The sequence below is a fragment of the Melopsittacus undulatus genome, chromosome 3 (assembly GCF_012275295.1).
Source record: "Melopsittacus undulatus isolate bMelUnd1 chromosome 3, bMelUnd1.mat.Z, whole genome shotgun sequence".
In the NCBI taxonomy this organism is placed as follows: Eukaryota; Metazoa; Chordata; class Aves; order Psittaciformes; family Psittaculidae; genus Melopsittacus; species Melopsittacus undulatus.
In genome coordinates this window covers 76,327,195-76,456,558 of record NC_047529.1, presented here as the reverse complement: position 1 = coordinate 76,456,558, position 129,364 = coordinate 76,327,195, and the positions used below count along the sequence as shown (strand labels likewise).

The window sequence follows — 129,364 nt, the reverse complement described above, 5'->3', positions numbered from 1 at the left end:
GAGCAGTGGAAAAGTGCAAGGTTTTACAGATTATTTCCTGTATAAGATTTTCCTTCTGAGTAAGGTGTCCCTAAAAATCCACTCGCAGTTTCTCCTATGGGCAGTGAGTGCCAGACTTTTCCTCTGTTGACGTCCTCCCTCCCTACTCCCCAGCTCTGAGCAGCTATCTGCAGCTTCAGCCATCAACTTTATGTATTTACCATCTCTGAGGTGTCCAGGGCTGATGCTGTTTGCATGAAAGATGCAGGCCCTTTACAATGGATATTTGGAGACTTCATTCTTCTATATGTAACCCCACTCTGTAAATTTCCACATTGAAATATCATGGGAATATTTATCCCAAAGTTAAAAGGGGAACCTACTTGTAACTGAAGCTTTTCAAGCTCAGTTCCTCACACAAGTATTCCCCTCCTTGCCTCTTTCCTTCTGATGTTATGGGTCACCTGGGGCTCTGGCTTGAGAGGCAACTGAATTAGGATGGTCCAGTTGCAGTTCTCTGCAGGAAGGAAGGCAGGGCGAGTGTGCCCCACTACAGTCAAAGTGAAAAAATTTCTCCACTGTCTGCTTACACAAACCTGCGGTACAAATACATGGATTCCACACTGGGAGGAACTCTGGTTACTACTAAATACCTTCATAGCATCACAGAATGGTTTGGGTTGGAAGGCACCTTAATGATAATCTGGTTCCAACCCCACTGCCATGGGCAGGGACACATTCCACTAAACCAGGTTGCTCAAAGCCCTGTCCAGTCTGACCTTGAACACTGCTAGGGATAGGGCAGCCACAGGTCCTCTGGGCAACCTGTGCCAGAGCCTTACCCCCTCATAGAATTTCCTTCTTAATAGCTAATCTAAATCTGCCTTCTTTTAGTTTAACACTATTCCCCCTTGTCCTATCCATACATGCCCTTGTAAAAAGTCCCTCTCAAGATTTCTTGTAGGCCCCCTTTAGGTAGGTTTCCCTTGAAACCCTTTTCATTATCTTTACATCAAGTTTGAGTATAACTTGTTCTCCCAGCCTTTCTTTTGTCCTGTTATTTTCCTGCTAGTATTCTGTACCTATATTCCTTTTAATCAAATAAAACATACCAATCTATAATGCCTCCAAGACTAATCTTTGCATATTATTTATTGCATGAATAATTTTCTTTAGCATTCTGAATGGTCTTCCTGGATTTCCTGGTTACGGTCTTATTGGTTTAAGATATGATTATACTGCAGACTGCCATTTGCTCATCAGAATTAATTTATGTGAGTAGATTAGTATAATTCTACAAAAATTCAGATTTGTAAACTCATTTTCCTATTTTAGTGTAAAAAAGCATATGTTCTAAAGCCTTTACAAGTCATTCCCAAAATCTTGGCCAAAACCGTCTCTTAACCATGTAAGTAATCCTGTACCTTTTCTTACAAGAAGTGCATGGTTTTTTTGAAGAATAATTATTGGTTAAAATAATGAATGGCTAATAATCCTATAGGAAAAAAACAGAAGTATGTCTTATGAGGCCCACTAAGGCATATTTGAAGAAGATAAACTTCTGAGAACGCTTAAAAGGGGGCCATCGCGTTGACTGCAATATGAAATACACATTTATTAAGTGAAAATTCCATTTCCATCTGATGTTGCATCATCTAGTCATAGAGGTAATTGCTAAAACTTTGGTGCCATGAACACATGCCTAGTTGGGCGCGGGTTTCTGAGCAAAATCCATCCATTTAAATGTTCACAGAAATATGGGAATGATAATTATAGTAAATAAATGAACAAAAATAGCAGAAGAATGTTTTTGGTTTATGCCTCTGACCACATTTGTGTATGATCAGTATCACGTTTCTGTTGATTGTCAGACTTCCTTTCTCTACTGCAGTGTTGTCAGCCATATGATTCATGAGTCACATCTAGTCCTTTGTATACAGGGCTCATTGAATATTCAGATCCTATGGAGTCTAAATTATCAAGTAAATGAAATATTTTTTCATCCTGTTGGCTGGGGGAGCAGGGATTTGGTGGGGTTGGGTTCCAAATTTGAAATCAGTTCAGTCCTTGCAGTGCTGCACCCCTGAGTCTGTCAGGGCATATTGTCCTGAAAACAATATCTCTGAGAGATGTGAAATGACCTGTTCTCCCTTATTTGTTTTGCTCATTGTTTTATGGTAGGAAGGTGGGAAAGAGGGTTGGTATGAAACCCATGACCAACATTGCTGTTTACTGAAATGCAGTATATGCAGGGGGTGATGGGCCGGTCTGGAAGAGACACAAAGCCAAGCTGAAGGCAAGGAAATGAGTACGGGAGAGAAAATTAAGGCAAGAGAGAAAAGAAATTATATAATAATAAATGTTCCCCATTAATGATGCTGAATTTTAACAACGAAACATTAAAGAGATTTTCAGAAGCAGTTAGCTCCATTTTGAGATGCCCTAGTTAAGTGTTTAATGATGCAGATAGCCACCCTCTGGGATTTACAGAAGTCTCTAATTGCCCAATTCCTCCAGGAAAGCTATTATATATCTTGTGTCAATCCATATAAGCACACATCATGGATGTGTTCTGCTGACAGCAATGGATGGTTCTGATGTAAATGTTCCCAGTGTATCGTTCAGAACAGTGAAACAGCCCACAACTATAATTATAAAGAAGGTTTTTCTCCAGATGAGCGTCACACTCCTGGATGAGCTGTATGGAACCACTTGTGCTCCACTGCAGAGCACAAGTTCCTACTTTCCCCAGGTATTGTAAGCAGCTGTTTGCTGAGACAGCAGGGAAGAGAAAGAGGTGTTCAGGAAACATACACAGAGATGTGGGGGTGGGGAAGGTTGCAAATTGGAACATATTTATGGTTATTCTTTTCTCAGTCAGGAGTCCAGTCCCTTCTATAGCCCCAAGTGAAAAGCAGGATGAAAAAGAAACACCTGCAAAAGGGGTATTATTTTACAGAGGGGATATTAAAGAACTCTTATCTATCACAAAACATTTTTACTGTTTCAATTGGTTAATCAAATTAATTGCAGTTGACAGCATCCCTTTAATGGCAGGACCATTTGTAGGTGTGTATTATTTTTTGTTTTGTTTCCCATGGGAACAGATTTACACAATTGTTTAAAGTGTCAGTCAGATTTTCCTTCTCTCCCCAGAGGAATACTTCAGAACTTGCTCAGATGAATAGACAAAAGAATAGAAGTTTCAAGTATAATTAAATTCTTGAAAGTTTCCTGAAAATCGATGGAAGACAGACAAATCAATGCCCATGCTGTGGAAAGGACTTGGTCATTATGTACTACCATACTGAACATGTCATAATGAGGTGGCTTGGGCTTATCTAACAGTCCACCACTACCAGAGGCAAAGGTCCTGCTCTCCCTTCCTTTTCTGTCTTTAAGCTGTGTGTTGTCTCCTCTCACTTTTTGCCAGCTCTTGCACCTATGGGATGCCCCCATCAGCACATCTGGTTGAGTCTGAAGTTCAGTGGCAGCCTAGACCCATCCAATTGCTGCCTTCGGTCTTACTTTATTCTATATTTAAATTTAAATATATATATAATGAAGAAAACTCTTTTCTCTTTCACTTCCCTTTGCCTGGGGCAATGTGTTCCTGCCCCTCCTTTGTCCCAGTCCTGGACGCTTTGTCATGTCCTTTGCGGAGTCATTTCAGTGTGATAAAGTGGCAGAAAATTAACTTGGTGGAAAAAGAAAAAAAAAAGTGAATAGTTTTCTATTTGTGCTGATACTTTTGCACTGAGTCAGCCCAGCAAAACATCCGATGAGCAGCAGAGAGACTGCAAGGGAGGGTGGAAGGGACTTGGGAGAGGAGAGGACAGGACAACTGCCACCGTTCACTGCTAGTTTGGGAGAGGGGAGGAGAAGGAGGCCCTTCTCCCTTGGTGCTTATGAGCTGTTCACACTGCTCAGCCACTCACCCATCTCGTGTCATGTCATTTTTGGTCATTTGGTGGCAGGCAGCTGGCCCCTGGTCAGCTTGTGTGCTGCTTCCACTTAGTTACAGTGTGCGATTTGCTTGTCATATGGGGATTGTCACACGGACCGTGGGGGGAAAGCAAGGTTGTTGTGATGGGGAAAGGAAATCCAGCTCCACTTCACCCACTGCTCACACAGACACTTGTTTTAATATTGATTGTGATGAACACAAAATGAGGTCTGGCTCAATAGAAATTTTAGCAATGGAGACACCTAGAAATCAGAAAGCAGATGTGCTATGCATGGATAGGTACGACCCATGGTCATATGTTTATTTCACTCGAGTGCTAACTTCATTTCCTGTATGTAATGGAGGGAGGAAAAAAGTGGATTCAAGAGGAAGTTCACCGAAGAAAAAGTACTTGTTTTGTGAACAGGGATAAGGATAAAACTGTATGAACCATGTTAATCAAGAATTAGTAACGTGGGCATCTGACCTTCAATGAAGTATACAGTAATGACCTACTAAATGATGGTGTTTTGCATCAAGCAGTGATGAATGCAAGGTTCTTCATAGGGAAACAAAACATCAAACAAAATTGGAATTCATTCTACTGTTTGAGCAATGTACTTTGCTAATACATGATGTAAGACTGAGGAAAATCATTTCCTGGCTCCATCAAGGGAACGTCTGATGTGCTCCAAGACTGATGACACTGGAAAAAATTGGGTTTTCCTCATGTAACTGTGCTTTCCTGGCCTTTTCTTCTGGTTGGCTCATGTTCTGTGTCAGCTTCCCAGAATGAAAGACTTTTTTCTTTCCTTCACTCAAATTAGAACAAAGAGAAAAGTTAAATAGGGTTAAAATACCATACTGATGACTGCACACAATGTTCGTGTTAATTTTTTTCAGTTTATATGGTAAGATTTTTGAAGTAGTCTCCCTTTGGCTTTGGTAGCAGTCATTGATCAGGGAAACATGGCCAATTCTCAAAACTTCTGGGTTTTGATTGCATTCTTAAGGAAAATTCTCATTTTATTCTGTATTCTGCTGGAATAAATTAAAATATCCATAGACTATCATTTCTATGCAAAGCAATGAAGCTCTGTGGTAAGAAGCAAAAAGCACAAATTGAAAAATGACCAGAAAAAATACAGACTATACGGTTAAGCTATTTCAGATCATTAAATTCTAAACAACTTCATTTGCAATGCTTCAAAACAGAAGTCACCCCATTCAAGAGAAACAGTTTTAACATGGCCTGGACACATATAAATACGAAATTGATTCTGGCCTCCAGAGCTTGCCATGAAGAAGCTTTCTTTCTTCCTTCCTCTTGTCTTCTTAATTTGTCTACTGCAAAGAAGTAGTATATGTTACACTTTGTTGGAAGGCTGTACAGAGTAGTCACCTTGGTCTTTTAAAAGCAAGAGTTAAGAGACATTTAAAAACTTTCTGGACCTCCTTGAATTGATCACATTGTTGTAATGAAAACCTCTCTGCATTTTCGGATTCCTTTAGAAAGTGTTTCTGAGGTGCATTCTAAGTCTTATTCTTCTTGCCAACTTCTACGAAATGTAATCTCCAGTTTAACCAAAACCTTGTTAAAGGAAATAAAGTATTTTGACAAAATGAGTAACTGGTGCTGTAAGACTCTAAACCATTGGCTCACTGTCCAAGCAGCAGTACAGGGAAAGGCAACTTCTGAAAAATGGAAAAAGGAAGAAAAAAAAATGGTCAGGAAAACAAGTAGAAAACTCTCAGCACTGTGTGCTCTTGACATTGTAAATGGGTATGTATGATGTACTGTAGTATTCAGCATGTCTGGACCTGCAAGGCTACTTTCAGTGTCTCACATGATAATGGCATTATCACTGAAGTTATATTTATTTTTCAAAATTCATTCTGAAACATGTGGAAAACATGCTTAGAAAAATGTGTCCACAGCAGGGTCTAGCTTTCTCTCCTGCTGTAAGAACATCAGAAGATCTTTCTGTTCAATACCTGTCACTTCCCCCTTTTTTCGTATGGAAGTAAAAAGCAATTGGTTTGGCAGTGTAGGATGTGTGGAATACAGATCTCCTATGTCCAAAATGCTACAATTTGCTAGTTCGTGTTTATTTAATCACTTACATATTTTGTCTGATAATGCTTCCAGCACAATCAAGCAGATTCTGCCATGAAGCATGGTAACAGATGTTCTATATATGTAAGGTGACGTGTCATCTCAGCAAATTAGGTCCCCTGTTGTTTTAAGTCTTGCCCTTATGACACCTCCACACTGCAGACAGAGAGCAGCTTTCAATGGCAATAGCTCTTTTGCTAACATTTTCTTAACAAAAAGATAATCTGTCTTCTTTTTTTTTTGTAACTAAGTAATGTTGCTGCAACATACACATCTACTCCATGAAATCAACCTGTCTCACAGATAAAAAATCAAAAGAGTAGATACCGTAACACACGATCCTACAAAATTTTATGAAGGGAGAATATGTTTCCTACTGTGTCTATGGTTTAATCTATTCAGTGCCACAAACCAATTTTCGTTAGTGTTGTGGATAAACAATAACAAATGCTTTCAAGAACAATGTTGAATTGTGTGACATATTAGCTGTATAAAGTCCTTTTTGTAGGGGAGTTTCCAAATCATTTTAAAAACAACTTCAAAGAGGTGTTGATAGTGTTTGTAATGTTTGCAAAAGGACATCACTAACACTCTAAATTCCAGTGCAGTACCAGTACTGATTAGGGACTACAACAGGCTGGGGCATTGGATGATCCTGTTGGAATCAAAGCAGCTTCACTATTGAAAGTAAAAGTGTGTTTGTTCTCTGAGCATGACTTTTAGAATTATTTTTTTCAGGCATGCCTGAAATTCCTTTATGTATTTCTCTCAACTGATATGGCTGAAGTTCACTTCCCAACCATAACATCTTAAAACCCAAGCGGAAGACTGTGAAATGAGACGGCAGCTCAGGCAAGGTGCTGGTATTGTTTACCAATGGTTTGCTTCTGTAGAGTGTTTCTGAAATTAGCCTGAGTGCTACCTTTAAGATAAGCCAACAATGGCATTTCTACATAAACTGTTTGCTCTATTCACAAATGTCTAAAATATTTCATAATCTCAGGAGAGAGTAGTGCCATTTGACATCATAAAGTCATTAATATTGTCAAAGTGCTGAAGGCAGTATGATTCCAGAGACCTCCAGCAGTATGCTAATAAAATCCTAGTGAAGACTAAAAATGCTTGTCAGTGAACCATGAAATTTGTCAGCAGCCTTCTGCTGGCACATATTGATGCTGAGTTAATGAAGATAGAATTAAAAGTTATTAGCTGTTTATAAAGAACATTTCAAAGAACAAAAAATACTGTGATATCTGAGTTATGAGACAGCAGGCAAACTGTTGGCAACAGGTACTATATGAAGGAAGGAATAATGCAGCAGCATCTATTACATGTGGGGGGAAACGTAAGCCAATGCATCTGCATGAGAGATGGTATCAGAAACTGGTTTTACATCCTGCTGTCCACTTGCCAAAGGACTAGTCCTTTATACCTTGCAGAGGGATACACCCCTCTTTTTTTCCCATGAGGCAATAACATTTTCCAAATGATTCTTGTGTATCAATAATATGGATTGTAGGCTCACCAGGAGTGTCTACCAGGCTTCTCTGTATAATTTGGTTACCAAAGTAATTAATTTCCTCCAAGGAAGGGAAGTATCCAGTGCTGGTCAATCTGTTTCATGGTTACTTTTTTATCAGGCACTGTTTAGGGATAAATAATTAGCTTGTCATACTAAATTAAAGGGATAAATATTCTCTTCCAAAATTAGAAATGGAATTATGAAAATGGAAAACATATTGCCTATGTATGAGAGCTCAGTTGCATCCTCACGCTGTTTCTGGTGTCTCTGCTAGGACAACATTCAACTGTGAGAAATGTGAGCTGACTGTAATATATATCTAAGCTTCTTCCAGAAATTTCTTCAGTATGCTTTTGGTTTTTTTGAAATGAGGATTCAGTTCTACCGCATGTCCCAAACTAGTCCATTGTTGGTTTAAGCTGCAAAGCTTCGTAAAAGATGTGTCAAAGTACACCCCTTGTTAGAGCTGTGCATGGCTGCTTATCTCCAGCAGTTCACAGAATCGTTTAGGTTGGAAAAAAATCTTTTAAGATCAAATCCAACTGTAAACCCAGGACTGTTAGGTCCACTACTAAACCATGTTCCTAAGTGACATATCTACACATCTTTTAAATACCTCCAGGGATGGTGACTCAATCACTTCCTCGGGCAGCCTGTTCCAGTGCTTGACACCCCTTTTGGGATGCCCTTTGGATTGGACATCCAATCTAAACCTTCCCTGGCATAACTTGAGGCCATTTCCTCTGATCCCATAACTTGTTATGTGGGAGAAGCGATCGACTTTCCCCTCACTACAACCCCCTTTCAGGTAGTAGTGATAAAGTCTCTCCTGAGCATCCTTTTCTCCAGCCTAAACAATCCCAGTTCCCTCAGCTGCTCCTCACAGGACTTGTGCTCCAGACTCTTCACCAGCTTGATTGCTCTTTGAATGCACAAGGACATCATAGTAGGCAGAAAGAACAGCAAGGAGCTTTGAGAGTAATACTGCCTTAGCTGTAGGAAGCCTCCCTTCCTTGGCTTCCTGCCACCAGTGCCATTCTGCACCAGGGTAATACTGTGCAGTAACAGCTTAGTGAAGGACTGCGTTTCTGAAAAGCTTTTCCTTAGTGGGTTGTATCTTTCTGGCCTGTGCCTTATGAAGTCAGGACAAAACACGGGTCTGTACAAACACACCGGTGCTGGTGGACAAGCCTGTAATCGAGCATGCCACTGCTAAAGCAGTGGAACGGTTGCATGTATGAGCATTAGTAGGGACATCCGCTGTTGGCCAGTCTCACCAGTGCAGCCGAGGGCTTTCGGTGAGTGAGACAGCAACATGTGGTGTTGATGGGTAACCAGGGAGCCGCTTAGGGCAACGCACCGCCCGGCTGGCTGGATCGAGGACTGGAGCCTCAGGCCTAACAGACACAAGCTGGGGCCGCGGCCGTCCCAGCCCGCTGGGGCAGGTGAGAGGGAACAGCACAGCTGTCTCGGTGCTCGGTGGGTCCCGGCGCAGCCATCTCGGGCCCGCTGCTGGCAGCAACTGCAGTCTTCGCGGCAACCCCGCCCGGTTCGGCGCTCACCTCGCCCCGGGCCCTGTCGACGCTCCCACCCCTCGCAAGGCATGCTGGGGCTTGTAGTCCCTCCTACAGCCCTCCCTCCTCCGGAGCGGCTTCTCGGAAGCTGATGAGCGAAACTACAACTCCCAACGAGCGGAGGGGCGCTCCCTGAGCGTCCGTGGCCGAGCCAGCACTGGAAGGGAGGCCGGTCCCGCTAGGTCGGGTTGCACGGGCGAGTACCGGGACGGGCCGGCTCCTCCCGGGGCTGACGGCAGGCATCGCTCGCGCCCGTGTGCATGCGTGCAGGGGGCGGCGAGGGCTCAGGCGGCGGGAGCTGAGCTCCAGCGCAGACACCGCGCCCGATCCGCACCCCTGTGCCCGCACGGCTGGCCGCTACCCCAGTCGCGGAGGCGGCGATGGGGAAGAGTTAGTGCTGTCGCCACGCTCCACCAGCCGGAGGGAGGGCTGGGCCCGGTTGGGTCGGCGGCGCGGCATCCCCAGCGGGGCTGGTGCGGGTGACCTGCCTGCCCCCTCGGCAGGAAGCAGCTGACTGACGGACCGACCGCGGCAGGGGGTGCCCGCCTGTGTGGTCCCGTCCCTGGCCGCCTCCCCCCGCTCCTCCCGCGGGCGGCCGCCGCTGCGGTGGTTACCGCCTCTCCCTCAAGATGAGGAGGCGGCAGCTGCTGCTTCTGGGTCTGGCTGCTGGGGAGAAGCCTGGATAGAGGCTCTGGAGAAAGCGGGGAGAGAAAGCCGCCGCTCTGCGGCCCGCGGAGGGGAGCCGGGCGTTTTCCTCACCTTGCTCCGGCCGAAAGCCCAGCCGAACCAGAGACGCCGGCGGGAAGCCGCTCCTGTGCGCCGGGGCGGGGGCAGGATGCGGGGGGGGACCCGGCACCGCCGCGGGCCGTGGGCGAGAGCCTGCGCTGCCGCAGCGTGCGACCGCCCGCGGCGGCCGTGAGGCGGGAGGCGAGGATGGTGACGGGCCGGAGAGCTCCCGGCAGAGATCTCCCACTGGCGGCCAAGCCTCCCTCTCTCCTTTCCCCAACGTCCTTCCGCACGGGCGCCCGCCCCGCGGGGCTGAGGCGCTGGGGAGTATGAGGCGGCAGCGGGGACCTGTTGTGTAGGGGAGGCGGGGGTTAAGCGCGGCGGCGCGGAGCGTGAGGCGGGGGAGCGGCTCTGCGGGGAGGGGGCAGAGGATGAGGACCTGCTCTCCGGGCGCTGGTGTCTGTCGGGGACCGGCTCTGCCCCGCGCTGCCTCGGGCTCGGGAGACTCCCCTGCGGCGGAGCCGTGACAGGGAGGCGAGCCCGCGGCGGGGAGACTCGCGACCCCGGCTCTGCGCCGAGCGGCGGCCGCTTCCCGCTGAACTAACTGCGGCTGCAGGGAGAAGAGCGCTTGAAGTGTCTCGGAAGCTGGAGTTGCAGCCTGGCTCCCTCCCCCTTTTTTTTCGTTCTTTCCTCCTCCTTACTGATCTGTTCCGCGCGTCTCTTGAGGGAACGTTTTAGGAATGGTCATTTTTAGCAGTGAAATCTGCTGCACGAAGGAGGATTATAACAAATCTCTATGAATGCTAGACTCGATTGCTAAACCTTGCCTTGACCAACCTTCTGACCCTCGGAGAGCTCTCTCAGGGTGCGCGTGGGAAGGAAAGAACAATCTTCCCATTTGAAAATAAACTTGGGGAAAAAAAAGACTATTTTTTTTGGACAGACTAACTGCTTATAATTATTATTTTTTTTTAATTTCTTTTTTCTTGTTTTGTGATAAGCTGTTTTAAAAAGGATTGTCTTACATGGTGGTTTTGTAACTGATGAAGGAAGCTGAAGGAAGGAGCCCTCTCCAGCGTTTCTGATGTGACAGCTTTGGTTTCGGAGGAGTTAAATGGTGTTTGCATGATACACCTATTGCTAGCCTGGTAGAGACTCTTTTTTAATCTTTTTATTTGTTTAGTTTTTTTTTTTTTAATTAACTGGGGCTGGTGGAGAGGGCTGTCTTGGTCGGAAGACTGTTTGCACACCTTTATATATTGTATATATTTTTGGTGGGGTTCTCCCCACATTTTACTCTCCCTTGATGACTCCTGGAGGTAGTAGTGGGCCCATGAAAGACTGTGAATACAGTCAGATCAGCACACACAGCTCTTCGTCTCCCATGGAGTCTCCCCATAAGAAAAAGAAATCGGTTCCCAAGAGAAAATGGGAGGTTTTTCCTGGAAGAAACAAATTCTTCTGCAATGGGAGGATCATGATGGCTCGACAGACTGGAGTCTTCTATCTGACTCTTGTTCTCATCTTGGTCACCAGTGGACTCTTCTTTGCATTTGAGTAAGTGACATTAAAGTCTTCATATCTTCCTTTCTCTAGTTACCTGTTTTCTGGCTGAAAGGAAACTAATCATGTTTATCCAGATATCATGGAGAATGCTGACTGAATTCAGCTAATGTTGGTTTATATAATTGAAAATATTATCTGATAAGATGCTGGGGGCATAGGATCCAGTTTTGGTTATCACACTGTGGAAAACTGGTGTTTGTGGATCAAGGTTCTAGGGTTTTCATGCCATAGGTTTCCAGCTCTTGCTGATGTTGCAAGAAGGGTGTAAAACACCAGGTTTGGGATGGTCAGGAAGTTATGTAGCTTCTTGTCTGTGAGTTACTCTGCTGAGAATCAAAATTGGCATGTGCAAAAATACCGACCTTTTGTAACAGAAAATGCAACAAAAGCAGTATCTTTCATTAGCTCATGGGTTAGGCATGGTTTTAACTTAGAATGAAAAACAAAACACAATAAAAAACTAAAACAAAAAAGAAGAGCATATACCTAGCATGTGCAATTTTGCGTATACCTAGCTTTCCACTGCTAGGTAAGCATTACTTTCTGTTTGTGATAACTTGTATGTGAGTTTGGTCTTAGTTTAAGCTGTATCTGTTTTTGAAGTTTGGGGTTTTCTTTAAGCAAGCTTTTGATGTCCTCCTAGGGCTTTTTTTCTCTGTTGCTCTGAATCTTCAGGAGTCCTTTTCTGTTATATAAAGTGGACACAGGGTGACAGCAGATCAGATATACTGATTTTTGCACTTATGTTGGAATGGTTAAATGAAGTATGTATGTCAAGAAAGAATTAGGCACATGATATGAACAATATGGTTCGCCTTACTTTTTTTAAAGCACAGAGTTTCCAGATGCTCATACTGCTAAAACACTGGCTATAGTAATAATTGAATTATTTTTAAAGTGTTAATGCTATTTTACCTGTTCTAAACTATAGTAGCTTGGCTTGTGGCAGGAAAAAAAAATCTTCAAATTACATGTTACAGATCTTACTATTTTCTGACTAGAAACTATTGCATATAAATAAGTTTCAGTGCTGCTTTCAGAAATTCTGTTCATTTTGATGAGTGATACAGTTGAATGACAAAGGTAATTAATTACTTGGTGTCTTCCAGGAAGATGCCAGTGATGTTAGCAAACCCTAAATTGTACCAGTTAAATGCAGACCATGTTAACATACTGATAGTAGTAAAGAAGGTAAAATGCTCAGCAGGTGACCAGTTGTTAATATATCTGTGAGCTCAGCAAATGAATTGTCTTCAGTGGGCTTCAGGTTACTTTAGAGTGATGTTTTAATTGTAAATCTTATGGAGACATTACAAAGCTGCTTGAATATGCTTTGAGTAGTAGTCAATATGATACCCATAATAGTCAATATGATACCCATATACTGCAAATGTGTTTACTTTCCTGGCTTTAAAGGGGTATTAAAGGTGTAACCTGATAGTATTGCATCAGGACTGCGTGCTGCTCTATTCTGTGTGTCATGATTAGGCTTAATTTTGGAAAGCTTTTGTGTGGGAGCTGATATCTGCATCTCTGTGCAGGCTCATCACCTTCAGCAGAGCCTCTGAAGGGAAGTGCTGGACTGCCTGCAAATACCAGAGTGTAAATGTGGGATCAAACCTGTAATGTTTTATAATCATGATTGTGAAACTGATTTATTAAGCTACAATTTATAGCTTATTTATGTGTCTTAACACTTGGTTGCTTCAGAGAGAAATATTTTCTGCAGCTGCATGATTCAGAACTGCTAAAGCAGGATGAGCTTCTAGCAGTTCATCACCTTCCAGTTTTATTACTACTGTGAGTTATGCATTCCTACCAAAGTTGAACGTTACAGCTTCTGTCATGTCTTTGAGCTTATTTGGCATGATGGACAACATCTTTAGTCAAGCTTCGGCATTTTTTATATATAATTGGTGCTTATTCTAACTGGCAGTCTTGAAGCAGGGAAAAATCTTCAGCTTTATATAACTATATAATTCTCTCTGTGTATGTGTGTGTACTGGTCTTGAGTCATTCTTGTATCACTTGCACTCTCCTTTTAAGGAAAATCAAAGTAGAGGACGGCAATGATAATTCATTTTTATAATAATAAGGTAGACTTTGTTTTTTAAAAAGCACTTGCACTTTCAAATTATTACTCATTCTCTTGAGGCTAATTAGAAAAACAAACCCTAAGACTATGAGAATGGTGTTGAGTATGTTTGTGATGTTTGAACTGCAGAAAGTTGTTGATTTTACAATGAAAAGGGTTTTACAATGAAAACAGATAATCTCAGACTAAAAAGCGTTATTTTGAAGCAGTTTCTAAGTAATAATCTAAAGTTACTATTTATTGATCAGTTGATGGCATCTCGAGGAGTTAGTGTCACTTCCATTATTTGGCTGACTTGGTTATGGTGCTCCTCATTAACCACCAGAATGACAGAAATGTGTTTCAGTCCTTTGTGTACAGGTGGGTCAAAATGATTTTTAAATGGATGGGTGCTCCAGTGTCTGAACTGTAAGGTCAAACTGTCATTGAAGAGGAAAGACACTCTGTATGTTCTTGCAATTGTTTAGTCTTTTTGCTACAGTTGAAATAAATGATTTTATTCCTTTGGTTTTGGAAACTGGAAAATAGGTACTCATCACGTTCCAAGTCATTCACCGGTTGCAGCCTGCGAAGTGGGGTGTAGGAAAGATAGGACTTTGACAGGTAATTCCTGGGGGAGCATCGTGCTAACATAAACAGTTGTCTTTTACCCTTTTGGCTTCATTCTTTCTTCCAGCGTAATTCCCCACCCCACCCCATCCCCCCTTCTTTTAGACACCTGTTCATCCAGAGCTGTATCTCACGTGCTGTGGAATCCTGTCCAGGGGAGAAATACATCTCTCTGAATCAACAAAGCCTAGCTCTCCAAAAGCAAACATATGTCATACATCTTGACCTGTATAGCTTTTGACATTGAACCATTCCTTTGCAATCTTTTGTATTTATGCTTCTGTGCTTTTCCCTGCCTACTTTTTCCAGTACCTGCTGTTGGTTGGTTTTATTCCTTTCTCTCTGTTGACTTTTATCTCTCATATACTCCAAATACATCACCATTTCTCCCTTTTGTCATTTCACTGTTCTTTTTCATTTTCAAAGAGGTAAGCCAGAATTTGCTTAACAGAAAAACAACAATGCACTAGGAGCTTTCAAGCAGCTAAAATATTTATAATTCCTGCCTCCCTGTCCTTCCAAAGGTAGAGAATGGAAGTAACAAACAGTTTTATTTCTGTAACTTATCTATTAAATGTAACATGAATTATTGCAAGAATTTCTGGGCCCCAAGAGGGATGCTGTGCTTGAGGTATTCTTAAAAATGCCTATTTCAAAATGCTCAAGATGAGGCACTGCAAATTACTTACTTTGTCTTTAAAATTTGGGTATGTTTTTCTATTTTGGAAATATATTTCCTATCTCTAACCCTATGATATTTAGCCTTTTTTCTTTTTTTCTTGCAAATTTGGCTTTGTGTTGCACTTCCCTTTTTTTCTTTGCCTTGCCCCATTACACAGACATATATATTTTTTAAACTGTTCAGTGCTCATGTAAAAGTAGATGCATGAAAGCTTGGAAAACAAATTCCTTTCCCCAGAGCAAAGACAACATCCATAACTGAAGGGCAGATCTCACTGCTGTACTTAGCCAGTTCAACCACTGTATTTACATAATTTAAGTCCTTTATTGGTGCAATAAAGAAAGGCAAAACTAAGGCACTTCATACCGCTTTTATGCAGCTAGGTATGCATAGTCAAAAGAGAAAAGAACCCTTTATGCCTGTGGTCATTTGGAGTACTATTTTTGTAGGTTACAGTAAAGCAAAATGGAGGCTGAATGACATATTTATCACAGCAGGATATGTAAAACAAACATCTTGTTGGTAAATGGCAAATCTTAGATGAATGCACAAGCTTCACAGGTTCCAGAGTGGTGGTAGATGAGTTTGGCTGCATTACTACTGTGAGTTAACGCTGCTTCTATGTGCCAGCTCCCTTTTTCTTGGACCTCATGGTGCAGGTAGCAGGAGAGAACATGTCTGCACCTGAGCTGCTTCAGGTCAGGCAGGCAAATTAAACTTCCCATAAAAGGTGGGTTTAAGTGAAGATTCCAACTGAACTGAATTGACTCAGGCACAGTCATGTTTTCTTCTATCAACTCGGTTGCAGGGTGAGTGGTTCTGGAATAAGGTTAGAGCAGATGGTGGGATGCCGGAAGGGCTGATGCAGTGCAGCTTTTTTCTCTGTAAATGTGAGTCAGAGCCCTATCACTTCTGATACCATTTGACACTTGCACTGATTCAACAAACTGGAGGGTTTGGGTTTTGGGGTTTTTTTTGAGCTGTTTAACACTTAATTTCTGTGTAATTGCACTGTCTTTCAAAAAAGGGATGCTGGAGAATTATTTAAACTGAGTCTGTTCTTGTGCACGTGCATACAAATCACTGCTTTTTATCTGCTCTTGCAGTCACTGGCAACCTGCTTCATGCCTCCCACCCTGAAAACCAGTGTGACTGGAGGACATTTATGAGTCACACTATCGGATGCAGAGTAGATTGTTCAATATTGAACTTCTATAACACGCACCGTGGCAAAGTGGTGTAACTCGCTGCTCACGGTGACAAACCTCTGTGTATAAACACGTCAATAAGCTGAGCATCTTCACTGTGGTATCAACAATCATCATCATCTTATGGCAGGTGTTCTGTGCTCTTGAAAGAGGTGGATTCTTAATGTGAGGTCCTATGGCAATTGGACCTCAGGTGGAATAGGTGGAATGTTCTTAATCTGGTAAGCCTCCTTTATTTTTCTTCCTCTGCTCTTAGGAGAATAGCTTACGTGCATCTTTTCATGTCCTTAAATGAGTTACTTAGCAAGAAGTGCTACCAATGTGACTTCAGGTATTAAAGGCTGCTATAAACGTTTCCTGCTGAAGATGTCAAAATGGATTTAAAAGCAAAAATTGTGGTGTATAAACTGGAACGATCATTTAACAAGAGAAACGCGTCCTTTTCTACATGAAAGGCAGTAGTTGCCTAATAGTGCGAGTGGTGTAGGCAAGTGCACTGGTGAATAGGTGTTTCCCCCACAACCACCAGTTTTCTTTGTTTAAAAATAATCTGTCATTAACATTAAGCCAAAGCAGTATTTCTGTTTCTCATTTTGCCATATTATACATCTCTGACAGTTTAGTGGAAAAGACATGTAATGCAGCAATTCTGATTTTCAGGGTTTACTTTTTGCATTGAATTTATAGAGATGTACCAAATAATATGGTAAATTCCTAAGGGATGGCATGCATTCCAACCAGATGTTGTTTATTCTTTGCACTTTACCCTGAAAATGTAAGTTGCAGGATCTAATATCTTTCAGGTACAAAGTATATCTAATATTTTTCTTCTTTGATAAGGGACTTTCCTTGGTCACAAAAAAAATTTGCTTAATCCATCTCTTCTAAGTTTCCCAGTGATTTGTGCATGTCTGCTGAAGTTTCTCCTTGGCCAAAAGGGTATAGTTTTGTACTACCCTAACTTAGGTAGCACTTCACTGAGCAGGTACCTCAGTTTAAACTTTTAAGCCTTCTTTGAAGGAATTGCATGATATAAATTGAAATCGTTTCACCCAAAGATGTACCAATAACATTTGATATTAGGTCATGCATCTCTACTTTTCAAGGCTAGGTCTATTTATGTGAAATGGGTAATGACTAAGTGCTTCAGTTTGTCAGGGTGAAATTCTGTGGGGATAGCCGCTTTTGCTTTTGGAAGTTATACCTTTGTTAGTTCTCCTGAAACTACAGAGGCTTTTTATGGTTTCGTAACACTTCACTTCTTTTCCGAAATAAATGTTAAAGAGCTTTTTTCCCCAGTGTTGTTTTGTTTGCATTTTTTTGTTTGGTTGGCTGTTTTTTTTAATTCAGCTTAGTTGACGGCCTTTATCTGCTGTTTCATGGAGAAGACAAGTTTTGAACATGATTTTTTGTCTTTTAATTTCCTTCTTTTTCCCCTGTAGTTCTACTTGTATTCCCACTTTTTTTTTTTTTCTCTGAGGTGGGGGGCAATGAAAACAGGGAGTGTAATAATGATGTTGGCTTCTCAGATACCATGTCCTCAAGACCTGGAGGAAATCCCTGTGTAGCTTTGGACCATTGGTACATGCACATCTTCAGAGTGAAATGTGAATGTTTGTGCTCTTCTTTGCTTAATGTCATTCTGACCCTTTGGAGAAAGAAAGGAAGTATCATCACACGCCTGATGGGTGATGGTTTTCTATGTTCATCATAGCTCAGCATGCTTCTTGTAGATATGTGTAGATTCCCACCTGGGATATTTGATATCCTTTCCAGAGTGGGGAAAAAAGAAGTTTTCAGAGTTTATTACCTATATAAATGTCTTCAGATGTTTACAAATGCTGATGAATGATACTTATTTAAGTCTTCATTCTCGAGAATGTAAGGTTAGACTTGTAATTTTGTGATGCTTGTTTGATGAAATCTTAATTTATCACTTAAAGGTTTGTGGTTTCTATTGTTGATATAATGTGTATAGTATGCCTATTTTCTTTTGTCTTTCCCTGAGTAGGTACTCTTGCCCCTTTAACTAAATGGATGTGTGCCCAAGTTATAAGATGTATCTCCTGGAGACTAGTTTGAGGGAGTTACATTAGTTAGATTTACACTATTGAAAAACTAATTTCTATTAGTTCTGGTCATTGTCATGTAACTTGTTTCTGGGGCTCTTCTCACATCACCCCGCAGAAGTTTCCATAACTTGTTTGAAAGGGAGATGTTAGGGGTTTTTTTTCACATACATTCTCAGGAATCATGTTAAATGTTTAAGTTTGTGTAAAGTATTCTTTTTACTCGTGTTCAAGTTTGGACTAATAGTGCAATAAATACTTTTGTTAATACAGGATTTATGTCATAGGTGCATTGTATTATTAGCTTGTAAATGGCAGTTCATACAAAACACAAAACAGTGTCATCAGTGGATCTGGATGACTGAGAAACTGTCTTGCTTTGGAATGAAAAGGGGAAATGGTCTGTACAGAACTTGAACCAAACTGTTCTGTTCAGTCACCTTTTTTTTTTTTTGAGGGGGGAGGGGAGAAGCATAGGGCTGAAAAAAAGTATTTTGTTAAAAATATCTGGGCTTATTTGTAGCTTCAGTAGAAACTGGAATGCTGCAATTTTAACTGGGCAGTAAATACAGAAATTCTTTTTTTAACAGTTAGGTTACACCTTTCAGGTAGCTAAGAACAAGAAGATGAAATTTCTAATGGAGATGGCCTCTCAATTTATTGCAGCATTAAACTGATAGTTGTAACATTCAAATGTGAACTAATTAAGGAGAAGGTGAAGAAAGAGCAGGAGAAAGCTGAGAAAATTTTTAACTTTATAAGCTGTGTGATTGTCTCAAAATAGCCCAGCCAAAAACTTCACTGGCTTAAAATACTGGAACATCTTGAAAAATTGCATAAAATGTTCAAGCAACTTATCTAGGAAACTCTTGCTCACCTGGTTTGACAGTTCTTCTAAGTGAGGCTGTAGTAGCTAATGATCACTTAAGTTCCAGGCTGCCAATAGAGGTTTGTTCATGTTAGTGCTTCTTGGCTTTCATTTGGCAAAGCTGACGGAAAAGGGGGAAAATCCCCTGAAGTCAGCTGGAACTACCAAGGTTTATTACACTTCATATAATAACAGACCCCTTTTTATTTCTGTGAAGTGGTTAAATATTTTACAAACCAAAGAGACACACTAAAATCACGAAATCAAGATGAAGCCTGTGTTCAATAGCCAGAAATAAAATTCTGTTTGGATTTTTCACATTGCAGAAGTACTGAATGTTAGTTAACATAAAATGTATTTTAGGGAAAGAGGCTGAACTGTTTTGGAATTTCAGTTTTGTGTAACAGTCACCACATCCCTTACCCTGTTATATGTGTTCACAGTCAAACTCCTGTTCATACTTCAGTTACTAGACGTGGCAGGCTTTGTTTTTGTGAAGCCCGACCATGGGCTTTCTGCAGTGTGCATTTGTGGAGACCTTGCCCAATTGCATACCAGAACTTTAACTGCTAAGCTGACAGCATGCTGTGGTGCTATATGATTATTCAGCATCTGTATCACTGATCACTTCCTTTTCATCAGTGTCCGTAGGGTCTATTCACATTACTGTGGGATGGTGGCTAATGAGGTCTTACATAATATGCTTGGCTAATGAGATCACAGCTGGTTTTGTTTTATAGTTTTCCCCTCCTGCCATCCCCTAAAGTTGTTTACTGCAATGAAGCAGTTGCTTACCAGCAGCATGCATTTATTGTGGTGAATATGCAGTGCGCTCAGTTTCTTCTTTAACTTTTACTCTTACTGTTAAAAAAATGTTTTATGAAACAGAGGTTGAATAGAATGCTGAGAATTAAACTGAAAGCTGAGAACCTGAACTTGGAAGTTAAAATGTACATAAAATTTGCAGTTTATGAGTTTCATATTACAGTTTAAATGCAGGGTAACAGTGTCACATTGTCTACACTGAGCGAATGTATGAAATAAATTTGTGAGGTTTAACATACATTTCTTATGTATATCTATTAGTTCTTAAGAGCAAGGAACAGTTATGCTGGAATTTGTTACTATTTTAGCATGAACAGTATATAACTAAAAGTTAGGTTAAACAACATGGACACGGATTGGAAGCAGTAATCCAAAACTTTTGTTTCTGATTGTGATAAATTTTATGTGCTTTTTTTTTTTTTTTTAACTTCCTAGACATCTGGGAATTGGAATCCTGGTCGTACGTGTTCAGTGCACTTATTAGATATCCCATTGGTTATGAATGCCATGTTTCAGGGTAGAGAAGCAAGTTGTCAGACCAGTACTTAAGTTTTGCTGTATGCTTGTTTATGCTCATGGTGTGGGGTTTTGTGGTACAACTGTCTATGCCTGTTCCTTAGTGAATGCTGTTTTATCAGCAAAAGGGCTTTCAAGTGTTGAATTAGAATGTGGAAGTTATAATTTGTCCTAACTTGGAACTATTTGAGGCTGTTAGAAGCGCTAAGAAGAAAAGTAAAAGCTAGAATAGCATTGTCTTTTCTCTCATCAGTATTGCAGCTCCTTAAGAGACTTGCTTCTTGTGAGTGTGGTTTCTTTAGAGCTCATAATGCTTTTATATAGTGACAAAATGTAACTTTTGAGATGCTTTTATTATTCAACGTGAGTTGTTGGATTGAGGGCAGGACAGGCATCGGGTGTAGAAATATTCGAATAAACTTTGTCATTAGTCTGAATGGACAGGTACATGAAATGTGTTGCATGGTATGATAACGAAAATTGGAGTGTACAGGCCAGTTCACTGATTTGCCTCAGTGAACTGGCCTGGAGAAGAGAAGGCTCAGGGGGCATCTTATTAAAGAGGTACCTGACTGGGAAGGATGAGTCAAAAAAGGGAAAGAAAAAAAAAAAAAAAGGAGCCCTGGAGGCAATGAGCACAAAATGAAGCACTATTTAAACATCAGAAAGGACTTGGGGTGGTTTTTTGTTCGATAGTTTGTTTTGGTTTTGTCTTTACCTATTTGGTTTGGGTTTTTTGTTGTGAGTATGATTGAACAACTGACACAGGTTGCCCAGAGAGGCTACAGGCATTCTGAAAACCAACCAGATGTAGACCTGAGGAGTATCCTTTAACTGACTGCTTTGAACTAGCTTGGGACTCCATCTCCAGAGGTCCCATTCTACCTCAGCCATTCTGTTACATGTGAAAACCTGAGAACTTCTTCCCATAAGACAGCAAAAGGTATATCTAGTGAGATTGTTTTAATAACCCATTAATTACGTTACTTATTTCACAAGAACTTCAGTTATACGTAGTCTTAGAATATGAACCTAAAGTCTCAGTCCAACAGAACTTAAGATTTTGCAAGTGAAATTGACATAGCTGTTGTTTCTGTCCCCTCTTCTTTTCTCACCTTTGAATATGGCTTTCTCAGTACAAAGTGCGTTTTTCCAACATTTCTTGGAGGTTCCTTTTCTGATTTCTTTCACTTATCTGCTGTTCCTAAACAAGCTTTGCCCTCTACTATTCATCTGTTTTTTGCTGAACTATAGTTAGTATCTTCTTATCGCGTAAGCAACAGAATTTTATTAAACATTGATTTGCTAAACAAACAAATAAGAGGAGAAAGCTTAGATGAAGTGGAGCATATTTTATTTCAGTAAAATATATCTGAATCTTTACATCCTGTAGTAGCTTTCACTGCTAAGTTTCAGGCTGGTGGAAGCCAAAGGGGTATTTCCCTATACCATCTATTCAAAGCACATTTTTCAGAGTAAACTTCATGCCTGTAGACTTGCCTGTTTTTTTCTGAGAAGACAGGAGCTGGATCATTACTGCTTATGAATTCAAACAAAACTTTAGAGTATTTCATAGGAACATCCCTGTTTGCTTTCTGTTTATCAGGCCTAGTGGCAGTGAGACCAATCTGATCGTTGTAGGCTGCTGAAAAGAATGGACCCACCTCTTCTCCCAGGCCTCAAACGTTGCTTCTTTTGTCTGGCTCTCTGTTTTTTCCACCTAATGGTGAGCCACTTCAGGGAGTTCCCTTCCTGCTGAAAGCTAATCCTGCCGTTCTGCCTACACAGAGAAAAACTTTCTGCTGCTTTAGATCCCTGAAGTGAATTCCTGAAAATTCAGAAAAATGTTATTAATAGTGCAAGGGAGGATGTGAAAGGGAGGAGTTTGTCAGATCAGCATAGCTGTGATTTGAAATTGTATCCCAACTTGAGGAAACTTGGTGTTACATAGTCTTGGTTCATCGTTTGGCATCTGTGAGGACACAGAAATAACATCTTCAGGCTTACCCGAATTACTACTTAGTTGCTTAATGAGACTCTTCAGAGTTCTGGCTTCTTAACCATATTTTATTTTGAAAGTAGCTGGATTGTAGTTTACAGAACTTGAACTGCAGCATTTTCCAGATAACACATTATTAAGTACTCCTTAGTTTTTAGTGCCTTACAGTTTTTCTGTATTTTTTTAATGAAGATATTATACCCAATTCTGTAGCACAACATGAGGGTGGTAACTGAAGCAATTCTTCCTGCGTCCTTGCCTATATAGTCTCTGTTCCCCATATCCAGATTGCAGACCCAATGTATTCTAATGCAGGGCCTATGAATACTTGTTCACCTTAGTTTGTATAAAAACAGAAGAGTTAGCTCAAAATACACTGAACTGAACCAGGAAATGAGTATTCTCAGTCCTTGCCATTTCTCCCACACTTCAGCTGAGATAGCAAACAGTCCATGGAAATTACCTGTTTCTTCACAGTCCTGTTCAGCAGCCCACTTGGGTGGTTTTTTGTTTTGCTGGTTAGTATGGTAAAAGTTGAAAGTTTCAGCATTGAGAAGAATCACAAAGCAGTAAATGGAAAATTGAACAGCCTGCATGCAAGAGGAAGTTGGAGTGGATGTCTCTATTCACAGTGTGATAAAATAATTTGCCTTTAAAATGACTTTGTTAAATAAGACACCTAAAGCTAATCAGAGCAGAAGGAATTGTCTATAGAGCAGAAGACTGGGAAGAAACTGTGAACTGAAATCTGACAGAGATTAATCTAATTTACTGTAAGACCTTAAAAGGTTAATAATTCTTCTTTTACAAGATACTAAGCTCAGAAAGCTCTCTTCTCTTTACTCTCAGAGCTGTGGAGGCTCTGAGACCTCTCATCACTGATGTGAATGTTCCTCTTCAGAGTAAAATATGTTGGGTTTTTTTTTTAACCCGTGTAATGTAATGAACCCTAGATCCTTTTAGTATCAGGCTGTGCTGTGCATTGTGGGTTTTTTTTAAATGCTGTTCCCTGGAAGCTGGTATCTCATTTCCAGTACTTGATTATACCAAAAGAAGTTTGCTGAGGGCAGAAGGACACTTCAGAGGAAAGCGTAGAGAGATTGGGTTGGATAAAATATTTTTGCTTTTTTACTCAGCTCATACTCAAAAGTAGGGGGAAACAGACAACTGGCTGTGAATGTGAAATCCAAAACAGTCTGATATGCTAGGTTCCCAGTAAGTGAAATTATTGTGGGCTGACATCCAGGTAGATTGAAAGGTAAACATGCCCTTCCCAATGCACATACCTTTCTGTTATTGAATCCTATAAAACTTTAACCAACAGTTGAAGTCTGGAGGTGCAGCATTAGCCAATGGTTGACTGTTCTTGGCAAAAGTAAGTTTATTTTCTGTTCCAAAACTTCTTTTTTTTTTTTTAAGTGGTTTTTGGCACCAACCCTTTCTGTTGCAACAAAGAAATGGCATTTGTGAGAACACAGGTTTGTTGCTTCTTAGTTCAATACAAAAAAAGTGACACTTGTTACAAAGGCAATTCACTATTACTGAAATAACAATGTCACTGAAATAAGCTTTTAATTTGAGCTTTATTACAAGTATTCTTTCTGACTGCAAAATAGAAGTCAAAGATTTAGGGAGCATACCACTTGTCACTGAAGTTGATCCCTGCAGATCAACTGTAGTTGCATAGTTTTGTTATTCATCCAGAGTGAGTACATCCAGCTGTGCTTGCCTTCCTAGTCTGAATGATAAAAAAACTGACAATTTCGGAAGATTGTTCAATGCGAGCAGAAGAGTTGGGGCAGGGTGATAGGAGTGGGGAGGAACTCACTTATCTGCTGTAGCATTTCCTTCTGGAAAATAATTTCAGTTACCTGAGGAACAGTTGCACTCTGTCCGTATTTGGTTAGTACCTATAAGCAAGCTAGTAATAACTTCTGGTGTACAAGCTGTATTTTTCCATTATTAGTGTATCCAGTACTGTAGACAGAGTTGGACTGCAGTCGAAGTTCGTAGAACCATGGAATAGTTAAAGTAGAATCATGGAATAAAGTTGGAAGGGACCTTGAGATCATTTAATTCCAACCCCCAAGTTGCTTATGCATGTTGTGTCCTACCAACATCTTTCTCACTTCAGAGGCTGAAAGTGAAAAATAAATATATGAAAAATAGTTGTGTAGAGATATGAGATGTTGAAGTGGCTCATGGAGATACACTGGCAGTTCTAGTTCATCAGCACAGAATTCTGAACTCTGGGAATGACAGCATGGTGCATAAGCCTTGTTATTAGACTCCTTTTGGAGTCTGGTAATTTTTGTATTTGTTATAAGAGCAGGCCAGAAAAGAGAATTGTTAAGGACAGTAACACCAGTAGCGCTGTAGGGTTTCAAAATACTGTTCCTAATTTTTCTTCTGCTGATCTTTGATGATGGGAAGGCTCTGTGGCTCTGGATAAAGTTGTTCTTTTTTTACTTTCAGTGCCATGATGGTGAGGGAAAGACCCAGGAGGCAGACTTGCAGATTACATATGGGAGACATAGTGGGTTATTCTGCATGTTATATGTAGGCAGGAGTCTGCATGCATGGCAGTCTCTCAAAGATGTATGTTGTCTTCATGAAAGTATTGATATCTGCCCAAATTTGAGTCTTTTGTGTGTGCTAGGAACTTGATGTTTCTGATGTGAAATCTCCGAAACCTGTCCCTGTGCTGGGCATGCCTCTCTGAGGGCTTGGCAGGATCCTCACTGAAATTAAAGTTTTGAGCAACGCCAGCCTGCTCCTGAGTTTGGTCGCACAACTGTTTTGAGGAGCTAAGCTCTGCTCTGTGAGGATGCTTTCATCTATAGCTACAGGTAGTATAAATGAAGAACAATGAAATGGCTTCATTCACCCCACATCTTCCAGTTCCTACAGCCTCCACTTCCGTGTATTAAAAAAGTCATCTTCACTTAAACCCCAGTTCATCTCCAGTACAGTCCCACCTACAGCTTTAAGTAAAACAGGGCTCCTTGGTCGGTTGGGAGGGTCTTGAAACTAAAAGCTCTGCCATAAGGTATATGACAGGGGAAGGAGAGCTTGGCAGAAGGGTATCAGATTGAATTTATGCAGTCATACTGGCATTTTATTTTGTTTTGGTAGTCTTCAATGTAGCAATCTTACAGTTTTAGCTGAATTGTTCTGTGTATAATTATTAAGCCATTAAGTTCACAACCAGATTCTGTTTCTGTTCTTTTTCACATGCTCATCTCAAATCAGTGTTTCCCCTTCTCTTTCCAAATAGCTTGTATGTGCTTTCTCTTCACCATTGTGTTCCATGGACTGATGCTTCTTTTTCCAGCCCTTTTCAGGAGCAGCACTGCCTGTTTCTTCTGTTCAAAACAGCTTTTGAACTTTTTGCAGGGATGGGAGAGGTAAAGGAAGGGGCCTTAATTTTGTAGTGGTATTGTAGTCTTGCCCTATTTTCTTCTCATTTCTGCAAGTCTTGCATATAAGTCTTTTAAAGTTGTTTTTGTTTTTCCATATGTCTCTATTTGAGGAGGGAAGCACTTATCTTTCACAGTGCTCATAGTGTGGGTGGCTGAGAAACTGGTGAAGGTTCAGAGATGGTCTTTGCAGGCAACAAAGTACAGCCAGGAATGAGCAGAATTGAACAGCCTAGGCTGTGATGGAAATACCTGTGCACAGGGGGGCCCCTGCTCTGCTGTATAAACCAAGGTGACTTGATACATAATCTGTCTTTAACATGGTACAGAATACTTGGTTAAGTAGGTCTAAATGTTGCTTGTATAGGAATTACTATAAGAAAAATCCTACTTTGTAACCCAAAATACTCATTTTGTTTTTCAGTTGAAGTTCTAAACAAGTTATAAAAGGGAAGCTATTGGATTTAAGTACATGTGAATAGTCAAACTTGTGGAATAAAAAAGTGACCAGTGAAACTGCCGGGGTTTCAGTGAATTGGAAATTCACAGCAAATTTGGGTTGGCAGAGTCCATGGTGTAATAGTATTTAATGTAGACAGTTTTCATTTTGTGACCATCTTACATGGGCTTTCTTTACATTTCAAAAGAACAGTCTTCTAACACTTAAGGCACTACTTCTCACAAGCTAAGGTCCTGCAGATAATTTAGTAATTAGGCATATCAGCCCTATATTGACCAATTTTAATTTTTCTATTGTAGTGCCTCAGAACCTACTATTTACTTTTGCAATTGCTTGTATTTTTGTATTCTAATTCTGACGGTCAGCTTTCGTTTTTGCTTTCTCTATGTTAGCTTAAATATTTTTTTTTGTTTGTTTTGAAGGTGCGAGAAACTTATTGCTGCTTTAGCTTTGGTCATATGTTATAATTCTAAATCTATTTCCAGTTTGTAAGATGACCCCACCTTCTGATAGCTGTGTTGACTAAAGTGGACTAAAGTTCATTTACCAGTGGAAGAAACTGAGGGAGATCAGCTTGGTTCTTCAGTGACAGCACTGGCCTAGTACACATGAAAAAAGTATAAATAACTCAAAGTACTGTTCAGCTGTGTGTGGTCATAATAAAAGGGCCAGAGGTCGGTGCCTGTGCGTGACAGACATGGAGGGTGATAATTTCTGCTCTATACAGACCTTACTCAGCTGTGTTGAAAAGCAGGCACAGAAACTAGTTAATACTAAATGGTTGGCAGATCAGAGAAGTGAAACTACTTTTGCTTTGCTGTTTGTTGTGATTTATTACTACATTATTACACTATGGCTTGGAGTAGTGTTTTTGCACTAGGATTGGCACTGGCTGCTTCCTCAGCCAGTTATCAAGGCTCCCTGCCATCTCAAGTTTATTTTTCTTGCACAATGCCTGGGAAAAAAGCTGAACCCTGTTCTGAAGGTCACTATGTCCAGCCATCCTTCTGAGCAGTGGGAGCAAATGCATTTCAGAAGTACTGACCCTTCAGCCATTGACTGGCCTCATTTAAAGTTGGGACCCTCAGGACACTGGGGGGATTTCAGCAGCTCTGAAAATGAATGAGGAGGATGTTCGCTTAAGGTAGCCAAATGCAATCTACTCTCTTGCTGGCAGGTTCCACTGTAATTTTCTTTAAACAAAATATCGTCCACAAACAAACCTTTTTTTCCATTCGATGAAAGCAGAGTTTTAAAGGGACTGTCTTATGGTGAGACATCAGTTAAAATCAAGGGCTATTTGTGACTTTGATATCGGAGAGCTTTGAACCCAGTCTTCGGTGTTTGTTTCTTTTGATCTTATATTTGGTTTGTGAACCCAACTATGTCACCAGTTTAATAAAGGTATACCTGTAAGAGAAGTTTGATATGTCGTGGAGTCTATCCAAAGGAAAAAATGACCACTGACAAGTGTGTCAGTCCCAGTGATACGCTTGCTCTCTTTTTCTTTTTTTACCTTTTCTGCTGGGGACACACATACTACATCCTTTCCCAAGAAGCATCTGAAATCTATGTATGTTCTAGAGATGGGGTTTGTAGCACAATTCATACTACAAATAGAAGACCACCTCTAAGATCTTGTTTATTAAGCCAAAAATATCTTTTGGATAACACTGTGTTTTTAAGATGGTATCTTCCCAATCTTCAGACATTTTTTTCCCCCCTTCACATGCTTATGCTTTAAAGTGTTCTTCAGCAACTCTTGTTTTCAGTTTGTACTACAGTAGTCAGAGTAGCATAGTCAAACTCCTCAGGATAGTGCATTTCTACTTGAAGCGTTGCTTGGTTAGATGCAGGATAGCAATTCAACAAATTTTGTGTGCTCTGTGTTGTGCAAAAGAACAATAAAAGTTTCTGTAAAGAGCAGTCTGTTGGGTGTGAGTGGTTATTTTTCTCAGTGGCACTGAACTATGACAAACATGGTGTTAAGAATCCATGCAGAGACCAGATTATTCCTTTCAGATTTGAATGACAATCTCTACAAAGTGAAATCTTAATACGTTTGGAAGAGATCACAGGCAATGCTTAATGATGTGTACAAAAAATTAAGTGCTCTTATTTATTGTCAGTGTAAACTGTTACTGTAGATTGAAACTGGCATATGTTTAATTACTTGAACATGTGGGGTTTTCTGTTGCTTTTACTGAAGAACTTGTCTCCATTCGTAAATTCCTGATTGGGCTTGGGGTGATGTGTAAGTGCAATGTAATGAAAGGTGCTGTCTTCTCTTGGGCATTGCTTTCCTAACAATAGGTAAATTATGCTGTTAAGTTGAAAAATGTCTTGGCTTTAATTTTTGTTTCAATTTTTTTAACTTCTTGCCTTTTATATCTCTCAAAATTAGGGAACCTATTGGTAAAAGTGGCATTTTCTTCCATTTCTTCCTTCTCCTTCCCTCTCACCACTCCAGGTACTTTAAAAAAGGTTGGGATTTCTTTTACCCAGAGAGGATGATGCTGAGTGAATTATGGTGATTGCCTTTGGGTATGTAGGATGATAATAAATACTTCTCCACATTGTTTGGGATGTGACAAGAATTTCTGACTTAAGCTGCAGCAGGAAGTATTCAGGTTAGAGGTTAGTAGACATTAGGGAAAAAGAACCCTTTCCAAGCACAAGGATTGATAAGGACTGAAATAAATTTCCTAGGCAGATTGTGGAATTGACATCGTTAGAAGCTTTTTTGCAAAGCAGTCGAGACAGTTTTATCTGAAATGGTTCATGTAGAGCTGATCTTCTCTTGGTTCCACTACCTTTATTCAAGAATATGAGATACTAGAAGGATTGTAGCTGAAAGTGTTCTTTTTCTTGTCTTTATTAATGATGAAACTGTCTTGAGGGTGGGGAGAGGAAAATACAGGCTACATAAACATGGAAAGGGCTATTGCCTGTAGACATCTAATGCCACTGGAGAAAATTATACAGTCACCTTGTTAGAAATAGCATGGCCTGGCATTTTAAGTATATTGAACTAAAATCAAGGGTAGGATGCAAAACTTGCAGAACTTTCAAAGCACTTTCATGTGCTACACTGAGTGAATAAGTGAATTTACAGTATGTATTATGACCATCCAGTGAGTTTCAGCAGCACTGGTGAGGGAGATACTGAAAATTAATAGTGTGTGAAAACATGAATGTTTGTTGTGGCCTACATAAAATAAGTGCTCCTGGAATCCATTCTTACTGTTTGCATTACTAAGCTTCTGAAGTCTAATGAATTAATACTTATGATTTTTTTTTTTAACATGTCTAAGGAGGTTTACTAGTCCAGTGTTACCTTGGAATTAGAATGAACAACGAAAGCTTCAGTTTAACAAGGGAACTTTGAGATAGTCAAAGACAAGTGATGAAAGCATTAGCAAACAAATTGCCAGAAGGGTCCTGAATTGACTGGAAGGATAACAGACTGGTCCACAATGGCAAATGGGTTCTTTCAGTTGAAGTATATCTGGGACAAGTTGTCAAGGGAAATAACGTCTTAAGCTGGTGTGGGAGCAATGTGATGGTGAGAGAACACTTCTGGATCTTGTGGCATGGCTGTAATTACTATGTTTGATTTGAGTGTTCTAATAAGTAATTTGGATAGATAACAACCACCTCTGGACCTGTTGTTTTGCACATCTTTGAGATCTCATTTGTCTGCTGTAGCTACGTGTTCTCTCTGTTGCTACTGTTGACAGTCTCTTCAGCAGCTAATAAGCAAACAGCTGACCTGCTCCATTTTATTGGAGTTAATTTGTAAGTTGTTTACCAACACATGGAATCTTGCCTGCTTGCCACTCAACCATACTTTTAATCTATTTCTTTGTTAGCAAAGGAGAAAGCTGTGCTTAGCTTCAGAATAGATTGTGAACAGGCTAGTTTGTACAGGTTGGACTTGACTGTGAGTTTTTATCCTTTATGAAGAGCATTGTGTTAGTTACTCTCTCAGCTGGAGTCAGCTCCCATGTCTCTCTGTGACCCCAGCTGTAGTGAAGCATTACAAAGCAGGGAGGTCTCTTTGAATAAGTGGATACCAAGCTATTTTAGTCTTTATTTGCTTCTATTTGTGGCTGTAATGTTTTACATTATGTAAAAAAGCTAACATTTAATGTTAAAGGGACTGTATGGGAATTGTAGGGAACAGAAGTCTCAAATTGTAAAGCTTTCATAGTTGAATGTTAAAAATCTGTGGGATAGGAGTGGACCATAACTGCCTGGTATCATGTTCCCACTCTGTGCTTTCACACTAATTGTGCTTTTGCTTGAGTAGGAGCAAAGACTCTAATTGTTTGTAGATTGTATGTTCAAATATATATATTCTTCTTCTCCACAACTTCACCACGTGTCTACTCAAAATACTGCTTTTGAGGCACTCTCTTAAATGCATGAGCGCTCAAAATGAGTTAACTTTAGGCCTAACATGGCTTCTGACACTGGGACTTGGCAACTAATTTAGTCTTTGTCCTGTTTTGCTTTGTTTTCCCTTTGATTAGTAGTTTTCTTGTTTGGTTTTGTTTGGGTTTTTTCCCCTCTAAAGTGTGGCATACTGTAGTAAAGACAAAAACTAATGTTACCTGTTTTCTGTTTTCAGATTTGGTAATGCAATTGATTGCAAGCTTTACTGAAGCAGTGTGTGTACTAGATGCTGTGCTGGACAAACCAATTAGTGCTTGGTGTTACCATGACCAACTTCAGCTGGGTCCTTCCAGAAGTTTATCATTTTTCCTGACAAATATAAATCCAGTCGATACTGTAGTTACCACTTGGACTTATTTGAGAATTAGCAAATGGAAGGGATAGTGCCATAATTCTCCAGCCTGTGTTAGAGACCTCTGGGTTAGGTATCTCAGTGCCTTTGAACCAGTAGGCAGTTGTTTGTAAAAACCTATTCTTTTTTTGTACTGTGAGATTTAAATAACCATCATAGCTCTGACAGGCATGTGATTTACAGCACATTCTTATGGTACACTTCAAGTCAGCTTTGTTTATTCTCTTTTGTTAACTGTGTTTTCACATTGATTTATGTTACGTTTAGTCCCTATTTAGGTGTGTGTAGTGTGATTGGTAAAATTCATTGGAAAATAGGCTCCTTCTGTATCATTTCATAGTGAAAGAATTATGTCTGTCATTTTAGATCAAAAATATTGTCACCAGAGAACCTGTTTTATCTTCCTGCTGTGACAGCCCTTAACATACTTAGATTTTGTGTGTGAGATTTACCAACAGCACATAGTTTGATGCTGAAGAGTAGCGCTAGACTGTTTTGTGTTTTTGAAGCTCTGACTAAAAAAATAATCCAACAACACAACTAACTTAGTTCCTTTATTCTTGTGAAAGGGACAGTATAGCATCACTTGAGTAACAGGCAGTTTCATTCCCACTGAAGGATATGGTAATACACATGGATATATTGCAGTTATAGAATTTTGTGAGAAGAGAATGAGTCCTTTGATGTAAAACAGAAGGTTCTGAAACTAACAATATGTGGTGGTTGGCTTTTTATAATTTATCATTACAACTTTTAAGTTTTTGATTAGGTTTACACTGAGTAATCGCTGGCATATTCAAGACAGAAACATTTGATGAGGAAGTTCATTAATTCATTCCATCTGCCTTTTCTTGCCTTCTTTTGAAATCCTGTGTGGATCTTTTCTAACTTTAAATGTTTTGCATTATCCTACACTTCTGTATGTTACCAAAGATTATTACTTATTTTTAAATGCACATTTTTTCTGATATTCATCTGTAACATAGTCCTGAAAATAACTGAAAAGTGCAAATTAAATACTTCTGAGAATTTTTCTGGCATAATAAAAACACTGCTGCAGAGACCATGGATTTTCTTTCCCTGCTTTTCCAAAGTTAATACATGCAAGTACAAAGTACAACTTTCTTCCATGTTTTTTTGGGGGGATCTGTTGTCTACTAATTTGTTGCTAATATTGTGCAGCAAAATGTAAGGTGGTTCGATCAATAATTTCCCTTGTATAACTCTGTTTTCTTGTGTGCATTTAAGAGTGGAAGATGGGAAGACATTGAAATTAAACAGAATGGATCTCTGCAGAGTGTTCTGGAAATCTGAATCAAACTCTGCTTTGGATGTCTTTTGCAATGTGAAATGTTATCATGTCTCATATGTGTTGTAGATGGGGTTTGAGGAGATCTAGTACTTTGGATCTTGGCTAGCTGAGTGAGATTATGTTGTATGGATGTTGTTTAAATAGATCTGGGCCTTCCTTTCTATCAGATAATGAGGATTATATTAAATCAACTGTAAAATCTCCTTTGCAAATGTCCAATATCTAACTTTGTTGTCAGTGTAAAACTAGGTTGGCTTCTGATTGTTTTCATGCAAACTATTTACAATATAAACAGCATGAATTAATCTTCCATTTCTGCCATGGCTCTTTTAAAAAGTTTCTAAGAAGAGTCCACTAAAAAAATAAAATAAAAATCTCAAAACTGTTTTGTCTACCTTGTCAGCTGCTTCTGAATGCACTGTCCATGCTGTTTCCAATGTTTTAGATAATGCAAAGAAAAGGGAGGGAGGGACTACAAAAACGGCTCCTTTCTAAACCTGGACAGAACACCCAAGATATCTTAATGAGTCAGAGACAACTAGAAGTAAATACAGTCATGAAAGACAAAGAATTACATAAAGCCCACTGTCATCTTCGTGTTGGCAATTCAGATACATCTGCTTGTGCAGATCTTGACCTCTGGTGATGTCTCACCCTCTTGCTCTGATACTTTTGTATGAATATCTTAACTGTCAACTCGGGCTTGGTGTGACCAAAAAAAAGCATTATCTCGTTTTCCCACTTCCTCTTTGATCAGTAGTAGCAGTAAATCTATTTCCTACAAATTTTTGGCTTATTGGCCATCACTCAACGCCACTGGGCGTCTGATGTCGTAAATGCACTTCAACTTGCGTTTCTCATCTGTGATGTTAGTAACAGCAGGAGGTTTTGGTCTTGTGTATATATATGCAGGGAGAAATACTTAGTTGCTTGAGCGCTTTGTACATATAGCCCCTAGCTGTCTTGCTATTTAAAAAGCACAGTTATTTACTTTTGGTGACCTGCCAATAACCTGCTGGGTTTTAGACATTTATAGAGGAAGAAGGGTTTGTGAAATGCTTTCAGTAGATTCATTGAAAGGTGTACAGGAAACAAGACCTTTATAGATGACATTCGCTATATTTGTAGAGATGTTTATAGATGATACTGTGGTTTTGAGAGTTTGACTGTAAGGGTTACACCTTGGAACATGAAAGAAAACTTATTTGGGGATATTTTATTTGACTGCTGTCTGTAGAACCTGACATCTGGCTGTGGAGTCCTGTCCAGAGTTAATCAGTAGTGCATAGTCAGGAGAGTGAAGTATGTTAAAGCAAGTCTAGTTAAAGATCAAGGAATGGATAAAGCAATTTTGCAGAGCAGTTGTAATTTTTTTCAGTTTTTGTAAACAGAGCAACTTTTAGTGTTGTTTTTCAGAGAGTAGGAGTCCAAACCCAAGGGTTCTTCTGAATACTGTAATTATTAAAATCTGCTCTTGGGTAGCTGCTTGCATGGGAAAGCAAATGTTTTTGTTGGTCAGCAGAGATGTGAACGACTTGTCAAAGTAAAAATTAATCCAAATTATGGTTTTGGGTTTGTTGTCATAACACGCATACTCTGAAGAAGCATTTCTTCCAAGAAGGTGTCTGTTTTGGTTTGGTTTGTTGGGGATTCTTTTTTGGGTCGGGTGTTGTGGTTTTATGTTTGTTTATTTTAAGCAAAGATGGTAACTTTTGTCTTTGGCCTATTGAAAAGAATAATATTTCTTACTGTGTATTTTAATGAAATGATTTGTAGAAGTGATTAGGCAAAGTCTTACTAGTTAAGTAGTGGTCCAGATGGATGATAATAATTTTTAGAGTTCATTTAGTGCAGTATTTGTATAAGCAGATGTTTGCCTGTACAAAACAGTTTCTTTTTTTACTAAGATCCTGTCTGAGAATGGTAAAATTCAAACAAATGCAGTGATGGCCTTCTAATGATTTGTAACTCTTCAACTTAAATAGGAAGTATGATGTATTTTGTATACAGATTTAAGTATTCATACCATTTTGGGGCAGGCTTATGTGCTTTGCCTTTTTTATTGGCAGCTGCCTGGAGATACAGTTTAACCTCATTTTTGAAAGCTGTGCTGGTTGTTCAGACAGTGAGCTATTTTCTTAAGTTACGCTTACTCTTTCAGTTTTGATAACAAGTAAGACCAGTTGCAGGATGTAACAAGCATAATATTTGAAAGATTTGCAGTAGCTGGAGGAAAAATGCAGTTGTGATGTTGCTAGTGATTTAAAAGCTCAAGGCTTTCTCGTAGGAATTGACAGCATTTCCTATTATGTTTTTCCCTTTTGACGTTAAAAACAAAGCATCTAGACAAATTAGGACCTATTCTTTCCTCTTTCATAAGCTGTACCCTTTGGCTGACTGTTGAACACAACAAACAAATGTTAATGGGTTTTTGTAAATAGTACTTGTGACTTCTAGCCGAAGTATGAAAACTGCCTTTGCTGCTTTTCAACAGGATGGCAGTACCTTAACCATGCACACTGTTCCCCTACTGACTAAAGAATGAATATAGATACCAGAACTGAATTATTCTCAAGGTGGCTTCTTAAGATATTTATGCTTTTTAGTATTAAAACATAAAATGTACAGATAAAACTATATGGTGACTATTGAGAGTTACTTTGTATTGACTGCTGAAGATGTAGGCAGGTGTTTAAAGAGGTTACTTTGTAACCTTTTGGTGTCCCTTTTTTCTCTGGGGAAAAAAGCTTTGAAAAACTGAGGTTTGCATATGAGAAACAGTTGTGCTGTCAAGAAAGCAGTGGAGCAAAATAAGACTTCATTTTGCTACACATCCCAAGATACATTTTTCTCTTGGACCTAGAATCCAAGTATTTTTAGGCGTTTTTGTTCAGCAAGTGAATCTTTATAAGGGGGAAGTAGTGAAGCTTTTTTCCTCTGTATCATCTATAAATCAGTTCTTCATGTTCCTTGTGTGGTAGAGTGGCCACCAAAGCATTTTGAGTGATTTTTGTGAATATGTACATACTGTACCAGATTGTTCCCAAGTAAGGTGAAAACACACAAATAATACTGTAAATGGAAGTAATGTGCTTTTGCATGTTTTCCTTAATTTCTCTCTATTTAATTATTTTCTATGAGGGTCAATAATGCATTGAGACTTTAAAAAAGAGTTTTGAAAAGTAAGAGCCCAAATGTCGTGTTTCGTCAGTTTAGGCCTGTGGCCCAGCATGAGTGGAAAGAGAATGTGCACAAAATGTTAAAAGTGCAGACTGTAAACAAGGAAATGTAATCCAAGTGAAAGAGTGATATTGTTTTTCCTGTATGAAAATGATATGTCAAATGCAGTGGGTTTATTTATTCACTACATCTTTGTTCCCCAAATTTTATTTTTTTATTTAACTAGCAAGATAATTACTGAGATACTTTGAGGCAATTGGTTAAAATCTCAGCACTAGGCCATATGTAATGGTTAATGCCTGCCTCTTTCTCAAAAAGATCTATGGATGCTTTTGGATGTTATTTTGTACATACTCTAAATTATTATAAAATGTGTGAGAGAACTCTGTAATTGCCCATCCTGTTTGGCCAAGGAATTCTGTGGCAGTACAAAGACTGGATCTGCAGCCCAAAAACAGTAACTATTGCAGCTGACCGGCACAGAATGTTTTCTTGGAGTTTGTTAGCTGGTTTTATTTTCCCCGTATAGGAGTTGTACAGACAGGCAATGCTTTGTCTGCAGCTTGTGCTTTCATGTGTGTTTGACTGAGACACATGCCTCTCAACCACCACATTTTTGGTTTGAGGGGACCACAAGAGCTCTTTGAACTTGCGTGCAAAATGTATTTAAAATTTGGCTTAAATGGTAGCTAAGCTGACAAAAATCATACAGATTTTTGTTGCTGTTTTTTGCTGCTGCTTGGATTTAATGGTATTGAGTTCTGTAGAGGACAGAGGAATTGGCAAGTTTGTTTTCATCAAATGCATGTCATCCACTTGGCCTAAACAGGATGCTTGTACATATTTTTAGCATAATTGACTATCCTTCTGGTAACTTCAGATATGTAAGCTCCTGCTTGGGATATATTAATAAGATCTTTATTTGAAAGAAATAATCTCTTAAATTGTGCTACTGTTATTTCCTTTATTTTATATAGCAACAAAATCAAACTGTTATAACCTTCTCATAAAACTGATTTGTATGGCGTTAGTGTACAAGTAGACTCTGGTCCACAGAGGTATTTAGATACCTAGCTTTGTGCTGGAGTTGGTAGAAATTCAGAGAGACATCTTAAATACATTTCTGAACCTGATCACAAGTACTTCAAATGCTTTTTAGGTCTAATGATAACTTCTCTTTAAAGCGATCACTTTATTCTTTAGAAGTGTAAGTTTGTGAGAGATATTGATGTAATACTATGTATCACAAAGAATACCATAAAGAATGTCTTTCATGATGATGGTATAGATTTGAATTCAGTTTTTATGTTCACTGCAAAGGTTCTGTGCTATTTTGTTCTTTAAGGATAACTTGACTTTGCTTTCGGAGTTACGAGACACAGCTACTGCTTTGGTAAATATTGCTGGTTTGATATTAGATTACATTGTCTGCTGACAGAAAATACTGCAGCTGAGCAAGTAATTACAAAACCCCCAAACCTGGTAATCTTTAATTTATTTCTCTCTTAAGCAAGAGCAGTGTGTGTAAGGGGGGCTAACATGAAGTACACAGCAAATTGTGATTGAATATAAGGAATAAGGAAGGAGGATGCATAGCTGATTATTCTTGCTATTCTACTTTGTGGATAACATCTCCAAAGGTGGTCTTTCCCTGTGGCAAAGAGGATTTTGAGGGATTCTTAGGTTAGTGAGTGTGGGCATGATTTAATTGATTATAATGATGTTTATTGCATAGTTTCCTTTGACACAGTTGTTGATATTGCACATGGCTAGAAAGGACCATTAAATGATCTAGTCTCCCATCCTTTACAGACTGCAGGTTGTTCTTTCATCTAGTTCTCATGATAATGAAGCTCTTGACTTACCTGACCGAAATGCAGTTTCTGCTTGGCTGAAGTGCATTTGCTGGAATTCTTCATTTAAAGATATTAATGGATAGAGAAGACACTACTTTTTGTGATACTTTTGTTCTGATGGTTACTTCACTTCTGCCTTTTAAGGAAATAAAAAAGTATTTCTTCATTGTGACATTGACTTAAAATTGATCCTGACTTCCGATGTTGATCACAGGTTTTACAGTTGCATGTCTGTAATAAAAATGTGTATGTACATGTGGTGCATACATGGGTCCCTACTCTTAGTCTTAATTACATTTAATATATTACTGTTTTGGAGAATTCTGCTGTGCCCTTTGGTGTACATCCACATACAATGTGTACATATGGTACAAAAATAACAAATTGAGGATTATCATAAAAGTTTTACTTTTTTGCATTTTCTTTTTATAAAATGCAAATGTTTTATGAAATTCTGAAAATTAATTAATAATGACATTATTATTTTAGGCTTTTATTAATTAACTTTGCCTCTGGAACCATTTGCAGCACAGAGCTCCCATTAAACAATATCAGGACTAGATTGCAAGAACATTTGCCCTTTGATTTTAAATAACTTTTGACTGGTTTTTATCTTTTAGAATGTGCTAATTCCATCTAGAACTCTTATAGCTGAAGTTTTTTTGACAACATTCTGCAAAAGTAATATTTTTATATTTAAGATTTTGTGTCGGGTGTATAGAATCATAGAATAGTTAGGGTTGGAAAGGACCTTAAGATCATCTAGTTCCAACCCCCCTGCCATGGGCAGGGACAACTCACATTAAACCATATCACCCAAGGCTTCATCCAACCTGGTCTTGAACACTGCCAGGGATGGAGCATTCACAACCTCCCTGGGCAACCCATTCCAGTACCTCACCACCCTCACAGGAAAGAATTTCTTCTTTATATCCAGTCTAAACCTCTGCTGTTTAAGTTTCAACCCGTTACCCCTTGTCCTATCACTACAGTCTCTAATGAATAGTCCCTCCCCAGCATCCATATAGGCCCCCTTCAGATACTGGAAGGCTGCTATGAGGTCTCCATGCAGCCTTCTCTTCTCCAGGCTCAACAGCCACAACTTTTTCAGCCTGTCTTCATACAGGAGGTGCTCCAGTCCCCTGATCATCCTCGTGGCCCTCCTCTGGACTTGTTCTAAGAGTACCATGTCCTTTTTATGTTGAGGACACCAGAACTGCACACAATACTCCAAGTGAGGTCTCACGAGAGCAGAGTAGAGGGGCAGGATCACCTCCCTTGACCTGCTGGTCTCACTCCTTTTGATGCAGCCCAGAATACGGTTGGCTTTCTGCGCTGTAAGCGCACACTGAAGCCAACTCATGTTCATTTTCTCATCAACCAACACTCCCAAGTCCTTCTCCGCAGGGCTGCTCTGAATCTCTTCTCTGCCCAACCTGTAGCTGTGCCTGGGATTGCTCCGACCCAGGTGTAGGACCTTGCACTTGGCATGGTTAAACTGCATGAGGTTGGCATCAGCCCAGCTCACAAGTGTGTCAAGGTCCCTCTGGATGGCATTCCTTCCCTCCAGTGTATCAACAGAACCACACAGCTTGGTGTCACTGGCAAACTTGCTGAGGGCACACTCAATCCCACTTGTACATGTCAGCAACAAAGATGTTAAACAAGACCGGTCCCAACACCGATCCCTGAGGAACACCACTCGTTACTGGTCTCCAGCTGGACATTGAACCGTTGCCCACAACTCTTTGAGTGCGACCATCCAGCCAGTTCTTTATCCACCGAATGGTCCTCCGATCAAATTGATATCTCTCCAATTTAGAGACAAGGATGTCATGTGGGACCGTGTCAAATGCTTTGCACAAGTCCAGGTAGATGACGTCAACTGCTCTACCCCTGTCCATCATTTTTGTATGTGCCCATGGTACTCGTCAGTGTGCACTGTCAGGGTGCACTGAAAAAGCATTGCATTGGCCAAAATCCCTAATTACTTTTCAGCTTCCTATTGAGATTATTCTTTTCCATTAGGTTTTGGGTTATTGGAATCTGCCCCACATAGTATTAATAGACCTTCAAATATGGTGTTATTTTCCATTCTCCTTCATCACGTTGCTGTTTGTCATGCTATTGCTTTGAAGTGCAAAATTGCTTTCAGCATTTTCTGTGTTGTGTGGTTTGGTTTTGGTTGTGTTGTGTGTGTCCCCCCTCCTGCCATAAAAAAAATCAGCCCTTCATATGTAATCCTTTTATTTTTAGTATGGTGACCTATTTTTTTCATCCAAGTATATATTTGAGAAGCTTGGGACTACCAGCCGTATCACTGACTTTGTTTTAGAATTTAATTATAGGGTACAGCGCAGTGCTGTGTTGAGGGCTGGACGGTGTTCCTTACCCAGGTTCCTTCTGATGATTCACTTAAAATGAGAATTTCTGTAGGTAGTCACTACTTGTATTTTATTTTGGTTCAGCTTAAGAACCTGGAATTTGACTTGGAAAAGTGCTGTGAGCTCTCAAATGCAATTGAGTTCATGGTAATTTTCTGTTATGTAAAAGTAAAATAAGACTTTTATGTGTAATGAAAATACTATGCAAGGCTGCATAGTCTGAAAAGTATGTTCTTGGGTATTTCAGTTTGGCACCCACAAGTCTTGAACATTTTTTTTGCCTTTCTTTGCCAGGATTCTCCTACCTCAGATCTTGGGGTAACACTAGATTTTAGGGATGTGTTTTGAGGAGAATGCTTAGGCTCACTCAGTTAATATGATAATGAGCCTTAGGGAATATCACAGCAGGAAACTGTGGAGTCTGCCTTTGTAGAAAGACTTGAGCAGTACTCAGTATAGAAGCTCTCAAGGTATATTTCAAATGCTGAGGACAAAATATTGAGTATTTGCTTAGTAAATGTGTGTTGATTCTTCTTTTTAACTGAATCAGGGAACAGCCTTGTGGGGTGAGGTAGGATATGAGCCTGTAACTAAAATCTTGACCATAATGCGTGCACATAGGGCAAGGGCAAATCAAGGCTCCCAGGCATCTTGCCCATTGTTTCTGGCAATGTCTTTGACATTTGCTGACTTTGGAGTGATTGATTTTTGCAGCTTGATTTTTCTCTGGGGCTAGTGTCTGTTCATAACTGTGTAACTCTAGGAACAGGAACCTATGACACGAGTGAGATATGGTACAGAACAGCTTCTAAAAGTTTATTTTTACAAGGTCCATTGTTGAGTTGAAACTGGTCATGCCAGAAAAAGAAGTCAGGCAGTTTTGAATTAAGAACAAATGGCTGGTATGCCAGTGTATTTGTAAACTGTGTTCAATCATTGCTGTGAACAATCCATAATTTATCTGCCACTAAGGAAAAGGAACATGAAATTTCCTTCTTGGAATGAGCAATCTAGTGTGGGAGCTATTCATCAAAGTTTGAATGTCAAAAAGGTCATGGGAAGAGATTTGTAAAATTTTCATAATTCCAGAAATAGCTCCTTTGGCATCCAAAAAGAAACTTGAGTACTTAGGAGAGAACCCGTACTGTATCTGATACCATCCTGTGGTGGGGTGGGTCAGCTCTGTGTGATGGATGTTCTGTTCAGCGGAGCTGTATGTTTTCACATAAACCTCCTGTCCACCCTGTGGGAAGAAAGGGGGAGGTAACAAGCATATATTTTGTGTGTGACAACCAGAGTTCATTCCCTTTGATGCTTATATCTGTTTTGTTTTGATTTTACTACTCTGTATGAAAACCAACAGTATACTTCAGAGACCGTATATTAAACTTGCTGTTAATTAAGTTCTTCAAATCAGTTTTTCCCAGCAGGAGATTTTTGAGTTGGGAAGATTTAAAATGGATCTCTTATACGGAAGCTCTGCTGTAATATGCTGTGCTCTCTGAGAAGGCTCTACATCCCTAACGTGTCAGAATAGCAAGATATTCATCAGCCCATTTGTTAATATTTTTTCCATTCACTATGCCGACATACTCCCTTTTGTAGCTCCAGATATTTTCTACCTCTGTTTAGTTTTCTCATGGCCCATAATTGTCCTTATTTCTAAACACATGTTCTATGTCAAAATGGTTTTCCTAGTATCTTTTTTTCCCCAGTTCTGACTCTTGAAACCGTTAACATTACCTGATTGCAGGTAAGACAGGGAATAGATTTCAGAGTTGGTTGTTGGTTTTTTTTTCTGGGTTAAGTATATCAAGATGCCAAATAGTTGCTCATCATAGGTATGAACTGCCCTTGGAAAATTTTACTTTCTAAGAGATTAGTAGGAGGAATCAATAGTATTCACTTTTTATTCAGTCTTTTCTCCACTCCCCCAAGACTTGAACTACTCTCTGTGATCAGTATCCATGCAAGTAATAGCAGAGACTATAAATCTTATTTCTAAATAATAGTAACAGGAGTAACTTCAATTTATTTTCTTTAAAACTGAGGTATGTGACATTTTCATACAGAGAATGATATGGCATAATTGGAGCAAACTGTCTTCAATTTGAAGTGTTGTGGACAAGATTCACTTTACAGAAAAAAGCAGCTTGCAGAAATTCCCTGTATTTTTCCCACTTCCTTATTTTTCTTTACATCAGTGTTGTATATAGGTCCATAGAGTATTATGTGTTCAGTGTCAGATAAAGGAACACTTGGTAGATAATAGCTAGTCCAACATAAATCCTTTAGGAAAGTATTTGATTGCAATAGGCAACACTGCCATAATTAAACCTTTAACAAATTCCAGATCAGCACTGTGTCCTGCAAGTTTTTTTAATTAGCTTTTTGGATAGGGTCTTGTTGATGGCTGATGTAACAAGGTAGGCAGAAACATCTTAGGGTCTTTCCTTATGGTTTTCACAGTTGGAAAAGAACCAGAATGTGGCAAGGCTTTTAAAATATTCTCTCATCCATGTTTGGAGGTTTTTAAAATAGTTCATGAAAAAATGCAGAGCCTTCAGGAAAGGCATTGGTTTTACAAGTTAAAATTTTAGTTATTTTGAGAATGAAGGTTACAATGAAGAAAAATTTCATTTTTCTATATAGATTAATGCATTGGGTTTTGTTTGGCGTTTGTTTTTTTGTTTTTGTTTATGTATATATATATAGGATTACCTGATGTTGCAGTCAGGTTTTAAATTATGCCTGTTTGGGCAACCATTTCATCTGTCTGAAACCAGTTTCATCTTCTATGGAATACTTTGTGCCATTTTTCCCTTTTTGCTTTCATAATCTGAAGTGCAGCCTGGCAATCTTGTACTTCCTGTATAGTGCTTTGTTTCTGATATCCAATACTTTGTAGTAAAAGACTGACACAAATTTAGCAAAGCCTTATCTGGAGAATTGCTTTATTAGAGGAGTTGTGAATTTGCAGTCATATGTTAATGCTGTGTAAGTATACATAGAAGGTAGCTTTAATTGTTATAGTGTTTTGGAGTGCCTTGACTCTGCTGAAGGTGGCTTCAGAAAGGATGAAAACTGCAGTTCTTTGGCTGAAAGAAATTAAAAGAGCCCAGGAAGTGCTGTGTAATGGTTTTCTTGATGATTCACAGCACATTCATTTTTAGCCAAGGAAAAAAAAATTACTTCACAACCTGGTGGTGTTTCCAAAAACTGTGAAAGAAATCAAAAGGTTTGTTCTAGAATGCATCACTCCTATTGCAAACTAAAAATAGGTTTAAATTTACTAATCAGAATTTATTTTTATACATTTTGTCTTTTTGATAATTCAATTCTAAATTTCATGTTACTTTTTTTTTTAAGGTGGAACTGGTAGAACATTTTATTTTTAATGGATTCTTTTGGGCCAAATAATAATATGGCTTTTATGACTTGTGGAGTTGCACTGTCAGTTTTACTTCCTCTTACTTGTATCAACGCCACTATGCAACAGACTTGTTTGTTTTAAACCATTTGCAGATTTGGAATAGTTGGTTCTGGTGAGAGAAAACAATTACAGAAATGTTTCTAATATTTCTAATTCTCCTTCACTACCTAATGCTTATGTCATCTTTCTTCATTCTTCAGCGATAAAACTTTGAATTAGATTTGGATTGCTCTGTAGTTATAATGACCTTAGAAACACTTTGAAGTTTCTTGGGACAATGAGGGGCAGAATACATGTGTGTGTTGTCTATATAAACATGTATGCATATGAGTAATTGTACCTGTGTATACATATGCATATGTGCTTATGATCTGAAAAAACACAGGCTTGGTACATGACATTTGAAGGCATAAAGTTGTCTAGCAAATTCCTTTAAGCTTATGAGATTTACACATGCAGCTATTTTAGAAGAGTTTAGAGATGGTTTTAATTCATATTTTGCATAAGGGGATGAGCTTTTGTGCAAAACATTTGTTTTCATTCCCTATTTTGTTGAGGTGTCTGGCCTATTACAGTGAGCAATCAAGATGCTTATCACTTCTTACACGTAATTCAGTTATTTAATCACAGTTGGAAGTCCTGTAATCTTGGCCATCACCTCTGGAAGCTTTAATAGAAGACCAGTCTTAAGACTTCTGCCCTGAAGACATTCTTCAGGATTGGATGATATTTAGGTTAACGTGTTATGCTATATTTGGTGTCCACTATTAATGTATCTAGTATGTGATTGCCAGGGTTTCTGGTTGTTTTGGTTGTAGCGTGATGTAATGTATTATTGAAAGTTAAATTAGGGTTATTTATAATTAACATTTTTTCTAAGTTCTTACTAGTTGTATCTAGCAATGCCATGAGTAAGAGCAATGTTTTGAAGTGGTTTTGAGGAAGCAAAATGAAATACTGAGAAATGATTACTTAATGGCTTGCTGTTTTAAAACAGTGACTGCTATTATAGCTGTATTTCTTCACATAAGAGTAAGACAGCAAGTGGAGTACTAGAAAAAAAAAGGCTTCTTAAATGCTCTTTGTGTTTTGTGTTGGTTGCCAACTTTCATGCTTGATGAGATACTATCAAAATAAGTGTCCATAAAACCCCTTGCACAGCCTTCGCAAAGGTTAAATATGAAAATAGGTATCAAAAGAATAGTAAAGTAGTTAGATTTTGGGGGAAATCTAAGATGTTTGAAAGAGTAAGTGAGCAGTTTCTTCAGCTGACACAGCCTGCTGTTAGATTTACCCCGCTACCAGGAGAGATCTTTCTAATCCACTCCCACAGCTGTCTGTATGGTACTTTTTTCTCCTATGCTGCAGTTCTGATGCCTCATGGACTAGTCCCTGATTTCCTCCAGTTTGCTAATGCAGCAGAAAGTGCCCTTCCCCAGCCCTTTGCTGGGTGCTGGAACTGCACAGGGTGACACAGGGTAAGCAGTGAACTGTACAGCTGCGGGGTGTGTGGGCATGGAGTCCTACCTTTGTAATCACCATACTTTTTCATACTACAGAGCAGTAATTTTCCAAATACACCCTACACTCAAGTTCTAATTTTTTTTCATTTCAAACCATATTGCTAGTCTCCCCTACCAAAGCTGCTTTGCAAGAGACTGACCCTGACCTCTGGCCCTATCATAGGCTTTTTATTTCTTTAGGACTTGCGGATTTTAGACTTCACATTTTAAACACGTATCTTCCCACTTGCACATTTCAGTGATTTAAGATTGGTTTTACTGGAGTTGGACTTCATAACCTTCATATTTTGCATACCTTATCAGTATGCTTGTTGTAACTTCTAAATCCTCTGAATGAGTTTCTGACAAGCTGCAGAAATCCTTTCTTGTGAAGCTTTTAGTACAAAATGTGAACAATTTTCTGTCTCTGCTCCTGGTTGATCTTTTTTTAATCATGTGCCCCTGTTAATCTGGGGATTAGTATCAGCTTCCTATAGATTAAATAATTTAGAAGAGGATAGTTCTTTTGGCTAAAAGTATGTAAGTGCGCAGCTTTACTATTATTATTGAGAGTTTCTTACATAGAAAATGTTACTATTTTTATACAAGTTAATTATTACCAAGAATATTACTGTTGAATATACGTGAGTTTTCTTCCAGGTTTTCTGGAATTCACAAGAATATATTCTTATCTTTTAGCAAAAAAAAAATGTAACTCTAAATAACTAATGAAGTCTAGACTTCTTATATCTTTTTATTTACTATATGCCAGTGACACTGACTTTTATAATTGTTGGTTTGGGGATAATTTACAGGAACCATTACATTCTATAGTCTATATCTTGGTTTGTTATTGTGTGTGTGTTGTATATGGCTTGGTTTATATTGTGTATACGTATTATGAATCACTTAGTAATCCAATAAAATATTTTTATCTATCTATTTTTTGCTTCTGCATACAATTAGATTCAAATAGCTGTTTCCAGTGATGCTAATTTATGTGTCTGTTTAAATCAACTTTGCTTCATAACAGTCTTTTTAATAAATTAGGGTTATTTAGTGTAGCAGTAATCTAGGATCAGTAATCTGCTTTTAAGAAGTGTACTAATTTGAGATAGAAATCATTGAGGCAGACCATGAAATAGAAGGACAGCACTTTACATTGGCTTTTGACTTATGCATGAAAAAATAAATTGCAAAACATCTATGGTCAAAATATGATTGTGTTGGCAAAAGTAATGGATTATGCTCTACAGAAAAATCTCACTCTCGTATTATTCTTCTCTGACAAGTAAACTCTCTTATTTAATTTTAATAGCTCGTTCTGCTCTTGTGAGCTAGAGGTAGAGATTTTTGGCAAGCCTGAGCTGAAAAAGGCGACTGTGCAGGTTTCTGCAAAGAATGTGGGATTTTGAACTAAGTCAGGTGAATGTGAACTGTGAATCTGGGTAGGACAAGAAGCAGGAATTTGTATGGTAGCCTTTATGGTGGAAGAATCTGACTTAATATATTTGTCACTTCAGTGTAATTGATTTTGCACATTTACTTAAGGATCATTAGTTCACCTGAGTAAACCTGGAAGGAATAATGGTAGGAGTTTAAACTTTCATTGTCATGTTGCTGTTGTGGGTGCATTACACACTTGCTAGTACCATTGTGAGTAATTGGTAGTCATTGTTCCAGCTCTGAAGTCCTTGTTCTGTATCCACAGCTGGGTTATTGAGCATCTGAATATTTAAAATCTTGTGGATAGAAATAAAAACAAGAGCCTCTTGGCTTATAGCCTTGAATTTTGAATTTCTGCAGTTAACAACTATTATCTCATTGGTATTGTTGCTGTCTGTTTACGCTCAGTGTTCGTGAAGTTCTGAACTGAAAGGTTCTCTCAAAGACAAGCAGTTCATCTTTTGTTAGATGTTAGCTGGGTGGTCTGACTGTCTTTCAGCAATGAAGGAAAACACTGTTTTAACTGACTGGGTTACTTGAAATTTGAGGGATGTATTCCTGCTTCCTCAGATACATCATTTGCATTTTGGTATCTCTGAGGTTGAACTTCCTGAACTCTCAGCAATTTAAAAAATGTGAATATCACTTTTCTGTTAAGTAAAGAATGACAATAGCACCGTTCTCTCCAGGGTGGCATATGGCCATGGTATTATGCTAGCTTGCTTGCTCAAAGATGTAAACAGTTAGAAAGACTGGCAGACACTCATACACCTGAAAACAAACACAGACACAAGGTAATGAAATATACCAAAAGTACCCCAGCATATGCTTCTGTAAGTTCGTACCTACTTTTTAGTTCTAGTTCTGTTACAGTGAATGCTTGTCTGAAGCCATAACTCAGGTAATGGCTTCAGAATCTTCTTTCTCCAGATTCTGGGAAACGGGCTGCATTTTTGAAAAGATCTCATGTCTCCTGAGGCAAAAGATTCAATTTTTAGAAGGTACGTATTAGACATTCCAGCTGTTATAATTTGGTGAGCCTGTGACTGAAATAATACAATAGGATTTCTTAATTAGATAAAACTGTTAGCTTTCTTTTTCTGGTTTCAGTCATATAAATACCATTCTAAGGTTTAATTAATGCTCAGACTGTCTAGTGCAAATCCTTTTCAACTATGTGAAATCTTCATTATAAAACTGTGTTAAAGGAAACATTAAATATGAAAAGTGAATGATTCAGATAAACTAAAGTTCTGTTTTCAAATTTTCTTTACTGAAGTCCAGATAGATGAGGTGGACTGCATTTGCCTCATCTTTTTTTGGTTCATCAAAGGCCAGATATTGAGTAAAACTTTATCGTTTGTCTTTGTTTACTTTCCATTTCTCCAGTTCTTTCTTTCAAAATGCATTCTAAGGCTTTTTTGGTGGCACTTAAGCAAATTCAGCATTCTATATTTGTCTCAATTGTTTTCACAAGTGTGATTATTTGCTGCTTGCTAATCATAGGTTAACATACAACTAATTTCATAATCTTACTAAGAAAATCTTCCTACTTAATTTCTTCTTTAATATGCTGCTTTTTTTTAGTTTTCTGGATTATCATCCCCACAGTGGGGCATGACATGCTTTATGGGTTTCTTTCACATAAGATTTTGGCATTTGCATTCCTCATAGGTCTTGTTACCCTTCTCTTCATACATCTGATTTTGCTCATCTATTGTTTCTTGGAGACAGAGGCAAAACATCCTTTTGGATACTCACATTATCTCTGATTTCCTTATGGCATGAATGTGCACTTCTTTTCCTGGTTCTTGAGGGTTTGTTATTTGGAGGTTGGGGTTTTTTTTTAGTTTGGTTTGGTTTCTGTTTGTTGGGGGAGAGGGGTGTTGTTATTTGTTTGTTTTCCCTGATTAAAAGGCGGGACAAAAAGTACAATTTTGTCACTATTTAATAATTCAAATATTCGAATGGTTCTCTTCTTATGCAAACAATTCTTGACTTTCAGGGTGTAAATGTTTTAGTATGTCTTCCCTCAGCATTTCTGTTGGCCTTCTGTTCAGTCCTAGAGATTTTCTTAAGGTGTTTATTTGTATAGTTCATTTTGAGCACCTGTTTCTGTCTGTGCCCCCAACCACAGAGAGATGATTTTTGTGTTTTTTTTGACTCAAGAAATGACAAAGTCTCCTTCATCAGATCCAGGTTCTTGTGTTCTCCAGTACTCCTGCCTTTGTCCTGCTGAGTTGGGGTGGAGGGAGAGGTGAGGAAATACCCAATTACTGACTGGTTTATCCTTTCATCTAACATCAATATTTAAAATTTAATTCACCTTAATGCCAGTTTATTTCCGATGACCTGTTCCTCTGTAAAGTCCTTCCTACTCTCCAAATCCAGGTTTTAATTAAGATTGCTTCTTTCTTAGAGCAGTGCTTTTTTGACGGAAGAGCCTTTTGTCTATAAGGAATATAGACTGTTGGTGGTTTTTTGGTCTGTTTGTGAAGATACTGTTTCCAACCTCTATTGGTTTTCCAGCCCAATTATTCCAACACCTTACTTTTACTGTAAATACAATCTTTTTAAACGATCATTTTGCTAAATGATCAGAGCTAATTCCGTTTTATCCAAGGAATCTTGTATTTCTAGTTGGTAAGATGTTACTGATACACTTCAATATATAACTGGCTTTACTTTTGTTTTACTCTCCTGAATACCATCTGCCCTTCAGCTTTGACATGGATATTCCACTATTCTTTTTTTTGTAGTCTCTTAAACATGCTGAATATAAGGTCCTGAATCAGTATTTCTAATTTTTCATATTGTGTCTTCCAGGCTTCATATATACAGGTGAAAATGTCCATTGCTCTCTGACCTCTCCTGAAGAACCAGTTCAGGTTCAGTACTTTCACAAACTACTGCAGTAACTAAGCTCAGATCCATATCAGACCTGCATCTCTGCTGTCCTTGTAGCTGGAGAATTCTTTAATCCTCTGCTGTGTCTGTGTATCCAATTTCACTTGGGTGCGAAAACAAAAAGTTCTTATGACTCTCTCAGAGTGCAAGGATCCAAAATTTCTAGGGTACTGACTTCATCCAAAACCAGGTTTAAGTTTAAGCTTGTATACACAGGGAGTTTCCATATTTCCTACCTTATGCCTCTGTTAGACATTTTTGCTTTGGTGTGCAGAATTACTGCACGTAAATTAGATCGGGTGATTTACCTATAGGGTATAAAGCCGCTTTAACTTGCTTAAAATCCTGCCTTTAATTAAGATGATGCAACTCTGAGTGTGGGTGAGACCTGATTAAATTCCAAAGTGCAGTTGACAGTGTCCTTCCATTCTACTTTGTTAGATCAAGCAAAAAATAAATGCTAGAGGGACTGTTACCAAAGTCGAAATAATATACAAAGCTAGTCTGAGTGTCACCTGTATAACATCTGTAAGTCACAGTCTGAGAGAGCAGGGTTTTGAAGCAGATTTTTGTACGCTTTATCAACAAAATGGACCTTGCTGGTCACTTTCATTCTGTTCACCCAATTTACTCGTAACATGTCACTTGCAAAATGGTAGTGGTGGTGTGCAGATAGTTACCCAGGGATACTTAAAAGAAAAAAATAATCTTGGTAACAAAGGATTGCCTGTCTCTTGAATATTCGCATTTCTTTAGGGATCCTTCTTTCCTTGTTCTGAAGCTTGAGGCCATACAAGGACATACATTTTTGTATGGCATTCATCATTCACTGCACTGTCGAGTTTTGGTTGGGTTTTTTTCCCATTTCAGACTTCACTATTGATTGCACAGTCACAGAGTGAGCTGCAGGGCAGAGAGGGAAATGTACTTTTCTGTCACTCAGAATTTGCTTTTGTTGGACAAAGCAGCAGTGCTGAAAGGAAGAAAAATGAAGCATTCAGTGCTGCATCAAAAATACCTTCTCCAAAAAAAAAGATTCTTCTCTCTTGATTATAGGTTTATAACACTGAGATATAGCTTTTTCTTGCCAAATTGAGAGCACTGAAACTTCTGAGTTAAGACATCCTCCTGTATAATGACTCTCTCAGGTGTAGTAGCCTATAGATGTTTCTCTGTTGAGCAGAGGGAATGGTCGCCTGGCCAGAGTCTGCTGTGTTGGAGCACTGAAGTTTCTGCCAAGTGCTGAGGGAGGCTTGTTGCCTAACTAGGAAGTAAAGAGGTTGGTTACGTTTTTATTTGTAAAAACTGATTCTTGGGATGCTTCCCTGAGCAGCTGTATTGTTGCTGTGTTCCAAAAGATGCATTTCACCATGAACGCAAGGCACTGGTATTACAGTTGCTACCTGTGTATTGTGGCTGATATGTACAGGGGGTAGAAGGGCAACACTCTCAGGACTCTTGAACATTGGCAGTAGGAAATGATCAGGTCACAGGAAAGGATTCTGAGCCTAAGGAAAGCTATTATCCAACAGTTAGGTTTGGAGGAAGGCATTTTGGTGCTTCCCTCCTCAAATGGCCGTAAGCTTCACTGCTTACTCCATCTGTAGTTCTCTCCAGTACTGCAGCATTAATCCTTTTCCAATTCAGAGGTGTTTGTGTCATCTTAAAAATGATACTGAATGTTTGGCTTTCAGATTAGGATCATGTGATTCATTCCGTGTTTGCTGGAGTTGATTTAATCAGCACATACAGGCACTGGGAACAAATACAGATTTGTCCAGTCTCTTAAGTAAAGACTTCTGATAGTAAATGCTAGAGTGACTGACTTGGAGATGTGCTTTTCTTGCAGCTTGAAGGTGCAAAATGTCCATAGTCAAGCTTTAAGAAATAAAGTAAAAATTAAAGGAAGTTTGACAATGTAGGGATTTTTTTTTTAATTTTTTTTACCTATAGAATCATAGTATTATTTTATAATTTACTGAGGCTTAGAAATCATCTACTTATTGAAGTATCAATAATAATGTTATACTGTAGTATGGAGAATATGTATCAATTCCAACTGTCAATTCCAATTTAACTGTCATTTTGCTCCAAGATTTCAGTTCTACTAGGTAAATACATCTTGGAGCAAATATTTTTGTTTGACACAAGAGGAAATTCCAGATTAGACAAATTTTATATTAACTATCAACAACTCCTATGATGCCACATTTTTTTCATTATATAGGAATCAGAGGACTGCTGTATAACAAAATCATCAAAAGAAAGCAAGGGGCAAAGTAAAACTTCCTTGGTTGTTATGATGATAATGGTAGAATTTGGGTTGTAGACGTAGTTCACATACCTCTGCACATTACCTGACCCATTTAAACTTAAATAATTATGCTTTGAAGAGACTGAGTGGAATTGTGTTTCTTTTTGAAAACATTCTGTATGTGAAATTTTGTGGAGTTCGACAGTAAAATGTTCAAAGGGCTAGGTATTTTCAGGTGCTTTGGACTGTTTCTTAAATCAGTCATCTCAATTCAAACGGGCAACAAGTACTGCTTAGTAATGCCTCGTCATATCATCTGCAACTGTTTGTGGTTTTCCTTTGAAGTTTTTCATTAAATTATTTGATTTTTTGCGGGTTCAGTGTTTTATGTAGAATACTGCCGAGCTTATAGATTTAATTTACAGTGTAACGGCACAGTGCTACTTATGCTGTCAGGTTGGAGTCAGTCCTATGGTGTGTCTTAAATTAAATAGAGGCGTCTGATTTTCCCTAAAAATATTTCAGTCTTTTTCTCTCTTGCAGTTGTGTTTATAGTTTAAATGAAGATGATTTGGGATCTTTGATGGCCGATGATCGGCTATTTATTAATAATCTAGAATGAGAAACAGACAAATCTAAACAATGAATCATAAAATTGGAAGAGGCCTCAAGGATCATCTGGTGCAACCTTTCTAGGCTAAACCTAGACTCGATGTCCCAGCACCCTGTACAGTGAATCTTAACAGTGTTCAGTGTTGGAGAATCCACCACTTCCCTGGGGAGAGTATTCCAATGATTGATTGTTCTCATAGTGAAAAACTTTGTGTCCAGGAGTAATCTCCCCAGGACTAACTTGTGCCTGTTACCCCTAGTCTTTTCCATGTGACTCCTTGTACAAAGGGAGTCTTCATAGTCTTTGTAGCCACCCTTTAAACACTGAAACAATAAAAATTCAACAGTTTTCAAAACAACCAGACCATCATCTCACTTCTCTTTCCAACATGTTTTCTGCTCTTCATTTTTTCCTGAGAAGGGTGTCAGTCCAGTCTGTTTCCTCATTACCTGGAACATTTATGTCAGCACAAGGCAGGGTGGAAATGTCTGGGCTGTCTGATAGGAAGAGAAGCTTCAGTTGGCACTGTCAACAAAAAGTTACTCACTCTCAGGATGTTGGTGGGGAAATCACTTTGGCCTGCATGAACTACTGTTACTTTTTGCAGTGGCAAATAGTTAATACCTGACTGGTTCAAGGCTCAGATGTTGTAATCCAGGAAGGCTACGGCTTTTCATTTTTTTAAATGAAGATATTTTTTTGAGCACGCATGTTACTCAATATCACTCACTTTACAGAAAAGAAGGGGGATTCAGGTATCTCAAGAAACATTTTTTACCCAGGACTTTAAAGTCATTTCCTCAGAGTTATTGTCGAAAATTTGACAGACATGTGCTTGAGTGTATTTGGAAAGAAACCGTTGCTAACGTATCTGTCAACACCAGGTTCCTACTAACTTAACTGTTTTTAAAAAACCAATTCTTCCCTAAAACTGAAAGTTGTAACTTTAGAAAACAAGATTTAAATGTATAAAGGACAAACATTCTCTTTAGGAGAGGCTGAAATACCTCTGCTTTGGTATATTTTAATTTTTTGTAATCGCAGTAGTTTTTTAATCAGACAAGTAATAATCAGCATAGTACCATATGGAGTTACTATTTTAAGTAGTTCCCCCTTTTTTTTCTTGCTATTGTATTGTGTAAGCCAAGCTGTCTATCCTGTTAGTAATTATTTGTATTTCAGCATTGCCTAGAGATTCCAACTGATTTGCTTGCTGTTCAGACAGTGTTTTTGTACAGTAGAGCATCCAAGTCTATCATTAGTGTTCACTGGCAGCAAAAAAAGCCCCAATAAAAGCGTATAACTGGGGGGAATTTTTGTAGTCGTAGAGAGTTTGGCACATTCTGTCTTCATTGTGTCCTGGATAGGTGTATGCGCCAAAAGCAGAGGAATAATAAAGAGGTGAATTGCCTTTGCTCAAGGTCATGCAACAGATTCCTGGCTGATCCAGGAAGGTGACTTTACTGATTCCCAGTCTCCTGTCCTATCCGTTGAGCTGTTTCTGACTTCTGTCGTAACAGGCTTCTTTTAGGCTGATCCATCCTTTTTTTGAGGGAAAATAAAATATTATTTCATCGATCAAAAATAGTCTGAAGCACACATTCACTGTCCTTCAAGAGGGACAAAAGAAGCAAAAATGGATTTTGTATTTAGCAACAGTTGGAGGACACAATATTGTTTGTGCAAGGCTCTCTAGGTCTCCAGAGATTCTTTCCTAAGCATAGAAAAGCTGAGGAAGTGGAGGCATTGGCATGGTGTCGAAGCAGCTGCAGAGGGCTGGCTAAGCTACAAGCATCTGAGTGCAGAGTAGGTCAAAAAATGAGGAATGCTACTTTGTTCTTGTGAAATAATATATAGTTTTAGCTAATTTTAGCATGAGTGCTGTAGTGTTATATACAAAATAGAGATGATTGCTGTGCAGGGTTGTAGTAACAACTGGGGGGTTTAACTGGGAGGGTTATGCCATGTATTTCCGAAATATTTTCAATTTTATTTTTTTTTTACTCTAGACACTTTCTTGCACCAGTTTAATCGTCATAGGTCACTGCTGGCCAGAAATGCTGCCAGGGCTTTTGTTTGTACTTTACTTACTCTTGCTGACTTCCTCAGCGTAGAGATTTGTTTTGGGTTTTTTTTTCATTTTAGTCTTTAGTAAAGGAGAAACACTCCTTCAAATTATGAATGTTTGTACTGTATTTATAGATTCAAGGTTTAATTTGGCTCTCTGGTATCATATGAGAAACACCTTGAGAGGTTTTTGACACGAGGAGTGTGCTAGCTCTTCAAGAAGAACAGTAAGGAAAAAGGGGAAAGAACTGAAGTCCTTTGTTCTGGATATTGTGTAGTCAGTGAAGAAATAGTATAAATAAAATAATTAAGGATTTGCTACTGTTCACCTTTTCTTCTTAAAAACCTCAACAACTTTTTTGTCACTTTTGACTCTTCTATTTTAATATTGTTTTATTTATTGTTCTACTGTAAGTTTTAATGTAGTTTCATGTTTTTTCTGTGAATATTGTTGTTTATGCAGTGATGCTCTTGACTGTTAACAGTGGGAACTGGGCTTAAAGGGATCTCCTCCTTAAAATGTAACAATAAGAACACAGATAATTATGTTTATAGACCTCCCCTGTGCCTAAAACACAAGCCTGAAACCCATGGTTCACAGATGTAGACTGTTAAGTTTTAATGCCTGTTCACTGCTAAAACAGACTGAAATTTCATAGACCTCTTATCTTAATATTTCTCAGTGTCTGAGAGGAGTTAGACACCAATAACAGGACTTAATATGCATTCATGGCTATGAATTTCAATTCAAAGATAGTTGCATTACAAATCTTTTGGGGGAATGGATACTAGCTTGTATTTGCCATGCTATTTGGAGATTTGTAGCTTTTCTGAACAGAAAAACTGCACTCTACTCTTGCATTTTTACCATTTCCCTCCAGCCCTAGTAATTTCTGCATGTTTTAAACAAGTTAATAGGTGGTTAGTATGCATTTAGGACATAAAAGATATTAATATTTATTTGCAATCTAGGACAAAATTCAATGTTTAGAATTTTAATTAACATGCATGTGAAAGTAGATTCCAGAGTGTCGGTTAGGATCATGTCAGTTCTTTACAAACCATCTAACCTTCAGACTTTTTTCATCCTATCAGCAAAACCTTGTTAGAATCTTCCATCTGCGAGTAAAAAGCTTTGACTCTCTGGACAGAACAGAAATGTATCTGACAAAGTGTCAAACATAAGAAAAGAATGAAAGTGGTCCAGTAGTGAGAATTATTTGGCTTATTAATTTAATAAGGGCTTTAAAAAGTAAACAAGCATGAATTGAATACTTAGTTCATCAATAAGTTCAGTTGCCTGGCAGTGCTTTTCAGCTTCAATTTGTGAACTTATTTACAGTGATATGATGAATTATTTGGTGTGTTCTTCATACCAGTGAACCTCTGAGGGTTTGATGTTCTTCAGGCTAATGAAACACTAGGCAATAAGTTACGGTTTAATGGATGTGAAAAATGAAGTTTTGTTTTGGAATGTAAGAGGGGAAAATAATTGCTCTTGGAGGAGTAAGTGCACATATTATTATTTAAGCTTGTAATGTAAAGTTCAATGGACCTGAAATTAGATTCAAAGCTGTATTTTGATTTAAGATTGCTTGCATACTGTCCATTCTTCATTACTTTCTCCCCAAACCCCTTTCAACAAAACAGTATTGGAATAAAGAATTCTGTACTTCAGTTGTAAAGCAGAGTAATCTCCTCTGCTTTGAGAAGAACAGGGTTTTTCTATACCTGTTTAGAAACAGAATCTTGTGCTCCTGGTCTGTCTTTTATTTGTAGATAGAAATTACTTACTCTACTGCAGTGTTGCATGTGTCTTTCATACACTTTGCCTTTTCACTTATTCATTGTGAGCATTAGCTTCATGTTTGTAAGTAGGAGTAAGATGCATCAAGGTCTCCCCTTTCTGAACACATGTAGGTAGAAAGTGCTAGAAAACCCCATTACATTGCACCTTTATATAGGAAAAATATTGAAAAATGAATCACATACCTGACATCTGAACTTTGTTGTCATGTTCGTAAGGGGACAGAAAAGGAAGAACACATTGGGCATTTATCTTTTCATTTAGTGCAACTATCTGAAGTAACATACCAGCACTCTTCCAGTTACGTGTAACTCCTCCCTTTCAATGTAGTATGTTCTGCAAAACTGAAAGGGAAGTTTCTGCATGGAGAATGGACTTAAGCTAGGGGACAGGCTAGAAGAAAATAATAAAGGCTGTGGAGATTACCGAGCTCTAGATCTTCCTCCTGGTTAGGGTATGTGCCTGTTGCCTTGGGTTTTCAGCACAAGTTTAGTTGCCAATATCCTCAGATAAATCGGGACACTGGCAGGGTGTTCTACAGGCTACAGCTTTCCTCTGGTGCTGTAAAACGGAGTGTGTTTGGAGCAGGCAGGAGGGCCTGGACAGTCTCTGTTCACTGATGATCAGAGTGCAGCCAGGAGAGAGCCTGAGAAACTTGGGAGGGACTGGCCAAAAGCAGCAGCAAACCCGATTAAAGGCAGAACACTGAGGCAAAAAGTGGGGCTTGTGATATCAGTGCTTGAAGGACTCAATGAAATAGGTGACACATCACCAGTTTACATTTAGAGGTGGTGCACTACACAGATATAAATGTTTTGTTCAGCCACTTGCTTTTTGTTGGGTTTTGGTTGGTTGGTTTGTTTGTTTGTAGGATTGTGGTCCTGTAGTGGTGTTGTGTTTGTTGCGGGAATTCTGGGTTTATTTTAGTTTCTATGCAATTGTTTCATGTATTCAAAATATTTCAATTTCTGTTTAACTTCATGGCCTGTTAATTTTCTGTTTGTGCAAAACTGCCCAAGTGCAGACCAACAGTCAGAGCAGTATTTGCATGGTTGAGTGTGTCTGGGAGGATTGTTTACATGTCGGCATCTGAAACTGGGAGGAGGACAGCAGAACGTGTTTGACAATGGAAAGATGGACTGCGAATCTTGTGTTGCAATTCCTTAGAGCGTATTCTGGGAACAATGAAGTAACTGAACTTTGCTCTGATTTTCATGTCTGGCTTGCCTTAGGGAGAGAGATCACGTTATTCCACTTGCAGAAACATTTACTAGATGTCCATATAAATAGTAGCAAAAGAAATGATCTTTCAATGGGGCTTGGAGTCCTATAATATAGGCCATAACAGGTTGTGTAAAAAAATCTTAGAAGAAAAATGTTTGAAATTTACAGTTGCAATGGATGTAACAAAGACCTCATTCTCCCTGCTTTGCTTCGCCTTCTCACGACACTTTTTTAAAAGGCTTTGGCAGTCTGACAAAAATAGACAGATGCTAAATTGAAGAAATAAATTGTACTTTTGAAGAAGAGTAGCAGTAATTCCCAGTGTTCATTGTTCTCTCCTACCTGAAATCCTGGTTCAATTTGTATTAAAATTTGAGGTTTGTGGTAATTACTGAACAAAATTGCAGTAAGAACACAACTGGGGAAAGGCTTGAAAATTCTAATGGAATATGAGACAGTGAAATTTGTGTATGAAAAATTTAAAACTGAGTGGGAATTTTAAATAAAATATTTTTTTAAGAAACAGTGTAAAAGCTGGGCATTTCTTTGTTCACCTTCCATTCAGGTCTGGTTTGTGCATTATAGCAGTCAAAATATTTAGTTACTGTACAGCAGCTAAGTATAAAGTAACTGTGAATTTTAAGTGATTGACATTTGTATAAAGAACTTAATTCTCTTAAATGTGGAAATTTTGTTGCTGTTGGGCTTGCTACAGAACCTTCTGTGATACTCTCAGCTTTTAACTGTTAATATGGATGGTTTTCATTCTTAGTTTTTAATTTTCAAAATAACGTGTTATGATTTCCCTTTAATTGTATTTTTCTGTAATGCATATTTCTTAATGTAGTTGGCTTAGGAGGAAATATGCTGTAATGTTTCCCTTTTTTAAACAAATTATTTAAATATTAGAATTGCTGCATGATAGGAATAATTTTTGGTGAATTATACAAGTGTTCAGGAAGGCAATATGGAATTAGTAATTTCAGCCAGTGGTCTTTCTCAAGAGGAAATCGCTTGTGTGTGATTCATTCATGGGAATACAGAGAAAAGCATAATTTGATAAATCCACTGTTTCCAATTTGCATGTGCTTATCTGGGTCTCATAAGTGTTTAATATAAAAGGGTATACAGAACATTTTAGATGTCTTCCTTTAAAATAAAAAAAAGCGGGGACAGAATTCAGACAAAAGTCTTTCAATGCTCAAACAGCACAATCTTTTCTGTTCACACCCCTAAAGATAATGAAATGCTATGATATTGCTAATTCTGGTGATTCAGAAGCAGTCCTCATTGTAGGGTATTTTTAAAACTGTTAATGCCTGGATTTACATGACTTTCACCCAAATCTCAGTTCTAATGCAAAACAGTGAAAGCCTATTCTTAGTTGTTTAAATTACATTGCCAACCAAAATATTTGTAGTGGTAGTGCTGTCTATGTGGATGAAGCACTGTGTGCTTTACTTTTCCCTATGAAATTAAAGATTTGCCCCCAGCTGGTCTTGCAATGTATTTAGATATGAACTGACTCATTTTTAGATACAGATTGCTGGCACTGCTTTGGCATGATGTGTGCCAATTAGTTGTTGGGGTGTTTTTTTAATCTAAAGTAGCCTGCAGTATGTCAGTCTGTGTTGTCCAATGAATGTTTAGTCTGGGATAAGAGAATTCCCATGATACTGTGAGGAGGCAATAGGAAAAAACATAGTGTGCCATTTCAGGTATAACTGTGAAGTCACTGTAAACAGGCCGCTCAGGTCTTTGAGAGAAGGGTGATCAAGTTGCTGTATTACAAGTGCTCAGCTCTGCTTCTTTTGGGGAAGAGGAGGTTAAACTCTTGGGTTTATGCTTGCTTTATGTTCCCAGTTGTTATATTTATAACAATGTGATGCACACTATTGAGCTGTAGTGTGGGCAGGATCATCAGTTTTCCACTTCTTATAAGTAAAGGAACCCCCGAAACTGCTGCATCCGTAAAGCTTAGCTCTGTTTTTCAGTGAAAAAGCAAAGGCTTGTATTGTAGTGGGTTCCACTAAGAAATGATAGTTTTAATACATTTTCCCCTGTGTTTCAGATTAAAATTAATTTGTGTGTTTTATGCTAAGGACTTGCAATATGGAGAATTAGGGAGGGAAAAAGACACAGTAAAGAAAATATAAATCTGTATAAGACACTGGATCTACTATTCCTAAACTCTTATGACTATGTGTGGGATTTCGTTTTATGGCTAATCCGCATAGCAGCTGAACGCTTCTGGAGGTGACAGTTGAACTTCATCCTGCCCTCTACCTGTTCACTGGCACTCGTTACATCATACAGTGAGTGAAGTTATTCAGGAAACTGAGAATTAATATTCTCTTTCAGAAAAGGGAACAAGTTGAGAACAATTCCTTTGTTTTAACTCAGTGTTAGTCAGCTCACTTGTGCTTTTATGAGGAAAGTGACAGTAGAGTGTGGTCAGGGGAAGAAATTGCTTGCATTGACAGGCCTTTGTCCTTTAGTCAAAGCTAGGCTTTTACATCTAGCCCTTTGCCTTGCGAATTGTGCAGGGCTAACACAAAATATGGCTCATTGAGAGCTCGGAGTCCACTGTCTGCCAGCAGCATACTTGCATACATTTCAATTTCCATAGAATCCTGTGGAAAATCACCTAGAAGTTTGTACTCCTTCAGGGACTTGTTTGTGGCATAAGGCATTTCTGCTTGGTTTGTCCCAGTTTTCCATTTCTAAGTAGTTGGTATTAACCTAGTAGTTTAGTTATAAAATCACATAACAGGAAATAATAAGGAAGTAATATGAAGCAGAACAGGAAAGTGTTCGATATGAGCTGATTAAAAGAAATTGTGAGTTTATCCATTTAAGTGAAATTCATTAATCTGTAGTCTTTTACTGTGGAACCCAGACCTTGCACTGTGTTCAAAACCAGAGAATTAAAGTACAAATCTGTTTTTAGCTTTTCAAGTGATAAACAGTGAACAGAAATTGCAATAAAGCAAACCTTCAATTTGCTGCGTGGTTGGAAGCCATGCCTTTTGTGAGTTTGTCTTTTGAGGATGCAAGTCATACATGCATGGGCTTTTCAGAAAGAGAATTTGGTAAGACAGGCTCTCGATGTATAGGTATTCCCCCTTTTCTTACTACCATGCTTGGAAATTTCTGCCCAACAGGCAATGCAGTCAAAGTTTTATAAATTGTATGTTGTAAGGCAAAAGTTCATTCTCTGTATAACAAGGCAAAATTTAGTTGCCTGGGTAGGATTTTAGTAGCCACATCTGTTATGCAGATGGTTTCTTTTTGCATAATGTATTTTATCTATCCCAACCTTGAAGTTTGACAGTGGATCATTGGAGTTAGTTCATGTTGCAGTAAAAATTGGGAGGTTCACACAAGGCTATTACTTTGATTGGTGCATATCAGTTACATTAAGCCCTTAAGAGCTTTACTTGTGGGAGGGAATTTGTGGTTATTTTATACAGTTTCACAGTTAACACTGTTTGCTTAGCTTTATCTACACTCCTACATCCAAATGCAACGGGTGTAAATCTGATGTCAATGGTAATACACTACAATTTAATGGAGTCAGCCCTGCAAGGAGTTCCATTGAGCAAGTGCTGGTTTGAGCAGGGCAGAGAGAGGTCCCTGCAGTCTTTCATTTATAGTAGTTGCTCGTGTGTTTTGACATTGTCTTTAAAGGCCAAATTGTGTCAGGTTTTCACATGAAACTTTGAAGACCAGTTGTTGAGCTTTTGCTGTTCAAGGTGACATTAAACTGATTTTACTTTGCACTAGCTTTGAGAGAACTTCTGAAGTACTTTATTTGTTAAGCTTAAAGAACATGCTGTTCTGTAATCTGTGTGATTTTGTCATGTTAATCTTCTTTGTTTCAAGGAATAATTTCTAAGTGCTGGTAGAGGCTGGGATACTTATGTACACAATATAATTACTATTATTCTGTATGTGTTCCCACTTAAAAATGATTTTTGATTAGACTTAATTTTAAGTGGAGTTATTCCCAAGAAATATAACAAATACAGAAAAAATATGTATATGGTTTGATAACATATCAGATAAACTTGTAAAGCATTCAAGCAAGGTTAAGTGCTGAAACCATTCAATAAATCTGCATTTATGATGAGGGTATAATATTTTAGACTATTAAACTGAGGAGGAGGTAATGTCCTGCCTATTTTTTCCATTCCTGCTGTCATGCTGCCTTTTGTTTATTAGGTGGTGTGTTTTCCATAGTCTTCATGTGTTTGCAGCATTCCACATCCTCTGGATTTGAAATTCAGCAAGATATTAGAAGAGTGATTTTTGTATTTTATCAAATAAGTTTTTGAAACTGACCATTCTAAAATGTGGGAGTGTATGATGTTAAAAATAGTTCAAAATACAAAAAAGAATAATAATTTTTTTTTCTTTTTTTTAAGCAAATTTCAAATCCCATTGAAATCAGTCTGTGGTTCCCTTAATTTTATTGAAAATTTTAATAGAAGTTTGACTGTACAAAAGAATCAGGCAGATGTAGGAACCTAACACAAACTTTCCTATCTCATCTTGTTAAGCATTTCATATAATGTTACTTGGACTAAACTATATTTACAGCACAATTTTTGTGTACCAGGCATGCTTGTGAAAAATTAGCCATCAACTGGTTGATGAGCTGCAAATTGTTTATTGTTGTAACTTTTTTCTTATGTCAGACCTTTCTTAAAAGTTTCTTCACCCTAACTTTAAAAAAAGGTCTTCTCAGAGCTAGTTGTAGGATGCTGGGATATGGGAGTGGAAGTGGAAAATGCTGTCTGAAGAACTGATACATTCAGACATTCTCTGATACTATTTTTCTTCTAGTCTTTAAATTCCTGTGGCACTGATTTCTGCAGTAGCTATATAATTGGAAAACTTACACCATTCTTTTTGCAATTCTGAGTGTATTAAAACTATGTTTTAATGTCATACGTGCAATACCTTTGAAGTCATCTGTATCAGGTTGAAGCCTGCATCTATGTGAGAATCCATGGTGCAGTCTATAAAAATGCTTCTGTGATTCTTTTTATAACTCTTTATGCTTCGTTAACACTCTTCCGAATAGCAGTGTAAAATGTAGTGCTCTCCAGTTAAGATTCTGTTATAAGACAAGTAAAAAGAGGCAACCCTCCAAACTCTACAACAGTGAAATTTATTTCACTCTGATCCTTCTCTTTGTCCCATTTATCTTCCTGCAGTCTTTATCAGGCAGCAGCCTCCAAGGTTCTTGCTGGCCCTCACATTCTGCCCATCCTTGCATCTTCCACTGTGTGTTACAGTCTATGTGCATGTTTTTTAAATGCTTTCTTTAAACTGGTAAGTTGTCATTGGAAAAGTAAGTTATAAGCCATTTTTGTTCTAGCCCAGAGTCTTGATTTGCCTTTAATCTGTATGGGTATTCTGCTGCCATCTCTGAATTGAAAGAGATCAAGGTTAGAATGTGGTTTCACAGGAGGCAGCAGTCCAAATGAAAGCCCTACTGACAGCTGCTCAAGTGGAGGTCTCCTCCCTCTGTTCCATGTTCCCTCTTCCTCTGGTTTTGTCTGTGGTTCTGTCTCTCTTGCTTCATGCTAATATCGCTGCTCCTTTCCAAGTGCATATTTGATTTGTTGAAAAGGCAGAAAGAGAAGTCAGCAAAATGGTGTCATCTTCATACATTTTAGTAGACTAATTTGGCTCACAGAATAACCTGATGAACATTTTCATTGGTGTAAGGGCAGGTGTTTGGGACCAAATGACTTGAAGCAGTGATGTAGTGGAGTTGTGAGGAAGGGGAATCTGAGAGGAGCTATAGATAAGAGTGGAAGGACAAACAACAAATCCTTTCATTTAGTTTAAGCAAGTTGCACAGTCTCATTTGGGTGTTAACTTGTAACATGTAGAACTGCATCCCGGGTTTGCAGTGCATGTGCTCTCTCTTAGCGTTGGACACCACCTGCGCACCAGTAGCTACTGGTATATCAAATAGGCAATACTTGCAGAAACATGAATTAAATTAATGATGTAGAGAAATGAACAGTATTTTTGTCTTGTTACTTGGTTCAGCTATACTTACATAGAGTACAATACATAAAAAATGTAGAGTACATTCTTAAATATCTGCTGCAAAGAGTTTCATGCTGATGAAAAGCTTGACATATAGTGTGCTATTATCGACCTTGACAGCCAGACTAGTTAGGGGGGAGGTTTTTGTGTTGATTTGGGTTTGTTTTGATTAGCATAATTAAGTGTGATGGCTGCTACATCTTTGCATAAAATCTGTACTTTTATTGCTTTCTGCCTGTCATCTTAGCAAATATTGAAATCTCAAATTTCTCACACGTATAAAACCCTGTCTTTTTATACTCTTAAGTAAGTGGTTGTGTTTGTTACTAATGTGTTTTTGTAACTACAGGGTTAGCCTCTCTCCAGGTTAGACTCTCTCTCCAAATCTGCATTATCCCCACTGGATAGGTTTGTCATTTATTGTATCTCCCATCAATGAATAACATCAACTGTCAGTGAACTGTTTGAGAAAGCCTTCATCTTTCCAGGGAAGGCCTTAAGGAGGCTTCTTTTATTCCACTCCCCTTTTCTAACGAAGGGCTTGAAAGTTGTAAGATTCTGACTGTGTGTGCTCTGTGTGTCCTCTTCAGTACAGTTACTATGTGTATTTTTCTGTTGATCTCACTAGCCACAGGGAGCATGGTTACACAGTTCAGAGGACTGCTGGGTGGTAAGGATTACTTTTGTTGTTCTCCTGCATCCTTCATTCCTAGGGATGATACTTGATAATTATCTCTTAAATGCCAGTGTGTTGTTATTTTTATCTAGCTGTGACAGACTAGAACTCATTTCCCTCCTACGCTCATGCAGACTTTCACATGATGCTTCAAAAACACAGCTGAGAAGCCAAGCAAAAAGCAGGGCTGAATTGTATAAAACCCCTATATTAATTTAAAACTTCAGGTTGTGTTACTTATTGCTGTGTGCAAATCCAAACATTGTTCTCTGAAGAAGCTATTTCCACAATAACAATTTCTAGTGGGATCTACAGTCAATTGATACTTCTAAAATCTGTTTTCTGGGATGAACCTAGTCAGTACTTGCTGTCATTACAGATACTGATTAAGGTAATTTGCTTTACTGTGTGTTAAGATGTAAACTGAAGATGTCAATTCACATTTAGTAGTTACCAAGTGCTGATTTAAAGATATTTGTCACTACTTGCTCTGCAGTAAGACAGATTGTTGTGGAGCTCTCTGTTGTGGATGATCCCTCTGTGTGAAAGTTTTGAAATTTGCTGTTGGGAAATACCTGCTAATATTTACTTTAAAAAGACACTGAAAGTGCCATCCAGAAAGTATATTTCTTGTAACATCTGAGCAAAGCTGATGCCTGAAGGGATGCAAACTGAATTGAAGCAAATTAATTAAGGAATTTGAGCAAATATTGGGAATAATATTTTTCTCTGTACAGTATTTGACAATTCTAAAAGGAGCAACTCTAAGTTGTTTAAAATTATATTAACATTGACTTAATGTAGCAGTATAAACACATTTGTTCTGTAAGTGTGGAAATATAAATTATATAAACATGCAGTGGTATTTCAACAGATGTGTTGACAATTTTGGGCTAACATCCACATTTTTAATTTGAAGCCATTTTAAGTGGACTTTTTAGTAACTCAGGAGATACTAAGATTTTTTTTCCCTCCATATTTTTTTTTTCCCCACAGACATGAATGAAAAATCAAAAGTCCTGTGCAGTGTCTGGGGGGTTTGCAATTATTAATTTAATTGATAGAATTTTAAAAAAAAGATTGCCCCTTTCTAAAGGATGGAGATCTTTGAACTCTGCAGGTCTATGCAGTATTATATGGTCTGTTCATACATAAATCAGACTGGATTGAATAGTCCTGCCTAGGCTTGCGATCTGACTGGTTTCTCAGCTTGAAATGATTTCTTACTTGGTGGAACATTAGTTGGTTATTATTGAAAAAAAAAAGACATCTTCAGTGTTTTCCACATTATTGCAAGACGAAGTTGTTAAATGCTGAACACAGCTTTAGGTGAAGCAGATTGCCTTACTCTTGCCTTTGGTGAATAGTGTACAGGCTTTGAGAATGTTTGGGTAGGTTTTTTTTCTACAGATGGACTTGGTTCAGCAAGGTAGAGGCATTTTCGTGCTTTTTTATTATAGTGAAGTCATCACTTTGCAGCAGTGCAAGGCTTTCTCAGTTTTTTCATCACAGGAATTTGTTCTTTCTACCAGTTCCCTATAAAATTAACAGTTAAAACGTGTCACTGGTATGATGGCCCTTCGATTTCCATTCTCTGAGTATCACTGAGAATTTGTGTAGGCAGATGCCACTGCAGTTTTTGTGTTGGCACCTGTCTAAACTGTGTTGCACCTACTGTGCTGCCCTGAGATTATCTCATGGTACCTTTCGCACACATACAGCTCATTTGGTCAACAGACTTCATCACAGTTGCAATTTTGTCGGTATGTGTAATGAATAATGTAATAGAAGAATAGCAGAACTGTGCTATGTTTAGTATTCATTAACGTACATGTTCCCTCTAATCCTTTTAAAAATATGTTCTTGCAGCCTATTTGTACTCCTCTCTGAACATATTATAGTAGTTTTGATTTCCATAATCCTTTGTGGCAAGAAATAAATTGAGCAGTAGGATGTTTATGTGGTATGAAAGCTTCTTTTTGGTTGCTCATTCTCACTGACTTTTCTGATGTGAAGGGAGCAAGGCTTATGTCTACCAGCTGTCTTGCTGCTGCTTCCTTTAGTTAGCACTGATTTCATAAATCTGGGTCTTTGAAACATATTTTCTGAAAGTGTTCATTTGAAGTACGTTTCCTAGTATTTAAAGAGTTTATTCATTATATGAAACTACAGATTCTCTTGCCCATCACTGTTGAATTTTTTATACCCCGTCGTCTCTTTAATCTTTCATAACTTTTTACACCTGTAATATCAACATTCATGTAGGGTGAAAGAATTCCACTCAGCAATGGTATGATGCTCTGGGTAACATGCTTGGACTCACTGCATCTGTGAAACCCGTGGCGTTCAATGAAACAGCCAAGTACATTTAACAGAATTATGCAGTGAGATAAAAGCCTGGTACATGGTAGCTGGTATGAAAAGTGTTTCCATTCTCTCCCCATCCTGTCAGCAGAAGTGATGGATGATGAAGCTGACATTGTCATCACTAGCTCAGAGTGAACATTCCAGTGAGATTAACTGACATACAGTGCAAAAGCTTGCACATCTGAATCATCATTGAAGGCAGTCAGCAGAAACAGGGAAGACGATGTTAATTAAACTTGATTGATACCTGGAAGCTTCAGATGAAGCCCTAAGGCCTAGGACTTGTTGTTTTTCAGCTTATGTTGGCTTTAGTCCTATTTTAGAACTTTTGACACACATCAGAAAAGGATGAAACCATCCCTGTGTTTTGGCCACCTCTACTTAATATAAGAGCTATAAAGATAGTCTTCAGCCTGTGTATTTTCTAAGATGATCCTGCAGCGCTTATTGTGTGACTCAGATTGACAAGAGTGTTATTGACAAGAGTAATGTCTAAGTGTTCATATCCCTTCTTTTTGCACAGCTATAAAGAGATACAATTTTTTTGTGTTGTTTAGATTCCAGTGCTTCTGTCCATTTTGATTTTATTACATGGAAGATTTGCTAAAACTGTGATCCAATCTTAAACCCTGCACATATATTGTAAATCTGATAACCACAGAGCCTTTTGTGCTGGGAAAGGGCTGTTGATGTTGCCCTAGACCCCCCCTGGATTGTTTATTTCCACATGACATCCTTGTCTCTAAATTGGAGAGACATCAATTTGATAGGTGGACCACTCAGTGGATAAAGAACTGGCTGGATGGTCGCACTCGAAGAGTTGTGGTCAACAGTTCAATGTCCAGCTGGAGACCAGTAACAAGTGGTGTCCCTCAGGGATCGGTGTTGAGACCAATCTTGTTCAATATCTTTGTCGGTAACATGGACAATGGAATTGAGTGTGCCCTCAGCAAGTTTGCTGATGACACCAAGCTGTGTGGTTCTGTTGATACACTGGAGGGAAGGAATGCCATCCAGAGGGACCTTGATACACTTGTGAGCTGGGCTGATGCCAACCTCATGAAGTTTAACCATGCCAAGTGCAAGGTCCTACACCTGGGTGGGAGCAATCCCAGGCACAGCTACAGGTTGGGCAAAAAGGAAATTCAGGGCAGCCCTGCAGAGAAGGACTTGGGAGTGTTGGTCAATGAGAAAATGAACATGAGCCAACTTCAGTGTGCGCTTGCAGCCCAGAAGGCCAACCGTATTCTGGGCTGCATCAGAAGGAGCGTGACCAGCAGGTCAAAGGAGGTGATCCTGCCCCTCTACTCCGCTCTCGTGAGACCTCACTTGGAGTACTGTGTGCAGTTCTGGTGTCCTCAACATAAAAAGGACATGGAACTGTTAGAACAAGTCCAGAGGAGGGCCACGAGGATGATCAGGGGACTGGAGCACCTCCTGTATGAAGACAGACTGAGAAAGTTGTGGCTGTTGAGCCTGGAGAAGAGAAGGCTGCGTGGAGACCTCATAGCAGCCTTCCAGTATCTGAAGGAGGCCTACAGGGATGGTGGTGAGGGACTATTCATTAGGGACTGTAGTGATAGGACATGGGGTAATGGGTTGAAACTTAAACAGCAGAGGTTTAGACTGGATATAAAGAAGAAATTCTTTCCTGTGAGGGTGGTGAGGTACTGGAATGGGTTGCCCAGGGAGGTTGTGAATGCTCCATCCCTGGCAGTGTTCAAGACCAGGTTGGACAGAGCCTTGGGTGATATGGTTTAGTGTGAGGTGTCCCTGCCCATGGCAGGGGGGTTGGAACTAGATGATCTTAAGGTCCTTTCCAACCCTAACTATTCTATGATTCTATGATTCTATGTGCTGCATTGTCTTTTGCAATCATCTTTGTAAATTAGTTAGCAAGCATACCAAGTTACCAAAAATCTGATTAAGAAAGAATTAGCAGTGGTTATAATATTGATGTATACCAAGGCTATTAAAGGAATATTAAAGTTCTTGAGCACCATCTTTGTGATGGATGATAAATTCATTTTATAGACTTAATTACATCGCTTTTTATTGCCGAATATCTTCAGGTTATTTTGCTTTTCCCCTCACCCCAGTTTACTTTATGTAATTGGGCAATAGATTAACAAATACATGAGCAAATACAAATACAAATATGCTGTAATAAATATTTTCTTATTAATATTGTATTTATTGAGATCATTATTATTCTATTTGGACCTTTATTATATTAAACAGATTATAAGAAATTTCAGAAGTGTCATGAATACCTAAATATAAATTTCAGCTTCAGTAAACGTTTTGAGACAAGTCGTGTATCAGCAGAAGAAAGTGAATTCCTCACATGCATTTATAATGCTAATCAGAGAGCAAGTTGTACTGTGTTATTGATCATATTTAATCTTTTTTCTTTTTCCAGTTGCCCATATTTGTCAGAGAAGATTACACCTGCTATACCTGCAATTGGTGGGATTCTTTTCTTTTTCGTGATGGGGACCCTGCTGCGCACTAGTTTCAGTGATCCTGGTGTCCTTCCACGTGCAACACCAGATGAAGCAGCAGATCTAGAGAGACAAATAGGTAACACTGAAGGTCTGTTGTCTCTTCGCTTTCCTCCCGAGGGTGCATGTACTATGTGAAGGCAGTGTGCTGCTCTGCTCATGGGAGGAGTTACTCCCATCTTGCTCATTGTTCTGGAGTTGTAGTGTCTGATGACATTGCAGTGATTCCTGTGGAAAGATGGTTGATCAGTTCTTCACCAACAAAGATAGTAAACAAAATCCTGGCCTTGGAGAATCATAGTTATTACTGTAAATACTTTTCAGGAAGTCTGGTAGAAGCCTCTGTAGTGCACAAGAGAATACTTCCTAAAGTGTTTTTGGCAAGAAAGCTGATATTGCGAAAGTTTTACAGTTGTGCCTTTTTTAATGTAATGAACCCTCAGAGTTTATCTTCATTTAATTATGGTGTTATTCATGTTGTGAAAGAGTCAGATAAGTCTCTGTGTTAATATATAGTTTTGTAAGTTGATGCAGTCTGGGGAAGATTTTTCTTCAGTAAAAGTAATAAAATGTTACTATTTTTGAGTAAAGGCAGCACAATTAAAGGAGAGTGAACTAGATTTTAATCAGCCTCACTTATCAAGAGAATCATTAACTAAATTCTAATTGTGGAATTTCTACAGCTGCTGACATGCTGAATAGCTAAAGTGTGCTACCTGGATAAGAAAACACAGGATGAGTTTTCAGAACTGCTTCATAAACAGTGGAGGTTTTTGCTTATTTTTATGTAAGCTACTAAAGCTTACTAAAGGCTACTACATCTGCTTTAATATGAGAGTCAATAGGAATCCCATTTTTGAAGCGATTTCAGAGGAGCACTCACTCATATAATTGAAAAGACAGATAACAGGTTTGTGCAGTCACGGGAGAAAAACCTGTAGTCTCCTTGATGTTTAATACTACTATAGTACAGTCTTAGGTATTGTTTACTGTGACAATTTAATGCAGTAGGAGCAAAAGCTGTTGTTGTAGATGCTTCTGCATTTACAGAATGTGAATTTGAGCAGTTAACTTCAGAGTAGTTCTTTTCTGGTTCTCTAGATTATATGTCCTCCATAGAGCACTAGTGAAAATGTCTGAGGGGCAAAGTCATTGATTTACACTAACACCATATTATGGTGTACATGTGAAGAAGTTCTTGTTTAGTTTCCTCAGAAAGCAAATCTAGTTTGTACACACCAAAATCACACTGTGAACCATGCCTAAGTAAGTGGGAATGATACAAGAATTTATGTCAAAACAGCAAAATGTTAACAGCAGTATGACCTCTTACTACGTAGCTGTCAAGAGACTGAAAGCACATCATGCAGCTATATCTTCCATTTAAGAGATCTGTTGGACAAAGAAATATTGATAAGGTAGAGCAAAAAAAGTAGTTATTTGTATTAACTCTTTAGGCCTTAATAAGCATTTAGCAGAGGAAAGGTAACAACTTTGGTTTTAAATACATACATACCTTAGCATTTGGTTGAATCTAACGGTTTCATTGTGATTAAAAGTCTTGTCAGAAGGACTCAGTTTCAGAAAACTGGTGTTGGAGGTGGTTTTATTTTCTGGAAGCACATGTTATCTTTGATACAGGATTTCAAAATACAGTGATGAGTTCATTGATCATCACTGCAGTGAGATAATTTTTTCTCACCAGGTTTGGAAGTTGCTGACCACAGCTGTTGTACTATGTTATGTGTTCCTCTAAAAAGGTGTCTGTAATAAGCATCATTTGTGTCTTTTAAAGTGTTTGGGTTTGAGTTCTGAGGTGGAATCAATGCATTTGCAACATGCTACATTTAACAGCTAGTTATATTTGTGCTGTATGTGCTTTGTCTGAAGGTTTTGAGGCTTTTAGAAATGTATGACCGTGGAACAGGGTCCTCAAACTTTGTGGGAAAGAAATTTTATAGACCTGGTATAATATTCCAAAACCAGTGTACTCTGCTGGCTTTCACATTTCAGGAAGAAGACCTACATTGCTTTTTTACGTTGTTTGAATTTATTGTGTGTAGCTGGGAGCCAGCTGTCATTGCCATCACAGGAAGGTTACATTTAGTCAGTCAGGGCTTAGCTTTGGGCAAGGACCATACCAAACATAGTATACAGGGAAGAAAACTATTAGATCCTAGATGACCCAGATAGCTCCATCCCAGATGGATGCATTTCAGTTCATACATATTTCTTCTGTTTGCTTACTTTTGGATATGGCACTCTGGATTATTTAAAAAGGTAATCTTCAGTCGGCCTGCCCTTACATGCCATAAAGAAATTAAATATGAAATGGAGGAATGTTGTGAAGCCATATTCTCACTGCATTCTAAATAAACCCATTAGAAATGGTTGTGGAATGTTTTTTTAGCAAGGAACAGGAATTCTCTTTGAACACAATAATTTCAGTCCTTGCTTGTGTAATAGAAGAATTCCTAATATTTGCAGAATCCAGATCTGTGAAAAACAAATGCCAAAGTTCAAATTTGTGTTGTTAGGAAAGCCAGCAGATTTCTTAAGATGACTGATTTTAGAGCTAGTTTAGCTTTTGCCAGTGCTGTCACTGCAAACCCTTTTCGGAATTTAATACTGAGTATGTAACGTGCTGCATAGAAGTGTGTAAGTTGCTATAGTGGATAATGGTGCATTTTTCTTATAGCTGGGAAGGAAAGAATGGAGAATGGGGGAAAAACACATCTCACAATTATTTGAGGAAGTGTAGTGAAAGTTACAGTTTCGCTTCGTTTCTCTTTTTTGACCCATCTCTTCTCAAAATGCTGCTCTTCCTGTAAGAATAATGTGTGGGAGGAGGATGGAATTCAGACAGGTATATTCCTTAGTGTTGCCAAAAAGGAATCTCCTTTATATCATAAAGTTGTGTTCCAATTTGTAGATAAATAATTGTTCAAAATTTAAGAGTTTTCCAGAGAAAGCAATTTCAAAATAGAGATTCCCATTTAACTGTTTCATTGCTTTTGTAGTTACTGTGGCAGCTAGCCAGTATTCTGGTTTTTTAAATTGAGGGTTTTTTCAATTTTATTAATGCAGTATTTAGGGAGCAGTGGACATTTTTTGCCTGTTTCAGTACTGAAGATCCCAGTAAAATGTCTTATGATTGGAAGGTAAATATATTTGTTAGAGATTTGAAATCTTAAGACTATAATTTTAATTGAGTAACCTTTCATAAGGCTTACTTGAAGAACTTAGGTTGCTGTTAAACTGTTGTATTTCATAAGCCTGATGTCATGACCTCTCCTAGCTATTTCACTCCAGCAGTCCCAGCACACCTATTTTTTTCTCCTCATGTTGTGCAGCACAAGTAGTCTTAATCTGCCAGTCATCAACCTGGTCTCTGCTGCCCTAATGATAAAGAACAGAATGTAATCTGTTTCCAAAGTGTAAAAGTAGGTCTTTATCATATGTGGTATGAGTTACATGAAACACTTAATAAAGGGAGGAGTGCTTTCTAGATAAAATAAAACAGAAGTGATACTTTAGAAAGTTTAAATTAAGAAAATAGTGGTGTATGTTTTAGTTAAATTTAATCTTCCGCAAATTTAGCATTTTAAAATAGTTTAAAAATGAAAGCTTAACAATTGTTTAATGAGTACCAAGCTTGTTTTTAAATAATCATTTACTTCTACAGAACAACACACAAACCATCCCTAACCCTGTATGCACAGAGCCAACCCATTTGTGTTAGCTGGTCTTCTGCCTTCTCTGAAGAACAGTACTGTGTGCGTCACTGCTATATCTAATCAGAAGTTCTCATTAGGAAAAGGCTGGACCACCATAGGAGGGCACTGTGTAGAAATCACACTCATGAAGCATATTTAAACCAGAACTAGGAGAACAGAAGACATTTGTGTGCAATCCTGTTGACCAACCATCTTTCTTTCACTTATTATTAACAGATTTCTTTAAACCCATTTTTGGCTAAAGATAGGATTTTGAAGTTGGTTAGTAGTAGAATTTACAGAAAAATCTTCAGGCTTTTTACTGCTAGTAATCCATTTTGTTTCTTTTTCTCTGTAATGAGATGAGTATTAATGATTGAGTGAATAATTTATTCCTACTCTAATGTGGGATAACTGTAAACAAAATCTGAAGCATAGCTGTGTATGAAGAAAAATGTGTTTGAGGGAAGTTATCTTAGGTCTGGTTAAAGTAAAGGATATACTTGTTGCTTCCCCTACTAAGAAGTTAGCTGAGTGAAAAAAGGGGTCATCAGTTTAGACAGAAGGGTAGGTATGGTGTTTTGAATTGTGCCACCAGTTGCTGATAGATCAGCCACAGGAAAATCATAGTTCTAATTCCTGAAACTGTTTGAAAATTAATTAAATAAAATCTTCCTAAATACTGGGAGGCTTTCGCACCTGTGTTTGAAAAGGGAGGTTAAGATGCTGAAAAGATTACTATTATCCATCTAGGGCCTGTCGCATGTTCCCTATCATCTCTGTAAGTACTTTTCAAATTCTGTGTTCATTTCTTTGAATTTATTGAGTCTCTTAGGCTGAAAATGAAATTAAAATCCATTACTGAAGCTGCTACTGAAATTTACTTGCTGATTATCAACCAGTAATAATGGCAGTGCAGTTGGGGGAAAAAAATTTTCTGAACAAAAAACTAGGATAACTTACTCTTTTTATGTAAAACAGATGGTCTCTCTAATGGGAATTTACCTTTTCAGTAATTATGTATAAAGATGATAGTGATGATGGTCTGCTAAATGATACTGCAAATGAGCTTTTGAATGGTAGTTATTAGGATTTAGTTATCTTGCTATGACAGTTTTTTCAACACTGTATCCAACTACTTGGTGAAATCTTGAATGTTCTGTAAAACATGTTTTAAATACACGTTTAGTAATGGATTTTCCCAATTTAACTACAGCAAATAAATTCCTCAGTTTTTAAATCCAGTATTCATATATGCGGTATTTAATTGTATGTATGTTTTTGAAATGAATGTGGTGTAATAGTCTCTCTAGAGTTTAAGATGTACAGTTTGATTCTCTATTCTTATAACATGGCAGACGTATAAGCAGGCTATAAATTAACTGTGTTCTTGGCTCCATTTGAAAGATGAGGTATTTTGAACACTTGCTAATTGGCATAGACAGTGGCTTAGATACATTATTTTCATAATCCAGAGGTTATAAAGACACACACACAAATAATCAAAAGGAGCAGTGAAGTTGTTCTTTGGGTAATAACCTAGACAGGCAAGGCAGAATGCAGCACTGTAAGAATGTAGTTCTGGTTATTGTGGCCTTGGCACAAAAAGTTACTACAGTTTGTTCTGGAAAGCTGTTTGGGTTTTGGTTCGTATTTCTGGAGGATCCTGTGTTTTCTGGTGTTTAGAGTCCGTTCTGGGCTCTTTTCTTCCTCTTATTTGCATTGCATGCGAGGTACATACATCCTGTGTTCTGCCGTGTCTTTCCTGTACTTCTGTTCAGCCCTGCTTCCATGGCTTTTAGCTGGATCCTGCTTGGTTGTATCTGGTTGTTGGCTGTCACTCCTTCCTCTTTTTCAGATCCTTCCTTCTACTCTGCTATTTACTCACCTTGTGTTTCTGTGGTGGATTTACTCAAAGCTTTTCCTTTCTCTGGGGTGGGCAGGTGTCATCTCTTTCTTGTGGAGGTGGTAGGAGGTAGAGTCAGATTCGTTGACTCTCGATTCCTTGCAGTGCTTGACTGCAGCAGTCTTCAATAACCCAGTTCTGCTGGAACGTGTCATCCTTGCTTTCTCTGCAGTGATGGCATGTTCATAACCTTTTCATAAACAGGGTTATCTGTGCTCTCCAGTAAAGAAATACGGAAGTTAACTCTATAGCTCTTAACAAGATGCTGCTGAGGATAGCTAAGCCGTGACAATACCAACACCCTGCCATCTTTTTTCTACCAAAGTTTGTGCAGAAAAAGTTGCATGCTAAGCTCAAGGCTACAGCATGTTCTAGGTTTCAGCTCCTTCTTCGAGTTTGTCTAATATGATAAAGGTGTTAAAATGTTTATAATTCATCTTGAGTTCAGAAGAGGTTGAATCATCTTGCTTAAGCATCTGAAAACCAGAAATTCGTATCTTAGAAAAATTCTCCCAAAAACCAAGTGCTTGATTGAGTGGAAGAATCCTGGTGATTTAAGTGCCTCATCTAAATAGCACCTCCCATTTATTTTTGATGTAGTAATTTGAGAAATCTAAGTGGAGTTTGTTGCCATATTGGAAGGTTACTAGACTGCTGTATCTCCATTAAGTGCTTGGGGTGACTTCCTTATAGCAGTTCAGGTACCTTGGTCCTGCAAGAATGTGGGTTGTGTGTTTGGGGGTTTTGTAGGAGGGTAAGGAAGATGCTGGAGCCCCATCTAGTGCATGAACATCTAACACTGCTAGAGAAGTTATAAAATGTGTCAGAGCAGAGAGGATGGAAGGCAATCCCATTAGTAGGAAATTTTTAACTTTTTGTAAAGTAACTTGCATTACTACATCAGTAACAGATTAGAATAGAAACGTGTAAAAAATAGTGATTAAATGCAGGTTCATTTGGGGAAGGTGGTTCTGTAAAGGTTAATCTTAATGTGCCTCAAAAGGAGTGCATGCATTAGAAGATTTAACTGCATTAGAACCCAAGTATGAGCAGTCCAAGTGAAGGCAAATTACAGTATGAAAAAATCACTGAAACACCAGGATATGTTTAGCACGTTTAGGTGAGATGAATCTGAGGAAATCCAAGCACATTTGACCTGTTGCTTTGTTTAAAAAAAAAAATGTTAATAAACATAAAGACTGGGATTTTAGGTTTGATCATGCATGTAGGATTGTGGGTGAAAGTTTGACTCCATAGCAAGTCAGCAAGGCTGTTGTTGTTAATTTCACTTTCATTAGCTTTCATCCTCAGATTTTGAGATTAATTTTCCTCAGAGAACTAGGATTTGCTGTCTCCCTGTGAATTTGAACTTCACTGCAAAGGTTCAGAAGGAAATCCTCTTAGAAAACCAATGTTGTAAGGCTGGCCAGTAGTCTCCCTTTTCTGCCAGAGAAGAGGAAAGTTGCCTTTGAGAATTTGCCAGAGCCTATTTTAAAATAAAATAAATACAGTGCCCTTCTTGAACATCTTAAAAGAGGGAAAATACAGGTTTCAGTCATTGTGCATTTTGGATGCATAAATGATTCATTAGGAAAAAGAGCTTTTTTCTTCTAAAAAAATTCATCTTGACTGGTTTAAGTAGTTTTGTTTCAATGATCATGTACATATTCAGGAATAATAAGATTTTGTAAAAGAATATGTGAAATATTAACATTATTTTAGGAAACTCAATGATTCAATGATTGCAGTGGTATAGAAAGCTACAAGTATAGAAAATTCAGGCTTTGTGTGCATTTTTTACAATTATGCGCCTAATTTGAGTATGAATATCAATTGGTCATCATTGGTTTATTAATGAACATTATACATTCACGTACTAAATGTTTTTTTATAAATAGCTAATTAGTGCTAATAACCTACATTTCTGTTTGCAATTTAAGTCTGTTTTGTCAGAAATGGGCACAACAGTGTGTTTTGTAAGGCCCATGAATTTATAGAAGGGCTAAGAATATTACAAGCCTACTGGGGATGTTATCACCCAAGTACAGTGTATTGAAATATATTTATCTTTTTCAGTGGTAGTGACTAATATCAGCTATAGAGGATTTTTAATAACAAAAACTTAATATGGTGATTTTCTTCCCTAAAACATATTGTCTTTTGCAGATTGGTACTAGTACAAGTTATTTATTTCAGCCTTTCATGCAGACTATGATAATTTGTTTTACAGAAAATAAATTCACTGCAAACAGGGAGGCTTTCTAAGTGTAATCTCTGGATGATGAGAGATTATTCCCTGTTTTCTGGATTTAGGAATCATACATGTCTCTGTAAAGTTTTAAATAGTGTAAGCACAGTTGTCCTGTGCTCTTCAAAGAACATCTTTTCAGCTTAGTGCTGAATTAGAATTCAAAAATCAAAAATTACCCAGCTCAAACTGATGGGTCATGAGGACAAATAAACTGTTATGCATGTAAATAAAAAAATACAGTTTTTACTATAACCTGAAGAAATTATTTCTGTTGATCCCATCAAATTACTGTATCTGCTGGAGTGCTTTAAAATCACAATCATTAAATCAGTGAGTTTTTTAAAATAACGCAACTATAAAAACCAACAAAAAAGGAACTCGAGATAATGCCCGCGTTGCACATGAAACAATTTCATTGTCTGGTTGTGTTTCAGCATATTAATACACTAGTAGCTTACTTAATTGAAAGTACTGTCAAGTAGTATTGGCCTTAAGGTCAAAATCAGTTAATATGGGTTGTTATGGGAGCCATACAGTAATCTCTGCTTCCGTGTGCAGACCACAGGACCTTTTTCAGCATTCCAGAAGCATTGCAGGAGGTAGTTTAGATACAATACAAGCAAATGCCTATAGCTCATCAGGGTCTAGTAGGCTATTTCTAAGCTGCTGTTTCTTCAGTAGTCACTATTTTGTTCTTATAAGAGACATTCAGGAACTTCAAACCCTGATTCTACCATTCTCAACTATTGCTCCCCTCCTTCCCACCCTCTTCTCAAGAGTTTTCGGAAGTCCAGTTGTTTCAGTGGTCATGTCTACAGTGGTGTCTCAAAATACTTTTATTGATGCATATTTATGAAGTGGTGAGCATGTTGCAAATGGGAATTTCTTAAGCTTGATTTGCTGCCAAATCTAGCAAATTGTTTAATGACACCTTTGCTAGCACAGCTATGTTGCTGCTGATTTGAATACCTTATGAGGTAGAAGGCTTTCTAGTTGCCCCCTTGGAAAATGTGTGGCTTGTAGGCTGTGTAAACATGTCTGCAGACCTGTCAGAAATTGGGAGTGATACTTCCAACAATTTGAGCTCAAATGCGAGTCATGGATCTCTTAGTAACCTGTCATTACAGCTCCACATTTGTCCAACAGGAAAATGAGGGTGACAGCTTGATACACAGTTGGGCAGGTGACTGTGACTTTGAAGTGTAGTTTCATTCATATATTGGAAAGTAATTTATTTTACTTCCCCGTTGTTCTTGCTGTTCAGCTTGTCCAAGAGTAATGATTTAGGGGTTGTTTTGCATTTTTTTTTCACTTCTGTGGTTTGATTTGATTGTGATTACACAACAAACTGGGATAAAGGTACCACTTTTACATGTTCAGTTTTCGGAGTATAGCTCAGCTTGCACACATTTAAAGGAAAAATTGAACTTCAGTGATTCAGCCTAACCAGTCCTTTAGTTGCTGGGTAAAATGAGTGCTGATATTCTAAAATAAAGCAAAAGTAAGCGAACAAACAAAACTCAAAACCCACCACTTGCACCAAATGAGGTAGTTAGAAACTATTTTTATGCAACAAACTTCAAGATGTGTAAAAGTAACACTGGGAGTTAGATACTCAAACTTAGAAACAGCAGGAGCTGTGAAATACTATTCTGGATGTGCTCCATTTTACCACAGCATTTAAGAGATCTCAGAGTGATAACTGATCTTATTTCTACCAAATGCCAAGGTCTAATGACAGATCTGCTGTTGTTTAAGTAAATGTGCAGATTCTATATTAGGTTGTAGAATTTCTGCATCACTTCTAGAGAGTCTTTTTGTTATTATAGAAATTCTAAAAAAAAAAATAATTAAAATCCTAAAGATAATTTGCCCAAGTTTTACCATCCTGCTACAGTAGTCATAGTTTTTAATGTATCCTTCATGAATTATTGGGGGTGTGAAAGTATGAGTTTTGTGATCAAAGTTGATGTCAGCATTTGAGAATTGGGTTGGGTCTTTAATTCAAATGGATTGGCTATAGATGCTATTTATAATTAACTGTCTTTTTGCTACATGTTATTTTAGGAGAATATGAATGGGGAAAAAAGTTGTTTAAGTGTGTTGATACCAATTTAAAACTTACTATAGGTTGCCATCAAAGACAGTTTTGTGCATACACCAAAGCTCATGTGAAAAATGTAATGCGTTCTATTTCCATGATTAGATATTGCAAATGGCTCCAGTTCAGGAGGATATCGCCCCCCTCCCAGAACAAAAGAAGTGATCATCAATGGACAGACAGTGAAATTAAAATACTGTTTTACTTGCAAGATTTTCCGCCCACCTCGTGCCTCACATTGCAGCCTTTGTGATAACTGCGTAGGTGAGTAAAAAAAAGATATGGCATATGTTCAATTTAGTAGCTTATATATTGTTATGAATAGTTTTGGTACGAGAGAGAAAGACTTAGTGACAAGATTACTCAAGAGGTCACTTGATGTGTTCATCCTTCTTTGCTATAAGCTCTGTTAAATGTTAAGAATTTTTGAGGAGTTGGGAGATTTGACCTAACAGATGGTTGTTGCTAATCTAAGGAAGAATATCTTCTGGTGCATACATCTTTTCTAACCTGCTCTGCTACACAACACACCCAATTCGAATAGAGCAGCATAGTATGTACAGTGAACTTTCCAGTGCAGACAACAAAGCTTTATGGGAGTCTCTAGAGTTGTTTCCTTCATCAGACTACACTGAGGGCAAGGAAAGTTTTTTTCGCTTCATTATAGTCTGTGTGGTGTAGTTCAAATGGTTACAGCTTGCACTGTGACCAGAATACACACAGTAATTGATTCTTACCTGTGAACAGTTTTAAGACTAGAAATCTGAAAGTCAGAATCCATAAGAAATAGCTGGGCAAACATGCTATTTTGAGAGTAAGTAGATGTTGTCAAGACCTAAGGATATTTTGTAATGATAGGTTGGATTTTTTCCTCTGAACATCTTGTCTTTCTTCATTACTCTCTTCTTTGGAGGGCAGACAAGGTGATTAAGATAAGCTTGGATTTAAAATCAAACAAAAAAAAACCCACCAATCAAATCTGTGTAGTTTCTAGTTAATTAGATCTTATTTAGAGTTCAGTGCAGCTGATTAGCACAGTGTTGAGCCTGGATCTTATGCATTCAAGAAAATAATGTAGAAAGATGTCTCCAGCTGAGAAATGTAATTGCAGCATTCAGGAGCGTTATTTTTAGATATAAAGCAGTCATTGGAAGAATTACAGTTTCATGTTTAGATGATATTCATTTAGGGAGTACACTTACATCAGAGTGAGAAGTTTAGCCTTTTGGCCCTATACAGTTGATTGGTATCTGTAGATGTTTCCTTCAGTAAACAAATTTTTCTGATGTGTTAAAATTGAGTAAGTGTTATAAAAGCTGTTGAGCTTGGCAAATAGGGATGTTTATGAATTGCAGTTGACAAATTTTCAGAAAAATATTTTATCAGATATGTAGCCTGGACATAAAAGTGTTGTATTGCTCAGCAAACCTGATAATATGAAAATTAAGTTGTTGACCAGCGCAGTAAATAAAAGTTGAAGGCTGTTGTCTTTACCGAGAGCGCATAAATAAGAGCAACTCCCACACACACATCCTGAAGCTTATTTTAAGATGTTTCAGGCTTTTTAATAAATTGGTATGAAGGATTTTGTTGCAGGTTATTCTGTAATCTGATGGTGTCCTTGTCATACTAAATTTGGAAAACATACTCCATGAAACATAAAATTAGTGATGGAAAGGGAACAACTCAATCCTTGCTTTCTGATTATGTCTGTGCCTGAAGCAACAGATGTGAATTATTATGAATGTAGATCAAAAAAGTCTGAGCAAATGACTCATAAGAGTGATAATTGTATCCAAGATTAGTCTTTTCTGCTCAAAAAATATAGCTATGATCATTGTAATGTCCTCTTGCACATTTTTTAATTTGATGTTATTTGTGTTTAAAAAAAATCCATTCATTTATTGGAATGAATTTGGTGTGTTTTTTCTCCTCATTCTGCAATGGACATTACAGTCTGGGTGCACTGGATAGTATTTCTGTTTCCTGATTCAATACAGGTATTTGTCATGTAACTATTCACATCTTTTGAATGAAAGAAGTGAAAGCTATAAGTACCTGCAGCTAATTTTCTGTAAAAAATGGATGTCAAGAAAATAATTTTGCTCACATACTTGTGGAGAACTAACAGATCATACACTTAATCAGAATGTGTTACATAGTTTACCACCACTCTTAAATTAGGTTTGTCTATATGATGATGCTTTAATTTTAGTTTGAGAATAAATCTTATAATAGCAATGAATGTTCTTCTGCCACTGTCATTTGCTAGTTCCTTACTGCTGTAACTAAACCAACGCAAAAATATTCCTACTTCACACACATACAGATACATAAGTAACTTAATATTGCAATTCACTACCAGTATGACTATGCATTCCTTTCTATCACATAGTTCTGGAAGCTTTTTGCTGCAGTTGTAAACTAACTACAGAGACTGTGTGATACAGGAGTGGAATCTTTTTTCAAACCAGCACTCACTACTTAGAAAAAACAGTATGCTGTTTTTTCCTGAAGGTGTTTTATGGTACTGGGCAAATGAATGCAGTGTTAAAGAGAGGTTCTTTCGTTCCATATTTTTTATTGATGCTTTTCATTTTGTAAGGAATCCTTAGCAACATTTTAAATATGTGAGTACAAAAATTATTCGTTATTGGTATTTTCCCTCTAACGTTCTAGTTGTCCAGTAAGCATATCTGTTACTTATCTTGTTTTTAATTTTCATTTCCTCGTTATTTTTTAATAAATGACATGTATATTTTGTTGAAAAAAACCACACCAAATTAATATGAGTTTTATCCATAATAATACTTCAAACTCCTTTAGCTTTACAATATGTTCATAATAGTATTCAGAAAAATCTAGACTTTTATACAAATGTAATTTGTTGCATTTTTTTGCATTTGTTGAATATTTGATCGAGTAAGTGTTCCCTGAGACAAATACTTTAAGTGTATTCCTGACATGCTTTCTTTTAGCTGCCTTAGTGATTGGCAGTTGGAAATTAGCCCGTCAGAGTTTTTCTGTGTAACATTATGTTGCTTAAAATCATAATTGAATTTAAAATAATGTACACATAAACACAAGAGATAAAGAAAAGAATAACAACAGCAGACAAATTCGGAACTCAGGCTAGTTATTGCAGGGTTTTAAAAAGAGGTTTTGATTGCACTGTGTGATGCTAGTCAGAAGCCATCGGTTGGCTTTGGTTCTGAAATGACCAAATTACTTTTAAATTTATTTATTTATGGTCATTTCAACACTAATGCTGGAATTACCTTTTCTTTGGTTGGTTGGTTGGTTTTAATAAATAACTTTTGTCTTTTTTAGTAAAAAAAAGATAAAGATAAGTAAAAAATAAAAGCATCTGACTATTTCCAAGCAATCTGTTTAAATATAGTACCAAATGACTAATGAGAAAAAGTGAATAATAATTAACAAACAGTAAATCAGCTTAGTCCAATAATCTGTCTAAAGCATTCCTGGTATTCGCATGCCACAGTTTTGATGATCAAGTGAAGTAACTGATACAGACTAAGGCAAAAGTCCAGTGTGATGGAAGAAGAGATACATTTATAATCTAAAAGACTATAGCCAGTTTATTTCTTTCAAAATCTGTATGTCATAAATTTGTGTGTGACTGATGGATGAAAGTAGCTTCTCTTCTCCAGTTCCACTATGTTTCTTTCAACACATGACTTTTTTCCAGAAGATTCAAAGCTCAAATTTGTGAAGTTGAATGTCACAACCTTTAAACGTTTAATTTGACTTTTCTGGATCACCTGTGAACACGAGAATGGCATACTAAGTTAGACTAAAGTTTCAGTTTGTGTAGTAGGTCATTTCCCACCATGACCAGAGAGGATCCCTGGTGAAGAATGGGAGAAGAGGGCAAGTACTCAAGGACGCTTTCTGTTGAATATTCTTATTTACAGTATATGCCTTCTTGAACCCTGAGGGGACATCCCTTTTTAATAGCCCTTGATAGATCCTAGTTGGCCTTCTTTGTACCTAATACAAACTTCTTTAGATGGGGAACCATAATGCTAATAGTGCTGAGGCACACATACCATACTATGGTATTTTATATCAACATTTTTGGTTTCTGTAGGAGATAGGATTCCTTTCACTTGTAAGTCTGGTCGCTTTTATGTAGATCCCAAACATGAGACCAAGTGTCAAATTTTTGGCAAAAATTTTGACAGAAAATAATTTACATTGGAAGTCAACAAACACCCCTTTTCTGGTTAAATCATTGCTTCTGTAATACGCACTTCTACCAGGCAACTGTAGGTATTGTCTTTTGGTTTTGGTATTGACTGGACTACATTAATTTATTGTTTTGAAAATACAATATGCTAGCACTCTTCTTTCATTACCTTATTATCTCCCCTCTTGCTTTCTTTTTCATGACCTTTGCCTACTTCTTTCCTTACATTTCTTGCAATGAGGAGAGTACAGTTTTCACTTCATTTTGGGGCCTGATTTTTGAACCTGTTAAACGTTGTTTCAGGATGTGCAGAAGTGACTCTTTAGCTGAAGAGTTAAAACCACAGTCAGCTGCTATGTCCTTTTTTCCTTCTTTTGTATATTTTTTTTCCAAGTTTTTACATGTGAGTAATGGCTTTGGCTCTTTCTATTTGTACTACCTTTTTGGGCATCCAAGAAGCTGCTGAATGGAGTACACAGCAGCACTTACAGAAGTGATATTTGTTTATTATTATGCCATCTGTATACTAGATGGACGTTAGAAATTCAGGGAGTATGCCATGTTTGTCAAAGAGTTCTTAAGTCTAAGCCAAAGCAGTGGTAAATAGGATAGAAAGTCTCTTTAAAAAATACAATAGTATAATAGGTTACTTCATAGAGAAACTGCAGCTTTTATATACTCATCTACCTATAAAAAAAAAGCAGAGATGATCATAATACTGGTTGCATATAAAAAAAAAAAAAAGCAGAGATGATCATAATACTGGTCTGCATATAAAAAATAAAAGAGATGATCATAATACCCAACTACGTAAATGATGTTGTAAGCCACAGATGTCAGATGGTAGTTACCAAGAAAAATTAGGAACCTAAGACAAGAAATACTTACATTTGGTGCAATACCAATTTGAAAGATGGTTAGGAATTCAAAGGCAGATACAGAAGTGTGAATAAAACCCTGTGCTTTCATGTAGAAAAGAGAGGAACAAGTCCATAAACTTTGTGGATTCTGATACCTGGTAAGGGTACTATGCATTCCCTAGTGACAAGTTGGGATTTTTAACTCTCTTCCTCTATGGTTGCCTGTGTGTCTGGCACTTGTTTTGTTCCCAATGTGTGAAAGTATTGACAAGAGTAGGTATTTAATTAGAGATTGTTAAGCAGTGAGGTCCTTTGCTGTGCACCCTTTGTACCTTTCAAAGAACAATCTTTCTAAACTGCTACTGCTGCCTTTGAAAATGTCACCATTAATGTGCATGCAAAGGGATTTGTTGTTAATTAGTCGACATTTATTATTGGAGATAGCAGTGAAGTGGGCTATGTGACAGTATAGTTTAATTACTGTCAGCTATCCTAGGGCAATGGATGGATTTTCTCCTAATAAATCGATTGCTATTTTTATTTCAAAAATTAAGCATGTTTATTTTCTTTTTGTGAATAACGTTAGCCTGCTACTATTTATGTTGATGAGCATGGGAAAAGCTGACATTGTGACTGATCTGCTTAAATAAACCCCACCCAAATATCTTAGCTGTCTGGGACAGTATTTATATGATTTTAAGAGTAAAATATTTGTTGAGTAGGCCATGTGTTTGTGTTTCTGATTGACCTTTTGTTGTAGATATCCATGCACATTATTAATTTCATTAATATGGGCCCATCTTTCCCAATATTAATCTCTATTTCAGTTTACATTACCTTGTAGATTAGTGTAGTGACCAGAATATAATCTGGAGTAAACCTTTGGTGAATATTTCCCAAAAGTAAATTTGCAGCTAGAAGGCTCTTTCTGTACAGTTTGGTTTTCTTCGGGTGTTTTGATTTGGGATCAGAGTACACAAGTACTGAAGTGTGGCGATTTAAAGGATCCATTGTGCATTGTCTATAGCAGATGTTCTAAAATAACATCAGTGTGCATATAAATGTAACTTGCAATCAGTCTTTTGTTACTCAGCCTCTTTTTCATATGTTTCTACTCCAATTTCATTCCACAAAAGTAGCAGCAAAGGCATTTTCAGGGGAATGACTGTCACACAGGTGAATGTCTAAGTTAAATTGATCTATGCATTTGACTGCTGTTGGCAATTGGTGGCAAGTCCCATCAGTGGCTTTTTAAAATATGATTAAATAAATAATTTTCTGAGGAGTGATGACTTAAGTCAGTGGAACTGAACATCTGAGCTAAGGATAGGTTTTGTGAAGTTTGCCATGAATATCAGATACAAGATTTTTTACTAATTAAGTTAAATTAGTAGACGTTCTGAAGTGACTGTAAGGGATTTAATGCTATAGTTGTATTGGCTTTTGTGCATGCGTGCATGACTCATCAGGCTGTTAGATTAAACTGCTGTATCTTAGAAGAAAAGAAATATTTTTTGTAATAAAACGTGTTCCTTATATGAACTTTAAAACCTCATTTGTTTGCCTAAACATTTTAGGAGCACCCAGATTCTGAAAGTGCCATTGTCATACAAAATGTCAAACCAAAGAAGCCTGAATAGATGTGATCATATCATGACATCACAGTCCTACAAAAAGCTGTAATTGTCATCATTACAAATCCATGCAGATGTGTCGGTATCTCTACATAATTGTTCAGTGTGCATCCACGACAATGGACTCTGTAGTCCTATGTTGTACTGCTACTATCAAAAGTAATTTTGAGTAATGCTGGTCCAGTTGGTTGAGCTGTAATATGATTTTTCTTTTGACTGACACAAGATTCAAATAGCAGGCTCTTCACACTTTTCAGTCCTGGGATGTCATGTGCGCAGTAAAGGTGATAGCATTCGGTGAACACCTTAGGTTTGTGTCTTTCTTTACCTACAATGCTTTACTTCAGTGGGATGGAAAAATTAGCAAGTGAATTCTAATCTGTGCTTGTTGGAATCTGCAAGTAGTTTGACCTAGATGTTTTTGCACCAATACACTTTCTGTCTTTGAGACCTGCACTGACACTATGCTTTAGAAAAATGTACGTTGGTGTGCAGTGATCCAGTGGAGCAAAGGAAGAAGAAAGCAGTTCATAAATAATAACAAATGTTTCTGAGATCACAGTGTGAACAGGTGGGAAAAGCTATAAGCTGAAGGGCCAGGCTGGCCTAAGAATGTTCCATGTAAAAATGTTTTTTTGTTCGTTGTAAATTATAAAGCTTTTACTAAATGTTTTGAAAGAGTAAAGGAAACATTGGGGTCATTTTGTCTGTGGTTTCCTGGAGCATAGTGATTGAAAAAATGGAAGCTGAACATTTAAGGATTTCTGTCTACATGCTGTGCTGTGGAAAAGTAGAGATTTGACTCTTTTGTTGTGGGCAGAAAGGAACATGCTTTGGTTTGGCTTCTGAAGCAAATACTATGAACGCTCCATATACAAGAACTTGGCTTATTAAAATGGGAAATGTTCTCTTTTAATCTGAGCTATCCAGTAGTTAATGTTTCTTAATTTTTCAAATGTAGATATTTTTGGGAAGGTAAAAACTGAGAAATGTCTAAGGTATGATGTAACTGTTCTGTCATCCACTTAGCATATATTATTAGGTAAGTGTTAATGAGACCAGGGAGTCATGCTGACAGTTTGCTGATTGAACTTCATCCTCTTTTTTTCCCCACCTGTGTGATTCTCTCCTTTGTTCCTATTCACACAGCCCTTAGTAACACAGAGCCATTGGTATGTCAGGTTTTCTCACTAAGCAAGGAACAAAAATATTCTTTTCTTTCCTGCTAGTTCAGGAAACTGACCTGACTGATTCATCAGCAGCTTAGACAGTTAAAGAAGGAAGTGGGATGAAGTGGTAGGGAAGGCAGCATGTCATCATCTCTTTCACTGCTACTAAGCTTTTAGATTGGCTCAGTTATCTGATGAAGCCTCACCCTTTGGATTTGGTTATGGGGATGCTGGCTATGCTCAGGACTTATTACCCAAATTTGAAGTTGCTGATCACTTGGGAAAGGCTAGTAAAATAAAGTCACTGGTGCAGGTTTGCTAACAGCTCTTGAGGTTTCTTACCTCTTTGGTTTTCTGTGGTCATTTCGAACAGCATTTTTAGCCTCTGTTTACCCACCTCCTGTTTTCATTGATACTTCACTTTATAAACTGTTCGTACATATTATTTTTTGTATGCTTCAGCTTTTGTTCTCAGACCCTGAAAAATTAATCAAAACTGGATTTCTCCTGCAGTCCTAATAAGCGTTAACCTGTAGTAAAGTTGGTGTTACAGCTAAGCTAATTAACACTGAACTGTGTCTGAAAGGATCATTTCATCTCTTTTCTGGCAGTATGTTCTCACTGCTTCACTTGGGCCAGCTTGGTGTTTGATACTGTGATGAGCTGATCGGGGAGATAGGCAACAGAAAATTAACCTTAACCTTTTAAATTCATCTGTCTCTGTCAACTGGCTACCCATAGGGTAAAATGAATACCAGGCTTGGTGTAAAGATGGAGAGCCATAAACACAGAAGCAAGAGATTGGTTCAAGGGACTGCTAAAAGGGGAGAAGATGGGGCATTATTTTACATGTAGTTCTTGATTACATAGGTATAGCTGTCATGTCATACCACATCCTGAAGGCAAATACATTAGCAGTACAAATATTTTGTTGCTTTTCCTTAAAATTGAGTGCAGGAGATGGTCTACTGCTACTTTTCTATCCATGGGATGCTTCCATAGGCAAACATTTCAGCCCTTGCAGCCTGCTTCCTCCCTGATTGAGAGTTCTAATCCACTTTTTATTATCAATAGTTTGTATTTCTGATGTTTTGATTCTCTTCATTTGCCTCAAATATTTTTACATTAACTTTGTCATGAATATATGATAAATTTCAGAAATACATTAACTGTACCCTATGAATTTAAACCAGAACTGCAGTTACCACCTCGTAACAGTCTTATTGTTCATAACAATCAGTTGCATTTGTATTTGCTCTGCATTTTAAATTTTGGAAGGCTGTAATTGCCAGGTTTACTCCGCATCAGAGGTTTTTAATTTCTCAGTGAAGGTAAATCTTAATTTTGCTGCCAGCATTGTCCAAGCCAAGTAGAGATGTCAGGCGGAGCTTCCTTTTTCAAACCATTGGAGGTTCAGTTTGCAGGCATCTGGTGTGCTGTAGATGAACTTTAAATTAATGTATTATTTGTTCATTAGTATTTATTAGTATTAGTATTTATTGTAAGAAAGAAGGAACAGCTCTAGATTTAAGAGAATTTGTGTTTCTTAACAGCATTAGAAGTTTCTGCTTAGCTGTCTGTTCATTTTGCCAGGATTGGCTGTTTTTTCTGGCATTAACAAGCAGAGTGGGTCACAAGCTGTAAGGCTATTATCTTTAACTTGCATTTACATATTTATGCTCTTCTGAGCAGATTAATCTCTTGCTTTTTAATATGCTTTTGAGGCATATAACGTAAATATCACATCCATTTTTATTTTATGACTGAGAAAAATGAGTCCAAGTTTATTAATTCACAACAACCCTGAAAACCCTTTAATACTTCTTTTTCATTAGAGTTGATTCAGATTTAACACTGCAGCAGTGTATTTCATATTCAGCCTTTTCTGTCCATTTCTGCTTTACAAACATCTTAGGTAGCTACTTAGCTTCACAATGATTGGCAAGGTATGTATTGAGAAAGGAGAGCCTTTCAGCTCACCACAGAATTTAGAAGGCAGAATTTGGAGATTAGTGGCAAGTAGGTTAAGAATATAAAATCAGCCTTTAGTAAGGAATATATATGCATATATCAAAGTATGTATGTTTATAGACAAGGGTTTGTGTGTGTGTGTTTTTCTGTTTGCATGTATCTGAATTCATCAAATAGATGTCTAAGGTATCTAAGTAGTTTCATGGCTAGAGGCTGAGCTTGATGTCAGTATGACTTGTCGATTATCACAATGTCAGCACAGAATAGAATGAATGTGTATATACAGAGTTTATCTTCCAAAGCCATGCCATAATTTCTTTTTTTTCTGAAGCAGTAATTTAGGATTATGCTCTTTAAAAGGCTCTGTATCAGTATTTTTCTTGGTGTCATTATTTGCTCATATGTTGTATTAGGTGTCCATTAAATAAAATGTAGTGTTTATCAGAACATAAGAAACTCATTCAGAAGCATAAATCTAAAAATAAGCATTGTTCAAATGTGTTGTCATGTTAATTTTGGAATACAACTGTATTGCACTAAATAAAGGTAGTATCATCTGGCCTTTTAGATAGCAGAGTGTTTAGTTCTTGGTATTCTTAGCAGTACTCATTGAATCAATATATTTCTGAAGCCTTATCCTAAGAAAGTTCAGTAACTTCACCTTGTGTACCCCCACTGGAATTTGAAACAGATTTAGGGCAGAAACATGTGGTCCAAACAGCTGTCATGCAAAGCCACTTTAAAAACCCCTGAAGTCTGGTGAACTCAGAAATCTGTTGTGCATGTTGTTTTGACTTTTTTAAATGAAGATAATACTAAATACATACTTCAAGGAAAAGCTGTAATGTAGGTCTTTAACCTAAAACCACAGCTAAAATAAACTGCTGTGCATGGGCAGATGTGCCTTTTAAACATAGGGCTTAAGGACTTCAAATTTATAGCTTGCCTTTACTGTGGATTTACATATAGTTCGATATCATACATCAGTGGAGGCATAAAAGTCACAGAAAACAAAGCAGGATTTGGCCAAGGATCAGAGAGTGAGTCAGCATGAGAGCATCTGTCTGTCTGATGATCTTGGATTTGATTGAAAAATTCAAAATTCTGTTGTTCTGTCAGTGTAATCTCTCTAATTCAAAGTTAGGAAATGCCTGTTTGTTTCCATTTCCTGGCATATAGGAATGGATGGGGAGGGGGAGTCCATGCTGCCTGGGGAAAAGCAGAATGAACTGTTCCCTCTGCTGCTTTCCAGCACTTGGGCAATTCCCCTGTGTTGGGAACACTCATTTCTGATCCACCCTGACCTTTTCCTGTCTCATGAACAAGTTAATCTCTCAGGCAAATAAAAGGAAAGGGTTTGATTTACTAAAAACTGGGAGGCTATAGCACAAAGGGTAACAGAGCATTCAGATGATGTCTACCATTTCTTATACCATGTGGTTTACAGAAAATTCCTGAAAGAGTGAATAGATTATTTAAGGAAATAACCAACCCCAAAGCCAAAAGAAGCATAAGCAAATTGTACAAGACTGCCTGATTTTAACATGTGATAAATAATTAGTTTATGTGAATTATTTTGCTATTTATAATAGTTCTGTGTGGCAGTGTCAAATCTTAAGAGGAAAAATAGGTGGTCTGGAATGGACAGTAATTTTGAGTGAAGCAATAAAATGAAGTGGGAGAGTATAAATATTTCATATACTATAATGGATGGATGAGATGATAGTAGACATAAGTCAGAAGTGTGATTGTGACAGATATAAGTAAATCAACATCAAAACCTCCAGTTTTGAGTAGAAGAGTCCCTGGAAGAAGAAAAACCAAACCTATTTTGAAAATATAAAATACAGTGTAGTTGTACTGCTCAGTATGACAGTGGATAAATACATGCTTATTGGTCTGCACAATTTATCACAATAATGTTGTTAGTTTAAGAGGAGCTCACCTCAGCCATGCTTTAATTTCTTTGAAAGCTGTAAGGTTTTCCTTAAAATACTCTTTTTTTTACTCTTTTTCTATTTTTTTTTCTTTCTAAATAAGAATTTCTCTGTGGCTAATTTGCAAACGCCATTTAAGTCATGAGTTTTAATATAGTATTCAGAAAGCTTTTTCCAAATAAACAGCATTTTATTAATTGTTTTCCATTTTTTTTTCTTCTGCCTCTCATTTCAGAACGGTTTGATCACCACTGTCCCTGGGTAGGCAACTGTGTGGGGAAAAGAAACTACAGATTTTTTTATATGTTTATTTTATCTCTGTCCTTTCTGACAGTCTTTATATTTGCATTCGTTATCACCCACGTCATCCTTCGTAAGTATGCTGGTGAAATCAGATTACGTATGTAGCCATTTGCTTGAGTTTTTTATTTTTAAGTTAATCTTTTGATCATTCAGGGTTTCTTTCTTTATTTATTTATTTGCCTTTTCTCTGAAGCTTCACAATCCCCAGTAAGTCCCATTTCCAGTCTGTAGCAGACCTTGGTCATAGTAGTCATTGATCTGGCGCTGGCTGTATCTTAATATAGTGTTAATTTTTTTGTCCTTTTATGGGTGACTGAATGGAAAAGCAGCACACATAGTGTATGTCTAAGAATACAGATAGTATTATTTTTCTCAAAGAATTTTTGTGTGCTTTCTAAAATGTAAGCATGGGTCATGTGCCATCAGAACAAACATGAAAATTACTAGGAAATAGATTGGAGCTATTTTACACATTTTGTTGTTTGCTGTTTAGTTTCACATTTTTCTCTACCCTATTTTCAACACAAGTTGCTTTCATTTGCATAGACATTCTGAGAACAACAAATTCATAATGGAATGGACAAGCTATAGGAAGATGAATATTCATAAGTTTAAGATTGATTATTTGTATTCTGTTTTGGATTTGAGGTCAAGACTCTTGTGGGTACTGTTGAATTTTTTCCACAGGTCTAAAAACTTTTTTAGCTGCTATATGATGACTATGATCTAATTTACTGTGGAGATTATAAGACTTGTCTTTGAAGACCTTTTGTATATTGTGGAGGTCTCTTAACTCTATCTCTAGGAAGCTTAAGTGTTCTAACTTTTCACTAATTGCACAGGATATTGCTTTGAAGAGTATTTCTTGAATCATTTTGGAAATGTGATCTTGTTATTTCTTTGTATTTTGTATTATAATGGAAACCTGATAGAAGTAATAATTTCAGCTTATAACACGTTTATAAAGCAAGCTTGATAACGGCAATATTTAGAAAATGTTTTACTGAAAAAAAAGCTGGATAGTGCTCATTTTCCTACACTGCTTACACTGTGCAGAGGAAAATTGTATTTTAAAAAATAGAACTCCTGCTTTTATTTGTGCTTCGCAAAAGGAGGATACAAAGCACTGAGTGGCTCTCCTATAGCTCAGAGACATAGCACATAGGCTAGAAGTACGGGTGCCTAATTCTGAGGGAGTCTGTGACAAGTTGTTCTCACTGACAGATACAGCATTTCTAATACCAGTTGAAAGAGCAAAGATAAGATATACATATTTTTTAAAAAGGGAAACGTAATTTTTGAAAAGAGAACACTTTCCATTAATACTGAAATTCTTGACATTTATTTGGGCATACTTGAGTATGTATATATATATATACGTACCTTTTACATTGAAGATGGAAGCATGGGTTTTTTTTCTGTCATCTTTGCTAGAATTCAGTAGTTGAAAACATTATCAGTCTGACAGTGTAAAGCTACTTTTGAAGCTAACCTACCTTTATTTCACAAAGACTACAGTGCTTTTTTCCTCAGCTTTCAGCATATGAATTACCAACATTGTGCCAGGATTTTGTGTTCTGTATGTCAAGTGCATTTATCCAGTGGATTTCAACTTTACAGTGTCCATACCTAATTCCAAGTATGAATTAGACAAAGATCAGAGAAATTAATTGGGCCTCTGTGTGGTTGAGAAGCACTTCAGCATTATGTATGTGTTACAGATAACATATAGTAAATGTTGAATGCTGAATTGTCTGTCAGCTGAAAATATTCTTGCTGTGGAGGTTTGTCTGCCTTGGATGAGACAGGAGAAACCTCTTTATTTCTATAGATTGGTTGGTCCTCAAAGGCAATGGGAGCAGGTATGAATTGTGATTAGTTCCTCAATGCTTATTTACTAATCTGAGCCTCAAGCCTGGCTTTCAAATTTATCTACTATTATCTTGACTATATTCAAAAAAAGTATTCTTTACATGTAAGGTTTTCTTATCATATTGATCATTCCAGTCGCTCTGCACCTGCCACACTTCTAGAAGTCCTCATATCTAGCTTTCTGGTAATTACCACTCAAGCATTTTTGTTCTGTTTTGCAGCTGTTCAGTTCTTCAGCTGATGCTAACCAGTAAGCAGGATTCTCAGTTCTTTAACCTGAACCTTTGCACTTGGCATAAACTGCTTTCTGTTAGCGTGTCTGACTAAAGTCTCAGTTTTAAATCCTGGGACTATGATCTTACTGCTGTTTCAGAGTCATCCATATGTATATGCATAAGTCCTGGCAAAATTATTGGTTCTAGAGGAAATCCTGCAGGCTTAATAAAATCTTGGTTTTAGCTTTTCTGAAGACAATCTCAGCAGGATTACCTTTAGTAACACTTCTGGCAATAGTCTTTTAGGAAGGGACTGAGCGATATTTACAGCAACTTGTAGATATTGATGTTAAAATACAAAAAAAAACCAAAAATAAGTCAGTTTGGTTCATTCCCTAGTAGGGAAGTTCCTCTTGTGACCTTCTTGATTACATAGGAAATCTGGTTTTAATACATCTTGGAACCTGGCTTTTTTATAATTTTTGTTGGGCCTAAGTGGTGACAAGATGGGAGATACATCTTTTTGTTTTGTGTGGCCACCTGAGGTATTCATTGGACATCTTCCCTTTTCAGGATTAAAAACGTGTACATATTATTATTGAAGATAATAAAATTAATATATAAATTGGATACTTTAAAGGTATTGTCTTGCAAGATTTTATTCCATCTCCCCAGGCTTAAGACATTTTCAATAGTGGTGTTTGTCTTCACAGTCACTCAGCTCTGTTTGAAGCATCAGTATTTCAATTGTTTGTTGCAGTGAGGAGCCATCCCCTTCTGATGTATTGGGAACTGCTTGGAGCAGTGTGACCAGCAGTAGGGAATAGAAATCAAACCTACCTGCTGCCATTGCCATTAAGGATTGTAAAAAATTGTAAGAAGGTAGGGGAAGTTCCATTAGTCTTGTGCTTTGAGGCTAAGAATCAGTTAGGAGAGTCTGAAAAGACTCAGAAATACAAGGTAAGTAACTTTTGCTTTTTAATGGCAAACAGTAAAATTGACCACACAGGCCTAGAGAATATATGTGTGTGTACGCACACACAAACGTGTTTTCCTTTTTTTGTTTTAAAGACAAGATTCTTCTCTCTTCATACAAATCTTCAGGTGAACTTAGCTAAAGGGAAGCTTTTTGTTGAGGGAAAGACTTTTGGCCTGATGCATTAAAATCATCTAAGTTATACAGTAAAATGCAAGCTATGTGGCTATAGCTGTATGACATTGAGTCAGTTTCTATGAAGTAACTTGTTGCAATCGACAAATTGTCAAATTATCCATTTTTATTAATATCTCATGGTTGTGGAATCCAAGTGGATGCTTCTGCATGTCTAGTTCACTAGATCATGCTGCTCTTGAGCTTTTTTCAGCTACTCTTTTCTCTTACTTGCCCAGAGGTAGCAAGCACTTACTAGAAAAATCTGTGCAAATGGAGTAGGAGCAGGGTTATAGTTTATAGAATTTGTCTGCTCCCAGAACAGAGGAGGGACAATCTGGGTTTATAGAATAATTTCTACAAGTCAAAAAAGCACTTTGAAAAATAGTATTTCAAAATAAAAAAGTAGCTTATAATCTTTTGTTTCCATATTAGGTCAGAAAAGAACAGGGGTAATCAGAAGTCTTGTTCATGGGAATGATGCAATTATCAATTTGTGGTATGACTGATAACTTACCCAAGTTTTTTTCTGATGTTGCTGCTGAGCAAAATATTCTCAGATTCTTATTAGTAAATCTATTCTATGGTTATTTGGTTTTCTTCATATATTACTTGTGTTATCTATGTTGAAAGCAGCCTGTAGTCCAATTTCTTACTCAGCTGGTAATTTTGGGTTCTGTTTCTACAGGTTCTCAACAAACAGGGTTCCTCAATGCCTTGAAGGACAGTCCTGCAAGATATCCTTTCAGTGGAACAAATTTTAGATCTTATTGCAAAATAACATCTGAGATGTGTTTTTGCTTGTTTTCTTGCTTTGTTGGATATGGGCATTTGGGACTTTTATCAGTTAGTGATTTCATCACTTCTTGCAAAGCAGGATTTCTTGGCACATGTTGGAGGTAGGAAAGAGACTATAGCCTGGGGTGTTTTCTTTATCTTTTGTAGAGTAGTACTCTTGACAAAGTTCTGTAATTGCCATTTGTGATGGAAATATGCTCCGTATGTTTGTGATGGAATTTGTATATATATCATATATATGATATATATATGTATATATTTGTATATATATCATATATATATATCATATATACAAATATACATTATATATATCATGCTGTGGTTTCATTTAAAATATTCAATAATTATTCTGCTTTTGCAGCAGAAACTATCCAAAATAGCCGATTCTTGTCAGGATGGAAAAAGTAGATTTGTGGAATGACTGAAACCATAAGCTGTCCCTGAAGAGTTCAGTTTCTGGAAGTTTTCTTATGTCAGTTTACTGTTTTTCACAGAAGTAATTTTTAAGTATCAGCTTCTGTTAGGTTACATAATGGTATGCACATGCATATACACAGGGACTACTCTTGTTTTTCAGCCTGGGAAAGAGAAGACTCTGGAGAGTCTTATTGTGATCTTTCAATATATAAATGAGGCTCATAAGAAAAGGTGGAGAGAGATCTTTTGTCAGGGCCTGTAGTGACAGGACAAGGGATTTTAAACTGAAAAAGAGTAAATTTATGTTGGCTATAACAAAGCAAGCTTTTTAAGGTGAGAATAGTGAGGCACTGGCACAGGTTGCCCAGAGAAGTTGTGGCCATCCCATCCTTGGAAGTGTTGAAGGCCAGGCTGGATGGTGCTTCGAGAAACCTGGTCTAATGGAAGGTGTCCCTGCCCATGGCAGGGGGGTGTGGAACTAGATGACTTTTAAAGGTCCCTTCCAACCCAAACCATTCTGTCGTTCTGTTCTGTAAATATTCCATGTTCTTTTTATCACTTTACAGGAGCTTTCTGTACATTTTCTACTCAGTGAGGATGGAAAAGGCTCCTTTTGTCCAAAAGCAGCTAGCATAATGGCAAAACTGGAAGCTGGTAGACTACTGTTTAGTGTCTTTCTTACATTTTTGTACAGGCTGTAACCTTCCCACTCCTTCTATGTTTTGAATAGTTTGTGTCTGAGTAAACAGTTTGCACTTCTCACAAAGATACATTAAAAGAATTATTTTCCGTGTGCCTCAAACTCTGCTGTTTTCCACAGAAGAGTAACAACATCTCTTTCTCTGTCACTTGTAGTTGTTCATAAAGACAGACCTCACTTTCCAGCTAGTTTTTCCATGTGTCAGATTCTCCAGATTCTGAAAGTACAGTTCTGTGTGTATATGTGTTCATCAGGCTGAGTCACTGAGCTGTAAATTCCTTCATTAAACAAAGCCGTTGTTTAGAGGGATTTTTTGGTAGAAGAAATTTTACAAAGCAAAACCAAACTGCTCTAAATAGCATAGTAGCTTCCAGTTAAGACAATTGTAGCCAATTCCTATAAAAGATGATTCTTTCAAACTATTTTCAAAGTGAGAATAGCTTCCAATTTTCCTTAAATCAGAAGGTAATTGAGGATCCTTGTACAGGAACAATGGGCTGCTTATTTGTAATTTGTATTCAGTGATGTGCTGCTTTGAAAGGCTGAGTAGTGCATCTTGTTGAAATAGCCGGGTTTGATAGTGATGTGTTGGACAATTTAATAGCTTGGGTACAATTCATAACAGTAAAAAGATAAATTGTCCAAGTAGTATTGGGAATGCTGCTTTGGAGCAAGTCAATCAATTCAGGCACAGAGAACATTGCCATTTCAAACTTGCTAACAACACTGTGTGGGATACCAAGGGAGTGTTATACCATATTATGCTAGTAAGTTATACTTTATGTTGAGAATATATTGCTTTTTTGTGTTTGGTTTTTAATTAATTGAGTCATGGTAATCTAATATAAACCATCCATGCTGTTCTAGAGGTCTTTTTGTGGAAAAATAAAAGAAGTCTCTTACCTGGGGAAAGAAGTCCTTCTCAGTGGGGAAATGAAAGAGGTCTTTTAACTGAAAGGAATTCCCCTTTTTGGTCAGTAGGGATTACAGTGTGGAGGGAGAAACTTGCTTCTCAGGACCTTCTTGAGTGTAATCATGGTAAGGAATAGCCTGTTAGGGCTCAGTCATCTGATGAGGTTGTAGGGAGCTCTTCTCCCTCTAAGGTTCCCCTTTTCTGGCCTGTGATTCTTCCTCTTGGTCTTGGTGTACAGACTCTACTCAGCTGTGCTAATCTACAGCTGTCTTTAATATCTGTACCCTATCAAAGCCCCATTTCTATTGTGCATAATGTTTTGGGGCTATTGCTTCCTTTTACACCTTTCTGAACCCTCTGCTAACAAAAGTCTACTGCTTTATTAATTTTCTCTTACTCTCTTTGCTTTAGCTATGGCTGTTGCACAGTCAACTGAGACTTTCTGTCTTGTTAGTTTGACTATGACTCCTCCCCATAGTTTAAGGAGGAGATAAAAGGGAGAGACTAGTGAACATGCTGCTCAGCAATGCACGTTGATTTGCCTGTTGCTTTTGCAGCAGATTTGCTTAGAATGCACATGGTTATTTTTTCGCTGTTAAACGATTTTGAGTGAAGTAGGTTCTAAGGGAAGTTATACAGACAGCTCAGGTGTTTCCCAATTCATTAGGTGAGAATACCTGTAATATAAAAACTTCACTGTTAACTGATACTGGGATTATTTATCATAAAAACTTTTGTCCAACCAGTCTGTGTCTCTGTAATGGTGAGAAGCTGTCATATTTCTCTTCTGTTGTTAGGCTTAGTGATTAGACTGGGTTTGTATGTTTTAAAGCTGTGTCCTTGTTCTGGAATATTTTGAGTTGATGTTGTCTTAGAAACTGATTTCACTAAGTGTTAATATATGGTTAATATACAGATTATTTTTATCATATTCTTTTCCCATTGTCTTGTTCCTACTGATTTATTGTATCTATTTTTATAGGAAATAAAAACCTTTTCTGCTGTTGATTTATGTTCCCTTAAAAAAAAAATTACTGTTGAAGTGTTGTAGAAAATAGCATTCTCAAAGCTGGTGTAGTCTTCAGTCTATGGCTATTTGGGTGGAAATAAAAATACTTGCAAATAAAAAGCTATGGCAGGGAGCCTTCTGTAGAAAGTTGCTCTTTATGCTTGATTATTTGAAGTTTAGAAGCAACTTATATTGCTGAGATGATGACTCCTTTAGAGTTAAAGAAATGCTGTAAACTGTAATGATGCAACACTGACTTTCTTAGTCTACCAGTCTCACTTTTAAAGCCTGGTTACTTTGTGCCATTTGAATAATGCAGTTTATAAGGAGTGAGAACACAGATAGTTCTAGTGCTGCTCACACACATACATGTGCATGCCTTTGCTACTTTCTTGGAGGTGTATGTTTACCCTCTTGCTGTATGTGTACCTTGCTGCTCCCAACAACTTGCAGGTGTGAAGGCACCCCATGAGGACACATATAGGTGCCTCAGGTGTGCGTCCCCATAAGTTGTACCCCACACTGGCAGTTTGCTCTCTGTCTGCAAACAGCATTTGACAGGGAGGGTGCTCTCTGTGGGCTAGGTGGATGCCAGCAGAGTGACTTGTGGCTGTGCCAAACCAAGTTTTGACTGCTGCTGTTCCCCTTCAAGTGTTCTTCTGCCATTTTTTTGTTATTTTCTTACAATTTGAGCTGATGCCTCCTTCAGAAAGACTTATTGTAATTCCTCAGATACTATTTAATACCAGCACAGTGACTTGGGAGTTGATAGTCTTCCTTTTAGCATAAGTTTGGGGCAAATGTTGCTGAGTTTTGAGGATTCAGCCCCACACCAAGAGAGCAGATGGACTTTATATTTTACTCAGCCTAGTGCACTTAGATGCACTAGTTAGGTGCTAGAGTTAGGATCACTGTCAGCATCTTCAGTAACAGAAGAGAGACAGGAAGAGTCTAGCAGTTATGACAGAGATGCAGTTTGCTCAGTTGTTGCTGTATATATGAGCACGGATCTAGAACTCGTAGTTCTGGCTTCAGTCTTTGCTATTCAGCTAGCCTTGGGTTACCTGTCTACTGTCTGATCTTCCCTTCACCCCATCAGAAGTGTTATTTATTGTAACATATCAATTTACATCTTAATATTAAGTGTGATGACTTTTAGAGGGTGAACATGAACATTTGATTTTCAGCAGTAAAGATCAGAACCACTCATCAGTAGTTTCTAGGCTTTTTCCATATGCAGGTTCTTAAATATTTGATGGGGTAGATGCCTATCAGTAGCCTGTACATTAAAACTTACTGAAAATAATTTTTGCTGACCCCACTGAAGTACCCCAAAGGGACTTGTGTGCTATCAGTTGACAATCCTGAATTATGTAATTGTAACAACTTGTTACTTGATTTTGTATTCTTTTTTTCATTAGTATGTATTTCCTTAACTTTCAATTACTGTGCTGGAGGCTGTGGTGTGTTTTTTCTCAGTATGGTCCATTGTTGGCCTCTCAGGTTTTCATACGTATTTGATCAGCTCCAATCAAACAACAAATGAAGATGTAAGATATGCTTCTACATACATGTTTCTAAATAATAACGAGAAGATTTTTCTCTGTTATTCTTAGAGAAGTCACACCTGCATGCATAATATTGTGAATCCCTCAGTAGGAAAGAAAGAAGAAACCTGGTCATGCTTGATTTGAAATAGCAGAAGACATCTTTTGGACTATATTTCTTGAAGATATGCTGGTTGCATAGCGTGTCTACTGTGATTTACATCCACAGGACCTGTATCTTGGAATAGGAAAATATAGAGAAGGAACAAGAAAATAGGAGAGAGGAGACAAAAAAATCAAGTATATTCTGTCCAGTAGGAAATCACTAAATAATTTTCAGTATCTCTTTTTCACTGAGAGTCCTAAATATTCTTTGACTAAAAAATTGTTTACTATAAAAATGGCAAAGTGAGTTGAATTCTCAAAAAAAATTTCATTCTTCATTTTTCCTTTGAAATTTCTCTGCCAGTCTGAGGTCTAAAACCTCTGGCAAGGAGTATGTCATTAATTTAAATGTTAACTTTCTCTTTTCTACAGTCATCCAGTTTTCCATGTAGGTTTCCATTGTTTTGGTGTGGAGTAACTGTGTGGAGGCTTCATGTGTCCTTCCTTTGCTGAAAGGAAAAATGCAAAATAAATGAAAGGAGAAAATAGAAAGTTAGGTGGTTGATAGTACAGAAAGCTTGTTGGAATTTAGCAAGTAAGCTAACAAATTACTGCAGGCTTAAAACTGTTTTACTGTAATTTTCTGTTGGACCATCAAACGTGTTTTGTTATTGTTTAAGGTCATGGCTAAAATTATGAATTTTATGGTAAATACCAGTCAACCAGAAAGAAATTACTGAGCATGCTCAGAATGAATTGTGCCTCAGCATCCAGCATCCAGTATCTGAGCAAGTAGCCTGTCTTTGAAGAAGTGCTTTGTTAGTAAGACAGATGAGATACTCTGGTATTTCTCAGTTGTTAGGTTTAGGCCAACATTGTCTTTCTAGGTGGACCCAGTGTACTTCCACAATCCCTGTTCCCCTCAGATAGATGTGTCTTTTGGACTGTTGAAGGTCAGATAGCAGGGAACTGCAGCAGTCTAACCTGTCTAAATTTCAAGGAAACTGTTCAGTAATTTCATTCAAAGCATACATTTCCAGTTGATTAAAGTAAGACATTTTACTCAGTCCTTTCAAGTATCTCACAAACAGAAAAGCAATATAGCTAAAATGAAATGTAATATGCACCAAAAGGTAGTAATGACTGCAGTTACTTCATAATATTTTAAAGCAATTTGCGAACTTCAGGGAAAATAACGTTTTATGGTACTGCACAGTTTAGGAACTTACCCAAGAGTATGGGAAAGAAGTGCTCTATTGCTGGCTTTAATGGTAAGTTGCAATTGAGCCTCTTCTGTAGAACATGCCATAATATTTGTAAAATTAAGCTTAGACCATTATGTTTAGATACTGAAATTTCCGAGTTTATTGATCCTTTGAGATTTTGGGTTGTCTAAATCTATGGATGTAAAGCATGTGCTTGCTTGTAAGATTTTAGGGTCCAGTTTTTTGTTACAGCCCAAAGCTCTAACCTGTTTGGAAAGTGGGATCATGGGTTTTATCTGGTCTGCCTCTGATGTAAGTAGCATATTGCTGCTTTGGTAGCCCTAAATTTGTCTAGCTGTTTTCTTTATTGTATTATATGTGATGCATCTCATTCATATCTCTTCAGATTAAAGGATCATGGTCAAATAAAAGAGGTAAAGAAAACTATAATCCGTATAGTTATGGCAACATCTTTACAAATTGCTGTGCTGCACTCTGTGGGCCCCTCTCTCCAAGGTAAGAACATCAAAAGTATTGTTAGTATAAATGAAAGACACATGATTATTGATGAAAAAATATTTTTTCTGATTGCTTGAGTTTATTAAAAAAAAAAGAAAAAGTTTTGTTTCACTGCCCATTAGAAGTTTTAAGTAAGTTTTTCTTCAGTAGTAAAGAGATAAGGTGATGAATTGTGGTTAAACTAAGCTAGTGATCAGACCCTGTAAAATATATTTAAGATTAAGAAAGGATCTATAAATAATCCAGGCTTTTCTCACTTTTGTTAAACATTGTTTTTAATTTTTAAATGTATGCTAGCAAATTCAGATGCATTTCACATGTCCTCAACAAGTAATTTTAAGTCTTAATTTGATCTGTACTTGTCAGCATGGACAGCAGTTTTCTGACATGAGAGTTCATATAACTCTTTCAAGCATCTGATTTTTGAAGGAGTGCTGTCCATATGGCAGATTGTAATCTCAGGTGGATTTCTAAGGGCTTGGAATGTAAATAAAAACCTGTTTAGCAGATGTTCATGAGGAAAGCTTAAGCCAGTCTCCAAGTGGTGGAAACCTCATTGGCTTTTGAGAGGGGAAGCACCTTAGATTTTTCTATGCATCCTATTCTTAAAATTCAAAATTGAAGCCATCTTGACCCTTAGTGAATTTTGATACATAAATCAGCAAATAAAACCAGTTCTGTTCTGACTTTAGCCTTCAGGCATTTTAAGGCATTCCCGTCATTATATGTTAGTAACTGGATCTATAAACCCTCCAGTTACAATTTGTATCCTGTGAAATTTACAGTTTTCTAGATGGGAAGTAACATTGTTCAGGTCACAGGAAAAAAACATTTTGGCCTATGACTGACAGTGTGGAACTATAATTGAAAGCTAGCTATAACTAAAAAAAAAAAACAAAAAAACACCTGAAACTTTGAATTAATTGAAGCATAAACAATTTTTTGGAAGTGATATGAGCTAATACACATGTAGAGTATAGTACGTAGGTCTGCACATTCAGTTTTTTATGAGTATGCAGAACCTAAATGAGGTTTAGAGTTCTCAAATTGAAAGTACAATGATATGTGTATTTTTTTGCAAAAATTTGAGGTCAGATTATTCCATTCTGTTTATGTTTTTTTAATAATCTAATGTAGATTTTTACTTATTAATTTCTCCACAAACATATTCTTAGTTGGAAATAAGAAATTCTATGAGTGCATCACTTTAGTAAAAATAGTGGTGCACTATCAACAGTGTTAAGTAGCTGTCATGAAAAGTCTGGCAAATAAGCTGCTCAAATAAAAGTTCCTCTTTCCCTTGTTTTTTTCCTTTTTCCCTTTCCCCTTTTCCTTTCTTTCTAAATTTTGTGATTATGTAGCTTTAATTTAGAGATGTGGAAACTGATAACAAAAGAACCTTGAAAACAGATACTGACTCAAAGTGCACCAATGAGTTTTTTAATTTGTTTTCACACCCATGGTTAAGAATTTTGGGGTTTTGTGGTATCTGCTGCTAAGCTTCTAAATCTTTTGTCTGTGATAAAAATTCAGAAAAGTAGCACTGGGTATGACTATGTGGCAGTAGTATTACAAAGAAACAATTACCTTGCTGGTGAGCAGATATGAAGTTTTGTAATTCAGTTGAATAAAAGGGGACATTTGAAGGTATAGGTGGGATATTAATGTCTGTTGTATGATAGAAAGTTTTCCTGTGTTTTTATCAAGACAAGGTAGTTATTGATCAGAAATATCTGTAACTTTTTTTTTTTATTGTTCCATAGCTTAATTGACAGAAGAGGATTTATACAGCCAGATACACCACAATTAGCAGGACCATCAAATGGCATTACTATGTATGGGGCCACACAATCTCAGAGCAACATGGTAGGAATCATCCCATAGTGTTGTTCATCAAGATTCCTGTGAATGTTTTCCTTCTCCACTTTCATGTGAACTAATCAAGTAATAACTAACTGGATACAGCTGACTCTCTGGGTGGAATGACTTGTTTATTAACAGTAAAGAAAAAAAATCAAGGTTCTTTTTAATATATGTTTCACGCAGTGTAATAGCTATTGCTCATGGATTCTAAAAAAAGAGAGGCTTTTCTACACTGTTGATTTATTGAAGGTACTGGCATTTGACTTGTACTATTGACGCCTGCTATGTTTTGAACTGGAATATTCAAGTGTCATGGACTTGCTCTGGTTCATCATTTTCCAGCTAATTCTTGTTTTATATGGCACTTTCTTTAAACCCTATTTCCTCTTTGCTTGTACACTGTGGTTATGCATAGACTACTGCATTTTAAAAAGCAAAGATGAACAAAGGAGATTCTAGGGGAGAAGTATCTTGAAGAAAGAACAGGAGGACACTAACCATCCAATGAACAAAAAATGGAAACTGGATTGTAACAATAGAAGTTTTTAAACATCTTTGAAACTGTGCCAATAGTTTTCTTTTTTTTTTTTTTTTTTTTTTAGTTGGTTTGGGTTTTGGTGTTTTTTTTGGGAGGGGGGGTTCTGGGTGGTTTTTTGTTTGGTTGTTGTTTTTTTTTTTCTGGTAGCATTGGCTATCATAATGGAAAATAGCATTCCCAGTGCCAAGGAGAAGAGAGTAACGGGAAAGAGATCTTTTTCCAAAGGAAAGCATCTTACATATGTGCCTATTTTCGAGTTGTTGTCACGTATCTTCATATTATGTGGGTTCTGAGACTTTGTCAAAGAAACCATGAGTTATGGATGCCCTCCCTCTGCCAAAAATGAGGCTGCCACAAGGCCTTAGGAGATAATTTAGCCTTTCTTTTGAACAAAAGAAGAAAAGACTCTTCCCAGACAGATTAGATTTAGTCTCACTGATAAACTGGTATAAAAATTTTTGCTGTAGTACCTAGGCTGGTTTTAGTTTTTATTTTGAGGACTAGATAGAAGGGTTGTTTGTCTTAGTGAGAAAATGTGTTAGAGACACAGTATTGACTCTGAATCTTCTGAAAGGTGTAGTTGAGCAGAAAAGTAATACTCCACTGAATTTTAACTCAAAAAACCCAAAAGACATAACTCGGAAAAGAGAAAAGGGGGGGGAGGGGGAAAAGAAAGTGAACCTTAGAAATAGCTTGAGGACTTTCAGGCATTAGCCTAAATTCCTGATTCTGTCAAGGGTTCTTATTTGTGCATATTGTTAACCACAGTTAGTCCCTGACATTAAATTACTATAGCATTTTAGGAATTACACTTGCATTGTAAGAAGACACTACCATCATTACTAGGTATTAATGAACAAATCTTGTGCCAGTTTAATATAAAATTGACCAAATTTGTCTCTAGAAATTGAGAAATCTGTTACAGTATTAATTTACTTAATTCCTGAAAATGATTTCTCAGGAAAAGCTTGAAAAATGTAATACATAGTATTCAATATATAGGAATATTTTTAAGACTGTGATGCCATTTTTCTCAGGGTATTAATCCTGGTCTGTATCCAAGACCAACTGGTTTCTAGTAGCAGCTGGCTATCAGCATTAAAATTTCTCCCCTGTGTTTTGTTGCAAACTGTTAAAGAACAGCTTAGTTTCCCTGTCTTTGCTGTTCAAAGTCTTGCAGTTTTTCCTGAGTTGTTTGAAGCGTAAGAAATAATGAATTCATTTCCTGCTGGCAACAATGCAGTGGGACATAACTTTGCCTCTGATTTGCTCTTGTTTCATGTTTCCCTTTTTCTGTGTTTTAAAGTCAGTAGTTTTGTTCTTCTTAGTAGATTCTGTGCCTTTCAGGTTCCCATGTCTCCTATCACATAATACAGCAACCAACAAAACTGATATCCCTGTTTCACAGTTAAGACCTTAATCTTACCCATAACAGACTTTCTTTTTTCCTACCAAAATTAATTCATCTTACTGCTAGCTTAGATGTTTTCCACCATTCTGTTCAGTTACCAGATTTTCTGTTCTGAGTTAGACAGAAATAATCAAATACAATCTCATAATTCTATTTAAACCTTTTTCCCATGAAGTATGCCCTAGTACTTCTTCCAGGCTTTGCAGTATCTGTTTCTCTCAGCTTTCTTCCCAGTCCACAATCTTAGAATCTTCTGAAGAAGCTTGGGAACTGGAGTGCTGGGAACATCAGCCTTTCACTTGCTCTCCCATACAAAGGACCACAGAAGGTTCTTCAAGTGGAAGGCAGTAAAGTACACTTTATGGCAGAAGTAAAACAAGGCATGCAGCATTCCACTGTTTGATTTTTGATTGGTGGTGGTTTTTTTAGAGGAGGAATCTCAGCAAAAGGGATTCACGAGAATCCTGCAAGAACTTCAGATGCAAACACAAAAATTTCCTTTGGTGATTGACAGTTTAAATAATAGACCATCTCAAGCCCAAGACTCCAGTGGAAGCAAAAAAGTAGAGGGAAAATCTTTGTGAAAGAAAAGGTTTCCTTTCTATCTTGTGTCCTCACTAATAAAGATTAGGCAAAGGGTGGAATATGATTCAGTCTTTCCTCCTGGAAGGTTGCATACTTCTTGAGAAAAAGGCAGAGGCATAAAGTTAAAAGCACATATTTGCAGCTGAGGCAGGTAGACAACAAAGAACTGCCAAGGTTGAGGGGGATGTATCTGCTGCTGCAAGTTGTATTATTATGGTTTCAGGTAAGATAGTCAAGGTGAAATTCCTTGACTTAAAAGCATGTGTAGATAGTGGCTTTAGCTGATAAATATTTTTTAAATGGCAGAGGTTTAGCTATTTGCATGTCATCAGAGATAGTTACACTGTTTTAGCAAGTTTAATGCTTTGAGTATGGGAAATAAATTATTAGAAATCTGAAGTGTGCTCCAGGATGTTGTGTCTCGTTGGATTTCGTTCCAGAATGCATTACATCGTTTTATGTCTACATTGAATCTTAATGTCTAGATGCTATACTGCTTATTGCATATAGCATACTAAAATGTCTCTCCTGTCCATTAATATTAAAGGAAGATTTTAATGAGCATCTTCTCTCACACTTGTCTTCTCTTATTCCTGTTCCTTCGTCTCCCTTTATCCTTTCCCTTCCCTCAAATCTTTTACTCAGTGACTGGTGTGCTAAGTAGAGTTCTTGTGCTAGCCTCTCATCATTCTTAAAATCTCTCTGGGTTGCTTAGTATTATATTCTGCTTCCATTTATTTTAATACATCATATAGCAGAGTACCATTTTTGCATTTAAGGTCAAAATAAATATCAGACCAACATTAAACTTTCCAGATACCTTTTTCAGTGCAATACATTATCTGTTATTCAGGATACTATTTACGGAACACTGCTTTTGTATTTAACATGTTATGTGGTAATTTTGCCTTTGAGACTTTGAATATTTCGTAGAGGAGCTATCCTACTCATGCTAGTGACTTCAGTTTTTCACAATCTCAGAAAGTCGGGGTTGTTGCTATAACCAGTGCTTCATAGACCCATACTATGATTTTTTTTTTTATTTTTATAACAGAGCTTTTTTTCCTGTTCTTTCCTTAGTATCTCCCTGATTTTATGAAAAGCTGAAGTTATTTACTTTTTTGAAGGCTGGAAGTACATACAACTTTTTTTATCCCGTGGTATCTCTTTTCCAATACATTAGAAATTAGTATGGTAAATTCATTAGCCAGTTTCTTAATATCCACATGCACATGACAAGCATGGTCACTTGGAGCATAGGATCTGTAGACCTGATATTTCTAAAGTATTTCCCTATTGCATTTTATTATTTTTATAAGCTCTTCATTAGTTTGATTGCCCATGTGTCTCTGTTCTCATTCTTAAGTATTTTTTTCACATGAAACACAGTTTTTCGCCCATTATGAAATCATAATTTTCTCTGTATTTTTTCCTTCATTTCAAGTCTTATATTCTTTATGTTCAGAAAAAGAGTTCTTTATTTCACCATAAACTCATCAACTGCCATTACCTTGATCTGTACTTCTGTAGTTCTTAGCTTTCTCTTAAAAGCCTGCATTGATTCTTGGGTTTTGGTAAAGGGCATTTTATTGTTTAGTAATCCATTATGAAGAAACACAGAATTTCACTCCATGCACTTTTTTTAGAGGAATTTGGTTTATTTTTACTATGATGTACTATGGAATTCTCTAATGCCTTATAAAGCAGCGGATTTTGCTTCTATCTTTCTCTATGTCAGGACAGGTTTATTTCTTTGATTTTTTAAAGAAATTTGCTTGTGCTCCTGCATTTCCAGGCATCTCTTCCCCAGTGCTTAAGTAGTTCCTTGTGTGACAAATTCCCTGGATGTAAATTCTTTAGTTAGAGTGTGTGTTTCTTAGTTATAAGTATCACTGAAAATTGTAGGAACTATAATAGCATGCACAACATTCATTACCAACAAGGGGTGCAAAGAAGCTCTCCCAAGCGTTCACATCAGTATTTCTAGCACTGATCTGGAAACAGGAATCCAGCTGATCCAGAGAACATTAACTCTGACCGTCCTAGTATACTTTTTCCTTTGCTTTTCCTATTCTCATTATTAGGAGTAAATATTTCTATCATTACAGTAAAAGGGTCAGCAACCATAGGAGCCCCACTTTGCTGGGGGTTTTATGAGTGTGTTTCCTTGTATAATATTTGCTGCCGTACTTCACAAATGTAATTTATCATTGCCTGAAACAAAACCTAGTGCTCTTACCAACTCAACATTACTACAGTCAATGTTGATAGAGGTTTTTCATTAAAGCATTTTACTTCACAGTTAAAATGGACACAAATAAAATGCAGTAAACGAACTTCAGCATTTTGCTTTGGATTGAGGTATGTTTTAGAAGCAGTTCTTTCGACTGTACATATTTACTGCTTATTTGCTCACATTGCAGAGCAGTATTGGAGGACATGAACTAGATCTCTACCAGAAGATGGGCTCCTGGAATGCACCCAACATGCTCTAACCGTTCACAAACATATAGTCCATTAGAACAGGAGCTAGTCTAGTAAAAGTAGAATTCTTGGAACAGGTATAATTTCCTGTTTGGCTTCAGAAATGTTTCCCCTCATAGATCTACTCCTGGTGCACTGTACCTCTTGGTAGTGGAGCCATTGACTTGGTGGGTTTTGTGGCTCAGTTGTTGCACAGTATTTTCAATACCATGATTTCGAATGTGAAATCCTACAGCTGTTGGAAACAGTTACACAGCTCCATCCCTCCACTGTTTAGCCGTCTGTTGTATCCATCTAGTATGGTTTTCCAGCATCCTTTCTGTTACTTTGTAGCACTGTCATTCACTGCTGACAGTCTCCTCCAAACTTTTTGTTTTGTACTTTGTTCAGAGCTGCTGAGACAGTGAATTGCTTTTCTCTGTCTTCTGGGGACAATTCTTCAATGTTACTAGAGTTGAGAAAAAAATTAACAAAGTTAATTTAAAATTCAAAGTAAATAATCTCTGGCTTTGGCATTAGAAATGTGAAAAATATATTGCCATGTACAACAGCTATGTTAACATGTATGCTTTGTGTAGCTTAGAAAAAAATCAGATTTTCTTCAGAAAAAAAAAGAAAAATATTGTTTCCTTAGTTGTTTGTATTTATTATTTGTGAAATAAATACAGAATTTTAGGTTTTGTCTGATTTGTTCTGATGTGTGCCTTTTGATGTGAAAATAAATGCAGAGATGGCTTAAATTTCTATGCAAATAAATAATTGAATTTCTGTACTTTCAGAACTTACTAAACGTGTTTTACCTTCAGAACCTGCTGTTCCTCTGAAACAGTGGATGTTTTAAGTGGAAAATAAATTCAATAGATCTGAAGTAAGAATGTGCTGGTGGAATAATTTCTATGGTAGATTTTTAGCTATTTAGATTTCAGTGCTTGGCTTCCTTTTTGTTACAGTCATTGGCTTTTTTACTTAATTTGAAATGCTGGCATGGAATAATTCACATGATTAACAAATCTAATTTAGTTAACAGTGGAATAGAGAATCAAAGGAAAGCCACCATGCCAACCCTATAAACAAATTTTATTTTTCTTGTTTAATTTTGTGTTGGCTGTTAGACTCAAGAGTAGTGTAGCTGCATAGTACGTGTTGGTTTTGTCAGATGTTTTTGAGAGCTTCATTGAACACATCTGGCTTTTCTAGTACAAACCCCAGTCTATTTCACTTTCAAAAGCTGTTTAAAATCTGTATTTTCCTATTTTGATCACTGTTAAATAGAACAAAAAAAGAGAAAACCTGAAATGTATCTAAATAAGAGGATAGGCTTTAAGGAAGTGACAAGTGCATGGAAAATAAAGAGGAGATATGCAGTGCCTGAAACAGTTTTATAACACTCTATTCAATGGAGCTTTATGAAGCTACATTGTCTTTTTAATATTGATTTGATTGAAATATGCTTGAGTCTGGTAAGAAAATTAATTCAGGCCATAGAATGAGTTCAAATAGATTACCTTCAGGTAATTTAAAACTATATACTTGTATTGCTTGGATAACATTAATGATTTCCTTATGAAGATCAGTGTTGAAGCTTCACTAAGGCAACAAGTCAGATGTTAATATTATTTGTTTTTAATGTACCCTGGTAGGTTTAGGCATTTCTTTGTTATTTAACACTCTCTTTGGCTACTGCATTTCAGAGAAGATGAGTTTTGTTGGTCTTTTTGAAGTCTGAAAGCTCAGTTAAAAGATTTTTTTTTTATGTCTGCATAGTAAGGCTGGTTGAAGGGTTGTAATTTAATTGAAATAAGCAGGCGTGAATAACAGCATATTAATCAAGAAAGAGTTATTCACACTGAATTACTAATTGAAAGCTTGACTTTAAAAGATGCTGACAGTTTTCTTCTTAGTAAGGTACTTATGCAAGGTTTTGGCTTTAAGCCTGTGAATAATCCCTCTGAAATGATAGGAGACCACTTACCAAATTCTTCGCCTGGAGCTGTACATTATTTTGTGGGGGGGAAATGGCTTGCAACATACATTAATTCAATTTATGTAACAGAATATCAGTGCATTTATCTTTCTGAAAACATAAGTGTTGGAAAACATGTAATTGAGTAAGGATCCAGACTTCTGCCTGTCAAAGTATTTGGTCTGGGAGTCCTAAAATGCTTAGACATGTTTAAAATACTGTCTGTCTACTGTGACCACATAGTCTGCTTGCATGCTTTCTACATGTAATGTGTGTGCATCCATCATTAAGATATTCAGTGGTAGAATGGGAGAACCTAAAAATATCAGATGGTTTTCATCATGCAGTAAAGTAAGCAAAATTTTTTCCATGAGTTTGAATAGAGTATATCACAGTGGCTTGTTAAACTCAAATGGGCTTTTTGGGGAATTGCTGTAATGTTAGTAGCAATGGTAATGGTTCAGAATATATTGAACAGGTGTTGGATTTGTAATATCTTTCAGTGATTTGATATAGACTAAATAAGTTGAAAAGCAGAACATGCTGCTTAACTGAATCCTTGAAATAACAACCGTGAATAGGCATATCTTACCTCTGGACATATTTTTTTGTTCTGCTTGCTTGCTTCCAAATTTTCTTTGCTGCATTGAATTTATCGGTGTATTCACTAACAGTAGTGTTTCTCCTGCACAGCAGAACAGTAGTATGGCAAGTGAATCTAACAGGGTTTTGAAAATCTGCAGATGTTATAGCTGATCAGGCTATGAATTAAATATATGTTGTCCTTGGAAGCTTTCAAAAATCATACTAGTTTCTGTTAAAGAAACTGAATCCGGCAGTAGGTGTACTACTCAGCTAACTGGACATCATTGAAGCACCTACCTGTCTTGTCATCTCAATGAATTAATGATAATTTTGTATAAACAGTTCTTAGGAATTATGTAGAGGAAAAGTGTTCCTGGTAATACTCATTGAGCCTAATCAAATTTATATAATGCTGAATTTGGCTTGTTATTGTGAAGGTGCTTGCCAGAAAACCTGTGGTTTGTACCTTGATTCTTCACATTGTCAAAAAACAGCTTAAAAATCATTAAAGTTGATACCAAATTGATGCATCTGCAGTGCTGCCAAATTTCTGCACATCCTCCTGAGTATTGAGTATGGTATGGTATATTCTCTAGAGTGTTTATAATGTATTAAATTGGAAAGGGGGGAATTTTTGCTCATAGAGGCTATATTGTTGGCTATATCTTTATAAAACTGCCTGCATCAAAGGGATTCTTCTGAAAAAACTTCCATAGCACCTTACTTCCTTCACGTGAAGACCAATTATGAAAAGATAACTTGCCTACTGTTTATGAACTTGGAAAGATGCTTTGATTATGCCTTTGGGTACCTCTCTGGACTGCTGTCTACTTTAGGATAATATAAGTAGTGTGGAAATTATTCAGGTCACTTGGGATTGGGGAGGTTTTGAGGTGCCCAATGCAGTTAGTTACACATGGTCTGTGCAACTAGATTTTCCAAATGGCTTAGAATAAGAATATGCAAAGCATTTGAATTACAGTACTCACAGGATGCTCTTTTCAGGATTACCAAAACCCTTAAGTGAACACATAAATGTATATCATCATTTACTGTGATAGTAATCCAAAGCACTGGCTCAGTTATGCATGCTTTTATTTTATTTTATTCCTGGGTAGCATGCAATGGGATTTTTGTGTGGCTAACCACGGAATGATACTAATGGCTTTCTTTTTTTCTTTTCTTCTCTTCATATCCTGTTCTTTTCCATACCTTTTTTGTCCATATCCTCCCTTTTTCTCTGTTGTGTTTTCCTTATATGATTTTGACACTCTTCCATTCTACAGTGTGACCAAGATCAGTGCATTCAGAGCACTAAATTCGTTTTGCAGGCTGCTGCCACCCCCCTACTACAGAGTGAGCCAAGCATAACTAGTGAAGAGCTACCTTTACCAGGAAAGACTTCTATCAGTGGGCCTTGTGCAACTCTAACTCTAGGGCAACCAACACCACCATCTTCTATGCCAAATCTCACATCAGATACAGGTTTGACAGACATGATACCATTAAAAGAGGAACATGAAGGTCATCAGTTTCTCACTCCTGAAGAAGCTCCGTCACCCCCTGGGATGCTGCCAAGTGGAAGTCCTATTGCACACAGCCATACAATGCACGTCCTGAGTCTAGCCAGCCAGGATTCATTGCATGAAGACTCAGTACGTGGTCTCGTGAAGCTTAGCTCAGTTTGAACAGCTTTTTTGAATATTGCACCGTTTCTTGGTGGCTATATAGATACCTTCTTAACAGGAATGACGCTGCAGTACCACTGTAAGACTTCATAACATGCCTACAATGGAAACTTTATTGCCTAATGGAGTGTACTAAAAAGACAAGTTATTTTTTCAGTGGAGCTATGGCATTTTTTTTTTATCAGGTGGTTAATGGTTGTGCTATGATGGTGGCTGCATTTTATTTTTAAACAAAACCAGAAGTGGTCAATAATCTTGTTTCCTGAAGCTTGGGTACAGCAAGTTGGAAGTCAGCCTGTAACAAACAACATATACAGTATAAAAGAGAGAGATTCTTGGATGTAAGTGTCATGCTCTGTGTTCTATGCTCTTGTAATACACACTTGTTAAGGCTTACCACACTTGTGGCCAGAATGATCTGCACTTACATGTTATGCTACTAATATTTGAGATAGAAAATTACCATTCCATTTGTTAATAAAAAAAGAAAAAAAAAAGACTGCAGATACGGATTTGCATGCCACGCTACAGTATGTGTTACAGTGGTGTTGGTATTAAGAGAAAGTGCTGCTTTTTTTATTTGTGACTTTCAAGTGCTGTTTCACTTAAAGACAGTGCAACAAAGGAATTAATGGACTACATGAGTTTTCTTTTTTCAATTTATGAAAGTTTATTTTAAATTAATCAGTGGTGCCTAGAAGATGGAGAATTACTGATTTGATCATGTTGCATATCATTTAACCCTATGTTTAAGTGTTTAGAGTGAGGTATTGTGTTGTGCCATACCACGGGATTCTTCCACTCCCTAATGTGATACAATTACCTGTGGACCTCCAATAAAATAACATCCTCTATTTCTTGGACATGTGTACAGTTATCCTTGCACAGTTTTCCTGGGGAAAGAGGGAAAAATAATGACTTATTGACATAATTTGTAAAATTTGACTGGAATATGTTTACATAATGAAACCAGAGCTATGAAGGAAGAGCTGGTTACGATTAGGATTGCTTCAGCATCGCTTATGGTTTTGTTTGAGATGTGTATTTGTTCCCATAAGTCTTTATTTAGAAATAGTAGAGCTAGCCACTGCTTGGACTTTAATTTTATGTTCCTTATCATATGGTTAAGGGTAAGGGGCTTAAGATTCAATATACAGACAGACAGCTGTCTGGACAGTGAAGTAATCTTAAATGGCTAACAATAGACTGTAGCTGCCCCCCAGTCATCATCCTTCATTTGTATTTTTCCTTTATTTTAAATAGAAATCTCATTATTTCATAGAATTATTCTGTGCTTTTCTGTGCTGTTTTGTTTAATTAAAGCACAATATTTAATTAATTGAAAAATATTTTTCCTTTAATATTTTAAATAGAAATGTTGATTTCATAGAATTTCTGTGCTTTTTGTTTGGTTGGTTGGTTGGTTTTGGTTTTATTAAAGCACAACAGAAAGATTAACGATATTTTTATAATTATTTTTTGTGGTAGCTGAAGAGAACCTTACTTAAACTGAGAAAGTTTAATAGCTTTAATACTGTATTATTTACCATGTTTTTCAGGATCTGGAAGCTAGATTCATCTTTTCTCAGGACAAACTAAATACAGAATGTGCTTTATCTGAAGCTGCTACTGCATGAAAGCATTCAACATTTAAGCAATGTAACAGTTCTGTGTTATTCACCATGGTTATTCACTGACACTAAGTTAAAAAGTCTCTCGGTTTTACTTTCATTGTTGAAATTGAGGGCAGTCAGCCTGCAGAAAATCAGTCACCCACGCTATTGAAGCTTCAGAAAAGATACTGACAAAGCCCCTGCTCCTCTAAGATTTCATAAGCAATCTATTTCTATAATTGATGATGCTAGCATTGACCTAATTCAGCATGGTTAACATAGCAACGCTTTCTGTCTGTAAGTGCCGTAATGGGTCCACCAAAGAAGCTCTGGCAGACGAGTCCATCCCAGCTGTTGGAGACACCCACCCAGCATTTTCTTGAAGCTAGGGCAGTCTCGAATTCTTTCCAACAGTAAAACTGTGACTGACGTGTCCCAGTTGGCTGGTTTCCCAGTTAGCCCTAAGTATCGGCACTTAATTCTCTGCTCTTGAAGAGTCGATGATGCTTATCTTCTTGAATACATCTTTCCCTGATGTGTATTCTCATTTGTGAGGCCATTTACATCTGCGTTAAAGCAAATGACAGTTGAGGGCTGGCAATACTGGTCTCATAGTCCTAAGTAAAGTGCTTTAAGTTTGTAGACCAGTACTTGATGGAATCATTATCTCACAGGTGTTTATAGGTAGTTAACTGTGGATTCATTACTCTCTACATAGAAGGGCAAGTCAACTGTAGTATCAAACCTTTCCAGTTGTAGCAGTAATTATGAGGATCACTATTTTAAAAAGTTGTTCTTTTTAAGTCTTCCTGAAATACCCAAGAGATTTTGTACTTCCAAGAATATCAACTTCGTGACAATGTTTGTATGTCATTGCCACTGGGGAGTAGTGCAGAAAGCTGCACTTCAGCTCTGTGCATTCAGTAGAATTAGTGTCAGTTTTAAGATGAAACGGAAGGGAGAAGGATAGGATTATAGTCTTTATGATACTTTCCTTGTGCCTACATACTTTTCACCATCATTTCTTGAACCTTCTGTTTTGTTTATAAGTAAGATGTGAAAATTACTTAACAAATTGGAAACAGATGTGCTGCTTCAAACAGATGTGCTAGTTATGTACTTGTTCAGGTGACTTTTTTCTTCCTTTAGTTTTTAAAATATGAGCCTTATGTTTTTTAACATGCTGCCTATGTTTTTAAGTTTTCCATTTGAGAAGAAATTACATACTGTGAATTTGTTTATATATTTATATCACCCTTATTTTAAGTCTGTTTCCTCACCCATCTGTCTGGTTTTTAAATGGTGACTGCCTTGTGAGGACATCTGCTGGAAGATTTCAGAACTAAGTTCAATAACCCGTCTGGTGTGGTAATTCCAGTCTTTTGACTGACAGCAGGCAGTGATTTAGCAGAAGGTTGATCGAAGAGGTGCCTCTAACAGGGTTTTTTGGTCCATTCCACTCACCTCCATCACCGCCTGTCTTTCATAGTGGATGCTTCCTTCGTTGGAAATTTTATGTACATCTGTAATGAGTCAGCAAAGTAACTCTTCATCACCTGCTCTACAGATTTGATTGTTTTATTTTACTTTGTTTGAACTTTGATTACAGAGCATGCACACTAGGGATCCAAAATGATAATCCTAGTGAATGCTGCACAGGGGTTTTTTTCTGTTTTTTTTTCCCTTTGACAATTAGAATATTAATACTAAATAGCTCTTTCTATTTTTGTCTCATTTATAAATACAGAATTGAAGTGAAAGTTGATATTTTCAGAAAAGAGGGTTTTTCTTAAAAATCTAAAATCTTTGAATGTGTAAAAACTGGTTAGTTTACCAAAAAAAAAAGACTTATTCTGCTGTGGTTTTTTTAAATAACATTTTTCTCTTCTAGGTTTCTCTATCGTATTCTATGTAGAATGAAATACAGTGCTTCATAAAATGTTTTTAAGGGCTCTTTATTCTTGTGACTTCTCAAAGACTTCTATTTTAAAAGGGGGGGTTATATTAATATCAGTTAAACAGTAATATAATAAATGTCACTATTACTGTATTTTTGTATTACAGTGCATCCTTTATCAACTTTTAATCTGTTTGTGTTAACTGATGATACAGGTAGATGTATTTCTGCATAAAGTAGTTAATGCATTCATTAAAAATAGTCTCTGGATGTAAGGTTAGCTGTTTTGCAGTTGATCCTAGTGAATGATCCTAGAGGAAGCAAACCAGTCTCATAAATCCAAAGACCTGTGGGTTAGCAGTGTGTGTTACAGGGAGGTGACCAACTTGTGGTACTGCAGATTTTGTATTTGTTTAAATCTGTACAGTGAGTATAATACTTCACGGTAAGTAAATTATTGCCTAATGTTCAAAATACTAAACGAAGAAGCATCTCTGCAGAACTAACCAAATGGAGCTTTTAGTTCCCAAATTCACTACAGCTTGAAGAGCAACTCAGCAATGTTATTGAGGGATCTGTTCTTTTCTTTGATTCTCTTATGGTTTAAATTATATGTGGGAACTGTCATTACAGGGTTTTGTTGTTTGGGGATTTTTGGGTGGTTGATTGGTTGGCTGGTTTTTTCCCTTCCTCTTACCAGCAGTGGTACTCTGAAGATGAACATGGTATGCCCGGCCATGGGCCAGCCTGACTTTGTTCTAAAATCAGTTGCTGCCCAAGTGATTTTAATGGCTGAAGTGAAACAAGGTAGTATATTTCAGCACACTTTCAGATACTCTTAGGCACCAAAATTGAATGGAATGTGTTTTAGACTGTTGCATATAGATTTAGTTCACTTAAACTAGAGCTGTCTTAGTTTTTGGGATCCATCTGGGCCAGGGCTTCCTGGGTTTGATCATCTGCCTGTGAAGACATCTGGCTGAATTTACAAAGGACATGTGGGATTAAGTGAGCTGCTTAAACCTGTGCAGATCTAGATTAATTCTGAGCTGATGGAGTAATATGGTTCTGTCATCAGAAGGCAGCCATCTTCTAACATTCAACTAAAGCATTTGAAAGGTCACCACAGACAGTGCAGGGTGAGGAGAACAACTTTCCGATGTTATCAAAAGTTTAAATAGGAGTTTGTTTCTGAGGTAGATCAAAGAGGACAAGAATAATAAGATGAAAGGGAGAAGACTGAGTGAAACCAGAAGAGAGAAGATTAGCAGGTGACATGGAGGAAAAGAGGAATTACCTGTAAGCTGTGGAAGGAGAGGGAGGGGGTATAAACAAAAAAGCCACATGGGAAGAGGGGAAAGAGGACAGCTGTCAGCCAAGCAAGATTAAAAGAAGAAACAAACTGATATTTGTGAGAAATTTCTTAAAAATCATTCTGGAGAAAACAAAAATAAATAAGGTCAAGCTTTGAGAGAAGGCAACTGTAAGAAGATGGTAAGAAAAGTGAGAGGAGTTGATCTGCCCTCAAGCTCCTCTCCCCTAATATCTTTTCCTACTTCTGTGTTGGAAACACGTCTGTAAATATTTAAAAAAGTGACATTTTGGTCCATTTGAACTTGATGGGAAGCTTAAGATAGTGACCATACTAAAAATGGTAATTGTTTTAGCATTTTGCATTTCTATACTGATCATTGTTTTAGCATTCTGTATTTCCATACCACAATGCTATTGCACTGAGAAAGTCAATGGTGTAGTACGGTTCTGTGTTTCTTGGTGATACCTTCATTAAATTTGCTTATCTTTAACTAAGAGTGTTTTCCTAAGGAGTAGTCTCACCAATTCGTCATGAAACCTGCAATTCAGCCAGAGCTTCTGTGACTAGTGTGCAAATAGGTACTAAGACTACAGGCTACATAAGCTTTGTAATTTACAAACCAAAAAGATCTGTCCCACAGAGATACATTTACTTTTCAGTATAGACTGAAGTCAGTTCCACTGACAATAAAACATTAATGTCGGTGTTACCTTGATGTATTTCATGTCTTTCCCAACTTCAGCTATGTTGCCTCTTCAGAAAACTTGGGAAAAGCTAATTTTAACCCCTCTATAATTTAAATCTTCCCAAACCTGAAGCTGGTAACAGCTGCTGGGACTTAACGTGCACGCACTTAGGTGCAGTGACAGAAAGGATTGCAGAGGCACCACCTGAGTCAAATTGGCTGAGCGGTCTGTGGTGTGAGAATGCTTGGAGCTTTTCTTGAGCTCTTCTTGAAAGCATCATGTACAATTGCGAAAAGGATATGAATTTAGGAGGTTCAAAAGTATTGTGTGATACTTTGGTGTCATGATGTATATCATCTGTCCACAGCAAGCTGCAGGGATCTGACTGCACTGGGGACCACCAGCTGGGAGGTGGAAGATAAAGTGGACAATTTGGGTGTTGTACTTGTTAGGGAATGAACTTCACAGAATGCTGCAAAGTTCAGGCAAGGTGGTGGCACTGTAGTTAAAGCAGTGTTTGTGTGAAGGGTACAAGTAGGTGACTCCTGTTGCATAAATGTTCGCTAAGCATGAGGTTTTTGGTAGCAAAGTGTTGAAGTTTTAAGACTCATTTCCTGAGCCTCCTACACTGTCAGAAGAGTAAGCAGTAGGGCACAAAGGGTTCCCACAGTTTTTCACCAGGGGTGGCAAGTAGAAAAGGCCTTGACTGTGTGCAAGGACTGTTCAGCAATAACTAAAATATCCCTGTGTTATCAACACTGCTCTCGGCACAGGTCCAAAACAGCCCCATACCAGCTACCATGAAAGAATTAACTCTACCCCAGCCCAAACCAGCACACGTAGATTACAGGTGAACCATGCTTTTGTTGCAGTAAAAAGAAAATTGGTTATTGGCTTCTTAATTCATCAGCCCTGCTACATGCCTCCTAGTGTGGCAGCTGATTGTGGCTGTTGGCTGGAATAGGAAGGGTGGAGTTCCTGGCCAAAAGCACAGCAGGGTGGGCTTGGTTTTTTTTCTTCTATCTTTTCACAAAGTGTGAAGTTTCCTTCTAGGTAGGTCACAGAAAATTCAAAGCATGCTCAGCAGTGCTGACCAACTGGCTAAGTTTCTAGCACGCATTTTTGTGTATTTGGTTTCCTTCCTGAATTGAAATGAAAAACAAGGTTCTGAAGAGTTTCCACAGATCATGAAAACTTCAATTGAAAATCCTTTTGGAACACAAGTGGTGTTTAATCTTTAAATCAATAGCAGGTTTATGTACTTAGTATTATTTTATTAGCTATATGGCTTTTCATCCTATTGAAATATTTAAAGAACAGTGCAGAGTGACAGTTTTCCTATTCACAATGTCTATCTTTTATTATAGTTACATTTGCAGAAGAAAACAAGGTTAAATGATTTATTCCATAACTACATGAGTAGAAGCTGTTTCTCATATCGTTTTACTCTTGAATATTTTTTTTCTCCTATACCAAATATTAAAATCCTCTTCCATCCCTATATCAATATTCTGTAATACATCATACCTTTTTTTTTTAATTATTTAATAGTCAAACTTCTGATAGAATGAGTCAGGAATGCTAAAGACATTTACACAAATTGGGAAAAAGAAATCAAACCCACACTATTTTTTAGTACTTGTGTCACAAGACTTTACTGCACAATAGTAATAGAACTGGTGCAGTTGGTATGAGATTCTGATATCAAAGAGAAGCAGAGAAGTTTCCTGTTTTCCATTTTAGGGCAAACTTTCTATTCCATCCTCCTCTTTCCTCATCTCCTCAGAAAATGCTGGAGCAAATGAGTTCACAATCCTTCAGTCTGGCAGGCAGATGCATCTGACTCAGCCTTCACCCCCTTGGTCACCCCACTACTCTGTGATTACCAGCACCCTGGTGTGCCACTTCCCTTCCTTCTGCGGCTCCTGAGAAGCCCTCAGCCTGCAACAAAACAAGCCCAGCTTCCTACTGCTCTTTCATGTGGGGTGCTCTTGAAACCAAGGCTGTCATTGAGCTCACCAGGGAGTTTTCCTGGAGGGCATGGGAGGCACACAGGAACAGGAGTGTCTCAGTTGCTCCTTTTCATGAAAAGCACAAGATTTTTATACTTTCAAGGCCTTTCTATGTAATTTGATTGAAATACATTCTTATTTAGGGGTGTGGAGACAGAGACACACACTGAACATGCATTTGCATAGGAAACCAGGCTGAAAAGACAGTATTATTAAAAATTAGTGTTGACAGATTAAAATATGTTATGGGAAAGGCATATATGGGTTAGGCTTATATCCAGAACTCTTGACTAGATGGTCTGAATGTCTCCTGGCCTTTGGTTCTGTATGTACCCACATTAGTATTTCACTCTGAAATTAATTTTCCTGTTATCTCTGCTTAGCACTTCAACTCATATTATGGAGCAGTCTTGTAAGACAAACTAGACTTCCTTTAAATACAAAATAAACCAGAAGATAGGTTCCAGCAGCATACCTATTGTAATCCAAATGCTATCAGGACCCAACTAGAGCTACTCCAAAGTTTATATCCTTAAAAGACACAGTGTGGACATCAAGTTTTGATTTGTCCCCACCAAATGTCTTGCTACAGAAATCTATGCCTATCAAGCTCACTACTTGTGAAAATAGATGTAGCCATAGGGAAATCTATCCTAACAAACTTGTATTGTTTCTCTGGTTCATAACGCTGAAGATGTGCTCTTCCTTAAAAAAAAGTATCAAAATATGCAGTGTCTGTCAAATTCAGCTTTTGTGAATTTATAGGCCATTTCCTTATATTACAACAAAAAAATAATAATTCTTACATGAGGAAGGCATTAACAATGTGCCCAGTATGTCTGTAAACTGCCCACTCGCTCTGACAGCCTGCTTTCTGGAAGTCTTAGGGCCTGAGTTCTTGTACATATCAGTTCCATTAGTTCATCTGCCTTAACATGAATTATTATAAAGAGATGGTTTCTGCTGGTAAGGCTTTGCTTTAATTTATGCAGATCTATTTGAGGAGTTTAAAGAATGTATTATTCCTGTTGTTCCTGAATTACCACAGATTTTGTTCCTTTCCCAGCTGCTCAATAGTCATTTGCTCTGATCCTACATTTTTAATATATAATAATTAGTGATCCTGATGCCTGAGGAATGAATTAATGGTTTGAGACTGATGGTTGCATTTTTTTATCCTACACGTTTCCACTGGCTGTAATGACAATAGGATCCTACAGAATTTTATTAACATGTTTTTCCAAGAGTAATTAAAGAGCACAGCACTGATGGGAATACATGCATAACATGTCTTAAAGATACGCATTCCTCCCGCTGACTGTAAGGAAAGAACATTAGATTGCATTAGATAAAATAGAAATACGTGTTAGATGTTACATAATCTCATATGAGTAATATCACATTCATATAAACTGATACTTGTCTGTGGTTACTAGTATTAGTGGGAATATAAAGCAAGAGAAGTTTAAAGACTCGAAGTCTTTAGTGTCTTTCCACTGAGATACAAAGGAACAAGCTGTTAATAGCACCAGTACAGTGACAGAAGCTTGGCATATATGTTATGAGGAAAATGAAAGTGGGGACACTGCATGAAGCCTACTATATGATTCATATTTGTCTGCAATCTAAGCATGTATACAGTCCTGAAAATTACAACTTGTTAGCATTTTGCCTTACTCTAGATATTAGCTGTTGATCCAGTGTGCTATTCATATTATCAGTGTTTGAGCATCTGCATTATAAACATTTTGTGTTCTTGATATTGTTCATACCAAGAATTCTGTACTGAAACACACTGTAAATAATCAGTTTCAAAACAGAAATTTCTCTCATGCTTTTTCTGGAGCTGGCTTTTGTTTATTTCTCATAGGAAAAAAAATGGAAAAAAGACAAAAAGGAGGGCTTATCTCTCATACGAAAAGCAATTTTCTCCCTTTCCCCACCCAGGGACTCAACCATACCCAAGACTAATGACTTTTGTATTCCTGCTCTGTGGTTTGGTGGTAACCTGCAGAACTTGAAGAGGCACCAGCAGGTTACCTGTTCCCAGCTGCAGGCTTGTGTGCTGCTCGTCTGCACAGCCCGTACTGACTGGTAGCTGGGTCTGACCATTGCTCTGCAGTGGACTGGTAAGTAGGAGCCAGGTGCTGGTTCTTGCTTGCTGACCTGTTACGGTTTACAGAATAGTAGCACTCAAAAGAAAGAGCTTTTCAAATCATTTTCCAGGGTTACAATTAGGCAGTTTTATGTAACTAAAATGTTTGACAACTAACATGCAGTAAGGAACATGCAGTGTAAAATTATTAGTTATTAAGGTTGATTTTACAATTTGCAACTAATTTAGAAAGATAAGCATATATGTGTCTGTGTGTGAAATCAGAATTTGGGGTATTTGTGTTTAGAGGGTGTTAAGTTTTTAGAGAAGACATGGAACTTCCAACCAAAAAGTAAAGCTCAGAGGACAAAACCTTAAAAGCCCCACTTAAGAGATTTGTATTTATTTAGTTTTTACCTTTTCAGGGGTACATAAATGGCAAATACTGTGTTGATGTAACGTTATTCTTCATATACACAGACTTTTCTAATTAAATGAGCCGTATATTTCTGAACAAGGTAAGAGATAAAAGGAACAGGGTCCTGTTCTTGTGTGTAGAAAGTCTGGTATTCTTTTTTAAACATAGCTTTTTAATGCTCTGTGTCTGTTATAGCAGATAATGTATAACCCAGATCAACAGTAAAACAAATAACCTAGGTTTGATGTCTCACCAAGGTGCTCTGCTGAGCCAGGTGCTGTCCCAAGACAGTGGTGTAGGTCGGAGGTGTTTTTTGTCTTCACAGAATTTAGGCAGTGTTTTCTTTCATTGTGTTCAATGGTAAATCTTTTTCTAATGGACAATGCAATCGGTCGTAGTTTTCCCCCAGGCAAGGAGCTGGAAATATTCCTGGGCTTTTCTGCCATTTGAATTGTGTAAATACTTAACCTCTACGATTTCTCCTGTAGTTTCTTCTTCTAGGTGGCAATTCTGAATGGTGCTCTGCCCTGCTTTGGTTATTTGATTTATTGTAAGGAGGATGTTCTACTAGGAGGTTTCTTCTAAAGGAGCATTAAGTAGTGTTCTCTTGATTTCTAGTTGCAGCTGTCTGCAGAGAGGATCATCTATAAACAGTTTCAGATGTTCAGTTATGTTGGAAGATGCTGAGGTCTGTAGCCTTCCACTGGGCCTCAAATGTCACATCTTCTCTTTGAGAAGACTTCATGTTTTCTTTTTCCTTTGCTTTTGTAGGTCTTTGTAAGTTGCCTTAGTGAACATAGGTGTTTACAGGTATAAATAACAAATACACAGATGTATTTATTATCAAGTGAGCAGATAAATGTTAACTTTTTCTGCTGTTGCATGAACTGAAAAATGTTTTCCCTACAGTTACATGCATTTCAAAGAATACAGGAATAACAAGATTGCACTGGTTTTGTCAATAAAACATGTTTCAAAAACAGACAAAAAGCTACATTCAGTTCACATGGCAAAAGAGCTGTCATGGGGCTCATCAGAGCTATTTCTGGGCTTTTTAAGTAGTCCTTTTTTCTGGCCACACTCACCTTTGTCACTTGCACTTAAATATCAGTTGTCAGGACTACTCTGGTCAGTGTTTGTATTTGCTTCCTAGATTGGCAAGACACTAATTTTGAGTCTGAGCTGGGTGATGGAAGAATATATTGCCATCTCCTCTTCATTAGAAAGCCGTGGAGTATCAGCTTCCTCCCCAAGACTCATAGTTTCTGTGATTCTCTTGCCACAGCAGCATGGCTGTCTCTCACAGCCTTAGGATGCCACTCCCTGTATCACTGCAGGGCGTTATTGTGGTCCAGCCACCGGGCTCTGTGTTGCTCCTGGTTGAACTGCACAGGGACCCTGTCAGCTCTCCAGCCTGCCGCAGGCTCACTGAATGGCAGCCCTGCCTCCAGCACGTTAACTGAACACCCACCTCCACCCCTCCATACAGTAGCTTGTCATTGTTCTCTGGTAACTTCAAGGTTATTAGGAGGATGCACGCCCACATGCACGTACACAGGCTCAGGATGATTGCTTAAGTCTCTCTTTGCTTAGGAAACCCTTCTAAACAATCCATAAAATTTTGTTTTATGCTTTGATTTTCTTCATATGCAAGTCCACTATTGCTTGGACTTTCAGCCACATCTACCTAATGCTGACTAATACCTGATTTTCTTTTCCTGATCAAAGAAAGTATGCCATAAAATAGAGTTTCTTTCAATGTACTTCTGCAGCTCCCCAGTGTTTCTGAATTTTATCTGAAGTAATTCCTTTGAAGCTCATTTGGAAGTCTGCTGAAAGCTTCAAGATAGCAGAGTACTTTGTGTAAGTGGATTGGTGGACGGCTCAACCTATAAATGATTTAGTACCTGTCTTTCCAGAAGGGATGAAGCCACGTTATGTGTTCTATAATTCAGAAAATACTTAACACTCGAGTGAACAGGCACATACAAAAAGAAACATGATTCACCCGGTGTTAGAGCAAATCTGCTGCTTGCAATATTTTTTTTCTTTCATCATTGCTCAGTGTTCATCATTCTATGTTCAATAATGTCAGGGCTGAAGGATTATGTGCACAGGTCTAGAAGGCAATGAGAACAGTAACAACCTTGTTTAATGGTACCGTTACATCAAAGCATTTAAAAGTTACTGGATTATAAAAACAAATGTTGTTTGTCATTCTTCCTTTCAGAATAACTGCTTGTTTCAGTGCACTTGAGTTCAGTGATGTGCTACGTCAGTCCGACAGAAAATTTAATGGATTTTTGTTTAATTACAACATTTTGTAATCTGGCATCAATGTAAATCTATTTACTCAACTGTTCTTGTAAAACATTAATCTGAGGCAGCAGTGATTCAGTGCTTGGCAGATACTGTTTGTATTAGTACTCTACAGTGACAAGAGTTACATGCACATGTGAGCTAGTAAACTTTATTACATTTTGCTGTCCTCTCTCATTTACTGTTTTAATGTTGCCCTCATTAAATTCTGGGATTTGGAGTTTTAATTTGCCCTTTGTTATTTCCAAGAAAGTGAGAAGCTTTTGTGTCTCCCAGGAAATTAGCTGTTTTTTTTAATGCTTGAAGCCTCTCAGTCTCAAAATTGGAGTAGTTTGTTCTCATTTAACCCATGTCCTAGGCTCTGGGAAATGAAAGTTTAGCTCTATGAGGAAGTGAAATGTAGTTTGTAAGGGTGGGTTTTTTTGTTCCCAGCCCTCATTTTCACTGTGAGGAAACTAAATTATAGGTGTGTGACCCATTAAAGTTGTTAAGCTGGTATTAGTACTGCAGTAGATTGTTTCACAGAAAGCAAACATATGGGTTGAAAGTGTTAAATTGCTGGAAGGGACCCTGAAAGCATCTCACCTATCTCTGTGTCCCAACACATACAAATACCTGTTTCTGTAACACCTAACAATTTTTGCTTATACAGTGTGTAATGAGGGAGACTTTACAATTTCTCCAGGCTCACATCTTCTGTTGCTTCAGTAGCCTCAGCATTAGACGCATTTTCTTAGTGTCTAAACTGCATCTCCAGCAAGGTAACTCATTCCCATTAGTCTGGCCATTTGTGACATGTTGGGCAGACCACTTTTCTCAGCACTGGCAGCTGTGTTTTTGGGCTAACACACCACTGGCTCACTCTGGTGGGGCTCCCGCTCCTTAGCAGTGCTCATACCCCTTCTTCCAGCTCTTGCCACACCAGCAGCACCCCCTAAGATGCAAGGCCTATGAAAAGCCAAATCTGAGACTCTGAGCCCTAAATCCTTTACAGAACTGCTACCCAGCCAGCTCTACTTGCTTGAGCAATGTGCTTCACTGTCTCCATGAGACACTTGCAGCTGTTCTGTAAAAAGGAGTAACTGTAGCTATTTATGGAGGCTTGTGAGGCTTGACTAATTCTGCTTGGAAAGGTCTTTAATGGAACAACTTACAGAAGATTCAGAACATCTTACTGAACTTGATTTGATTTTGATTTTTTTTCCCCTAAGCTGCAATAGAGGTGAATTAAAGCTGGACAAGTATTTAGATCCTACTGGCTTACCTGAAAGCATAGGGAACAGGATGGAAATTTTAAATAATTCAGTGGATGCATTGTGACAGTCTATTTATGCCAGCTCATCCAAAATTCCTAAGACAACTGGTACGATTCTTCAAAAGAAATCTTGTCTTCATCATGCAGTTGTGATAAAGTTTCAGTGCAACACAGCTATTGTATGAGGTATTTGTGTGATGGTCTGACCAAGCATTGATTATCTCATTCCCTGTATAATATGAATGTCATGGCTTCACCTCGTTCAGGAATGGAGGTCTGTTGGGAAACTGATGAGGGAAGAGAAGGGAGAAGATAGGGAAAAGACAAAAGGAGGAACATATCTGGTATTTCTACAGGGATGAACCTGTTTTAAGTCTAGGTAAGGAAGTTATTTGTACTTGGTTCTGCACTTTAGGATGTGTTGTGCTGAAATCATTTGGATATATGGAGTCTGCTTCATTTTACATGTATGCTCTGCTTGCTCAGCGCACAGAACAGAGTTTACCCTCCAGCAGCTGCTTCCTGATAGCTCTGGGGAAGAAGGCCTTAAAAGCAGCACTTCCCAGGCTTTCAACTCAGATGAAACCACAGCAATACCAAATACCTAGCCGAATGCAACATAATATGGAATTTCAAGCCACCCACCAGTTATAATGCATTTGGGGATTTATAACGTTCAGTTAGTCCCTCAGGCTTCCTTCTCAGTCATGGTGAATACCAGCGTTCCCCAGTAGTGCTCCAGTAAGTGCTGAGTCTGCTGTTCTGGTGTGCAATATCCTAGGGCTCAGCTGCCCCTGCTGTGATCATTCTTCCTCTCAGCACACAAACAAGGGTCCTTAGCTTCCTCCCCTCCTATACTGGAAATGCAGCCTTTCTGTGAGAGAGGTTTATTGCTGCATTCATTTATTTATCAGAGCTTGAATTCAGCAGTGTTACTCATGTCCTTTGTTTGATGAGAGGCTGTATAGGGTGAGAAGGGTGCTACTCATGACTGGCAGGTAGCACGTGCCTTACACTGTGGTTCGTGCTGCTATAAGGGCTTGTAAAGGATTTTGAAAGGGAGCTCCAAGGGAGTGGGTGAAAGATGTGTAGGCAAGAAACTTTGCATACATGTGCCTCCTGCCCTAAACAGGCAACTACATTTCCAACAGTTCAGTCTTTTCCAAAGTAATTTCTATTATTATTTACAAATGGCTTGATGGGGTAAGAACAGATGATTACAGAGGAAAAGAGAAGTATGAAAGACAGAACCTAGACTGCAAGTTGGGCTCTGATTGGGCTCAGGCCTAGGCAGAAAAGTGCTTTGAAGACTGATGTCTCAGCAAGCAAGCTGTGAAAGTAAAAGTCCTCAGAAATCCCATAAAAATGTCATTGACCTGGAAGAATCAGAGCTCTGAACTGGCTGCTTGGCTGAAGCTAGGGACTACACAAGGAATAATGGTTTAAAAAAGTAGGAAAGAAAAACTATAATAACCATTACTATATTTGATGCTTCACAAACACTCAAACCTCATGATCTTTCAGGTTGTGTTTCTTGTTGTAAACTGGAAAGTGGCAGTAGTACTAATGGTTTTCTGGAAAACTGGGAACTATGTAAGGCACATCTGCACAATAATCATAGGCTAATTAATTATTCTATGTTCAGTCAGTAAAGCATCTGGAGTAAGTGTGCTGTGCAGACCTATGGTTAGTGACTGAATCATAGGACTCGGGAAGCTGGATCACTAACTTGCAAGTTGCTTATTGTCATCATGTTTATTGTACCAAATGTTCTACAAACTGGTTAGGTTAATTTTGGGAACTAATGTTGTGTTAAAATCCAAAGATGCAGTTCCCAGGCAGAAAAGCAATTTTGCTTAATCTTCTGTTTCCTCATACGTAAAATAAGGCTTCTTGCTCCCTCCCTTTCTCCCCAGAGAAGAGTTGTGTTTAGTTAAATGTACTTACTACAACGAAAACACATACCAATGATTTTGAATTTGAGAATTCTGGGGTTCAGGTTTATCATCTTCTGCAGTCCCCAGGTTTTCCAGGTTTGTGGAGTAACTGTACTGTGATGTGGTTTAAGTATACTGCATTATGGAAATGTCATGGATCAAGTATTTTTCACACAGGCATTTACCATATGTATTTAGTGTGTGCAAGTGGCATTATATTTCTTAGGTGGAATACATTTCCTATATTTCACTGCTGAAAGAAAGTTTGTGGTAACTTGAGCCGTGTGTTAGATGCTATACAGGGAGAGCTAATGATAGCGAAAGTATCAAGAGAATGAGACCTAATGCTTTCCAAATTCTGTTTCTCAGACTACCTTCAGTTTTTGAACTTTAGTAGTCCAGAAAAAAAAAAAAGAAAATATAAACTGTTTTTGATGGCTGCTGCTGTGGTTGCTGCATTGGACTTAAAAGAAGCCCAGTTTTTAAATTTCTGTTAGATTTATTGCCTTGGTAAGAAACAAATAGCTGTTATTGTCACAGGGATGCTATTAGTCACTAGGAGAAGGGGGAGCAGTTATTCTCATGGTCTATGAACAGAACTGAAAACCTCTGGCTCTGCCAGACTGTTCCAGGCAATGTTTCTCCAGTGTCTTTGGTGTAGGCAGCTGAGCTGAAGCCTGTCCCTGCTCTTTGAGAATCTGTGGGGACAGATTGCAGGCCTGGTTCAGAGGATCTCGGTGCAGCTCTGTTGACTTCATTATAAATCTGTTCTTCAGGATGCTGAGATTTGCACAGGGGTTCAAACATGTTGAATGCTAAATCTTGTCTCTTGTCCCCCAGCTGCCTCTCCAAGGCATCAGGGAAGTACTTTCCAGAGGCATATTGCTGCCACCTTCTAGATCCTGGAACAGTGTTTATGGAGTCCTTATTGCTTATACCACAGTGCAAAAGAAGTGAGTCCTACATGATGATCATAGGCTAGATGGTGCAGCTCTGGTGGGAGACTGTACAAAAGTGACTTTAAACTCTGTGCTGCCCCATCCAAAGACACATGCAAGTTCTGCTGCCTTGTGAGTAGCAGGTTGATGCCCTATACGTTACAGCAGCCCAGGCTTAACTGATTATATCTTCAGGAATACAGTGCAGCAGTAAAGAGGTACAAGGATCTAGGCTTCCTCATCCAAGAGGGACACAGTGCAGATGCTACACAGTCATGGTACCACTGGAGGTTTCTTCTGTAGTATGGAGACCTTCTAATGATGTTGCACCTAGAGCCTTTTAATGCTGTCAGGGTAGTTCAGAGCAGTGACCATGCAAGCAAGAGTTCCTTTTTAAGCACACAGGATTGGAAGAGCAGAGGAAATATTCTGACTTTTCATATTTGGACTGTGGCCTGAATAAGTATATCTCATTGTTGGCATAGATCAACTATATTCACTAATGTCTGGCAAACTTCTGTCCTGAGAGAGTTGAGAAGCAGTGATAAAATGGTATTGTCTTAATGCTAAGGCTGGCCATATCAGATGCAAAATAGAAAAGCAAAGACAAGTTGTCTTCCAACTTCCTTCCCTTGAAGTCTAGATCTGACCATTCCCGATGTAG

General features: G+C 37.7%; 1 protein-coding gene across 5 annotated transcripts; it reads left to right on the top strand.

Moving 5' to 3' along the window:
* Positions 1–10,302: 10,302 nt before the first annotated feature.
* On the top strand, positions 10,303–113,092 carry ZDHHC14 (zinc finger DHHC-type palmitoyltransferase 14). Of its 5 annotated transcripts, none has more exons than XM_013129293.3 (9): positions 10,303–11,420; positions 68,509–68,669; positions 78,670–78,828; positions 90,581–90,718; positions 94,574–94,622; positions 99,170–99,272; positions 100,986–101,095; positions 102,862–102,964; positions 111,859–113,092. In XM_013129293.3, the coding sequence occupies exons 1-9, from the start codon at positions 11,170–11,172 to the stop codon at positions 112,213–112,215; spliced, it is 1,431 nt and encodes a 476-aa protein (XP_012984747.1). In that variant the 5' UTR covers positions 10,303–11,169; the 3' UTR covers positions 112,216–113,092. The 5 variants fall into 5 exon arrangements, with proteins under 5 accessions (XP_012984747.1, XP_005150121.1, XP_030905692.1 ...); XM_005150064.3 differs by having other exon boundaries at positions 111,814–113,092; XM_031049832.2 differs by having other exon boundaries at positions 68,509–68,681.
* The last annotated feature ends 16,272 nt before the right edge of the window (positions 113,093–129,364 follow it).

Coding starts and splice junctions, on each gene's coding strand:
- ZDHHC14 (XM_013129291.3), top strand. CDS start 11,170: ATGACTCCTGGAGGTAGTAGTGGGCCCATGAAAGACTGTGAATACAGT. Junction 90,719..94,573: donor TATCACCCACGTCATCCTTC/GTAAGTATGCTG, acceptor CTGTTTCTACAG/GTTCTCAACAAACAGGGTTC. Junction 94,623..99,169: donor TTGAAGGACAGTCCTGCAAG/ATATCCTTTCAG, acceptor ACTTTCAATTAC/TGTGCTGGAGGCTGTGGTGT.